General features: G+C 33.4%; 1 long non-coding RNA gene and 1 other non-coding gene across 2 annotated transcripts; one reads left to right on the forward strand and one right to left on the reverse strand.

Moving 5' to 3' along the window:
* Positions 1-7309: 7309 nt before the first annotated feature.
* On the forward strand, positions 7310-104029 carry LOC146995681 (uncharacterized). The gene is made up of 3 exons (XR_015042832.1): positions 7310-7569; positions 65357-65490; positions 103591-104029. It is a non-coding gene; the product is annotated as an uncharacterized LOC146995681 (long non-coding RNA).
* On the reverse strand, positions 65742-65814 carry TRNAS-CGA (transfer RNA serine (anticodon CGA)). Its single transcript has one exon. It is a non-coding gene; the product is annotated as a tRNA-Ser (tRNA).
* Positions 104030-144179: the final 40150 nt, after the last annotated feature.

The following is a 144179-nucleotide window of genomic DNA, read 5'->3' on the forward strand; positions in this document are numbered from 1 at the left end:
CAACCATGTTGCCATAACATGTGCTTGAATATGATAGGAATGGTATTGGTTAATGTCCAGGAAACGAAAGAATAACTGTTTGCTCTCTGTGAGATGAAACAGATCCTTATGAGCTTTTGCACCGATTATGAACTAGGGGGCTGATTGCATGATTGATTTTTTTCTTATTTGTAATTTGAACATCTGAGCCGGGTTTCATTAGAACATTCTCAACGAAGGCATCCTTTATCAGCAGATACAGAGCTTTCGTGTACTTTGCCATATTGGAGTAACCTAACCTAACTTATCATTTATGAACTGAGTGTTAAGTATAAATAAATCTCACTTTAAATCTTCAATTATAAAATCACACTTAAAACGCCCTATACTCACATAAAAAGTTTCGGACTAGCAGTTTCAGAAATAAATGGGAAAAAAAATAATACATGAAAATACACTGGTGTGCAAAAATTAAGGACGAAGTCGAAAAATTAGCATATCAGCTGAACGAAGAGGCAGAGCGGACAGAAAGACCAATCAGGAGATTAAGTAAGGTGATGTACGGTAGCACATGCGCAGATATGCAGGTAGACGTAATGGGGGACTGTCTGAGTAGTATAAAGCATGTTGTCGGTGTAACATCAGTATTTATGGCAAACAGATTGCACGCCGTATAGCAGTTAAAATCACACCGAGTTGCTGCCTCAGCGAGAAATGGCGAATAATCAATCTGTTAGACGACATCTGGATGCTTTTACCCGAGGTCGAATCATTGGGAAGTTGGAGGAAGGCCGCAGTGTGACAAGCGTGGCTGCAGAGTTCGGAATTGCTCACAGCATCGTTTCACGACTTTGGAGACAATTTCAAACTACAGGAACAGCTATCCGGGGGTTTAGTAGTGGTCGTCCACGAGGAACCACACCCGCAGATGACCGGTATATTGCCTTACAGGCCAGAAGAAACAGGCGGCAGACAGCGGGAGAAATCGCTAGACACACGACACAGGCGACTGGACGACCGATATTGCGTTTTACCGTGGCCAAAAGACTGCACGGTGGTGGTCTGTTTGCACGATGCCCTGTACGGTGTGTACCTCTAACGCCTGCTCATCGGAGAAGGCGTTCTCTGTGGTGCCGGGAACACCGGAATTGGAGAGACAATGAATGGGGACGAGTACTCTTTACAGATGAGAGCAGATTCAGTCTGAGTAGCGAGTCTCATCGCATACTCATCTGGAGAGAGCGGGGAAGTCGCAAATCATCCCTCGAACATCAATGAAAGAAACAGGTATGGAGGTGGCGGTGTTCTCGTTTGGGGAGGCATCATGCTTGGTAGTCGTACAGACCTTCACATCTTCGACGCAGGTTCAGTCAACGGGGCCGGTTATTGTAACGAGATTCTTCTTCCATATGTGCGTCTTTTTTAGAGGCGCTATGGGTCCGCAGTTCCTTTTCATGGACGACAATGCACCATGTCATCGCACAGTAGCTGCCGAACAGCTCTTAGAGAGTGAGGATTTTGAACGTATGGATTGGCCGGCACGATCTCCGGATCTCAATCCCATCGAGCATGTATGGGATTTTCTAGGCAAACGCTTGGCAGCTCGTACCTTACCACCAGTAACGATTCCGGAGCTTCGATTGGCGCTGCAAGACGAATGGGCAGCAATGCCTCAACAACTCATTCTCACCATGGGCAGACGCTGTGAAACCTGCCTAGCAGTCAGGGGAGATCATATCCCCTATTAAAGACCAGATGTTTCTTGCTGGACACCCATCACAGGGATGTTTCGGCCTTCAGTCGCATTGCGCTCCATGCTACTTTTTCAATAAAGCTCCTTTTTTATCCCTCTGATTTCTCTTTTAGTAAGTGTTGCTTACATTACTCATGTCCTTACGTATTGGGGATCTTACGGTATTAAATGTGTTGATTTGGAAAGCTTTTGTACAGAGTTATATTGAAAAAATCGTCTCGTCCTTAATTTTTGCACACCAGTGTATATAATCTGCTTTTAATCAATGTGAAATAAATGCTATTTCGCATATAAAAAATAATTAAGCCTTATTAGGAATATATTAGTTCATGTTTTGTAAATTTAGAATATTATGTGGAACTTTATTCATCATAATAATATTATATGATAGATTCTGTGGTTAATTAGTTAGACCTCATAAAGATTATATTTAAGCTACTTAAGCTAGTCGTAATACACGTTACTTAATAATCTAATTTAATGCACGTGAATTCACAATGTAAATCAAATTAATTAAAAGCAATGAAGAATTTTAAAGCGTTAAAATTTTAAAATAAAGCTTAATGCTTTTGTTTAAGTAAATTAAGCTTAACAGTGCTCTTAAATTAAATCATTCTCCGTATTTAAAAATATATCAACGTATAATCAATTCAAAGTTAACTAAAAATATAACTTAAATCACATTTTAATTTTAATATTTAAATAAACTTACATGATAATTACTAATAGCATCTGCAAAATATTCAGAAGTTTCATTTTCAAGGAAGAAATTATTTATTAATATGAAGCAGATGATGCGAAACAACATAATTAAATATTCCTTCTCTGCTATTTTCAGAAATGAAAGATATTTAATTGAAGTTCGGTGTTCTTGAAAGAAATACACAAAAAAATTATTTTTTAATATCCATCCTGTTTTTATTAAGCTCACGCCTGAGACAGAATTTATATCCTTAAAAATAAATCGATTCAATATTTTAAAAATTCGTTTCAAATTAATTTCTTTATCCTTGTTTGATCAGGAAAAATTTATTCCTCGAATAATACAAGTATTTTGTATTTTGTTAAAACGTACATGTTCAATATGTTGCTTAGATTTCATTTCGTATATTGCTGAGCTACGTTTATCAAAAAATAAAACATTTGTTTGGAAGATGTAATTTACGCTAAAATTCTATACTCTCTACAAATAATTGTTTATAAATAAGCAAAAAAATAATATTTTTGTAGTAATCATCAAACGTAGTAAATATGTATCACACCAAGTCTTAGTTAAATGTCTCCCAGTAACATGTTGTTTAAATTCTATTTGTTATATGGTATATGAATTCTAACGGATTATATTAGATAATGAAATCAACAACAAAGAAATCAGCAACTTTATGTCACAGATAAATAAAATACCTGGATGAAAGTTTTCTGAGAAAATTGGCCTCGATAATGTCTTATAATATGATGAACAACATGAAAACTTCACATAACCAGTCCTTTTCGGCTGTAGGAATGCAAAAGTTGAACGAATTGCCAGAGTTTTGCGCCTTCAGTCTTTCAGTGACTGGTAAATTGTTAGGTTATTTGAGCATGGTAAAGCCTCGAGGGCTATCTGCTTAGAAAGGTATATTTTGTAAAAGACTGATGGAAACTGACTCATATTCACTTTGCACATGGGGAAAACCTCAAAAGTAACCATGCAATAAGCCTGTTCGCCTACACTCGGCCAGACTGGAGGCACTGGTGACTTGAAAGGCAAATATATAATTTTAATTTTTAAGTGAAGGGATAAAAAATACTGATGAGAAATTAAAGAAGGTATTCTGTTTTATTTTGAACACCTCCATGTATTGAGGTGTTCAAAATAAAACAGACATAAATAAAACACCTCCATGTATATTCTGTATTATTTTGAACACCTCCTATATACCTATATTTCGAAACTAAACATGAACGATTTCTAATGTAGTTAAAGTAGTTTGGGGTCCAAGTCATCGAATGTTTCATTTGTGCTCTCAAAAGAGGCAACACATGACCTCTGACGGATACGTTGCACTTGATAAAACTATCAGAAAGGCATCAAGAAAATGCAGTCTTCTAACTTCTCTCTTTAGAAACCCGCAGAACACCATACATGTCCTGTCTAGATAATGTAAGGACTTCAAAAACGCACCTTAGCAATAACAGTGTTGATGAATACTTTATGACTTAAAGAAATGAACTGTTTGCTTAAGATTATATAAAAATTGCTACCATGAATTTGGTGAGAAAGTTGCATATGTATTTATGAGACCAGTTGCGGTGCAGTGGCGCTCACACTTTTCAACAAGGAATCAAACGACGAATTAGTTACAGCAAGGTACGCGATGGCTTCCGGAAAATATCTCTTTGTAAATAATTTTTAAATCAGCATACAGAGAGAGAAACAAACTAGTATATGCAGCTAGCCTGTCTCGAAGGTATAGTGATACCTGCCTAGTGATACCAATTAAAATAAGAAATTTTTAATTGCAATTTTACTTTGCGTGTAGGGTTTTTGAGGCTTGTTGATAAATCCATTAGTATTAAGATTTCATCAAAAGTAATGAGCTTATTTTTACTTTCACCGACAGAACAAGATTTAAGTTTAGAGATAGAAGCTCAATTTAAGCAAGCCCAATTTACTCGTTCTGTTATTAATGAGTACTTAAATTGTACCAGGAAGTCTCTAAACTAGTTTGGTAGTGTATTAGATATGAATCTGGAAAAAAAAAAAAAAAAAAAAAAAAAAGGCTATTACTCAAATTAACAGCAAGTACTGACCAAAACATGATTCTTTACAAGAATGTAAACCGCAAGAAGCAATAACTGGTTAGAGTAAGATACTATCTGAAGCATCGTACTTTCTTTACGGTACTTTCTTTCAAAGACGTCTTACCAGTCAACTAGTAAGAGCACTAAAAATCCAGGCAAATGGGCTGGCTGCACAGGAGGTTTCGAGGTTTTTTCCGCATGTAACATGAATATGAGCCAGTTCATCTTAAAACGTTCTCCACGGTGGCATCTGTGTACTGGAGCAGATAGACTTCGGGAGCTGTGCCATCATCTAAATAATCTAATCCAATCCAAGGGAGGATATATGCAGTGCTTGGTTGGATAAAGAAGGAGTAAGTTTTATGAACTTCTTGAAAATCAAGCCACTGTTAAAGAGAAATTTTGACAATCCAAAATATCATTATAATATGGCACAGTCACATTATCATAATTTCTAAAATCTTCAAGCAAATTAAAAATTTTTGTAATTCAGTGAATGGCGACCAAAGAAAGCGCGAGGAAGATGGATGGCAGCTTCTTCTTTAAAACAGCTTTTATCGTCAGGGTATTAAAAATTTAAAATAAAAATAGAAATAAATTGTAAGTAACAACTTAAAATATATCTTAGATTAAAGTCGAATGCGTACTACAGTAATTTGTGCTTCATAAATATGCAATTTTTTTTAAGTAAATCTAAAGAAAACAGTTGAGTTCAAGCATTTCAATTCTTTGTTTACCCATGATTAATAAGTACATATTTTTGATACCACAGCTTGAAAATAATAACTGAATTTTATTATAAAATTTCTAATGAAGCTTCTGTAACAAGCCTATAGCAACACATTCAGTTGGAAGTTATTCGGAAAAGCATACAGTACTGGAGACGTACCTGATGTTTTCCATCTATACATTTCTCTTTCTGTGTGTGCTACACAAAGGTTAGTACATTGCTGACCATTAAAATTTCGACACCAGGAAGGAATGATCTGACTAATGTCAAAATCGCATGAAAGGAAGACTAAGTTGGGGTATGCAAACGATTAGTATTTCAGCACATTAAGATGACGCAGGAGGGAGAAACGGCATGTGAGGCACTCCATAAAAGAAAAGTTGTGTAGTAGATTTCTCATTCGGACAGTGCTTTGTAAGGTTGAAGCTTGCTCAGAATATAGTGTTATGCCTTGGATAAGAAGAGGAAATGGTTATCAGCAAGTTTCAAAATTCGATAGAGGCAAGATCGTTGCCTATTGAAAGTATACATTATAATTATGTGATATTGCCGCTCGCACTGGTCGACATCCAAGCACTGTCATGCGAACATAGCATCAATGGATTGCTGAGGGTCATACTGAATGGTATACAGGATCTTAATGCCTTCCTATGACTAACGTCAAGGAGAACAGACTTATTGGGAGGTTAAGCCTGCAAAACCGTACGACCACATACCGGACCATTAGTCAGGAAATGGTCATGTTTGCAGCACGCTCAGTATCAGCTTGTAAGGTGCGTCGACGTTAGCAGCAACAGGGACTATCAGGAGAGTGACCATTACTTCGGCTTCCCTTGACAATGAAGCCTAGAGAAAGACTACGACTCTCAAGCACCAAACGACAAAGCTGGGTATAGGAGTAGCACGATGTCGCCTTTTCAAACGAGTCCCAGTTCTATATGCAGTATTTTGATGGCTGTATACGTGTCTGGATGTCCGAGGAGACCGCACGTCGCCTACTTGCATTCGATATCGGCATATGGACCCTGCACCTGGTGTGATGGTTTGGGAAACCATTGGGTACACGTCACACACATCTCTAGTTCAGAACACGGTAAATTGAACACCAGATTGGTAGATTTCTGACGTCTTACGGCCAGTGGTTGTGCCCTATCTTTGAGGCCCCCAAACGCCATGTTCGAACAAGATAATGCAAGACCATATGTTGCATGTCGTGTTCTGATCTTCTTCGATACACATGGTATTCGATTGCTGCGCTGGCCTGCAAGATCTCCAGATCTGTCACCCATTGAAAACGTCTGGTCATGGGTTGCTGAGAGGCTTGCCCGCCACCCTTCTCCAGGTAACACGGTTGATGAAATGTGGCATAGACTTAAAGCAGCATGGAATGAGTCGCCCATTTCTGTCATCCAAGCCCAGTTTGTCTTCATGCCTAATGGGGTAAGGGCCGTTTTAGCTGCCAGGGGTGACAGCTGTTTCTACAAATTTCGTACCTTGTAAACATTTAAAATACTTAAAAATTTAACCTTTTGTCTTCATACCATACTGTTCACGTGCAATAAATACTTTTTTGTATTTACTTTACTTCATGGTGTTGCAGTTTTAATGGTCAGTCGTGTATTTATGTATGATAAATGTGCGACTGTTCCTAAATGAATGAAAATGTTTTTTTAAGTAAAAAATTTCAGTTATTATTTCAGCACGATTAATGGACACACGCTTTTAATAATTTAAATTGATATGAGTTCTGAAGCATTTAAACAACTAAAACATCATATACAAATTATTCGAAGACAAATCTTGAATTATAACAGTTTCAGTCAGACATTCTGAGAAGCCTATTGCGCTGACGATATAACAAATGCTTTTCATTTCTACATCTTTCCTCCATTTCTTATGTATGTCTGGTTTTATGTGTACAGCTGTTATACGCATTGAGAATAAAAATGTATAAATCAGCTGTGGTCGCTCTATGCGACAAGGGTTGGCGGCTTTCCAGAAACCGTGGCATTTTATCCTTTCACTTTTTCTTGCTGTTTGTTCTTAGCTGTAAGCTATAGCATTTGGTCACAATCCAGTTACTGGATTGCAAGGATTTGCAATTTTTTCTGGGTGTGTTGAAGCATGAGTGGGACGTAAGCTGATATAATACTAAAAATCCTGTGGCTGATACTTGTGTGGTTACAGATTCAGGAGCAGTATTTTATTTGATGTAAAACCGAAAGAAATACGATCACATTTTACAAAAGAACTCTATACATATTTGAGAATGCAAAATATTTCTCTCGATATTGCAAGTGACGAACATTTGTTTAAAACCAACGTAAGTATAACAGGAGATTGTATCTTAATTTACATTTCTACCTGGTGTATTCATTTTCTCATTCTGTAATTCATGCAAAATGAGTTTGGGTTGTTTGATTTTGGGTCATAAAAGAAAATTGAAAAACTGAAAACGATAACAGTCAGATAATCAAAGAATTTTTCATTATTAAGACTTTAATCTTAATATAAAAATGTAATATTTGCAAGTATTCAATTTCGGAAGGACAAAATAAATTGCTTTTTGTCTGTAAAAAAAATGGATTTTTTTAAATTCGAAGATGCAGAGGAAAAAACATAATACTTCAGATAAAAAGAATGATATATTTTTTTTCTTTTAAACATTCAATAGATGACTCTCAAACACCGATTACAGACCACAATCTCAGAATATTTCTGTTTCAGAATGATTAGAAAACGCTTGAAATAAATACAGCTTACAGAAAAACAGCTTACTAAATGTTTAGTATTCAGTATTTGAATAAATGCTTGGTCATTAGCAAATTCCTAGTTGGCATTATAATTTTTGAGCAGTTTTTTTGTCTCGCCAAAGAAATCGGAAATTAAAACGTAAGGAAAAATTTGTAGTATTTTCTAATAGTTAAAGTTTTGGGACAATTCAGAAAATAACATTTTCGATTTGGTCTGGTTTATTTAATTATGATAAAGTCCACGAGAACTACCTGCTTAAGTAAGCTGATGCTTTCACAGAAGGAGTTAAGAAACTAGTTCGTATTCACGTTGCAGTTTGGGTAATCACGGAAATTCTCCCCCCCCCCCCCTCATTTGCCGAAATTTGAACCAGAAGCCGCACTACTAGTGTTTAACGAAAGATAATTTTCCCAGTTCCATGTCGAAATTTATTTCAGCGCTGGTTGAATTATATTTAAAACTGTGTAAACAATCGTTAAAACAAAGGAAAAAACAAACATAAAAACCATAGGTGTTTCATATGTTGGAGCTTACATGCAGGGGGCAACTTTGCTATGCAAGAGTCGCTATGGAAAATACAGCAAATGACACATACAAAATTAAATCAGTATTAATGACCGCTATATAATTTTCATTGAACGAAAACTGTACGTTTTGATTGGGATTATAGAGAATGTTTTGAAAACTGATCTATCTCTAGCTTGACAGACATAGTAATGGTTGCAATTTTTCTCCGTGCTTTCTGCATGCCTTCGTGATGTAACGTTTAGCACACTTGGCGCATATTCAAGAGGTCCAGGTTCGAGTCCCGGCGAGGGCATTGCTAATTTTTTCACGTCTCCTCACGTCAAAAATATCTAATGTCACTACAACGGCGCCCGAACTAAAAGGTGGTGAATGATGATTCTTCACCACCAGGATTTGGCGATAGGATATCCTAATCCGCAGTAGGCCTTTAAAAAGGGGAGTACCTATTTTCTCCCTCCTTTCAGCTTGCCTTCGTGGTGTAATGGTTAGCATACTCGGCGCGTTTTGAGAGGTCCAGATTCGAGTCCCAGCGAAGGTATTGCACATTTTTCACATCTCCTGCTTCAAAAATCCTAATAATTCTACAGAGTAATAAAATTTAAAGCTGGCGTGTGTAGGAAACTCTGTAGCTATATACGAAGCCTGGTACCAAAATGTAAAAGATGCGAAAACTGTTAAATTTTAAACAGATTTGTGAGTATATATTACAACATTTACAGCATCATAAAAAAAACCATGGTAAGAAATATTGTCTGGAAGGAAAAAAGAAACTTTTATCTTGCTGGCAGAATGAATATTCGAGAGTTCATTTTGTTTTCTGAACAGAATTATAGCATTTAGATTAAAGAAAATTCACGTACTTTCCAATAAAATCTTCTGCATTCGCGGAAACTTATAGAGATACAGGTAGAAGCTGGGACAGCACCTCTGTAGTACCATAGGTGATTGAATTACATTTATTTTGCATGTCCCTTGCTATGTAGACACTATACGCTACAAACATATACGTAAGAAACAATACTGCCTTCTCCTGGATTCAAGCCCGGGCCGAGTATCGTTAAGCACTATACTAGTTTAGCTGGGCGACGAGTAAAGTTACAATCTGATGTGCGTTAGCTTCCACATTTAGCTCCAAGCTTTTCTGAGGAGATTATTCACGGCCATATGGAATGTTCCATAGCGGACGACAAATACTATAACGGGACCGCTTTATGCATATGTGCTAACGATATGCAAGGTCTCATTTTTGCGTAAAGGTGTTGGCATCTTTATTCCTTGACATCACGTACGTTGGATTTCAATATCTCTGATTTCTGGATGAGCGGCCTTATACAAAATGTTATTTAATGTAGAAGTATTGACATTTTGGCAGTACGAAGGATCAATATATCATGTATAGATATGAAACATCACAGATATTTTGTGAAACATCACACAGCTTTTAAACGCAATGTTCATCGCTTTCAGCTCGTCTAACTTAACCCTCTGACCATAACGGGGTTCGATGCTCATATTTCAAAATCCATACGTATGTATCTTATTAAAGACGTCAAAAAAACTATTCTAAGCCGTATATACACGGCCTTTCCTGGCAGCATGCAAGCATCCCATATCACGCTGCTACTATTATGGAAAATTCGTCCTGATGATTGGATATGGCTTCCGATGATATAATTTCCTCTGCGCTTTGTAACGCCTTGACTTTGCTCGAAATTGACTTTGCTTTCGGCTCGAGAGTATACTTTCATACCGTTTGTTTATATTTTGATAGCAGTACCGAAAAGAGTGTTACTCTTAATGAAGTGGATTGCATTTTTGTTACCATGACGCTACCATTTTTTAACTTTACCGTGACGTTAGTATTTATTTCTTCTCTATAGTGTGGTGAATTTGATGTAAAAATATAGTACTTTTTTTTTCGTAGAGAGAAAAAGGATTATTTCTTCCAGTGAAAGTTCCTTTCCTGTCTTCCTAAATTTCAACTAACAACCCCCGGCCAGAACGTATTTTTAGAATCGCATTTGGACGCGAATGAAAATCGCATAAAATGGAGAAGTATTTAACCGCGAAGTTTTACTGACTTCGTTAGAGAGAAGCAGGGATCCTGGCTAGCACGCGTCCGCCCTTTTAGGTTACTCTCTCTTAAGCTATTATTACGCTCGGTCATGCTTTAGGCCCTTGATAGCTTTGCCGTTATTCAGCTTTAAGGGGTCAACTCGGTTAGAATCTTGATAGCTTCGGCTATACCTTTTTAGTTAAGATTAGTTAAGTTAATTTCATAGTTTTTGAGTTCAAGCCCGAGTGGCGGCTTTATTGTAAAACTCCAAGACGGAGTTCTGTTATTGTAATAATAAAGGGTAATTTCACCCTTCTTACGTGTTGTCTCTATATAGAGTATATATATCACGAACTCAAGCGATTATTCGCTGACCAGTTCTTAAGATTCTTCAACTTCAACTGTAAATTAAAAGTACATTGAGAGAAATAATATTATATTATTCTTTCTTACCAGAAATGTTATCCATGTCGCAAATCCCACCTGTGCTCGAATCCCGGTGAACAAGTTGTCCGTTTAGGCATTCTGGGAAGAATTTTATAGGTAGGATAAGAGAACATATTCTGCATGTTAAACACAATGCAATAATCAGCTCTTCGATGGCATATCATTGTTGGAATTAAAAACACAACCTTCGGTTTTCGGAAGCCCTCACTTTATTTCCCTCGCTTATTTATCTTTAGTCTAGTTTAGATTCACTAGAAGATTCCAACGTCGTCCTGCAGAGCAATCTCGTGAATGATGTTGCTTCTACTTCATTCCTGTCGGAGGTTTGAAGAACATACTTCGAGCTATACCTATCATCGTCTAAGCACCACGATTTTGCGTGAAGCACTATAAATTCTACTGAGTTCACCGCAGAATTGCTGCAATCGAGTTGAACTCCAAAGAAATGGAATTTATAGACTTTTTTTGTTTATTTGTTTGTGTTGATTTTTATCTTGAACTCTTTATTTGTTTACAAGTAACAATTTAATTCGCTCTCTAACACTGTTTGGATAAAACAGAAAAAATATGCTGTGTTTTTGATATTTAAGTAAAAGACTTTTAAAAAAGTGTTCAAGTTTTAAGGTAAAATTATTTTAATTATAATTTGTTAGCTACTTTAAGACTGTTGGCATTACCCTTATTTATGTCTGTGTGTTTGTTTCCGTTTCATTATGTTTACTACTCTATGCTCAGTTGGTGCTAACCCAATCTTTTAGCTTACAAATGGAATATGGAGAGCTGCACTTAGACACAAAATGCAAATAAAACGTATGCAAATATAATTTTACGAACTGCACACAACATTACAGCACTTCACAAGTATTCTCTTTTCATGGTTCCTTTTCTTGAAACCATTTTCATTTTAGGGGAATTATTTTTTCTCGCTTGAAACCTGCAAAAAATAAAATAAGAAAAACATATTCAGAAAACATGATTAAACAGAATGATTAAAGCTGATCTGTTCAAAATGATGTAGTAGCTCTAACCGTTTAAGTGGACTGACAATTAAAATTTATACATGCAGCATTAGGGGATGCGAAAAAGAATTCTTTAAGGACAAAAATATTGGATTTAGGAAAACAGAATATAGAGCAGAAAAAAATGAACTTTTTAACTCAAAACTTAACTGTTAAAGAAATTAACATAATCCTTACATACTGAATGTAATATTTTCATCCTGAAGAGCTGAAGGTATTCCTTTCTTCCGGTGGTGCAGTGGTTAGCTCATCCAAGGGGAAATTTGAAGGTTTAAATTCAGCTTCTCATGTTTCAAGATTCATGTGCGTAAAAGCATAAATTAAAAATAAGTACTGAAAATGAATTAGAGTAACATTTCAGGAAAAGTAATTTGGAAGATTGCTGATGTGGCAAAAAATTCTTGGTCATAAATTCAGCAGTTCTGACATTAATTTGGAAAAAAATGCTCAGTAGCAATATATAATTACTGTCAAATGTAAGTGATATCTGCTTATCATCTCTATCGTTCAAATATTATTTGTTCAAAAGCAAAGCATTTTATTTTTAGAGTAACATACTGAGTAATGGCGAATGGCAAACTTTCTCGACAGTGGAAGGCAGATGTAATAAGTAGTTTTGTATAAATGGGAAGACTGTCAAACGTGACACTGTAGCTACATCTCGTGAGATGGGGTGGAGTAAAGAAAAATCGGATTGTGTCTTCTCACTGCATTTATTTTGTTTGTTTCGTTTTCATTCTGTGTAGTAGAGAAACGTACACAGAAGTGCCTTTATCCTAATTTTAGATTTAAAACCCATTATATTCTGTATGATCAGTTGAAGGATTTGAGAATCAAAAGTAAAATTTAATGTTCCAATAAAAGGATAAAGTTAAAATTAAGAAATCGAACGAAGAGATAGTAAAAGAAGATTACTTTAACATGTAACTTTACTGTTCTCAAAATTTAACAAAGTGTATTTATTTATAAATATATTGCTTTAAAAGAAATACTGAGAAATATTTTAAAATCAGAATAAATTTCACAAAACTAAGCAAAAAAGCGACTAATTATACTGTAATTAATAATTGTTAGCTTATAAGTACAAATACAAATCTTCAACACATTGAAATGGTTATTGAAGCAAATCACGTACCAAAATTAGCAAATTTCATGAGATGCAGAGAAGTGAATACGTCTTTAAGTGTTTTAATCAAATGGAACTGAGAATCATGCTGCACGCTTTTATGACATCTTTTCCACATGAGACATTTTTAGGAAAGCTGCAATCATTATTTTCTAGCAATTAACACCTTATTCTAAGACATATACTTGACTCAAAACCTGTCGAATAATAACGATGATGTATAAAAATTGTACCAAACCGTCCTGCATTAGAAGAAATGATTTTCAATGAATACTTCAAATTATTCATTTTCACTTGACTTGAACAGTAAGGAGACGAAGATAAAAATTGATTAAAAATCACCCAGTGTCGAGTAATAAAAGAATTAAAGATTCAGAATCGTTACATTTTACTACGATATAATATATCTTTTTCTGGCGTCGATACTTGGATATATTTGATTTGGCACTGACTCATACAAATGTCAAACTGCTGACCCACGGGATTTACTGCCAGGTATTTTGCAATGGCTCAGCAAATGAACGCATTCTACGAGATAACTATAACCTTATCTTCGCATTCCTGCTTCATATATAATTGGGAAATTGTTAGAAAGTTTGGCAAGCTAAGAAGTGTTCTGACCCTACTCAAACTGGAAATGTGCGATGTATAGCTAAAGGATGATGCCTCCCAGAGAAAACATAATCGGCAATAGAAAAAATATCAGTATTTGTAATGAAATAGGTACCCTTAAAGGACTCGTAAATTATTGAAAAGTGTTTTTAACTCCTTAAACAGTGATAGGGTGAGCATTGTGCTGTCGATAGAGCAAAGCGAAATACATAAAATATATAAAATTATCCAAGATAAACTGAACCGGTCATACGAGACTTCATTTGCTTTAAGTTCGGTTTACTTTGCGCCACCCGATGGTTATTTTGATATAGCTGTAATCAGAATTAACCAATCTTCGCGGTGAGGAAATAGAATAAACTTTCTTGTCGATACCAAAAAGGTTGCTATAAATGTAGTATCATAACGGAGTGTGTCAACAGAGTCCATACTTTACCGCTGTCTCGCAGAAGTATTATGAAGCAAGATCAACGCCAAATCAGACTCCCATTTATGCCAGACATTTGGCCACTAAAATAAATAAATATTAGTCGTATAAACGTGCATACAAAGACTCTGCTGCAAATTTTGCAATTTTTATCTTTATTTTTAAACTTGGAACGCATGTAACTTATTAACAAAGTTTTATTTATAATTTTCAGAAAAGGAGTGAAACTATTTCTCTGTTTAAGATTATCAATTCTATAAGTCTAGTTTTGATTTTGTTCTGTTGGATCATTTAGGAAATGCAATACAAAAGTAAAAGCCAGCATCATTCAATTATGGGAAGAAATACATTTTTGTATTTCCTTCGAGCTTTGAAAGTGATAAAATCTTTAATTATTAGCCTCGTCCCCAAGTATTAGCTTTCTTTTGAAATTTTTCTAGGCGAAAATTATCTGCAACTACCTTTCGACTGGTCGAATAATAACGATGATATATCCTTAAACCATGCTCATGAGTCAACATATGCAAAATTTTACATAAATTTGCTAATTGGAATCCCATTATCTAAGAGAGCGTAACACGCAGATTTGCTTTGCTTCTTTTATTCTGCTCTCTGAATGTCTGTCGCACATTATTTTCTCAAAAATTCAATTTATATTATTGTCAAAGGTATAGTTTATGATCCTAAGCAGAGTTTTCCTCCAGATGAGAAAAGATTTCTGATATTGTCCTTGCAATAAAATAAAACCTTGTTATTCAAACTTGTTCTTTTGAAATCAATGAGAAAAGAGAAAACAGTATAGTATTAGATTTATATTATTGTCAAAGGTATAGAATTAATGCGAAGTCTACTTATTATACTGTATGCTTTTACCTTTTAAATTTCCGTGCCATCTGTTAGATTTATTTAACATCTAAGAACACAATTCTTTAAACTATAAAATATAAAAGATTAAACTTCATAAATTTTATATTGCTTGCGTAAAATAAATTATGGGGGCTCTAAAACATAAACGTTTACAGACAAAAATTGCGAAACGTAGTTAATGCTTAGATTTCACTTGTGTAATCCAACGGCTCTCAAGCGCGTGGTCACGGCAAGCCAGAGTTCAGAAAACGGTAAATGGCAATAGTAAGAAAAAGTTTGAAAAGAAAAATGTTTTTAGAATATCTGTCCTTGTCAAAATTTATAAGTATAAACAACGCTTTTACGATGTTGAAATGGACAGACATTGAAGGATAAATGTGAACGATGGGACAGGAGTTCTGTGAATATTTTGTCTTCTGACTTTAGGCTCTTACACGACTAGTATTTCTTTTTTTTTTTTATAATGCGAATAATAAAATGTCAATGTATGATACTTTTTTATGTAGTGGCCCCCAAAATTTTATATTTAGTAATAAAGTTTTCTATTATAATACCAGCACACATACCTTCAGTGCAACGCTAGTTTTAAGGAGAAGAATAAAACATTTAAGAAGCTGACAAAGATTAAATGTATGATATTATGGTTATACTTGTTATTTATTTTCATTTAAAGCTAATATTTCCTTCACATTTTAATGTAATTAGCAGCTCATATCGGTAACTATCTGAAAAGCATTACCAAAATCTATCTATTAAGAAATTTCTCTTTTTTCTTGGAAAAACAACTCTCCAGGAAAGAAATGAACAACACACTGGAAAAGGAATTGTATGAAAAGTCTTATATTGAAGAATAACACAGAGAACAATAAACGAAAAATATAATATTAATATCCAAAAGCGATAGCTCTTCACATAGAAGAAAAAAATCTGTCTAATTAAGGTTAAACAATAACGTTGCATTCATTAAATGTAGAAATTAAAATCATGATTGAAAGAACAAAAATTAAGTTCGTCTTTAGAAAGCAAACTCATTGATATTTCACACACTTTTAAGGAAACATAAGCAAGTGTATGGTGTGGTGGTGGTGTATTCAATTATGGCAAAGCACACTAGGGCTATCTGCCTAAGGGGAGGGCTGCCTTCGTGGAGGACTTTCTAAGGGAAACTGGCTCGTATACACGTTACACATGGGGAAAACCACGAAAACACCCATGCAGCCAGCCCGTTCGCGGGATTCGAACTTCGAACCGAACTACCAGTGTTCAGCGACTTTAACGCTTGGCCGCAGGTGGGCAAGCAAGTGTATGATTACTATTGATTTGAATCCTTCTGTTTCTAAAAAAATACCTCTCGGCTCACTTTTTGTGCTGTGGCAATACCGAGGTACCTTAGCCCTTCAAGGGATCATTTTTCTAGGTGAGATGGAGGTCATGATCGCGGAACCCTTAGTGATCTTTCCTCCTTTCTTTTTCTTCTCTTCTTTTCTTTGTTATTTTCACTTCTTCTGCCCTTGTGGTTTTTCTTTTTGGAGGTTTGGGTTTAAATGAGATTGTGTCCCATCTCTTTGTTTCAAGTTACTCACGGATAGAAAATCACCTGCTCGTTTGCAGTGCGTTGTGATCTGTAAGAGTGTAAAGGAGGGTCCTGGTAGCTGAGGAGTGGGGTACTGTCCGCAACACACTGCCTTCGCCTCTGCTTCAGACTAAAACGGGAGGCACTTAGTTGCGCCCGATAGTGTCAATCGGGTGGTCACTTGTCTTTAAGGACAGTGTCTTGGGGGTAAGCTTTCGGGAGAGCTGACCGTGGGGGACTCATTTTTTGGATAACTCGTTTTTCGGATTTAAAAGCCTACTGAATTAAGTGAAAAATAATCCTAAAGTGTAGGATGCATAATTATTACTTTTTAAGTAATACGGGAGCGGCCATGATCTATGTGAGAGGACATTTGTCGCTGTAGTTCCCTTTCTCATTTTGAGATACATTTCTGGATAAGCTAATTATTCGATGAAAAGTGCTTCTAATAGTATCCAACTATTTTTATGCTACTTTCACGTTAACAACATAATAACGATTTTCTTCAAATTTCATTAAAACGATAAGTGTTTTGATTAATTTAAGTATTCTGGTCAGTCTTTACTCTATGCGAAGGAATGTAACTGGGACTCGACGAGCAAACTTTAAGATATACGAAGCATTAAAATTATTTGTTTGAAGTATTTGCGTCGATTTCAGACATACATTTTGCTAACTAGACTTAAAGGTGTCAAACTTTGCTATCGACTATATAATGAGATACTTAGATGCATATTCGAAATTATGTTGTTATATTATTATATAAGGTATTTCTTCCACTTTTCTAGCGTCCTTCGTGGTGTAGTGCTTCTGCACGCTGGGCCGGTATTCCGGAGATCTGTGGTTCGATTCCCGGCGGAGGCGGTTGTTAATTTTGCATCTCTCCGGCTTCCCCCCCCAAAAAAAATTCCTAATGACTGTACAAGTGGCGCTCGAACTAAAAGGGTTGTGGATGATGATTCTCCACACCCAGGATTTGGCGACTAGGTCCCCTAAAACCCTAGTCGCCCTTTAAAAAGGGGAGTATATAAAGTATTTCTCCCACTTTCCTAGCGTCCTTCGTGGTGTAGTGGTTTTTTGCACGCTGGGCCGGTATTCCAGAGGTTCGTGGTTCGATTCCCGGCGAACGCGGTTGCTAGTTTTTCATCTCTCTGGCTTCCAAAAAAATCCTAAAGTCTCTACAGTTAGGACTATACAAGATGGTAACGAATTCATTTTAGCCTAGATATTTAATTCACTCCGTTTTACTATGGTTATGATTCTCAAACACCAGAAGCCTTCCTTAACCTTATTTTTCATAATGAAAAATAAATTTGCTCCATTTGAAACTTTGATCCGTATAGTAACTCGATATCAGCAAAATTTGAAGAGTTATAACACATTTTATCTTTCAAATATAGATCTTCTAAAGCAAATAAGGAGAACTATTAGTTCAAACTACCATACATTGGTTTAAGCCGAGGCAGTCACAAAATCTTTACGGTTCAATTCTCTGGTTATTTTTCTACTTACTTTTTATAATTAAAATATCTGAAATCGATATCATATTAAAGAACTTCATCAATAAGACACACATGCATTAATAAAAAAATTAAAAAATAGGAATTAAAAGCTTTTTTAATTAAAAGGGCATTTTAAGCGATAATTAAAATCAATTGTAAGATTCTGTGGGTGTCATACGGTTTAGACAGTTAGAAAAGAAACCCAGATGCAATAAAATACAATAAAATATAAAGTGTGTAACCTACAGGTGACAGAAAAAATAAAACCTGAGACATTTTGGCAAATAGGTGTCAGGTGATTTTGAAGCTTTAAAAATTCTAATCTTAATAAACAGAAAATAATCATTATAATCAGAAAATACTTATTTAAACGCATTTCAAAATTGCCTAAAACTTACTGTCAGCTACAATCTATAGCTGCGTACATCTTTTTTTGTTATATTTATGCTTATCTGTTAAATGCCACAGATATCTTAAACACATGTCGAATAAAAAAGTGGTGCATATTGCAAGTTGAGATTGTAGGGAATATGTCTATTACTAAATGTAACTTATTTCTCAATACGACTTGTAAGTGACTTATCGCAATGTCCAAGATGAAACAGAAACTTGGAAAGGGTGTAAAAGAAGCTTTTATTTTAAATTAAATGAACTGAACAGAAGGCACACTTGATGCTTACCAAATCAGCCAGCAATTATGGCGAGAACTCAAAGTAGAATTTTAAATTTAAAACTAAATCTAAGTATCTATTAGCCTAAAGCTATGCAGAAAAATTAAACGCGGAAGGGGCTTTTATGCTTATAACGACATGAAAATATCGGCAAGAATAAAGCAACGCCGAGGGCAGGAATGCTTATCTTTGAGAAAGAACGTCTATGTAAAGAAGGAAAGTTTCCATAGACGTAATGTAAACCAGTTTGCTATTACGCCGCTGGAAAGCGGAGGGAAAATTCGCCAAGGGATGTGGCAACGGAACCTAGCGATCGAGAATTTCCTCCTCCGCGATGTGTACAGGAACACGGTGTTAAGCAGAAACGTTCTTTGATTTTTCGCGATAATTTAAACTCGGATTTTCGTAATTGTTTTTTGGTCAAAATAAATGATTCATTAATTAATTTACTTGACCAAAAATATTTTCTTTTCCTTTAAAATTTAAAGAAATTTAAAACGATATCCGTTTTATGAACTCTTGATAAACGTGACCTTCGAACTTCGAGGTTTGGCACTTTGGCGACAGATTTTTCGCTCATGCGCAGCTGTTTCCCTCTACGTTTGGATGGAGCCACTCCTGTTGCGGAGAAGTCTTCCTTCTTAATAATACATATTCTTTGTCTTGGACTAATAAATTAGTAACGTGGCCTTCAGCAGGCAACTCGCTCTGTCTAAACGATCTCAAATCCTCACTGAAACACACGCGAGCTAATTTGCATCATGCCAAGAAAATAGGAAGAAATAAGTAACAATACAGATTCAGAACATACAATAGCTGTTTAATTAACATAATAAACACTACAAAACTATTAATTAAGTCTAAAACTAGATTATTACTATTTAAGAATTTTCGCCAAAGTTCTAACTTTATTTATACCATTTACCATCATGCCAATTATGAGCAACACTTTTGTCATATGAATTAACTACAGAATATTTATACTTCGTTAAAATTATATCTATCTTTTATAATCAGCTGAAACTAGTGTAAAAATTAATGTTACAACTTAACCTCTCAAATTCAGCATAGAAGCGTAAAATTTTGTAAATTTATAAGTAACAGAACATTCTTTGCAACTTTACTTCAAGAAGCAATAATTTTTCGAAAAATAATTGTAGCAGAACTGTGATGCAATAAGCAGGAAAATTATTCCTTGGTGAGAGATTTAAGGAAAGTTGAATAAGTTTAGAGATAATCGATAGTGTGTTTTAAAAAATAGTTTAGCGATTACTCATATACTTAATACATTAGAATTATAGGTGTTTACAAAATCTATGACTCTTCCTCTTGATTTTTTTACTTGGATATTCCCATTACGTTTGAGGACTTGATCTACAATTTTATATTACTTTAGCCTGATTACTGAATATTGATTCCGACGTAGGAAAACCTTCCAAAGGTAAGTTCTTGGTGAAAAAAATGAAGCTGGAAAAATTTACATCCCGAATTATTCTACGCTAAAAACATCATGTATTTGTACTAAAAACTTTATCAGTTTGTGCGGAGCTTCAAAAGAAGTTCACGCTTTGCATTTATGAAAATAAGTTAACAGAGCTAAGGCATCCAGAGTGAAAAAATGGATCCTCATCTAGCGGAGTTAATAATTTGAACATTGGATGCAAAGATAGAAATAATATAAAAGCCTGCTAAATTATTATAGCTCTTTGACATGCTATGTAAGCAAAGCATTTTAAAGTATAAGTTGAACATTTTTTACTTTAAAGTTAACTGAAAACAACATATCAGAAATCATATAGATATTCCAATTTTAATTTTATACAGTAAAAGTTCTCATAGTTGCGTGTTGTCTGTGGTGCATTAAAAAGAGGCTACTTTAGACAGAACTATATTTACTGTTTGTCTTGATGCAGCATCCTGTCCTAAGAATATGGGACATTGTGCTATAAGACACATGAATTTAATTGACCAATGTATGTGCCCCAGAAATGTGCCTGCAAGGGGACATTTCACGTGCACCAGCCCAAAGTTTCTGTATTTTATTTAAGTCAAAATAATTTTTTATGATTCAATGATAAACGGTCATTAAAATATGAATATTATGAATAAAATTCAGCAAAAGTATAAATTCGCTCCTAAGAATTAATACTAATAAAATATTTGATACCTGTCAACATTTACGTCATTTACTGTTCCGTACATAAATTTGAGATTAATCGATCTAATAATTGATCTATTTTTGCTTCTTCGACGTAATTGATGATGAATGGTAAGGGTATGGGATTATATTAAAAACCATTGAGCCTTTTATCGTGTTTTAATATTTAAGTAATGGATACATGAACGCTCAAGTAAATTTGGATAAAAAATATCAGAGATAACATAGCTCGACAGAAAAATTATTATTTGCGGATAAGTGAATCATAAAAAATTATTTTTTTATTTAAACACGAAAGTGAAGGTTAAAAGTATACCTGAGCCTCATTAAAAGCTTTTTATACGAGTATCAATAATCATTTATTGCAGTACTTCAGACTTTTAAGTTTATTCATTTTTACTTCCTTGCACGAAGTAAAGGAAGTATAATTGCCAAAAATTACGGGTGTCATATTTTAACGGAAATATCTGTTTTGACAGTTACCGAATTAATGTTGACTATTTTGTGAATGACGTATATACGTACGGACTGAATAAAGGATTTTTTTTTTCTAAAAGGGATTGTAAAATGCGTTTAAAATGGATTATTTGCGTGACGTCTGTAGGTACATACGTATGCAATGCATCTCGCGTAACTCAAAACCAATTAGCTGTAGAATATTGCAATTTTGTATATGGAACTGCTATAACATCAAGTTGTGCAGCTCTCCTTTTTGTTGCAATCAGCAATAGCAAAAGTTAAAAGTGATGTACAAATAGAACTCTAGCTATTTCCATGCTTAATGTAATCGCTTTGGATTTTTGGATTTTAAGTTAAAGACGAAGGAGAATTTGTCTCGTCTTTAACTGAGGGGTGTTAAACAGTGTTTAGGTTTAATATAATCATGAGATATTATCAGCACCTCAGGGTAACAAAGACTTTTATTTTTTTACCCTGAGCTTTTATCCTATTATAAACTTTTATCCTAAATAAGCAAAATACATAAAATTAGCAAAGCAACAAAATAAATGCATTATACATAAAATTAGCAAAGCAACAAAATAAATGCATTATACATAAAATTAGCAAAGCAACAAAATAAATGCATTATACATAAAATTAGCAAAGCAACAAAATAAATGCATTATACATAAAATTAGCAAAGCAACAAAATAAATGCATTATACATAAAATTAGCAAAGCAACAAAATAAATGCATTATACATAAAATTAGCAAAGCAACAAAATAAATGCATTATACATAAAATTAGCAAAGCAACAAAATAAATGCATTATACATAAAATTAGCAAAGCAACAACCTTGTGTTTGGCTTAGATTCGTCAACAGCTCTATCCATTTTGAGGACAAATTGAGAAATTCGTCCATTACTTCTGTAAATTGTGTTTTTTACCATTAAACATATCTAAGAATGACTGTTTAGAATGCAAAAGGTTCTGTTTCCCCCTGTTTCTTGTTAATTTTTATCTGAACGATTACGTGCACTCTACACATCGTGTCCATAAAAGTTATTGTACAGTTTTTATTTTTGCATCCATCTAAAAATAAAGGTAGCAGAAGTTTCCAATTAAAAAATATTTATATAAGATTTTTAACATTTTAAAATTTTATGTATTAGTTTTAAAAACATACGAAATATAAGTTTTTATAACGGTCCTAGGGTCTTCATAGTTATGTTTAGCAAAAGTTTGTAATCACTCTTTAAAATGAATTTTTAATCCTCATTTTATTTAAAATGAATAATTAATCCTCATTCCATTTTCAATAACCCTTTCCCCATACCATTTAGGAATTTCAAGAGTGGATTCTAGGCGTCCTTTGCGAGTAGATATGTAGTTAAGCCTATGCACTTCAGTACGTTACATTTTGTATTTAGGACAAGTGCACAAGACGATTCATATAAAGCTGGTTACTATGGATTTAATATTACTTTCTTATTTGAATGAGATTAAAGTGACAAGCAAGTTATTACACCTCAAATGTAAAGCATCTATTGGAGATTACCAACTTTATAATGAACTCTGAAAATGTCTTTCCTTTTGATATAGTTGAACTTTCAGTGTTCCGGTTCTTCGTTGGAACACTTTTCTATCAATACCACTATGTTTGCAGTTTATGTTCATCTATAACTCATCCAACGCTCTAAAAGGAGAGTAGAATACACACGTTTCCTTCGGTTACCTAAATAAAGAGAACATTTACTAATATCAGTTCATAAATAATAAATATTTCATTCTTACATAAATAAACCTATATATATAGTTAAATAGTAATGTTAGATCCAATTCATCAGCAAGAAGACATGAATTTTACACAGGGAATTAAAACATTAACTACACAAAAGTAAAAATCTAAGGTATGAAGACATAAACAAGGAAGAAAGGAATTCTTTAAAAAAAAAAGTGCTTGATTTTGGTACGAGAAAAATTAGTTAAAGTTTGAAATAAAGTTTTCTGAAAATTTAAAGAGCTTACGGAAACTAAAAAGGAAAATATTTATACTTATGTATAACTAAAATGAAATATCGGTTTTGAAAAACATTGCTGATGTGTATAGCTTATGTATAAGGCATTTACATAAAAACTGAAATGCAAATTTTTGATTAATAAAATTTGCTGACAGAGAAGCAGATCTTATTAAGAGACTTCATATATTAAAATTACTAACTTCAAATATTTTCATATAGCCAACTCGTAACACTAATTTAAAATAAAAATGAAAGCTATTTCTAGTCTAAAGAAATTTTTGCGACTATTAAATTATGATATTAAAGTAATAAAAGTGCCTGTGAATACTATTAACGTAACGTTACGAATTTTTTTATGCATGTAAATAATTTTAGTGAACTTATATGTAAGACTGCAATATTTTTTGTATAATGTAACATAAAATGCTTGAAAGAGACGAAGATGTGCTGGAAAAATAAGATTACAGGTGCTTAACATTGAGGTAAATTGCTATCTCACTAGATTGTTGAGTTATCGCCCAGCTGGCGATGGTTCTGACGACTAATATTTGTCGCCAAATTTGGTAAGAAATCGCCAAAAGTCGCCACAGATGGCAACCATTGGGAGACATTTTGGTCCGGTCGCATATTTCATAAGTGCACATCTATATAGCCACAGAGCGAGTGGCTTTTAAAATGGCTTTCAGTAATATTTCGGGCATTTTACATAACTTTTGCCGTGCTTTAAGCAAGATGGCTGAAAATGTTTGGCCACGCAATTTCATTTACAAAATAACCAATGCATTATGGATTTCTTCTGAAAATTTTCAGTGCGAAGTTTCAAATATAAGCATGTAAACAATGAAAGCCTTAGAAATTTTTATTGCACTCTGCATGAAAAGTATGTTCTATAATAATAGTCAATGCAAAGTTTTATCCAAAGTGAACTTTTCTAATTTGCAATCCTACACATTTAGTGTATTAAATTTCACATTAATAACTGTTCGCTCTTAAATGTATTGCCAACACAAGAAATACCCTTCAAACAGAATGAATTTATCTTATTCACAACGACTATATTTAATTTATTCATAGATTACTTTAAATGTTAATAATAGGTATAGTGAGATCATTCACAATATATATTTTGAAAAAAAAAAAAAAAAAAAAAAAAAAAAAAAAAAAAAAAACATTTTCAAAATTAAAGGAATGCGAGCTTGGAGATAGGAAAATACCAGATTCATTGTAACACTTCCAGTTATTCATGGCTCAATTAAAAATTATAAACTTGAATTATATTAATCGCAGGTGTTACTAAACGAATAATATTCAGGATAATTGTAGCTTGAGTCATTTTCTCGATATAAAGAGTTTTAATAGGCCACGAACATTAATCCCAATATTAGCGCGTGGTAAGTTTCACGAAAGTGAAATGTCGACGATTAAATAAACTCATAAAATGAAAGCATTAAGAGATTTCCTACTAAAATAGCCAGCAGCATTTATACGCCATACCTATATGACTGCGAAACAAATGTAAAATAATACATAAATAAAAACATGCTCTCATATCCATAATTTCAAAAATTCAGCGTCAAAAGACCAATGGAATCTCATTGGTCCATTATTGAAACCCCTCCCTCAGTGGCGATACTGATGTGCACTTCTGAATTATGCGGTCCGGTTGCTATTGAATAACTGTAATACTGTAACTGATTGTTAAATTTAACTGTAGCCGTATCCGGACCTCATATGCCTTCCAGTTATTTCGAGAAGTGGAGGTTACTAGAGAGTTCTCTACGGCCGGAGGAAAACTATATTTTTAACTATAGAAACAGTTTCTCAGTTTTTAGTTCAGAGTTGAATTTGCAGTATTGAGAGATCTCCGTGTGAGCTTCCATCTTTAGATGTGCTTTACATTGAATTGCGTTTAACTTTCTTAGTAGACACACACTGAGAAGAGCTGTACGAGTACTTTTGTGGAAAGTTCCAGAGCTGGGAAGTGTTTCCTTGGCTAAATAAATTTTATCAAGAAGTTCTGTGTGCATTGAATCTATTACGAGCCTGTACGCACGCAACAGTATTTTAAAGATTGCATAACTCCTAAATTACTTTTGTGAAAATGCCTTCAGCATATTAAATGTAACACGAATGAAATTAAAATGGGAGAATGTTATACATTAATTAATAATAAAGGAATATCACAATTAAATGAATAAACCGACTTCAGATTATCCTTTGGATTTATTTTTCAAGCGATCTCTCAAGAAGAGCAGCAAGTTTCGGCTTTTGGTACTGACAAATCTGTAAAAATTTTCAGCTTTAAGTATTAAAGAGCTTGGTCAGCTTTGTTGTAAACATTTTATCCGTAGTCAAACATCTTGTGTTTTACTTTTTAGATATAAATTTTTATGCTTTTCTCTTTGAAAATAGAGAAGAACAACTTAACTACTAGATTTTAGATACATTTCATGGCAAAGGTAGGACTGGTTGTATGGATTTCTGTATTTCTTCTCGTATGTAATGTCAATACAGAATAGGTGATTCTAGCAAAATTTTCAACAAATCTTCCTTCCTGGAGTGTTTTTCTGTGAAAAATAACCGAAATTAGTAATATATTTTATTTATTGACAAGTAATAGAAGACGCATTCAAAATAATACATATATTTCCCTTTTATTACTGAACTCGAAGCAAACTGGTGTTACCACCGAGGCAATTAAATGCCAAGTAATTTGTTTCGATAAATTATTTATTTATCCTTATATTTTAAATCTTAATCAGTGGTAAATAGCAAAATGCTTACTTAAAGTTTTAGCAATAGGTTTAGTCAAAAATTTATATTTCTAAAATGACTTCTTTGAATCATTTTTTCTCCCCAACACAGGATGAATTACATGCTATACAAATAAGACTATCCTGAGGGAAAAACTCAGGAATTTAAAGTTTACTTCCTTACTGGATGTAGACGCATATCCAAAATGACATGATTTGTAGTCTTTGCGGTGAAATCAAATATAAATTAGTTTTGTTTTTATTTGCATTATTTGATATGATGCACTGAAATTTTATGGATCGAACATCGAGCTATACAAACCTCCTTTAATTTCTTTCTCAATATATTTCTCGGAATTTATTGAACGTTAAATTATGCTAACTTTTTTATGCTACGTTTCTTGTATTTTTGGTTTTCATCTGCCATCTACGATAAGGCATATTCACTTTTGTTGAAATATCAAGACAACACTTAAAATATTCTGATAATTTTAAATTAAGTTTTGAGAGACTTTACAACAATGATTGCACAATTTCTTCCCTGCCAACTGTTTTTCATTGTGATCTGAAATCTTGAATAGCCAAAGAATTTGGCATTTCGTGAAGGCTCAACACACATATGAATAATTTATTCCCAAATATTAACCAAATCCTAAAGGCAAATGCTTGAAGCGATACAAAAAATTGGAGGAAACAGAGGAACTTCTTAGATAATATAAGTATTCAAGTAATGTCTAAAATTTGTAGTAAACGTTTTACTCTTAGTTTCTATCTCATTTATTTACACTTCTATATTTTCCCGATTTTTATCAATACTTAGTACTATATATTGCTGTGTATATTTTAATAGAAACTATTGAATACAGAATATTCATGCAGAATATTCTTGGAATATACTCGCCCTTTATGCTTGGAATTAATCTGAAGTCTTGTTGAATTAACCTTCAGTTTAAAACCGTAACATGAATTTTGTCATATGTTTACATTATTGTGCTGCTTTGAAATCATATTTGAGTAATACTTTCTTTTCGCCATCGACAGAACAGCTAGCCCACTGTCTTAGGTGCTCTGCTCTTCAGTCTCTTAGATCCTGTTATTGGAATAAAACAACTAGAGTTTAGTACTACGTCTTCCGGGAATTGACTACGTAAAGTGAGGATTATAGAAAGAAGGACTTGAACATGGAGAGAAAGTGCTTGGTGGGGACACTGCTGTTGAGACTAAGTGAAAAGTTCCATATAATTCGAGGGCTATCTGCCTAAGGGGAGGAACGTATTCGTGGAATACTTACTAAGGAAAACTGGCTAGTATACACGTTACACATTGGACAAAACAAGAAAACGCCCATGCAGTCAGCCCATTAGCCGATTTTCGAGCCCCGGATCGAGCTACCAATGTTCAGCGATTTTCCCGCTCAGCCTCTGATGGGCCATAACACAGATAAGAATCGTAATACAGATTTTTACTTGTGTTACGTTCTAGGCATACATAAAAAAAGAATTCATGTTCACTAAAAGAAGAGTAGAAGGAAAATATTTAATTTTACTAGTTTCCTTTTTTGTTGTTAATTTAGTTATTTCATTAGCACACAGGATTATATTATAGTGTGAAGTTTTCAGAAACATAATATTTATAAATGGAGAATTTATTTACCAATCTTTAATGCAAGAGGAAATAGCTGAAAAATGTGAATTTCTTTGTCGAGTGTAAAACATTTATGTAATATTTTTGTACGTTTGAACATATAAAAATTTATCTTTTCTATTTCATACTGCTATTTATTCTGTGCGATAAATAGTAAATCACGAATCTGCTATTTATTTGTGATTATCACGAAATAAATAAAATCATAACAATGGTTGCGCGACATTTTTATGTTTCTGTGTGTATGTGTTCGTATACATGTTTTTTCGAATCTGAATGGTTAAGAGCCATAATTTCTACTTGGATCTATCCTTTCATGGCAGGTTTCTCGCTTTCAAGAACATAATACATTTACTTTTCAAGAAGCTTATTTGCTTATGAATAAAAATTTGATTCTTAAAATCGTTATTTACATATACAGAGTTTCTTTAAATTCAGTTACTGGAGATATCATAGAAAATAAACATATCGTTAGTAATCAGTGTCGAAATATATAAATAAATTTAAACGAAAAATTGTAGAATTTTATTTTAATTAAACAGCTATCTTATTATTTTTGCTATTTTATACTTCTCCATTTCGCTAACATTCATTAAAATGTAATTTAGTTTAAAGTACAAGTAAGAATGGAGCTTCAAAATTTAGCGAAGAGAGATCAGTAACATAGGTGATTGTTTATTTTACCTTATATTTCTGCTCTTGTCCTACCTTGCTGGTACCTTGCTGGTTTTCTTGCTTTGATTCTCTATGTGTAATTAATCAAAGGAAGCTAAAGATAAGCTTTCCTTTATTGTGGTCACATTCAGTTTATTTTAGATTTGGTCTAGAAAAGTATTCTACTGCAAATTAGCGGATGTCAGCTTGGGTTAACCTCAGTTGCGTAACTGTCAGGTCGAGATATTAACCCTTTGCCGTAGTATTAAGTTTATACATAGTAATCATGCTGGTCGGAATTAATTTTCGTTGAACGACCAGTAATACATAATATTGTTATGTGCATACGGGTTCGTAATAGATTAAATGCACAAGTCCGATAAAAGGTTAACAAAATTTATTCACATTAAAAGAAATATAACAGAACGCTGGAACTTTTCTCAGAAATATTTGTACAAGCATTTAAAATATCACGTGGTAATAACCAGTAATTAAACTTTAAACTACTAAAAATGTTGAATAAAACGCAAAGCACAGCACACAGAAAGCTAATCCGATCAACAATCACAACAGCAGCTGACTAAACAACTGAGCTGAGATGTTTCTCTCCGGCGTTTCAAAGCTTGCAATCGGTCGCTAGAGAGTTCTAGTAATTTCTTTGCTTCTCGAGATTTCTGGAAACCAACAAGAGGATGGAATTACGATTACAGCTAACACAGTAGTCAATTACATTTATCCATTTCAATAAAAATTACCGAGATAAACTTTTATTCAATGTTAAATGCACGTGGTTGTGTGTTTTTACTTTTCCGGGATAGCTTTCTCTTACAACTCGTCTTGCCCTGCATTGCACGGGGAAATAGAAGAATTTTAATTATAATTCTACTAACATTAGCTATATAAGTACAAAATTTGTAACATTATATAAGATTAGGAAGTTTGACGACTTAATATAACATAAGGTCAGTATGGTCCTTAGCTGTGGTGGCTGAGAGCTGACATACTAATAGAACAGTAAAAGAGTTTTAGTGGCTGAGAGTAGATATACGAGTGCAAAGGGTTAATAAACATTTTTATGGTTTATATTTTTTATTTTACTTGATAATCCTGTTTCACTTGGGATAATTCTGTTTAGCTTTACTTGTGATAGTTTTATTTTACTTTATTTGTGATAATCTTAGTGTGCTGTGCTGAGCATCCTATATTACTTTATTTAGGATAATCCTATTTTGATTTACTTGTGATAATCCTATTTTACCTTAGTGATCATCCTATTCTGCTTTGCTTGTGGTAATCCTGTTTTGCTTTACTTGAATACTTTATTTGTTGTAATCCTACTTTGCTGTGCTTGTGATAATCCTGTTTACTTTACTTGAGATAATCCTATTTTACTTTATTTGTGGTAACCCTGGTTTCAAGTCAAACGAGACTTCATCAAGTTCATTTCGTTTGACTTTCATAGAGTCAAACGAGATGGAGATTCGCCCCACAATCTTTTACGATTACTGAGTCATTATTTGATCTTTAGTTCAATGACGTAAATGTATAAAATATTCCTGATTTATATGAAAGGTCTTTACCATGCACTTTTAGCATTTTATTTTTGATCTTGATAATTATAAAAAGCATGTTCCTTAGCATCAGAGAGATAATGCAAAATGCTAGGAATGGGAAAATAAAGATTGAGGTGAAGGGGGAAAAGCAAAGAAAAGTGTTGTTAAAGTAAGAATGTTTGAGAGGATTTTAACTGCGTTTTGTCATCTAGCTACAAAATTCACGTTGCTCGTAATTGATGTTCCATTTCTTACCAGCAAAAAATAAAATAGAATCACCGCTTTTGAAGCTGGTAGTGTCGGACTAAGCACGAAATAATAACTTTGAATCAAAATGTATCTGTATGTGATGAATGGTGCAAAGTGTGCAAATGGCGCAGCACCGGCCGACGATAAAGTTGCTGAACTTGATAGTTGGTTTCCAGACAAACGGGCTAGCTCTGTGGGTGATTTCGTGGTTTTACCTATGTGTAATAACGGCACGAGCCAGTTTCTTTTATAAAATCTTCCACAAAGGCATCCCTTTCCTTAGATAGTCCTTAGTAGGCTTTACCGTAATCAAATAAACCAACCTAAAGTACGCAAGTGTGATCATGAGTTCATCTGGGCATTCAGTAAATTAATTATTATTCTTATTTTTGTACAGTTTTGATTAAAATCTTAATTGATTTCGGATACCTAAAAGAAGGTCTTTAAATTTATATTTATTTTTTAATCCAATTTCGTGGTCCAGTTACATTCTCGTTAATCATATTCTCAGCGAAATCTCACAATCTGAACGCAAGATATCATACAATGCCTTACGTTAATATCAGCTTACTAATTTAGAAAATGAGTCGTTTTACAAGTGGTGAGGCTATGAAACATGGACGAAGACCCTAATTAAATTTCGAAATCATAATTTCAGAATACTATAGAACTTGGCAGGAACGGAAAATGTCCAGCTATTTTTTAATAAAATGAGCTGCTTTTTCGATCTCGTGACCATAACGTGTAAAGGTTTTGCGACTAGATTTAATTCTGAATTCACGAAGTCTTTTTCATCCTATCAGTATATGCAACGAGGAAAATCTTCTTGACGAATATAAAACACTTTCACAGGTATGAAACCAGTAATTATATGAAGAAGCACGAGTACTTGCTGATGAAAACTGTGGCGCCGAATTGGCGTGGAAAAAAGTTACCAGACATGTTTTGCAGCCTTCATTCCCTCCTTCAAATATTGTGGAGTCATTAGGTTAATTGGAAGCAGAAAAGATGAAAAATATGCAACCGCCTTCGCTGGGAATCGAACCACGGACCTCTGGATACCGGCCCAGCATGCAGAACCAATACACCACGAAGCACGCTTGGAAAGTGGGAGAAATACCTTATAATATAACCGTAAAAGAAGTGAGAAAAACGAAAGAAAGAGAGAGAGCGAACTTTAAAACTATTTAGTCTTTTTAGCCAACATCCGTTGCCACAGTGGAAATGGAATTCCGAGTGAAAATGTAAGGGTGTGCGTTCACAATGACAGAGCGTTAATTGATCCGTAATGAAACCCCCAAAATGTCTAAGGAGTTGCTAATATTTTCCCATTTTTTCAATAACATTTTCTTAATTTTTAATCAGAAATGTTCTACTTTAAGAAAAAAGGTTTTTCTAAATATTTAAGTTTTCTCTGTACATATATATTTATTAATTATACTTCAAATACTTCACTCAACAAAATCTTTATAACAACTGCGTGGGTATGCTTAGTTTGAATTTTATTACATAAAAAGCTGTTGAATGCAAAATTTTAAATACCTTGCAGCTAATTAATACTTTTAATTTTTAATTAAGCGGTATGCCGATAACAGTTTTTTTAAGTTTGTGTTTATGACTATGTTAACGACCAAGATATTCTCCATATCTCTTAGACTAAATTATTCTAGATAATTTTTATCATTTCTGGAACAAGAATAAATTTTACAAAAATAATTTATTATTATAATTTATTAGGTTAAACTCTCTTGTTGCATTTGAATTCCTTACTTCATCATAACAGATAAATGAAAACATCAGAAGATAAGAAAGACGTTTCTGATAAAAGATTTAGTATTCCTGAGCTTGAACTTCAAATTTCTTCGCGGAGTTCGGGTTCCGGAAGTTGAAACTCCCATATGTTTTCTCACTTGAGATTTCAGTAACTGAAACTTCCACACGTTAACCTAAAGTAACACGATTCCTAAGAAGTTTTCTCCATGTGAAAAGTAAATGAAGACCCAAGGTAAAAAAACCATTTACGTCAAATTTTCTGAAAACTGAAACAGTAATGTCTTCAAGCCGGCAAAAGGAATAGCTTCAACATTATGATTCGCATCAGAATAAAGTCTTCATGTCCGTAATTGTAACCAAGTAAAGATTTTACGTATTGGGAAGAACAATTTTTTTAAATTCATTTATTTCATATTCGTTTTTGACTGTACTAACTACGATTGTTGTTGGTTTCGTGCATCAATTTTTCATGGTGTCTGCGAACATGAAAACTGAAGATTCAAGTGTAGGCTGCGATACGAGGAGTTTTATGTCAAAAGGTGGAAGAATGGAGGCGACATGAACGTTTTAGAGCTATTACGCGTTAAGTTTTGTACTTACAAATTGAGTCAGGACCCAATGGTAAGTATAAAGTTTTCTAATATTTTTTACTTTCTTGTACGAAGTAAAGGAATTAGTGAAATTGCGAAACATTTCACGTATCATACTTCAACGGAAATATCCATTCTGACCGTTCCCGAATCCATTTAGACGATATTTTTGCGTGCCATCTGCACGTATGGACAGAATAAAAGGATCAAGACAGATTGCAAAATGGATTCAAAAGGGATTTTCTGGGACGTCTATACGCACGTATGAATGTTTCTTGCATAATTCAAAAACGATTAGTCACAGAAATTTTGTTTATGGGAATGTTATAGCGTCTGGTTTTGCGCCTGTTCCTATATGTATATTTGGGAAAGTTTTATGCTCGTTATGAAACGATAAAGTTGTAAAAAATTTGAGTGATGTAAAAAAAAAAAAAAAAAAAACCGGGATATTTGAAATCGGTTAATTAGAATAACTTAAATAAGTTTAAATGAAGTGCAGCAAAAAATGAGCGTAATTTAATAGACTTAAGAAGTAATGTGATGTTCACACTAAATTTGTTTTTCATTTGGATAATGAAGAAACAACGAATTCTCAAAGCGTTTAAATGAATTTGGGAGTTATGATACCGAAAATCAGTATCTTGCCGGTCTTAGAACGCAACCTTAGGCCTGTGGTGCACTGACGTTCTAGTTTGGGAAATGAGAGATCTGCACACAATGTATCTTCCTGGATTATGCTATTTCCAAGTCGGGATAAGTAATCGTGTGAATATGTTTGTACAGACGCATTTTACTCGTGTGCATGTTTGTAAATACGCATTTGCTTCATTCTGCAGTATTATGAAAAACTGGCTTAAAAATAATAGAAACTTCGCCGTCGACGGAAAAGCACCGAAAGAATGCAGAGGGAATCACAGAAATCGAAAATATTCCTGAGGAATTTATTTATAAAATAATATATTTCGTCATCTTCCTCAAGTGAAGAGAGTCTCATTATTCCTTATAAAAGGGTAAGAAAACTGTATACTTGCCAGAAGAATTCACAAAATTACAGGACATATACAAAAGAACAATCCGTTGTCCGTACGATAGATGCAGATATAATTTTAATTCTATGTTTAACAATGGATTCCGTTATTCAAGAAAGGATACTCATAATTTTTGTGATACATTAAAAGTTGATATGATTACCAAAAAAATCTCAAAAACCTGCTGAAGAACAAGAAAAAGCTAAATTGATCCAGAGCTGAAAAATGAAATGACGGAAAAAAGAACTTCATTTGAGGAATATTTACAAAGTGTGGCTATTAATTTTCAGGACTGCTCTAATAACACCAGAACTGATGATGTGAAAAACTTAACCTTTTAATATGTTTCGAAGTAATCCACATTTGCCGTAATACAGTTCTGTGCTCGGCTGTGTAAGTTGCGAAAACAACTTTTAAAGTCCTTTTCCGGAAGGCTCTTCAATGTCGACGTCACGTTGCATGACAATGCCCGCCCCACATTTTGTTGCCAGTGAAGAGCTTTTTGGCCAAGCATGAGGTTGTGGAGCTGCACCCTCCGCCATACTCTCCTGACTTGGCCCCCCGCAGACTTCTTTTAGTTTCCCAAATTCAAAACTGTGATCAAAGGAACACGCTTTGTGGATGTTGACATCAAGAAGAACGTGGCGTCGACATTGAAGAGCCTTCCGAAAGGGGACTTTAAAAGTTGTTTCCACAGCTTATACTTCCGAGCACAGATGTGTATTATAGCAGATGGGGATTACTTCGAAACATATTAAAAGGTTACGTTTCTCACATCATCTCTTCTGATGTTATTAGAGCACTCCTGGAAATAAATAGACACACCTTGTATTTATGACAGCGAAGAACTTTTGCGTTCTCAAAATTAACAGAGGAGAGGGGAAAAAAAAATTAGTCTCCTAAAAAAATTGAAATTTATTTCTCTCCTGTTTAATACGCATATTTTTTTTGGTTATAATATAAATTTTGACAAATTAAGTTTGAAACTAATTACGAATTGTTTAAATAATTAAAAAAAAGTTTTCCTATTACTGAAGTTACTCATACCAAACATTCCTTTTTCTCAAAATTCCGGTCATTCAGGTAAGAGTCTCTACCTCTTAGAAAGTCCTTCACGATGGCAACCCTTCTCTTAACTTATCCACCACGTCCCTTAAATTGCCCATAAAGAAAAAGGAAAAAGTCTTTTCCACTTGTCTTTTTAACTTACGCCTTTTCCGCTATTATCTAATCATAGCTGCTGTGGATTTATTTCGGATATATTACAATAAACAGTAGCATATAATGTGGTTATATTAATCACTGTCCATTTCCATATCATCAGATGTTTCTGATAATTGTGAAAATAATGACCATAGTTAAAAATTTTGCCTACGTATGCGGAGAGCATTTTGTATCTAATAGTGGTTTATTATCAAGTGCTTTATGTTGTTCGTTATCCCTCACTCTGTGCATGTGATTTTCAAAACTCTTTTTCTTACTTCTAAACTTTGAAACATAGGAACTTCATTGAATTCTCCATGTTATTTAAATGAGATTAAATTACGTGGGAAATTTTTAGTTAATTAATTATAGATATCAGTTCATAACAGAAGACTTAATCTATTTATCTGATGACATTAATTTTCATTACAGCTCTATAATGAAGCATAGAATGTCTTAAAACTGTAAATGAAATTTTAATGAGGTTTCAATACTTTATTTTTATATCGAAACCTTCTCAGTTAATCATTTTTATGTTAAAAAATTAAATCGCTGAATAAAATAGATAGTACAAAAGTAAATTTGATTCATGCTAGTATTCCTTTGTCTATACATGGCTACGAAAGTTGATTTATAAAACAAAACCCTATTTTGGGTTAAACTGTCGAATTCACAGTAATGTACTTTCTTTTGATGTTAACAGTGTTTTTCTGCTTGCAATCCGCTGAAAGTTGCAATGAGAAAGAAAATTATCTTGCCCTTAGAACATGCTGTCGCTGAAAAAAAAAAATGAACATCATTTCTATTTTAGTACTGGACATCGGTTTTATTTTAGCCTTCCTGGTGTACCAGGGTGCCCTGGAAATCGATTTTATCTCCGAGATTCGATTTCCCATAAAAAGCTTAAGTTAGACTTAGGATCGAAAGGCTTAGAATCTTTTCGAAAAGATCACATTAATGCTCGAAAATAAAAGAAAAAAACTTAGTGCGGTTATAGCAAGAATATTGGCCCTTTTTTTTTAAGGTAATGTAATTGCAGAGAATATATAATGTCTTCAGATGTATTTTATATTTAGGTGTTATTAAAGCGTTAAGAAAATTAAATAAAATTAACTAGGATACTTATTCATATAATTATATTATTAAGAAATCAAAGAAGAAATGAATACGCGTGCTTATTCATATAGAAATACTGGCTAAAAAATCAGATGAGTATAACACACAACATTCTTATACGGGCTGTTAATTTAAACTTAATTCCTCCATTTAATTTAATTTAACTAAGCAATCTCTCAAGGCAAGTGGAAAATGACATAAAAAACTTCGAAATTAAACAGCCCTGTCAATTTTTGTCGTACGGGAGTCAAACTTATAATTATTTTTTTTTATACCTAGTATAAAATTTTCTCAGATATAAGTATAGTAACAGGAAGATCGCATTAAAACTTGAATTTCTTTATTTGTCAAAAATTAATTTTTTTAGGAATTTGAAGTTGCCAAAACATGAGCATTTTAGTTATTTAAAACATTTTTGTAATTGAAAATGTATGACTATACGATAATATGCATAACGATTACGAAAATAAAGACCGCTGAAGGACATTTGCGCCGGTTAAGAAGGTGCGTGTATGTATATATATAGAGAGAGAAGAGAAGAGAGAGATGTATATTTGGTACCGCCGATTCCAATGGAAAAGAGAATTACTCAGCAAAATGCTATAGCACTCCCCTATAGAAAATTATAACGTTCTACTGCTAATCATTATAGAGTTGTGGGAAATACTCGTACATACGTGCGTACGTGCAGACATCCCGAAAAAACCCTTTCGAATCCATTTTAAATCCATTTTAGAACAGTCTTCATTCGGTCTGCATGTACAGTCGTCACGGAAAAAAAAAAAAAAAAAAAAAAAAAAACACCACTCTGAAAGCTTTCAGTTTTTATATTACGCTCAAAAGGTCGTTTTTATGTTTTGTGTGTTACCTCTATTTATAAAATATCACGTTCTTCACACTTAAAACATAAATTCAATTCGACATCAGTATCCCGAAATAAGTTAAAAAGAGCGTATCTTTAGAATTTCCGACAGAAAGTCTCGCACGCTGGAGATAAAAATACTTTCTTTTCCGTGCAGTGTTGCCATTGCTCACTTTGAAATCTTTGAGTTTGTTAATCAAAAATTCCTTAAAGTTTTGCAAAATATGAAATAGATAATAAAACAAATCCCAAATTCCAAATTTGAGCTTCCAGATGCTCACATTCCAGTGAAGGAGTATGTTATTCAAAATTAGATGTTTCTACGTACCGTTGTTTTTCACAGTACGAGAAACATATAGATATATATATATTCATGCAGATTCTTCATTATTTAATTTCTTTAAATAGAATGCAGAGCTCTAACATTTGGTGGCAACAATTTGAAGAGTGAAACGCCGTTTATAGTGAACCAACGCAAAGTTCCAAAACAAAATTAATAGCCCTTCTGAACAAATAGCCCTAAAAAAGTCAAAATGGATTCGGGTACGGTCAAAATGGGATTTTTTGTTGAAATATGATAGCCAAAATGTTTCGCAATTAAAAACGTCATTTGCTTCCTACAAGTAAGTAAAAATCTGAAAACCAAATGTGTTAAATGTTTCCAAAATTTAGGTTTTCCTGAATTTATGAATGACAGACTTTCCATAGCACAATTTGTCAGTAAGATAAAAAAATTATTCGCAGAAGAAAAGGCAACTTTCGAAAGAAGGTTGAGAGATTTAATCGATGTATTTCAGGAAACTTCAGTGGTCCAAGCTATAAAAAAACTTTCACGGAACTTTTCTAAACTTGAGAGGCTTAGATCATCATTAAAAATTTAGCAACAGAAGATTTTTTCCTAAAATTTTGGAAAAAAAATATCGAATGTGAACCAGTAAACTAATAAATTAAATGAGCATTATATCATAAAAACGTTTTAATTTATCTTCACATTAATAAATCAGTCAAACTTTGGCCATGTAATCGATGTCATTGTATAAACTCAAAGTTTCTCGTTTGAATTTGTTATTTGTCCTATACCATGTTTTCAATTTAGTAAAGGATCGCTCGACATAATGCTAAGTATTAAACGTATTGAAACATGGAAAATAAATTCACTGTAATAAAATTATCAGAATAACTGAAAAAGGTAAAATTAGAAGATTTAATTAACATTCGTGAAGTTTCTGTTAATCAAATTAAATTCAGGAAAACAGTTTCGTAAATTTATTCAGCTTATAAATTACCACCCCATATATTAGCAGTAAGCGTTATCTAGCGTGTAACAAAAGTTCAACATGTATACAGGTCATAAGGAATTTTGTCAGCTACATTTATAATTTTCTTTGTTTCTAATTTTTATTACTTCCTTTGCACGAAATAAAGGAAATATTGTAATCATGAAAATTGTCGGGCATCATATTTCAACTGAATCAATCATTTTGATTGTTTCCATTTGGACGATTTTTTTTGTGTAACGTCTGCACATACAGACAGAATAAACGACTCGGACTTAAAATTCAATGCTAGGCCTTTAATTTTTCAATCATTGATCTTAGTCATATACTTCCAATTACAGAAGCGTTTTAAATAAACGAAAATATTCATGTTTGAGCATTTTCAATTAAAAAAAGTAATTTTTAACAAATAACAAAATCTAAATTTTAATGCGGTCTCCCAGTTTTTAACTAATATTTGGGAAATTTTATACTTTTATTTTGTACTTATGAAAAGTAAAATTATAAGAAGTTTAACTCCCGTATGACAAAAATTAACAGAGATATTTAATTTCAAAATTTGCAATTTTTGACGTTGTTTTGACCTTCTCTTTAGGAGCCGTTTAATTAAATTAGAATAATTATAGGACATAAAATTTAAATGAAATGCAGCAAAAAATGTGTATAATTTAATAACCAAGTGTGGGAAGCCAAACGTTGTTCACATCAGTTTTTTCCTAAAACAGAAAATAAAAAAGAAAATTGCGAAGTTGTTCAATTGTTTTTAATGTTTATTTTGGATTATTGACATATAATTCTACGAGGACTATCTTAGTAAATGTTTGAAACCGTATACGTTAGAGGATATGTTCATACTTTGGTAAAACTACATAAGTGGCATAAGCAAAAAATTCGTTGCTAAGCAACGGCACGAGGGGGGACCAAAAAGTACGTAAGCTTTGATCTGATGTATATAGTCTGAGATACCAAAGTTCTAAAAATTGAATTCTATGCTATCTGCAGCTCAATTGTATGCTATCAACGTGAGACGAATCAAGCCATCACAGCAAAGTAAATGGCACATCATTTTTAGGCATGACATTTATTCTGAGCAGCACACATATGCCACTTTCATCTGAGGTCTTCTTTTACTGGAAAGATGTTTTTCATTTCTATTTATTACTCAGTATTCTACATCAAATAACAGAAAGTTTTATTTAGATAGAAGAATTTTATATTGCTTGAAAGATGCAACTAGAACGCTTAAACAGAAGTTACTAAGCGAGAAAAAGAAATGTTTATGAAAAGTACATTTCGTTGCTGATTTATATACATAATTATGCATCCTATCCAGATACTTCATAGGTTTAAGATTTTAGACGATTATAAATTGTCCTACGATGCATGGAAATTTTAATACATTATTCTGGTATATTTATATGATTACGAATTGCATTTACATATTCTGGAAGTTTCTGGAAATATTATATAACCTGGACGTTTGTATATGTATTATTATGAACTTCAATATATTCTCTGATTCTGGTTATGAATTACATGCAGATAGTATATGATTATGTATTCATGAAATCATTCAATTCATCTTTGATAATCATGTTTATGGATTATATTCAGATACCCGGACACAGACTTATAGATTCTGAATTTTTTTAGTTTGTCTTATTATGTATTTTCATGTTTGTCTCGTTATGATAACGGATTACATTCAGACACAGCACAAATTTAAACGCAAACTTGTTTTGAATTTTTTAATCTGCCTAAAAAAATTTAAATGTATTTTGATTTTAACCGACAGAAAGTATATTTCTTTCACAAGACTGCAAAGCGAAGTTACTAAATTAGTAACTAGATATTCCTTTCCTGATACTGCAGAGTGTCACCTTTTTAAGTAACATACACTAAGACTCTTGAATAGACTTAAGCAAATTATCGTTATATCTAGTTAATCACACATAAATGTAAGAAGGGTGTGAAAGACCGTTTTATTCAGAACTCAAATAATTGAACAAAATGTACATCTTGTGCTTACAAAAGCAGCCAGCATTTAGGCGTAGCTCAAAAGTAAGGACTTTCTAATTAAAACAAAGCTAATTCTTCAGAAAACCAAAGGCTACACAGAAATAACAAACGCGCAAGTTCGCTCAAACCTACACTGGCGTGACAATCGCTTTTAGCAAGAATAAAGCGACGACTGAATGCTAACGTGGAATTTCAACTAATAATATACCTTCAGCATACAGAACAAGCTCTAACTAAACAGCCTCACACCTCCCTTTAAATACCATCTCTTTCTACCTCATTTAAATACGTGCGAGCTAAAATTTACATTCTGGCAGGAAAATGAAAAGAGAGAACGGGCCGAGCAATAATGATGAACATAAAATAACTGGTTAATTTAAATAAATACCTTAAAATACGTTTGTATGCTTTTGAATGAAATTTAAATACTTCAGGGGTAAGAAACCATCAAGACTGAAATGCGAAACTTTTAATAACTTGAAAAATCAGAGTTAAAAAATGCTTTTTAGTGATTGCAGAGTTATAGTGCTACAAGTGCTTCAGTTTGGAGACACGGTAGAATTAGAATCAGCTTAACTGAATAAAAATTATATTTTTGAAAGAAATTCACGAAACATTGCTTATGCTTTTATTTAATTTCATCGTATACTAAAAATAAGGATAACATTTTAAGAACCAAATAGACTCTATGGTGTTAATAAAATTGAAGACAACCATGTTGAGCGATTTACCTTAAGAAAGCCATCTAAGGACTTTCTCATCGAAAATAAACAGCAGAATTTTGAGAATTCATGTAAAGAATTCGTAATAGTAGATTTATGGGGAAAACAAGTATGCGTAAACTAATCTGTAAATAGCTAGGGTTTTTGATTTAAATCCCTAACTGGCTATGGTCTATCTTTAATCTAATAGTATTTGCAAGTGAGAACACTTTTAACAATCGTGTTAGTGACAAGTATGGGTGCTTAAGCCCAGCCTTAGTCTTGCCATTAGAGGTAATTACGGTAAATCTTCAAAGTATTCTTTTTAAAATTAATATTTGAGCGCAGGTTTAATGACATAATGCTTTTTTGTAATTAATTCTTTGGGCAGATGTTACAGAAATTATCATTTTGGGAGTGGTCATTTTGATTTTTTAAAAACGTGTTCCAGTAAATCTCGAAGGACTATCTTAAAAGGATGGAGGCCTCGAAAGAATCAACAGAAAAATGGTTCTTTTTATTTTAACGTTATTTAAACATGGTTTAATACCAAATTTAATCTCAAGCTAATATTTCTCTATAAGTGACGCGTCTTAAAATGTACCAATTTATACATTAAACTAGAAATTAGGCATGTGAAATCAATGTGCTTTGAAATCACTTTAATGTTTCAAAATTATTTCAAGTAAAACAAAGAAATGTAGACAATCTATTTAGTTTTGCTCATTTATTGAGAATCATTATGATCAGTTAAAAATAACATAAAACGCAAGTTTAAGATGCCAATTCTATAGAAATTTTACAAACATTTCTTCAGAAATTTGTTTGAAAATTACGAAATAATCATTCCAAAATATAATTTTTCCAAATTAAAATACTAATTATACAGTTCAGAGAATATGGAATCACAAAGTTCTCACTAAAAAGATTGTATGAACATTGTAGAACAAAGATTGTAGAATATGAATGGATAATATTCTGCTTGTTTTCTCTGGGGTTTAACTCAGAATTAAGCAGTTCTTTTTGTACTAGGATGAATGCAAAATCACTGCCACAGAGAAACTTTATTGAAAGCCATCCTATCATAAAATAAAAAATTCATCCTATAAAAAAGTATGGCTTTATTTGCAATAAAATACCACTATAGATAATTTCTTGAAATTACATTTGAAGATTTCACCAGATGACAATTATGTTAGTTATTTAATTTTTCTAGCTGAAATGCAGTCTGGTAGCATGGAGTCTTCTGTAGGAGACACTGGCTCTTGTATGCGGAAATCTCTGATTGAAGTATATTGAATACTGAATCTCAACGTTCGCATTGAGAATATTGTGCTGTAAAGATTCTGTAATGTGTCTCTTAAGTTACAGTTGAATGTGAAGAATCTTAAGAACTAGTAAGCAAATAATCGCTTGAGTTCGTGACACAGTAAATAAACTTGGAAAGAGTTAAAAAACCCTTTATTATTCAAATAAGATTTAACGGAACTACGTCTTGGAGTTTTACAATAAAGCCGACACTCGGGCTTGAACTTGGGAAACTAAGAATTAAAACTTAACTAATCTTAACTAAAAGGATATAGCCGATGCTATCAAGATTCTAACGGAGTTGGCCCCTTAACGTTAAGTGACTGCAAAGCTATCAAGGGCCTAAAGTACGGCCGAGCGTAATAATAGCTTAAGAGACCTAGATTAGCCTAAAAAGGCGGATGCGTGCAGACAGGATACCTGGTAACTCTCTGGCTAAGACCGAAGAACTTCGCGGTTAAATACCGCTTTTCCTCAATTTGCATTCAGACGTGATTCTGAAACTACGTTCTGGCCGGAAGTGGTAAGTTGAAATTAAGAAGCGATAGGAAAGCTCAAAATTTAACTGTTAATAAACTTAACGTAATCCTTACAGTACCAATACTAACAGATTGTGTTCTCGTTGTTCTTTCTTGGGTCTAGCTCAGAATTAAGCCGTTCTTTAGGAATGCGATGAATAAAACGTCACTGCCACAGAGAATCTTTATTGAAAGACATCCTATCATATCAGCGATATAAGAAAGTATGGTTTTATCTGCAATCAAATATCTCTGAAGATAGTTTCTTAAAATTACATTTGAGGATTTGGTTACAGACCTTTCATGTAAATTCTTTAATTCTTTTCCGATGTGGTCTGGTAGCCTGGAGGCGTCCGTAGAAGACATTGGCTCTTGTATGAAAAATTCTCTGCTTTAATGTTTAGAAATATATTGAATATGAAATCTCAAGGTTCTCATTGAAAAGGTCGTGCCAATATGAACGGATTGTATTCTGGTTTTTCTCTCTGTGGCCTATCTTAAAATTATCTTTCTCAGTTCTTTAATTCTCTTGTAGCTGGTAGCGTGGAGTCTTCTGTAAGAGACACTAGCTCTATTATGCGGGACACTCTGTTTAAATTTGCAGAAGTATATTTCCCAGGCTTCTGTCCAGCTCAAATAACATTATTTTACACCACTAAAAACAGAAACATGAAACTCGAATTAGTTTCTAGCAGAAAAGGTTTCCAAGAACGGAAAGAGTGATTTTAGATCGCAAAATAAAATTTAACCTTTAAAACATATTTTATCATGAACCATGAAAAGATATTTGTTTACACTGTAGCTTATCATTCACTGTATTAAGGGGTATCAGAAACCCCTATACCGACAATATTAAATTGGCCACTTTCGATGTACCTTTTCTCAAAATCTGCTGTAGATACAAGCTTGAAATTTTTTCTGTAGTTAAAGTATATCTATCTGATTAGACTGAAATGAGCTTTAGAAACGTTTTGAATTTTAGAGTAAATTACAGAATATTTTGTTAGGCATAGTAAAATTTAGCACTTTTCTCACACACCAAAAAATTATTAGAAAACGTTATTTGTTATTTATTACAAAACGCTCATTTCAGTAAATATTAGGGAACCTAATAAATAAGCCATAAAAAGTTTATATACATGTGAGAAGTAGTTCCTTAGAAAAGGTACATCGAGTATAAAAAAATCACGCTTGGAGAAAAACGCGTTTTTATGTAAAAATCCTCATTGATCAAAGCAGTAGATGACAAATTAAAACTAGATCTTTTACAGTTCTAATTTTCATAGAGATTAAAGAATGGTACTTTTAGAAAGATAAAAGTGTAGAAAATTTGAAAATGCAAAAATTCGAAATCACAATTTTTTGAAGATTTTAGGGTTCCAACACCCCTTAAACTATCAAAATTTAACATGCACAGTCAGCAATGATTTACAAATCTGTCACGAAACTAATGCTGCTGTTTGAAAAGGAAATTATAACGTATTGACTTGAATAAATTATTCCTTAAAGTATTTAATTATTAATATGTTATACAAACAAATTAAAAACGCTGTAGACAGATGAAAGCAGCAAATTAAACAGAATTAATCTTCATATCTGTGCTGTCAGTAATTTGCATGTGCATTTCTGAGCGCCATATTTCTACGCATTTTTCACAATCAGGAAAAATACACACATCAGAGAAATCAATATCAATGATAATGATAATATTTTGTAAATGTTACAGCTCGCTGTAAATAACAAATCTACGGATAAAGTCTGCTAATTTAGAATGGGCATTTAAAAGCCATTTTTTCCTGCAAAGCCAACCATGGCAACGGTTGTAGCGGGAAAAAAGATCAAATAATCTAATTTGGGAAAAATCCCCTAATTCTATCTGTGCATGATGGCAACACACGTTATGATCGTATATGACGGAAGGGTCCTTGCGACCTTGCAGTGTCTATAGCAGGTCGCAGGCCACCAGCTTAGTATCTCAAAAAGAATCATGTACGAACTTAGTATCAGTAAAGAAAATTCTGTTGATTCAAAGTGGCAGACGTAACCATGACATAATTCTGATAACTATTTGGCTACTGAAAACGAAACAACAATTATAAAAAAGGCATTAGTAAACTAACTTAAATAGCATTCAAATTAATTTATTAAAAGCGCCTAATTCTCTTTGTGTGGGATGGTGACATGCGTTATGATGATATATAAGAACAGGGTCGCTACGTCCTTGAAGTGCCTATTTTAATGTAACTGATTATAGCAGGTTTTGTTCAGTATCTCTAAATAAAATTATATTGATATATATGTCAATATGTTTAGATATAAATACATAGATATGACATAATTATGATAACCATTCGGCTAATGAAAACGAAATAACGGTTATAAAAATGGATTAATAGACTTAAAACACTTAAATATTTTAAATGCATAAAATATATCCTAAAAATGACAGCAAAATACGATGCAACATTTGGTTTTAAAATCTAGTAGAAATAAAGTAAAGAAAAACATTATTAAGTTCAAGATTTTTGCTTTTCGTTTGATACTCATTAAAATAAAATTTTGCTAATAATAATTATTAAATTTTAATCAATGCCTGGTTACAAATCAAACATATCTTTGCATTCGAAGGATTAATAAAAGAAGTTTTAAAATTTGGAACAAATATGCTATGTAAAATATTTTACTTTAATTTTGAACTAGCAGTACTTCATATTCTGATATCTTCATATAATATCTTCATATAATATCGTAATTTCAGATTGAAAATAAACTTAAAAAACAAAGTCAAAAGCTTACCAGAGACGGCTAATTTCCTCTAAGTTAGTTTTAAAAACTAATAATCGCTTTGACATTAGTTTTTAAACCCAATGTGTGTAAGAGTTTTGCAAATGAAATTCCTAAACAATTAGTTCACTACCAACCCAGCGGTAAAATCGCTGAACATTGGTAGTTCGATTTGACGAATTGGTTGTTTGATGTAATAAAATCTGGACCCCCCCGCCCCAAACTGACCTCTCGATCAGTTTTTATGGGCTGAAAGTTTCTGCGGTTTCCTTATCATAATCTGATTAAGTCTCAGATTTCCTTAAAAGTAATTAGAGTCATATTTCCTTAAAAGTACTATTATTATTATTGAAATCCGAATTATTGAAAGTAAAATAAATCATTAATGAATTTTCAATTTAATCATTTTCATTAATCGGAATTATCAAACATTCTGTAACAGCCTCACTTGATCTCACCTTATTTAATTTAACAAAACACGTCTCATGATTAATTAAGGATGCGTTATTTGCTCGCGAACGGATTCAAATAACCGATTCGCTTTACTGAGAGAGTTATGATTCTTCAAAAAGAGAGTGGTGGTTATTTTAAATTTCTGAGAGCTCTTATTGGTGCCAGGAAAGTTTGATTTCCATTTTTGGAGAGTAAGAATGTTTATCCTCGCATGTTAAAGGTGAGTTTCATTTTTATCATTTCCCAGCTTTTTGAGTATTTTTTAAAATTATAGAATTTTATTGTTAGTTCTCTGTAGAAAGAAGGTTTTAAAGAATCTGGAAACTGCAGTTGCAAGAAATCAATCCAGCGAGTCAGCGATGCTACGGAGTCGATTGCCCGTTTACGTTTTACCACTCTTCGCTGAATTATCCCCCGCCGTTCTTGATTCACTCACCGTTCCTAATCTTATTTCTCATTATTGTTTTTAGTGAGCAGTGAGTCATAAAAACAGTTTATTCAATTTAGTGAGCAAATAGTTCTGATCTAATCCCATAAAATAGCGGTTCTGCCTACCTGTTATTTTGTTAGCTCATTTGGCAGGATACGTGCCCTCAATGAAGATGTCCTCGGTTCATTTTTTAGCCAAAGCCATATTTTACAGTATCATTGTTTGAGGGTTTTAGTATTTAATTGAAGACTGTGATTAAATACAGTAAAATAAAGCTACACATGTAAATTTTCAAGTTTAGTTGTTCTTTCTTGCATATTCTTAGGATATAAATGGTGTGATGTATATATATTTAGCAAAATTAAAAGATTCATAATATAAATCCTGTCGAGGGCTTAAACATTTTTTCATATTTCTCGTGCCAAAATCCTGACTGGTTACTATAGCGGCATATTCAGGTAGTTTCTTCGTGCTTTGTCTTCCATAAAGTAAGCTAGAGCATATTGATTAAAGCTTTCTTTCCTGATACACTGCACAGGATTTTTAGTTTTTATAAGATTTACTAAAAAGGAAAAATTGAAGTAATCAGTTTTAGTTCGAAAGCTATTTTATTTGATTCAAATCTTTAAATCTTAATTTAGAGACATGAATACATAATAAACTTTTCAAGATCTATGTCGTTTTTGTATTCTTACTCAACAGCATGCATTTGTTTTTCGCAATTGTTTTCATAAAAAGTTTTTGGTTGGTAATTTATATACTTTACGTCCTCACTAGATTGATATTTTATATATAATACGGAATCATAAACTAAAATGGCATCTCATCTTATGTGAATAGTTTGGAATATTACGGAATGTAAAATAAAAACTTAGAAAAAGAAAGTCCTTTTAAATCCAAATGAGACTTTTCACTACAATTCAGTATTTTTTGAACTCGAAATAAATTGGAAAGGACGAAGAATATTGGATTGGTAAGAGGAAAGATTTACGATTTTGAAGAATAGTGGACACTGCGGATGTCGAGAAGGGGAATAACCGGAAAAGTATCCTACAGTGAGATCATACATTTTTGAAACCAGTTACAAAATGATCCCCTATCAATGGAAAAGACAGTCAAGGAACTCTTTTATTTATAACTCTTTGGTCAGAAGACACATAACTCGAATTTACTGCATATAATAATATATCGTATTTCATAAATATCAAATGGGATTAGCTAAAAAATACTTGTTAAATTAAATATTACTAATAAAAGTGAGTTAAAAGGAATATTAATCGGCGCAAGCACGAACACTAAATGTACTAAAAAACGTAAATACCTAAACAAAAATCTGAAAGCCTTCAGATGTGTTATCTTTATTTATTAAATATCGTGTTCTTTCCACTTAAATCATAAAAATTCAGTTCAACAGCAATACCGCAAATTAATTTTAAAATGAGCCTATGCTTTAGAATTTACGATACACAGTCTCGCGCGCTGGAGATGAAAATGTCTTTTTTTTCGTACAGTGTTGCCATTGCTGGCTTTGAAATTTTTGAGTTTGTTAAACTAGTTAAGTGTTACAAAATATGAAATCGATAATAAAACAATTTCCAAATTCCAAATTTGGGCTTCCAGATGCCCATATTTGGACGGAAACGTGCGTGATTCAAAATTTGATGGCTGTAGATAACGTTGTTTTGTCACAATGAGAGAAACATATATACATTTATGTAGATTCTTCATTATTTAATTTCCTTAAATATAACACAGGGCTCTAATATTTGGAGGCAACAATTAAAAAAGTGATTCGCCATTTATAGTGAATCAATGCAAAATGCCAAAGCCAAAACGAAATTAATATTCGTTTCGGTTCGAGTCCCGGACAGAACATTGCTCATTTCCATGCACATATTTAATGTCTCGGCAGTGGCGCCCGAACTAAAAAGATGGTGGGTGTTGATATTACACCACCAAGATTTGGCAATTGGGTGCCCTAATCCCTAGTCGCCCTTTAAAGGCGAGGGCAGTGCTCATTTTTCATGTATTCCACTTCAGAAATTCTAGTGACTCTATATGCTTCCGCCTTTCTTTAGAAAATTTCTTTGGCGTTGTATCAATACAAGGATTTGAGCAGTAAGCTAATCGTTTCATAACAAATTTTGCTATAAGTAACAAAGAATCTAAAGGTTTCTTTACATTTTTAAACGAATTTGTATTTCCGTGTAATTTTTAATATGTATGTAGGTACTAAGTGTCTTTACTTTGTATCAGCATTCTTTTTTTTCTTTTTTTTCATTTCAACTTTTTTTTTTATTAAAAGAATAATATTTTCTTGTTTTTTCTTAATAATATACATTTTTAATTGTAGCACCAGTTTCGTTTTAATTGTCACAAGCACGATTACTGAAATATAATATATCATTCGCTCATTCATATTCTAATTGATCTGCTTCTCGTTGTTTAAATAAATAACAAGATACTTTTAGATGATGCATTTAAACATGTATTAAAAGTCTCCGAAATGAGGAAACAAATAAGGTGTAACTTGTTTGCAAGGAACAAAGAAATAGAAAAGTATCATTCATTTCTGAATATTGAATATGATATACTGAATAAAACTATTGTGGATATCTCCGATTTCAATATATATATATATATATATATGAGTTTTGAGAAGAAATTTACAATTTAAATGTAAAACACTGTATGCACTGCTTTTAGGTTAAATTGTAGAATACATCATAGCGGTTTTACTTAACATAGTGTATTCGAAGTTCCTAGATCATTTACATTAAATTAGTGTTAAAAACTTAGAAATGGATCTGTTAAACACCAAAAAATAGAGGCTTTTAAATGTTTTGAATTTGACTTTTTTAACCGTAAAAATATTTTCTACAGAATTGTTGATTGCATATATTCTTAAACAAGATATATATTACCATATTATTACATAAAGCTTCACAGTACTGTTGCTGTAAATATGGAATTCTGTCCAGTACCTATATCGTAGGTTTGAAACTTTAATAATGGTAATTTATTGAAGCCTATTAGCATATAAATTAGCGTTTAAAGTGCAACTTGCTAAGCCTTTGATAAGACTAAAAATATTTTGTTTCTCGTTCTACTGGGCCGATTGATGAAATTGTGTTTTTCATGTCTCGAAAGCGCGACTTAGGATATGTATTAGATTTATGTACAACATTGTTCTAATATTGGTATTTTGACATAAAATCCGACTTTTTCTGAAATGACATGCCATTTTTTTTCCATATTTCAATTCTACCACTCAAATTACGCCAAAATGCCAAGCTTTGTAAAAAATCGCACGAGTAGTTTTTAAAAAATTAGCTCTCAAAATTGTAATTGCTCAATGTTAATTGAGTTTTGGTACATATATTTATTAATATATCTTTTTTTATTAAATTTATTTGATTCTTCCTTTCATATTTCGAAATTTAGATTCATTCCAAATAAAACTTGCCCATTTTTTATGATTTATTTTTAAATTTTGTATTTTAAAATAATTTTTATAATTTTTCTAAAATTATTTTGAATTATAATCTGTAAAATTTTTGCCATCCTCTTAAAGTAGATACATTTCTGAGCATATAAGGTATTTATCCGCCTTCATGATGTGGCGGTCTGGGCGCGTATTCCAGAGTTCCGTGGTAAAAGGGTGGCGCCCGAACTGAAACGGTGGTGGATGATGATTCTCCACATCCAGGATTTGACGATTGGGTTCCCTAAAAACCCCATTCGCCTTTTAAAAAGGGAAGTATATAAGGTATTTCTCCGGCCTTCGTAGTGTGGTGGTCTGAACGCTGGGCGCGTATTCCAGAGGTCCGTGGTTCGATTCCCGGTGAGGGCGTTGCTCATTTAGTAGCGCGTTTTGAAATTTGGCTTATTTGTTGAAAGCGATAATAACATCAAATGTGGTTTAGACACTTTGTTCAGATTATTTTAAAGGAGAACGATGTGACTTTCTTTTCGCTCATGCACAATGGGTAAAGGTAGGGGCGATGTGAATTTTTTTCCGGTCTTTCACAATGGAAGGGAAAGGAAAATGGGTTGCCCTATATTAAGAAATTTGCTCAGTGAATTATTCCTGTCACAAACTGAAGGAAAGACGCCAAGCTAAATTTGTGAATCTCTCCGTAAATTTCGCACCAATTTTATGAAATTTAATATTTAAGCATAGTTTGAATCGTAGAATCGAAATATGGGAAAAAGTGCGTATGTTATTTCAGAAAAATGTTCCATTTTGTGTAAAAATGCCCGTTGTTAAACAATGTTATATATAAATCTAATATATACCCTAAGTCGCTTTTTCGAGATATGAAAAATGCAATTTGAATTTCGTCAATCGGCCCAGTAAAACGAGAACTCTCACCCCTTTTTTTCGCAGTGTACCTTGAATTCGATACAGAAAGGATGCAGATACGAAGAAAGACAAAAATTACATACACGAATCAAAAAACTTAACGCTACTTATTAAAAATATAATGAAAGAAGAACAGTGCCACATAACCGTTAATTTTACCTTATATAAAGCAAACTTAATATTTTAATCTTTTTAAATTGTGGGAAATTCAGAATAAAAGAAAATGGCATATATGGTGATATCAGAATATAAATGTTTTATGGTATTTCCAGCTTATTTGCCATAAATATTTATGTGATAAATTGTTATGTGCACTGATATCGATGCAAATTCCTTTAAAAATTGATTACGCGTTTTGAAATAATACAAAAAACAACAAAACAAAAGAAAAAAAAAAGAGGCAATTTAAAAGACTTGACAGGGAAACTAGCTCCCCAATGTTTTAAAAATTACGTAGAATAATGGCAGACTAACACCGAAACACAAATGAATTTATAATTCAGGTTTAAGTTACCTGTGAAATATTTTTGTTGGTAAAATGAAGGAATTCTATTAGGTTGAAGAAAGTGTCTCTGCATTTACCAGAATCCCTCTTGGCCCAAATCTCAGCTAAAACACCAACTTAAATGCTTACGGGAACAAGTATGGGAAGAAGAATGGAAAAATAGCGATAAAGGGAGAAGACTCTTTCAACTCATACCTCATATCAATACGGACAGACTCAGTGCGAATTATCTAATTAATTGGTTTATGACAGGACATGGCCCCTTCTATAAGTACTTTTACGAACGAAACAATTTGAGCAATGTATATGTGGGGAAAGGGGCAACTCCAACCATTACATCTTCAAATGTCCATTAACAAAAAATTATCACTTGATACTTCCTGAGACTAACATATATTAGTTCTTGCAAATAGCTTTAAAAATAAAATAAATAAGAAGAAAAATAGAGCTCTCAGTTATATTCCTCGCTAGTAGAGGAGAATTGTGCAATACAAGATAAGCAAAAAAAAAAAAAAAAAACACTGGAACTTTAAAAAAATTTAAATTAGAATTAACAAAACAACTTTCTTGACAAAATATTGAAAGACAAAATTGACAAAAATACAGGACTATAATTAACATAAAGACTAGAGGACGATACAACACCTCTATGGATCCAATAAAGTAAAAAAAAGTCAAAAATATTCTGAAAAAAGAAATTCGTATACAAAATAGTTTCTGCCTGAATCAGTATATACTCTCTTAGACATACAGGCAAAAAAGTGCTCTTTGTATTTATGTATATAATAATGCTATTATATATGTACCTAAATGTATTGTTATATGTATGTCCTTATGTCCCAATATGTTATATATTTACCTTTATGTTATATATTTGCCTTTATGTTCTGTACTTATCATTATGTTCTATATTTATCTTTATGTATTCGAGTATGAAAGACACCATATGCCACAACTATATTGTAATCATATGAAAAAATGTAAATATGTCAAAATTCTTTCAAAAAAATTATAATTTTCAAATAAAAATATAGTGCAGTTGGACAATACCCACATTACCTATGGTTAAACATTGGGTGTCCGCTGCACTACCACCTTAACCTGCATTTACCAGAATAATTCCTCTTGGCATACTGATAATTATACTCCAACAGTGTTGCCCCTCATATCAAATTGGGTTTTATGTATACTTTAATTAATATTTTTACATGAAGACTACAAACTGCAATGCATCAAAAACTAATATTCTCATACCCTATTCCTTTAAAGTTTCAATAAGAGAAAGCTTTAAAAAATGCTTTTCTTCTGAAGCTAAAAAGAAGCACTGAGAAAGCAAATCTCTGAATTCTCTTTTTAAAATCAACCCGACACAAAGCAGCCTACCCACATTTCAGAACTATCTGTTTCTGGAAGAATAAAAATAAACTAAATAACTGAATCCGTAAATGCCTCAGACTATCCATTTACGGAGAGTGTCTCCGAGATTTCCCGCGCTCTGGAGACACTTGCCGATGCATTGATTGTGTTAAGGCAAGTTTTATCGATTGTGTTTTTCTCTCATTCTTACCTCGATATGTCCGGCAGGGATTGGGTTTATTTGCTTCGGAAGATGTACTTGTTAAATGACAGCTTTAGTAGATAGATATCTGAAAAATTCAAGAGCAGGTTTTGAGTAATTTTTGCGTTTGATCGTGAAAACTGAGAACTTAATATGGGTTATGTAAATTTCTTGAGTAACCATCGTAATACATGTGCAGTAAACAGATAGAAGTGAAATTTTTAAACAAGAAATTAAAAAATAAGAGTACTTTTTAAAAATCCTTGAAAGCTATGAAAGATTTCTGTATTAAACTTTCATGAAGCAAAACTTTCCAGAAAACCTTACTTCTCTCATTTCGTTGATTATATTTGCAAGAAATCAGTATTTCCAGATCCTTTCACCATTCCAACCTGTTATACGATTACTACTACTACTACTAATAATAATAATGTTTTCCTTCCCTTCCATTTGGTATCACGGCTAATTCATATCGTAAGTATAAGTTAAATCTTTTACACACGATGTGAATGACGCTAAAGCGTGATTAACGAAGTTTTCTTATTGCCAGATACAAACTTCTTCAGTACACTGTAGAGACATTAGAATATTTCGAAGCAGGAGAAGTGAAAAATGAGCAACACCTTTCCCAGGAATCGAACCACGGACCTCTGGAATACGTGCCCAACGTGCAGGCCACTTCACCGCGAAGGCACGCTAAGAAGGTGGGAGAAATACCTCATAACACTATTTTTCATATGATCCAGAAGAGTAACGCGTTGTGTACTATATTATTAGTAATAAATATCACCGCAAAATTCCTATTTCAGAATTCTGATTACTGATGAACCAATGCTTTTTGTACTGAATAGTAGGACAACTCTGTACTGACCATGAAATGAATGAAAGACGACGATGTCAACGTCTATCACTTTTGGCTACTTTTCGCATTATATTCTCCTACCCCGACTTATACAATCTTGAATATCGACCATTATGCCTCACCACAACTACACAGATAATTTCGTTAAAAACTTGTAGAGACATTAGGTATTTTTTGGAAGCAGGCAAGGTGAAAAATTAGCAAAAACCTTCGCAGGGAATCGAACAAAGGACCCCTGGAATACCGGCTCAGCGTGCAGAACCACTACACCACGAAGGCACACTAGGAAGGCGGGAGAAATACGTTAAAAACTGAACAGGTCACTCACGTAAAAGCAGCTGTCAATCCTGCCAGGTAATTAGATTTGGATGTTGATAGTGAGGTCATCGGCGTGAGCCGGATTTTTAACTCACAAAGACAATCGGTGAGCTAATAGAGCTGAGTGAGTAAATTGCTACTGAAAAAGCCGGTACCTCAGACTATCAGAAACTTACTTAAACTGAAAAAAGTACGACAGTTGCAAACTTGACAGAAGGTAAGAGCTCAGTTGGGGAGGATATACATTTTGGAGAACATTGATTCCAGTGAGAAACGCATTCTATCTACAAAACAAGAAATAATAAAAAAGTATTTCTATTAATAGAGTCTACATGCTAAAAAATATCACTGAGTCTTCTAACGAGCTTTTAAAATTATATGAAATCGCACACATCGAAATAATTTCGTTTCTTATAGAGCATTTATTACTTCCTTGTACGAAGTAAAAAGGAAGTATTGTAATCGCGAAAAGTTTCAGTCAGCATATTTCAACGAACATATCCATTTTGACCGCTATCGAATGCAATTTAACGATGTTTTTGTTTGATATCTGTACGTAAGAACAGAATAAAAGACGCTTTTCCTCCAAAAAAATTAAAAAACTGCTTTAAAATGAATTCTGAAGAGAATTTTTCGTGGCGTCTGTACGAACGTATGTACGTACGTACGTATCTCGCATAACTCAAAAATGAGTAGCCTCAGAACGTTGAAATTTTGTACATAGGACTGCTATAACATGTAGATGTGCACCTCGTATTTTGGTTGCAATCGGCCACACCAAACGTATATAAATATATTTATATATATATCCACTCTGTTACCCGGCTCAGTGATCTCAGTTTCTTTACTCGTATATGTTTGTAAATTGTACATTTTTTGCTTTAAAAATGATTGAATTATGTTGTTTTTATCTTCCGGTTAAGGCTTTTATGCCTTTAGTAAATCTGTATGCAATATTATTAGAATTATCAACAATTTTAAAGTTATTTAAGCACCGCTAAGCCTTTTTTTTATGGCGGCCATTGATTGTTTACATTTGAAACAGTAGACTAGTGGATTTGTTGCCAATCTAGATAAACTTAGCTTCGTAACAACAAAGATAACGCCTTCATTTATTATTGCGAATTAAATCCTGCTTAATCTTTTCTGGAATATTTTCGAGGAAATAAGCGTTTAAGATTTACTTCGTAATTTCTAATATAGATATTTTGAGTTTTTATGTATTTTTGCTTTCTATCGAAGTGAGAACTGAATTAATTAAATGAAAAATACTCAATCGTCTGTGAAAAACTATTTCTGTTTTGTTTTGTTTGCTTAATTTCTTTTATACATCGTTCTAGCTTTATTATAGTATTTGAATAGAACATGTGGTAATGATTAAATAATTATTTAAATGATATAAATTTTGGGCATTATGGGTTATAATATGAACGAAATATAATTTTCGTTAAGTGAATCTAGCGCCAGAGTGTCGCTATGGTAAACAAATACTAGAATGAATTTTAAAGAGTGCATTTATTCTATTGTGGTTTTATGCACTTTTGACGAAGTATATTTAATTCAATCCAATAAGTTTAAATGAAATGCAAGAAAAATGCGTATAATTTAATATTTCGTACAAGAAAGTCATGTGGTATACACATCAGATTTTTTTAATATTATTTCACATTGCGGCTTTTCGTTATTACATACGTTTCTTCTAAACAAATTGCATTTAATCCTTTGTTTTATTTCAATAAAATTCAGGTGTTTTCTATGCAAAGTTTGACTCCAGCTAACGTGCTTTTCGTCAGTCTCACCCATCGCATAACTTCCAGATCGTTAATGTAATAGTGTACTATATAAGTTTTTATCAAAGAATATACATGATCATTACGGCTGTGAATCAGAACTGCATTTAAGTTTCAACTATAAGAAGTAAAATTAGTCCATATTACTTTGAATAAAATTGTAATAATTCTGTTGCATCTTCTATTCGTTTCTGTTTTTGATCATTTATATGCAAGCACAACTTATTTATTTATTTATTCTTATTCAACCAGTTATTTTATGTTAAGTAGCTTTACGATTATTTTGCCTTTCTGTTTTCCTGCCAGAATGCTAATATTTAGTGCGCGCGTATTCAAATGAGGTAGAAAGAGATACTATTTAAAGGAAGGTTTAAATTGTTTAGCCAGCGACTGTTCTGCCTGCTGAAGGCCACGTTACTATTCATTGATAGCTGTCTGTCTTTGGCGTTGTTTTATTCCTGCCAACAGAGCCTATCAGACTCGTATAGGTTTGAGCCAACTTGCACTTTAATCAGTTCTGCTCATTCTTTGTCTAACTTAATTTACTTTTTAATTTGAATTAAATACTTTTGAGTTACGTCATAAACCTGGCTATTTCTGTAAGCACAAGACTACCTTCTGTTAAATTATTGAGTTCTTAATAAAAGGGTCTTTCACAGCCTTCTTAAGTTCTGTTTCATCTTAGACATAGCGACAAAACGCTTACACGTCTATTAAAGGATTTTCCACATTATATTTAGTTACAGACACAACTCCTACAACTTTAAATAAAAGTCTTAAATTTTATGAAAAATTTTATAGAACATATAAAAGCTGAAAAATATTTTCTCAATATTTCATTTAATTTACGTAGCATTGTAAATATAGGCTAATGTGGAAAATAAATACATAAACGTTGGCGTATTTATATTATATTAGGAAAATTACATTTCAAAGCTCTGCGAGTACATTTATTAAACTAGCGAAAATATAAAAAGTTGATCTGTATTGAACAAAATAAAGAATATTTTTGGCGTTGTGAAATCCATGCTGATAAGCTGAAAGAGAAATAAAACTGGTGAAGACTAAGCAATTCCTTATAAATTATGCAAATACATATAGTAGTAAATTCTCCATACAATTTGTAGTTAAATATGTATATAATGCATTATTATATAAAGGAATATTTCATTTCTGTATTCCCTAGCATTGCTGATAATTGCATATATAAGTATCTAGTTACCATTCAAGTTCATTCCTGGACTATCTTATACAAATCTATGCAGATTATTTCTTGGTGTTTTCTTACGTAGTGCTTTTGCCACCTTCCCACCTTGAAATATTTTTAAGACTTACCATAAAGACTAAGAAAAATCTTACAATACCCAGAGAGCATTTTGCCATAAAAAGTACTTTCTTATTGGCATGTATCAGCTTTATGTGCGCTTGTTATATTTATTACAGTCTTGAGAGATTTATCGGACGCAGTTCTTAAATCTCTCAAAATGGTATGAAATCCCTTTTTATGAATATTTCAAGTACCTTTAGTACGACGCTTAGTTCTGTCTGACTATTATTACGCATTTATACATTTCTTTCGTGAAGTAAATGTTGCGTGTTTTAGTTTATATACTTTCAAGTGGTACAGACTAAAGTACCTTTATCCACTTATGCTGGAAATCAATTCTTGCATAGACTTTAGAGAAGATTTAATATATAGCATATGCTGAATTTTGTCTATTTCATATTTATGATTTATTAGAAAAGCTTTATTGAAAAGCTGGTCTTGTAGAATTTTTAAAAGTATATATTATACATTCTACAAAAATTAAATAATAATTTCGTAACGTTTCAAATTTCAAAAACGTTTTCAAGATTAGTTTTAAAATTCTTCCTGGGTGCATTGGTAACAGGATATTAGAACCTCTGCTGTAGCAAAAGCCTTACTTTAATGCAACCAAGCTAGTAACATTACCTTATTTGCAATATATTATTGATTTCTCGGCTCTGCAAGCTGTGAATGGCCTTTGAATGTTAAACTGCATTTTCAACGGTTAGTGCAGATAAAAATATTTTAGCCTGACTTTCTTTGATATTTTAGCCTGAATAAATGTTATTTTATTGATTTATTCAAGTCATCTATGTTTTTTTTTTTTTTTTTTTTTTCATTCAAATTACTCAGCCTTTAAGCGCTGTTACTTAGCCTTTAAAATTTCTTTTAGAGATCTGTAATCAGGTTTTGTAATTTATCCAAATTATTTATCCATGAATAATTTTCACAAAAATATTTCTGAATAATTTTCTTGTCATATAGCCAGTGTATAGCTATAAATTTATCTATCAATTTTATCTACAATTTTCATTTGCGTTTGTTCATTACTCATCATTCTGTAAGCAACTTAGTGGAGCAGTGTACAGCTTTTAACTTTATCACTTGACTATATTTTTTACTGATTATGCTAGGGAATTTTATAGATAACCACTCTAATATAAAGATGTTATAAATTAAATGCATTTTTTAGCATGTTTATGAGAGGCTTTATTAAAAATAAAACAAAAGGTGAAATTGTTAAAACTGCATTTATTGCGTTTACGTTAATGAATGGCCTCCCAAACGGGATAGTGGTTTGTCACACTGATCGCCATAGAGGGTTCGAGTCTCGGAGAAGGCATGAAAGTTTTGAATGTACAGTGTCCGCGCGGTATGAGAAAACTCAAAATGCATAGAGAGCACTAAATGTCCTCTCGAGTAGTTTGGTGACAGAGAGAAAGGGGGTGGGAAACCCTCGGATTCGTCCTCCCAGTCTCTCAAAATTAAAGCCGAGCTGAAGAAAGTCGTTCTGTCACCTATATCATGCCAACGTCCATGCCAAGGAGAGACGCAATCACCAGCTCCTTGCCAAGATAAATTTCGTCGATTTGTTCTGTTTTAAGTTAAACGTGTGAGATCAAGAACATTAGTAACACGTTGCTCAATTTATTATCTATATATATATATAAAGAAGAATGTTTGTGTGCTTCTGTGTATGTTTGTTCGCGATTAACTCAGTCACTACTACAGCTATCGTCACCAAACTTTCTACAATCTTTTTCTGGGTTCTGAGAAATGTCGACGTCCACTCGTTTCGCCCCCAAATAGTTAAATCAGCGATATTAATTAAAAATTCTGAAAACGCAAATTTTAGCCCCCATTTTTACGAGTGGCAACAGTCTGGCACTCTGGAGATATTTATCGGCTTTATTTCGGTTGCCACTGCTCGCCGCGTTCAAATCGCAGAGTTTGTTAATAAAAAATTTTTGAGTTTTACGATGAAATAAAAATAGCATTGCGAAACGTTAAATACATTATTCCCGATTCCAAAAATTCGTCTGAAGCCATCTCGGCTATTCCCAGTATCGTACAGCTTTAATCAACCGAGATATTAATTAAAAAATCTGAAAACACTAACTTTGTCACTCGTTTTCCGAGTGGCAACAGTCTAGCGCGTTGGAGATAAAAATGCTTTAATTCGAAAAGTGGTGCTACTGCTTGCTTTCAAATCGTAAAGATGGTTAATCAAAAACTTGTAAGTTTTACAAAATCTATGTAGTATATAAAGAAGAATGCCTGTTTGTGTGTTTGCTTGTTTGTTCGCGTTATTGATTTTTGATCAAGTTATGGTAAATGTTTTGCCACATTTAATCGACTAAAATTGAATATAGGTAAAATATTGGATGGAACTTCAGCTTTTACTACCGTTTAATTAGAAAGACGAAAATCATTAAAAACTGCGTGTCATGGTTGCTGATATAATGAGAAAGAATTAATTTCTTTTTCTATGGAAATGTTTTATGAGGGTTCCATATCGCATCAGACTGAGAAATGTATGACTATGGATTGTCTTTTTTTGCATCGTTATTAGAGAAAGATTACAGCGGTATCGTTCTATCTGTTGTTAGATATATTACTCTCAATCTAACCTAACTGGCATCGGGTACTTCCGCTAGTGAAAGTAACGATCTGATTTCATTTTAGAACAGAAAAAACTGTGAAAATCGGTATTCGGTAGGTAGTGGGAAATATAAAGAACTTTTATCTCTTTAAAGATGATAAAGTCATGAAAACACCACACAACCATCATGATCGCCGAGATTTCAACCCGAGTCGAACCAATACTGGTCAACTGTCTTCTTCCTTAGGCTATACTCGTGAAACGTTTGGAAGATGATATATACCTTTGGACTGATAAGAGAAATATTTTAAAGCTATATTCCGTAAAGAGAAATTAAATCCATAGCACGAGATTTGTCTCTTTGCTGCTAAAAGGTAGAATGAGCAAACACACCATTTAGTATATTTTATTATTTATCGTCTGAATACATTTTATAGTCTGTTCAGTTTCCTGTTCTTTCAGTAGGTTAGAAAAGACATCTATAATACTGCACTAAGATCTACTAAAGTTCTGCGCATTAGAAACTAAAAGGAAATAAGACTTTTCACTCCGAGTTTTTTCCCATTTTTCAGATTTTTGATTTATCATCGGCAGTCCTGCTTTTCATCTCCTTTCTCCATGCAGTTAAAAGCCATCGTTTACAAAATTTTGCTTCTTTCTTCAGTCGTTGAAGAGATTATTTTTCTATCAGCATGGAATTTGCGTTACTTGAAAAAGTCAAACTTCGGTGTTATGTGACGGAGTAGAATTGATTCGTTTCAGTGGGGCTGGTCGAAGGATTTGGTAGTATATGAAGGAAAGCTAGAAATATGTGAGAGATACATTTACTTTTATGTGTAAAGAATAGCAAAGGAATTTAATTTCTTTGCATTATTAAGCTTAATTAATACTTAGTGATAGAGAACTTGTTTCCAAAGTTACTTTAGTTCGTAAATTAATGATTTAAATGCAGTTGACAACTTAGAAAATGATCTGCGTATAAAACCGAGGTTTTCCGACGGCAAATGCGTTTCGAGTATTACAAGTATAACAGTTCGTAAGCCTTGATTCGATGCATGGTGTCTTTAAGAACCTATTAGTGTGGCCGGCTTCATGTAATCGAAAAGCAATCCAAAAAAAGGATACGGCGCTTTTACAACGGTTACTTTTAAAGTGAGTACTAGTCACATTATTTTCGGCAGAGTAAGAACGTATATATACGTATATTTTGATATATGTGCAAGAAATTAAGGTAATATACTAAAAGCACATAAATCCGAGGGGCATTTTGACATAAAAATAAGGAAAATAATTCATTCTCATGACAGATTTTGGAAAATTGTTCCAAAACGAATATAAATTATTCAAAATTTTTAAATTATTTATTATTGCTCTTCAACTGAATTTTATGGTTTAAATGCAACGAACATGATATTTAATAAACAGAGGTAACACACAAACCGCTAAAACGCCTTTTTGTGCGTAATATAAAATCTGAAAGACTTCAGAAAAAAATTAATCTTACTTTACCAAGATATGATCTTTCAATAAATTAGTTTTTATAGTAGTAATTATACAAAATATTCATGTAAATTGTCTTTAATTTACTATTGTAAAACAGTAGGTCCATGTTACTGTAACGGAAAATATTTCATTTATTGAAAGTGGTGAAATACTCCAATGGCTTTAATTAATTTAAGGATTATGAAAAGAAAAATTACTTGTGCTGCATTAAGCTTGATCTTATTTGAACAAATTTCTGTTCACCGCGTTACTAACGTTCTTGAATAATCATGCTAGACAATGGTAATCAGTAAAGTTCGCGGAGAAAGTTTTCGGTTCAGGAACTCGCAAATATGATGCAAAATTTAATTTTTTTGCAAAATAATTCGTAGAGGTTTTTATAAAAAATTACAAAAAAAGGGGCTTTCTTAAAACATACCTTAAAGAATGAAAAGTTTATAATTTTAATGCAAAATGAAGCAAATATAAATTAATAAAATAGACACATTTATGATTTTTAAAATGGGAAATATTGCCTGGAATAAGCAAGTTTCTTTTATGCGCAGTATAGAAGGTGTATCAGTACAGCGGAGACAAACTTTCAGGAGAGATAGAGTACGCTTAGTCGATGGGAAATGCATAGCAATGCATGGTCGGAAACGCTTATCTGGTGCGGTAGTAACGACACAAATCACAAGATAGGAAGGACACGAACAGGGTAAGAAAAACCTATTTATTATGCTTAGTACAGCAAAAACCAGATGCAGGAGACATGATGCAGGCGTCACATCTCCAGTGCATGGAAGATGCTTGACACACGGTTCCTGCATCATGGTCCGGGCTCGTAATTTCGAACACCTTCTTTGATGACGACTATTTTCTGTTTTGGTTCTTATTTCTTGGTTCTTGCTGTACTAAGCATAACAAATATGTTTTCGCACCCTGTTCGTGTCCTTCCTATCTTGTGATTTTTGTCGATACTACCCTACCAGGAAAGCCTTTTCGACCAAGCATTGCTATGTTATTTCCCATCGTCTAGATGTACTCTATCTCCTCTGAAAGTTTGATACCACTGTACTGATACACCCTCGAAGACTGTATCTCATAATAACTGTCCTCCAAAAAGACTAGCTATAATGCGAGCTAACAATTTATATTGTACCTGTGCCTGCATCCACTGGTACTATGCCACTGCGTCACTGGTAAAGTGTTCACTTACTCCACAAGAGGAGAAGTGTATCGTCACAGGGGTGCCTTCAACTCGTCAAATATAACCTTAAACAGGTAGCAAAATCTACATCAAGTAGAACGTACCAATTTCACATGTGTACTGAAACAGCTGATCAGTGCATCAAATGCAATAATTCATTAAAGTACATGTTAAAGTAGTGCACCCATGGACCGCTAAACTCTGAACATTGAACTTGGACCAAATGGAACACTACCTACCTAATTACCCCACTACAACATTCAATACATAATTCAAATGTAACACCCTAGGTATCATAAAGCATATGCTATGCCAAAACCAACAAGCTCTATAATGAACATAACTTCTTGAGTTTTAAATAATCTGTAATAGTATGATAATGCTATGTTCTATGTGTTGAAGTATGTTGTAAAAATATGTTGCGCTATGTCCTATACGTTGTTAGTGCTATGTCCTATGTTTACTGTAATCAGGTCCCCTGTGGAAGGGGCGGTGCCAAAACCAACAAGCTCTATAATGAACATAACTTCTTGCATTGTAAATAATCTGTAACAATATGTTAATGCTATGTCTTATGTGTCGATGTATGTTGTAGCAGTATGATGTGCTATGTCTTATTTGTTGTTAGTACTATGTCCTATGTATATCGTAATCAGGTCCCCAGTGGAAGGGGCGGTACGCTAGAGAGGTAGTGCATGGGGGATATACCATTTTTGTCGATGGCGATGGCGTGGTGCCCCCTGTACTTGTTCCTGTCCTGTCCTGTACTGATACACCCTGTATATACTGATATATACAATGCTTTTTCATGCATTGCTTTTTCATAGCCTACTGAGTTCTATTCGATGATGAGTTTTATGCGGTATTAAAGAACTAAATTCCAAACATTTTAATTATATTTATCTAATTAACACAATTTCTTTAATAGAAACGGCGAACAACAAACAGAAGTAACTGCATTCAAAATGTTGTTTTCTTTGAATAGGGCAGTTACATTCGGAAGTTCATTTTACATGGCACTCATGTGTTGTCTGAATTTGTGTTGTTAGAGTAGGAAATCAAAATATTCCTTAATTTCATTACTGCATTACTACATTAACTTACGTTTAGTTTCATTGCTTGAAGTCCATTTCACTTCTATTTTTAAAGTTAATGAAAACCGAATATTTAATTTAATAGTAATGAATGTAATTATATAGTTTGTTTCTGTCATTGTAACACAGAAATTCGTCCATTATTTTTGCAAATTCTCTTTTTTTTACCGTATAAGGTATTTATTCCACATTCCTGGAGTAGTGGTTCTGCACGCTCTGCCGGTATTCCAGAGGTTCGTGGTTCGATTTTCGGCGAAGGCGATTGCTAATGCTTCGTCTTGCCTGCTTCCAAAAAATCCTAATGTCTCTACAGTGGCGCCTGAACTAAAAGGCTGTTGGATGAGGTTTCTCCACATCCAGGATTTGGCAATTGGGTCCGCTAAAACTCCAGTCACCCTTTAAAAAGGGGAGTATATAAGGTATTTCTCCCGCTTTCCTAGCGTGCCTTCGTGGTGTAGTGGTTCTGCACGCTAAGCCGCTATTTCAGAGGTCCGTGGTTCGATTCCCGGCGATGGCATTGTTAATTTTACGCAAAAGCATACTTAAAATTTTTAACCTTTAATGACATCTATGTTTGGTTTGCTTTGTTGATTAGGGCAAAGCACGACAGAGCTATCTGTCTTAATGAAGGAATGCTTTTGTTTTCGACTTCCTTAGGAAAACTTGGTTATATTTTAGTTAAACCCTCAACTAACCTTTTATTTCCCCATTTCCGTGTAAAAATTATCCATTTTTTTGCTATGCACTTTAAGGTTCTACAAATATTGTTTCAAAATTATATATTTTTTAATATTTTAATGACATAAAATAAATGGTAAATAATTATCTGAATTATGAAATTAATTCTGAATTGAAAGAGATGTGGCATAAAACTCGCGTATTCTCATAGAACATCATGAAGGTCACCAGCATAGCCGCAAAACACACTGCGAGTTTATTTAGGATAAATATAAAAGTCTGTCATGGGTTATGAATCACGAGTTAACTCGCAATAATTATTTTTGCAAATTCTCGACGACCGAGTTAACTCGGAATAACTAGCCAGGCGGCTAAATATGGGAAGAATCACAATAACACTAGTTCAACCAAAAGAAAAGTCCGTTTACCGATATTTGAGCGCAAGTAGAATTATCAGCCTCTGGTAAACAGGATATTCGAAGAAAGATTAATTATTCTTCCTGCACTCGCGCTCTTCTAAAAAAATGAGATATTTATAAATGAAATTTAAAAATAATAAAATCGTAAAAATTTCGTCTGTATTCTTCTTTTTCTTTTATGAATATATTAGTTCTTTCATCTTTCTTGTCAGACTGCTTTTCAAATATTTTCTCTCTGTAAGAATTAATAACTTTAGAGATAAATGAGGTTTTATTGACATATTATTCAGATTACTTTTAAATTTTTTCTTTGTACACACTTAACGAAACAATTTTTATAAAGAATCTTTTCTGGTGCCAGTAAAAGAATCAAAAGTAGATTCATTACATAAATAATTCTTTAGTGATGCAAATGAATGTTTCATTGAATAAAATAAATTAACCTTATAAATATCTAATTTCTTCACCCTTGATATCACAGAGCAGTTTTATTTATAATCATGAAGACATTGTTGTATAAAATAACGTACGCTGGAATTTAGCCAAAGGAATTCGTACAACTAAGAAAAAATATTTATTAATTATTCCTGCAATAAGGATTTGTTTTGTTGCACGTCACGTTTTTATTTTGCATAACTACTTATGAATTGTCTCTGCTCTACTTGCAAACTATTCAAATACATTTTGTACAATAATTTGTATTCTTATTTCATTCCTGCTGATTTTTTATGAAATAAATAAGAGGTATATTAGCGCAACGAAGCATGTAATTAAAAATTATATATGTTTTCATACAGGGATTTTTCCAGGCATGTCAAAACTTTGGCACAGTTTTGTTCCCTTACAGAAAACAGTGGTCTTGACAAATGAAGTTTAATTAAAGTTACAACGCGCTCACTCGTTGGGAAAGGAAAATTAAAAAGTGTGGCTTGTAAGTATATTTTCTTTACATTTTACACTGGCTTTAGACATAATTAAATATGGGATTCTTTGAAGAATTTTGTTTACCAACTCTTTTAACATAATAGATAGCAAATAAGGGGGGGAGTTGATTCAAACACTCCATTGGGACTGTTAAATAATTACATACTAGATAAAAAGAACACATTGAGTCATAAAGAATACATTACAATTGTAGAGACATTAGCTAATTTCGAAGCAAGAGAGATGAAAAATGAACAGTGCCCTCGCCGGGACTCGAACCACGGACCTCTCGAATTCGCGTCGAACGTGCTGACCACTACACTACGAAGGCATGCTAAGAAGGCCGAAGCAATATCTTATACAATTATTAATTAAGTACACAATTAGCACAAAGATTTCCTGAAATTGTAAAGAAATGTTTGAGTTCATTCTAATGATTAATCCGTTCGATTCATAAGAACATTTCGTTTGCCATGATATAATATGAAGAGTAAATAAACTTCTTAACGTATTGTATAAACAGGAACTGGGCAGAAGACATCTAGATAAAAATGTTTAATTAAGACTCGCATACAAAAAAATATGTAAGTATGTAATGTTTGTGGATTTCAGAATATTGTTTTTTACTATTTTGTATATTCAGAAGAACTTCGGTCACCAAAAATTTCGATAATTCGAAATTTGAAATGAATTAAAAAAGAGAAACTCTAGCGAATTTGAAAATACAACAATATCCATGATTTTCATTATATTGTTAGCTATTAGTATATTATATATGTATATAATAGAGAATATTTCGTTAATATATTGCGAAAATTTCATTTTATTCAATTTCACTCTATTTCAGTTAAATTCAAGCTTTGGTTTAATTTAGTTTAATTTCAAGTTCAGTTTAATTTAAGCTTTGGTTCAATCATAATTGAGTTTTGATTGGCTGATTGGGGTGAGCTGATTTTTCTTTCGCTTTTAAAATGTTTGCAATTCAGATGAAAAGATGATGTTCTTCAGACTCAAAGGAACGGATATTTTTAGGAACGGATAATATTAAATGGAAAGTTTCAAACTATGCAAGAAATCTGCAGATGGGAATTTTCTGAAAAATAATTTTTCGCTGAGAATTCTACGTCCCCATTCACAAGTTTGAAGTTATTGGCACAAAAATTTAACGTTTATATTACTGGTAGATGGCCATCTTCAGTTCTTTAGTATGGACCAAAATTAACGTGAGAACAGAGATGCATAACTAAATTGAAGAAAAATTGAGAATATCTCTATGAAATCTGCCATTACATAAGAGCTCGTCTGTCCGTTCTCCAACTAAGCTCCTCTGTCCATTCTCTCAACTATACATGGTGTAACTTGTGAAAACGACTGTCAGAAATCGATCGAATTCAGCGCTTCCCATACTGAACATCTTGCATTAAATTGTACCTTTAATCAACGTTTAAATGTTAGGGCAGTTCAATTAATGTTTGAAATGTAAAGAATACTTTTTTAAATGTTTGAACCGATAGCCTTTATTTCTGAGCTATATTTATGCATCATCATTCCCATGACAGAAGAGTATTCATAAAACTTACAGGTGTATTGATTCCCATTCTTCTTCCTCTACTTTCCGAAGTCCATCACTCGTGGTGAATTTGCGCTTAGAAAGATCTCTTTTCAAAAGACCAATAGACGCAAGTCACAATAGTTCTTAGGTGAAACATTAGGGGATTCGCAGGAACATGTTGAAACGCTATATATATAATACCTGTATCAGGCTTTAATGTTTCGAAGAACACAGCGTTGCTTTTCGAAGTATAACTCGTTGCTTTGTTCTTCATCATCTGATTTCTTCTTACCAATGATTTAACTTTAGATACAGTACGTACCTCTTTCGGACATTCGTTTGGAGTCTTCTTCTTATGTAAAAGTGATCAATGGCGGATTTTCTCTTTCCGACTAATAATATTGCTTATTCTCCACTTACAAAGTTTTATACCATGATCTCTACAACGTTTCTTGAATTATAAAATAGGAATAGTTAGTTCCGGAAAGTTCAAAAACATATTCTTCAACCCACAGCTTATTTACATGCGACATTTTGAAAGAAGAATAAATTTAAAAGCTTCTGACGATATTTCTCATTTTAATTAATAAGCTGGTGCCAGATATTTTTATTCCAAAACATTTACTTTTGTTTTAATTCTTTGTCGAAATTATTCAAAAAGGCTGTAAACACTCTCCGAATATACAGTACATTTAAGATAAAATGTTTTCATTTGCAATAGTTCTTAAATATCCTTTTTCAATTTGATTTTCAATTTCAATTTTTTAATTTGTTTCAATTTCCCTTTCTATCCTAAAAGGGTATCACGCTTATAATAAAAATACCTGAAGGGCGTCATATCAAAATAAGACCCTCTACTATGATACTTTTACAGCGTTCCTAACGCGCAGATATACATAATGGCAAAAGTGAAAATAAAGTCGTTTAGCGAATAATAATGTTAATTATTTTAACTACAATTTATAATTAACTAATAGAAATAGTGGAGCCACAGCTTTATTACTCTTAATCAAGAAATAGGTAGAATTGTAGCTATATAAACAGGCAAATTTGGAAGATGAATTAAAAATTCTCTTTCTTACAGTTTACTGCTTTCTTTTCGTGATGATCTTAAAGTATGCGTTTTATACAAACAGAATAAATAAGATATTTTATGTATATAATTGTAAATCCGAATTAGTATCTGGTCTAATACCCTAGTATGCATTGAAATTGCCCAAACGTATTTTCATTTTATATACGATTTAGACATCACGTTGCTCAATAACGTTTACTTACACAGAACATTTTTAAGCACAAGACAACCATCTTGGAAAAATAAATTATTCAACCTTCGCTGCATTAAATGACAGCTTCTTTTCTGTTTTGGGTACCTTCTCAGTTGAGCATTCGTATAAGTTCTGACATATATTGGACGTAAAAAAAAAAGAGTTACAACTTGAGAAGTTTTCATTTGTAGTTGATCGAAAACACTATGTGTCGCTTTAGAAATCGAGTTCCGTAAAGGTGGTGAAATATTAAACTGCAGCTGCCAGCAGATATGGCGTGAAGAATATTCGAATTCCGTTTAGATAGTTCCTTTGGAATACTGCTCAATCGAAATGCAATAAAATGGAGTTGCTGGCAAAATAGAATGATCACATATTTGACATCAATCATTCTTAACTTACTCTAGGAGGTTTTATAATATATCTAGATGCTTAATGTGATTTTGATGAGAGGTGATTTACAGACACGTTTTATCATTCAAAATGGCGCCAAAGTGACGCAAATTGGATTTACGTCAATGGAGTATGAGACAACTCTCCTTTTGTCACATAGTATTAGTTTGGCCATAAGCAATATGGAAGCAAGTGTTCTCATAGATTTGAAAATAATTTCTTTAAACAGAATGTTGTCCAAAGAAAATAATTTAATTATACAAAAGACATCAAACCAAAAGATATGATAAAATGGAAAATTTGAGGAAAGCAATGCGTGACACTAAAATAATTTCTTAACTAATTATTTGCTTGAAAATTAAAATTATGAAGTTCTTAGATTCAAAAGTTGCAGGCAAACAGTTGGATTTCATTGAAGAAATTTTAATGTTCCTATATTAAATCTTTGTACACTAACCAAACCTATATGGATAAATTACTGCAGCATAGCCTTGAATAGAAGAATTTCGGCCTTTGATCAAAATTTTCTTTCCTTTATTTTTTAAATATACTGCAGTAATTCGCATTGTTAGATTCTAAACTAAGAAGGAAACGAGGTTTTGTCTGGCAACCTAGGAAGGTTATCCAACATTTAGATTTGCTGCAACTGCATTTCACAAATTCAGAATATGCATGTATGTGTGTTGGGTATATGTGTATACACAAGTATATGTCTGTGTGTGTATGAACACAAACATGTTTCAGGTTTTTTTTTTTTAAATTTCATACATGTATCCTGATTGAACATACATATAATTTCAGTTTCAACTGTAGTTTCAAAGCTATAAATTAGCTTTCTGTGCTTCATTTTTTAGGATACAAAATATTTCATGAAAGGTCTATGCGTTATATGCATGTGTAACAAAAATTAGTAAATTAATTTCTTTTTAAAACAATTTATTCTACAAACCTCACTTTCGTTGAAAATATATCTCACAAGTTCACTGTCAGTTGTATCTAAGACTATCTAGAAGTCATACTTATTTCTTTATCATAATTTTTGATTATGTTCTCATCAACTCATTGTCAGGCATTTCTAAAATGCAGCAGAATTTAATAATTTTTGATTACATTACATTGCTGTAAATTTTCTATTATTTATATCAGAAAATTATTCTCTTTTTATTTGATAGATGGATTAAGCAAAATTTACTAAAACGATTTCTAAGAAAATGCACGAATAATACATTACGTAAAGAGTGGAATTGTTACAATCTCAGATTAAGTTAGAACTCGCTCGTCGTATAACTCATTTGTGCATCTCAAAACCTTATTTCTTTACATGCATACAAATTTTTATCCCGAGAGTTCTGTAACTTGCATTGAAGAAAATTCAATTTCATGTTTCGTTCGGTTAGCACGGCCTTGTTCAGATTCTCGTCTGCCCCGTCATGGTCGATTTGGGAAACTTCTAATGTCTTCGAATCTAAAAACTAGTAGCAGTAAAGGGACCTTCATTTTTTAAATTTTTTATTGCTATCGAAAAATCGGTAAATGTTAACTTATGTTTCACGGTTTACGTACGGTATCTCATTTTCTAAACTATCCTGTGAAAACGTCCAAGACAGCCAAAGAATTACTGAGAAGAAACCGTGTGCTTGTAAGTAAGTTTTTATTACAAATATCAACATCACAACAAAACCCTTAAAGCTCTTTTCAGCAACGTTTATCCACGCTTAAAGTGACCAAGATAAGATTACGTTTAACTCAGAGTTAAATTTATGCTAAACAATGTCCTGTCTTCCTTTTAATTCACCTCACATGCATCCTTTAATACCAGAATGTACGAAAATGTGGAGCACATGAAGAACTTTAAGTGACACATGAAGAACTTTAAGCCCTTTCTTTACAGCCCATTCTTTACTGTCGATTTGGGAGAAGCCTTATTAGTAATTATTAGTGCCAGTATAACCATTTATATTTGAAAGAAATGTAATATTGGTCAAAAGTCACATCACACTTCATTATCATAATACAAAAAAAGTTATTTATATACTAATGTGCAGAATTTAAGCAATAAAATCACTTTTAAACACACAGCCATGAAATTGTTGAAAAAGGGGTTTTTGCGATCAATGTAATAAGTATACAACTAACTAGAAAAACAATGCATATATAAATAACTGCATTATTACGTAAGAGATTAAGGCATGCAAAACCAGAGGAGTCAGCACACGCAGTGCTAGAGAGCTTAAAAAGAAGAATGGAAGGCGAATCTCTGGGCATTTTTCTGCAAGTAAAAGCGAGACTGTAGATGTAGTATGGCTACAAGAAAACACCAGAACACATTTAAATGCGGTAGAATAACTGGCAAGCAGAAGGAGGGACGTAGTTTGAAGTCTGTCGCCCAAGCGTTTTCCCAAAAATGCTGTTTCATGAACTCGAAAAGGCTTCCACACGATATGTGTAGTTGCAAGAAAGGTTGACGATGGTCGACTAAGTAAAACAACAGTGACTGATGACCGGTATATCGCCCTGCAGGTGAAAGGTTATCAAGACCAGACAGCGTGTAAGACTGCTCAGTAGTTGCGCTTAGCAATCGGACGACAGGTGTCTCAGCTTACCGCGACCACACGCTTCATAAAAGTGGCGTGTTCGCCCGACATCTCGAATACTGCATGTCATTGACAGCAGCCTATCGGCAGCACTATTTACAGTGATGAAGAGAACACAAAATTTGAACACTCATCAATGGAATCACCCAGAGTCGTTGCAGCCTGACTAACGATTCTCAGCCCCTGTTGATGTGGAGAGGGGTATGGAAACGCTTTATCGATTAATATCACGGAAAGAGACCGATGGTGTGGTCCTCGCATGCTTGTATGGGAAGGCATATGATGAACAGGCGGACGGATCTCTGCATTTTGATAGAGCTTCACTTACCAGAGATAGTTACTATCTCTGGTAAGTGAAGCCAAATTTCCGAGGTTTGTACTGGTACCCACTTTGGTTTTTGCGGATAATAATGCACGGCCACACAGGATTTATGCTGCTGAAGACCTCCAGGAAAATGGTGATATCCACAGACTTGATTGCCCAGCATTCTTCCTGGATTAAAATCTTATTGAACATACTTTGCAGTACAATCTTACCCTCCGATGAACACCATACAACTAAAACAGATGGTTCTTGAAGAATGGGAATTCTTACTGCAAGAACTGTTAAATATTCTGGTGCTGATTATCGATAAACGGTGCAACGCAACTTTAGCAGTTCGGGAGGTAATATCCCATACTAAGGTTCTTTGGTTTATTTTTTTTCCTTTTGGACATTCTTGCATTTCTGAACGTGTAAATTAAATTTTAGAAGTAAATGGGAATTCATCGCTGGAAAATGATGCGAACCAAACTAATTAAAAATAATGGATACAGAATTTCCACCAAAGAGCAAATTCACAACATAACTTCTAAAGAATAAAATATAAATATATTCACAGAATAACCTATAAAGAATGAAATAAAAATATATATATATATTCTATGTATACAGATAATACACATGTACACAGGAAAACAAAGAAAAATAGCGGTGACATATTATTACTTTCATATTTGTTATGGATTCTATTAATCAATTCAATGATTTCATTTTCCGTTGCTATAAATTTTCTTCCCACCTGTTTCTCGGATCCATGTCGTTTCTCATATTTTTTCAAATATACAAGCCTGCAGTCTCGCGTTCTTGCTTTATACATCAATCCTACGCATGCTTTGCCATGGAAATCATAGTTGAACTTCCATTATTTTTCTCATAGTCACTGAGTCCTATGACGCCGTACAGGGAAAAGAATAAACTTTTGCATAGTGTAATGATAAATGGATAGTTGCGAGTGCATATAATGTGTCTTAGTTTTGTTTTTTATATTCTGTTGATTCTGATTGAAATTTTTGTGCAAAAATCTTTCCATTCTTATCCACAAAAGTACAAAGTTTAATATTTTATATTGTTTCTAAATTAATGTGTTTTCCAGGAGCACTGAGTTATTTATACTGAACAAAATTTATTGCTTAAAGTGCATACATATAAAATGATTCATTGTAAAATCAATTTGATCTTAAATGTTGTAGAGGATTATTTTAATTTCGTAATACTTATTTTTAATTTTAAAACACCTGTATTTTCTAGTTTCCCACTTATAAATCCCTGCCAGTATGAGTTTTCAGTATCGCGTTTTAACAAATGATGTAGAACCAGTATTTAATGGAAAGTTTCAGTCCCTTCCGTAGTAGAGTTCAAAAGTTCTGAGGAGAGCGAGTTCTGCCTTTTCGGCCACATAGTTGCTTTAAGCCTATCTTACTACGTTCTACAGTAGTCTTACGTGCCTGTTTGTATTCTGTAGTGAGGCTTAAATAAGGGCCAACTCGGTAATTTATTTCTGTACGCCTTCGGCTAAGTTTTAGTTAGTTAGAATTAAGTTAGCTTCTTATTTTCTCTCTTACGTTAAAGTCCAGGTGGAGGCTTTCCTATACGCCCGAAAGGGGGCCGACTGTTATTATTCTTTGATTTGAATAAAAGAGTATTTAAATCCTTCTTTTGACTGTGTTTCTGTAGTTGTAAGAATAACAGCGAATAGTCGCTCAAGTTATAGTTGCCAATGACACTCAAATTAACTAGAAATCTATATTGCTATTGAAAAGAAAGATTTACTTGACTGCAAGGAAAATTTATTGGCAGAATGATAATTTTAGTAATTGTAAGAATTTTTACTGTAATCATTGTAATAATTGTAATTATTATAATCATTGTAATTAAACCACTGATAACTATAATCACTAATTTAAAGAAATACAATTCAATAAAAATTTCCTTCTGAAGAATTCCAAAATAAAGTTTAGAAGTACCAGGAGCTTTAAAAAGGGAAGTTTTAGTCTAGACCTTCGTCAAGAATGGAACTTAAGTTTCAGATTAACGGACTCATAATGTGATCGCTAGACTACAAGAGCACAAGAAAGGAATATTTTGCACTTCGTATCTTTTTCTCCATCTAAATATAAATTAAATAAAGTAACCTGCATCGTAATCAGTCTAAATTTGTGAAAAATTCATTCCACTATTCTTTAGTTTAATGATATTGCAGAGACACTAAGCAGTTAGGGAATGAGATATCTTGAAAAATGTAGTGTGCATTCGCAAGGAATTAAACCTAGTTGTATTGAAATAATAGATTAATAAACTACACGAAAAATAAACTAGGAAGGAATCATTTAATTATTGGCAAGGTAAGTTAAATATAAGAAGGTTAACCAACTTGACTTATGAAGAATATTAAAACTTAATTTTTTTTAGTTAATGTAACATTATCATCCATGCATTTTAAGAAACAAACATAAATCAGTATACGTAGCTGGAATATTTCTACAGTAGCAGAAGCCATGATATGTACCTTGAATGTTTCTACAGTAGCAAAGCCATGTATCATTTTCAGTTGAGGCAGATATTAAATCATTTGCAAAAAATATTGCAATAGTTAACTGTTTTACGATTTATCTTTAATTTAATATCAAGTGTTGTAATGCAAAAAAAGATTCAGCTATAGTAGTACGAGTGCTGGTGAATAAAACTGAAAACAAATATGCATATATTAATACTGTTTTAAATCGTATAAAAGTAATATATTATAAAATTATGTACATATATATATATATATGGAAAATTTGTAAATTCATAGGAAGTATTTAAAATTTCATATAAGAATCTTTTAACACATATTTTTATCATTTTAATGCATTAGTACTACAAACTAAGCTTACTAATAATATAATAATGTGAAAGAGAAGGCAAGGTATACTGACAGACATAGAAAATGCATCATCATGAAGTTTGGGTTGTATAAATATGCAAATTTCGGGAAATACGTAGCGGAACTAGTCATGCTGATAATGTAAACTGCAAGTTGGTCACATAATTACAGTGCGAGATAAAAGGGAATTAAACGGTGGAAATCACTATTGAGGTTTTATATGCGAGAATACCTCACCTAGGTAATATATTATAAATTATTAGAAGGATTATTAGAGGTGCTGGAAACAGAGTTGATGTTGGCCTTTATATAAACATCAAAGACGGGTCAACGGTCGCTACACTCTGCTGCTTAAGTACAGAATTTCGAGAAGCTCAACGTTACAGAAAACACGAGTGAATGAAGAGATGCTAGACGATGACACCGTAAGGCAGTTCAAGAAAACAGATAATTTTAATAGGGGTCACACTGTAGGCTTACGTAAGACTGTTTGGTCTTGCCGTCGCATCGCTGCTGAAACGCATATAGATGTATCCACTGTGGAACAGAATAGAAATATAATTTGGTTTAGATCAATCGACGAAGGCAATGTAAATAGTCACAAAAGACACAGGTCCATCTAGATATATTACAGAACGCACAAATCCACGCATACGAAGAGAAGCGGTGGCGGCCCCACAGTCGATTACCATGGATATTTTGCGGAATATGCAAGAAGCTTTAGATGATCTAGTATCCAGGAGAACAGTTTCCGACGTTTGGCTGAAAGCGACTTGCATGCAAACATCCTTTGTGAAAACTGAAATTAACTTAAATTATCGGCGCGAAAGACTGCGATGGTGTTGTCACGAGCCAGTGAGACATCTGAATGGCACAATGTGGTATTCATGGACGAGTCACCTTTTTTGTCCGATGATAGTCAGTAGTTAAAAGTCTGGAGGCGTCGTGGAGATGGAGTTACGTCTACTATTGTTGAATGCCATGCCGCTCATCATCGTGGCATAGTGGTTTGCGGTACCATTAATCATGATAACAGGTCTTCCCTGTTACGCATCAGAGGCACATTGACGGCCCGATGATACACTGAAGAGGTGCTGCAGCCGGTTGTAATCCTTACCTTCAGCGGCTGCAAAATGGTAGTTTCCAGCAGGATAACGCTTCAGCTCACACAGCATTCGTTAACTGATAAGCCTTTCAGCGTGCCTCATTAATTCCTTAGCCTGTGATGTCGTCTGGTCTTTCTCCAATCTAGCATATATGGGACATAACTGGTTGTCATTTGTATGCTCTGCCCCAAACGTTATGGAAGGAGGAGCTTTGGAGGAGGGTTTAGAGCAAATGGACTTCCATCCCTGAGGACACTAAACACTAAAACCTCACACTAAATGAACTTGTATCTTGTAGGGTCGCAGCTTGCATCGCCGCAAAAGGTGGTCATATATTTTACTGATTCTTAGTACATTTGTAGGGTTTATATTTATTTTAACTAACATTTATTTTAAGTTTAAACTATCTTTCCTGTCAAGCCTTACTTTCCCCTGGAACTGCCAATGCCAGAATATGTAAATTTGAGTAGAACGCGCAAGCATTCAAATTATCAGCGGAAGTATTCTGATTTAAATAGAAGGAAACGAGTTCGGTGTGTGATATATTCTTACTTAGCGAGCGCGGAGGTAGTTAGCGAGAATTTGAAGGACCCCGCGTTTCGGCCTATGTGCTTGGCGGGAAGTAGTGTTAATCGTTCCAGTGAGCTTCAAGTCTGCTGAATTAGCAGCGGTATTGTAAAACGCGGTGAGTTAGTTATTTTAGAGAGCCTCGTAGTTAGAATCTTGTCTTTACTTTCTTTTCAGGTTATTATTTTTATTTGACTGCCAAGTTGGCACAGTCTGTGAGCGTCAAGAGCACACAATTGTAATTTATTACGTTGAATAAAAAGGGACTTAAACCCTTCACAAGGCTCTATCTTTTATACAAGTTTTCACAGTCACCTCTTGGTTGCGTGCACGTTGGAGGCGCGCAACGTTATATTGGCGCCCGAACACTTATCGAACTGAAATGGCCGAAAACTGGATGGAAGCCGCTGGACAACACCAAGAAATGACAACTCAGTTAGAAGGATTTGGATACCTGGTCCAGACTTTGAGAGCATCAATCAAGCCAAACGTCCATTTCGACGGAAAACATTCGGTGGCGGTATTTTTAGAAGGTCTAGAAAACCACTTTCAGCTCTACCCTGTGCCTGAAAGACAAAAAGTTGCCATCGCCACATCAGCACTAAGAGGACAGGCCGCGCTATGGTGGAAAAATATAGGAAAATTTCTACTAGGTGAATTTGGAAGCCCGACGTATACATTTGAAAATTTCAAAAAATCGTTAGTAAAGGCCTTCCCCATAGTGAAAGATCGCGCACGGCTGGAAGCCGAGCTATATAGTTTCTATCAACGGGATACAGCAGAATTGACGGACTTTATTCTACGAAAAATCAAGCTAACGGATATGCTGTATGGAAAGAAACCCGATGCGGAGATTATTGAAATAATATTACCAAGATTGTTACCCGCTGTCCAAGACTACTTTGAAATTAGAAACCCAAGCACATTGCAGGAACTTTTCGAATTGGCGGTGAAGTTTCAAAATCGCAGAATAGCGGAAAAAGCGAGAGGGGAAACATATTCTCAAAGTACCCGAAGGAAGGAGGAAACCAGAAATGGAAATCGCTCTTATGGGGGAAAGAACTATCAAGCTAACGCATCGAAACTCGAAGGTCAAGGCCCAAAAAGAAAATTTGAAAATAAACATCCGCGTACCCAGAAGACACAGATTGAAAGGAAAGCTTTAAACGAGTAGAGGGGCCTGTGAAAGGGAGGGTCCAGACCCCGGAAGTTTTAAAAAAACCCTCAAATAGACATTTAAACACGGTCATCGTAAAAAACTCACAGCTACCAATTATACAAGTCCTGGTTGGCGATGTACCAGTAGAAGCCCTCATAGATACAGGAGCAGAAGGAAATTTTATGAGTGAAAATTTCTTCAAAAAGAATTTTTATAGGATACGACTATTTAAAACCAAAAATACGGAAATTATAGCGGCGCAAGGAAAAACATGTCACTGCATCGGAAAATTATCATTAAACTTACAGGTAAAAGAGGAAAATCTCAAAGTATTAATTTTTGTGGTGAAAGACCTGCAACACTCTCTTATTTTAGGTATGGACTTTCTAAGGGCCGCGAGGGCCAAATTAAATTTTCAAGATAGTTCCGTGGTGTTGGAGATGGACCAGAGGGTGGTGGAACCTGTGGAGACATCTGAAGTGGACCTTAGCCATCTGAATGACCATGAAAGTAAAGCAATACAGCAAGTGGTGAGTAATTTTTCTCATTTGTTTTCAGAAAAACCGGGAAACTGCCAAATCGTGACTCACAAGATTCAATTAAATGCCGAAAAACCTTGTAGGACTAAACCGTATGGTTATGATAAACAAAAAGACCTAATCATCGAAGAACATATTCAGGAGATGTTAAAGAATAAAATAATAACGCCCATAAATAGTGAGTACGCGAGTCCAGTCGTACTATGTAGGAAAAAGAACGAGTTTCCTCCTTCGGATAAAAGGGCTTGGAGGTTTGCTATTGATTACAGAAAACTAAATAGTATTACCAAATTTCCAGTTTACCCTTTGCCGGTTATAGACGAGATCATTAGACAGATCAAATCGACAAGATATATGTCTACTTTGGACTTAACGTCTGGCTACTATCAAATAGCTATGAGACCCGAAGATATATATAAAACCGCGTTTATAACAAAATCGGGCACTTATGCATTTTTACGCATGCCCTTTGGGTTGTGTGGGGCCCCATCAACATTCCAGAGAGCTATGGACATTGTTCTAAAGCCTGTCCTAGGAAAATCAACTTTAATTTATCTAGATGATATAATTATAACGAGTAGTACGTTGGAACAACACATTAATGACCTCGAACAAGTTTTAAAATTATTAAAAGAGGCCGGTCTTACAATTAACGGCTCAAAATGCAAGTTCGCAACTAAAGAACTTAAATACCTCGGTTATAAAATTTCGCAAAAGGGTATAGAAACGCAAGATTCAAAAATAAAAGCTATTAAGAATTTCCCACCGCCCAACACCGCCAAGAAACTTTCATCCTTCCTTGGGTTATGTTCTTACTATCGATCTTTCATAAAAGAGTTCGCTAATATTGTTGAACCACTCTTAGTAATCAAAAGAAAAAAGAGTAAATTTACGTGGACAGCGGAAGCTAACACAGCTTTTGAAAGATTAAAAGAAGCTTTATCAATGCCCCTGTTTTAAAATTCCCTGAGGGGGACGAAAACCTGGAAATTGCAGCAGATGCGTCAGACTATGCGGTGGGTGCGGTTCTTATGCAAAATAACCATCCGCTGGCATTTTTTAGTAAAACATTGAATCAGACACAAAGGAATTATACAGCTACAGAAAGAGAAACATTAGCCGTATTAATGGCTGTACACAAATTTCGAGTTTATTTCGGCAAATCGCCAGTAACTGTCTTTTCGGATCATGCGGCTGTTGGTAGTCTTTACTACGGGAAAAAGCTAACGCCCAGGTTAATAAGATGGGCTTTAAAACTCCAAGAATATAATATCACAATAAAATATAAACCGGGTAAGGAAAACAATGTAGCTGACGCACTTTCTCGTATAAAACTGGACGATGAAGGAAATGAACTTAAATGCGGTGTGTTGACTTCAAAAATTTTAGATTCTAGAGATACGATTACTACTGAACTGAAAGCTGATCCTGAATTTGGAAATATCTATGCATATTTGAAAGACCCCGAAAGCTTTGAGCACACAGACATCGATGCGATAAGAAATAGAGCAGAAAACTATGAAATAATAGATAATTTATTATTTTATACGAAAACAACAAACGAAAATCTTGAGTACAAACCAGTCATCCCAGCCTCGCTTCGATTAACCATTTTGAAGAAATTACACGACGCGAAAACAGCGGGCAATTTAGGGGTCAGAAAGACTTTAAAAAGGGTACGCGAGGCGGTATATTTCGCGCAATTATACAAAATAGTAACGGCGTATGTCAGGTCCTGCAATCAATGTCAGTTAATAAATGATATTAATTACAGCCCGGCCGGGAACTTAAATAGCATTCGCGCTACATTTCCGAATGAAATTTTAGGCATAGATCTTCTTGGTCCCTTCCCCCAGAGCGAGTTAAATAAAAATCGTTTTCTTTTAGTAATAGTAGATCATTTTTCAAAATGGATAGAAATTGTTCCTCTAAAACCGCGTCAGCCAAAACAGTCGCAGATGCATTCTTACACAGATACATTTTAAAATACGGTGCACCGATAAAAGTCATTAGCGATAACGGAAAACAATTCATTAGTCAAATATTTGAAAACATATGCAATGGACTTGGCATACGCCATATCAAAATGGTTCCGTATAGACCACAGGCTAACATAGCAGAAAGAGTTAATAAAAACATTGTAAAAATAATTCGCAATTACGTTAGCACACATCACAAGCGCTGGGATGGCTACATAAATGAATTAGCTTATGCTTTAAGAACGGCACATCATGATACTACGGGAAAAACTCCAGCAGAATTATTTTTAGGCAGAAAGTTAATTACGCCTTTAGATAAATTATTCTTTGTGCAACAAAGAGAGCAGGAGTTTAAACAACAAGATGTGCAAAAGTTGATTGATCAGGCGCTTAAAACCTCGGATACGGCAAGAAATAGGCAGAAACTTTATTATGATAGAAAACGCCGTGAAGCGGATTTTAAAGTTGGGGATAAAGTATTGAAGCGGAAATTTTCTTTATCAAGTGCCCCAGACAATTTTATGGCAAAGCTAGCTCCAAAGTTTGAAGGCCCCTATGTAATTCAGGAAATCAAAGGGGTAGTCTTATATCTTAAGAACAACAGAGGGGAAATCTGTAAAGCAAGTCCCGACCAGGTGAAAAAATACTATAATCCAAATGATTTTGAAATCCTTAAAAGTTTCTTGCAGGACTCAAGTCTAAACGAAGTAGAAGAATCAGAGACTACAACAACTATTCCACCACCCAAGAAACAGAGAACTGAAGAGAGACCTAGCACTTCTACAACCCGGACGTCGGTATCAAAAAGGAAAAATGATTTTCAAACTCCGGCGTTTAAGAAAAACAAAAATACAGATGAACCGGGTAAAGAAACCGTGGTAAAGAGAAAAACACCACCTACAAAGGATAGCAGGAGAAATTACACATCAAGGAGAACGCGCACACGGCCACAGAGTCAGGTGCCAGCAAGGCCGCCGTTCCGGAAACTGAAACGCCAACAGGAGGCACAAAAATACGAGGAACAGAAGAAATTCAAGAAGGACTCCAGACCGGAGGACGTCAAGACCAGCCGTCCCAGGGAGAAACGGAAAGGCCAACAACCAGACGATTACTCCGCCAAGAGGCCAGCATGTAGAGGACGCAAAAGAAAAAGCAACGTGGACGACACTCGGAGATCAGTAAGGAGAAGATTGACATTCATGAAACCTCTAACTTGGGATCAATTTTGCCAAAAACGGATGACGGAGTTTCAAGCATCGAAAACTCAAAGATAAGTTAAAACCTTCTATAAATTTTTTTTTCTCTTTTGTTCCGAAATGTTATGCATAAGTACGAAGTTCTATGTTTTGACGAAAGTCAATATGTCTCGGTTGAGACTTAGTTTTGTTTTACTTTATTTAGCTAAGGCAAAAGTATTATTTTCTTTAAGTGTAAAAGCTAAAAACAGGCATTTTCTGTTGGTCGAAAGACTAATTCTGTTATGTTAAAGCCAAAATTTGGCCGAAGATAAAAATAACTTCGTATTCTTGTACTAATAAGAATTTTAGTTTCAGTGCCGCCAGCTTGGCGAAGAATGAGTAAAGTAAAAGTTTATTTTCTCTTATTCATTTTATGGTAAATTGTAAAAAGCATATGTATTAAAATTTTGTAAATGTATGTAAATACTTGAATGTTATGTAAAAGTAGAATTTAGTCTAGAAGCATAAAATTGTAGATGCTAAAAGTGAATGCTTAAAAGCAATGAAGTCAAAATTTAAGTATTAAACTGTAAAGTCATGCTTTAGAGCGAAAGCCTGCATGTTTAAAGATGAATGAGGGGGAAGTTAGAATGAATGTGTTTTGTAGGGTTCTCCACCTACATTTGAATTTTTAAGAATATTAAAGTAGCTCATTGAGTTGTAGAATGTCGAGTAAGGTGTGTCTATTTGGTCGTTGAATTCTAACAAATCATGGTGGTTAGGGGAAGTGTTGTAAGACTAAAACACGAATATTCCCGTTTGACACCACACATGGTGGAGAGCCAGGGTAAAGTTAAATTAATGCTTGAAAAATTGAATGAATGTGAAGTAAGCAATAACTAACAAAAACGAATCGTTTAAAAACAAAAATTTATTGTGTCAAGAAAGTGTAAATTATAATGTATGTAGAAAGATACTGATACTTATTCCTTCCAGATGCTGGAAGGAAAGACCAAGATTGATTGATGAAGTCCAGGAAAATTTGCTGTAAGAAGAGAGAGTTAAAACGAGCAACAGAATTTGTTAAATAAGATTTTTTTTGTGTAAACGAGGTTCTCGCCAGTTAGTTCAGAATTAGAGAAACTTACAACAGGTCGTTTGTAGGACCTGCTTCCAAGTTTTCCAAATTCTGGCAGCGGCAAATGTAGGGTTTATATTTATTTTAACTAACATTTATTTTAAGTTTAAACTATCTTTCCTGTCAAGCCTTACTTTCCCCTGGAACTGCCAATGCCAGAATATGTAAATTTGAGTAGAACGCGGAAGCATTCAAATTATCAGCGGAAGTATTCTGATTTAAATAGAAGGAAACGAGTTCGGTGTGTGATATATTCTTACTTAGCGAGCGCGGAGGTAGTTAGCGAGAATTTGAAGTACCCCGCGTTTCGGCCTATGTGCTTGGCGGGAAGTAGTGTTAATCGTTCCAGTGAGCTTCAAGTCTGCTGAATTAGCAGCGGTATTGTAAAACGCGGTGAGTTAGTTATTTTAGAGAGCCTCGTAGTTAGAATCTTGTCTTTACTTTCTTTTCAGGTTATTATTTTTATTTGACTGCCAAGTTGGCACAGTCTGTGAGCGTCAAGAGCACGCAATTGTAATTTATTACGTTGAATAAAAAGGGACTTAAACCCTTCACAAGGCTCTATCTTTTATACAAGTTTTCACAGTCACCTCTTGGTTGCGTGCAAGTTGGAGGCGCGCAACGTTATACATTTTAACTCTGTATAAATTTAACTTTCTATAAATAGCATCTCTTATTTACATATGGATGTCTGTGTGTCAATTGCCATCACTTTCTACCCAATCATTTATGATGCTGCATTTTCCATGTCGAGCAGTGTAAGCTAGACAGATTACATATAGAGACTACTAAATCTCATTTTAATACCTATAAGCTTGGATCCACATATTTTATGTACAAAACACGAACACAGGTAGTTTTCTGAAAACATGGATGGTCAAAGAACTAATTGATAGAACAAAGATTAATAACTAATGATAATAATAATATAAGAGTCAATATTTGAGAAGTTAAAGCCTGAAGCAATTTGTTTCAAATATCTTGCATAAATATCTATAACTAAGGCATTTAACCGTGAAAATGTGCATTCCGGAATTCATAGCTATATACCCTTGGAAAGTGTATTTTTGAGACATTATAGAGATATATCATAATTATAAAAAGTAATATTGATTAATTAATCAAGGAAATTATAATAAGGAAAGAAATTAAGGAAACAGAAAGCAGTGCTGATGTCTGTGATAAAAGGTATGGCGCTGGAATCGTCTTTTAGCATCCAGCGAAAGATCCCATTTGTGGGACATCTCTTCCAGAAAATGAGTCCTGAATCTCGTGACCTAGATGTCTGGGAAGAAAAATTATCCTCTTGTGTCCCCCTCATTCAATCACCATGACTTGCCTTTGCTTCTCTTATATTTACTTCTTTACACCAACAAGAAAAAGCTACCTATTTTCTTGGACGTTTTATTACACAACTATTCGATTAGATTATTGAAATAAAGTAATGAAAGAAAAGACATATTAATTAAAAAAGGATTATAGAGATACATGGGAGATTTCAAAATATCCCAGACGTAAGAAAATATGATAAATATATAAGACTAAGTATAATAAAAAGCAGGCATTATGTTGTCTACATTAAAAAAATATACGGTGTTTTAATTAAATTTGATACAAAAATTTCGTAAAATGTGTGCTTTACTGAAACTAAATAAGATATAAGTGCAATCAGAATATACGTATAATTTAGGACGCACTACTATTTGTGTTTGTAGCAGTAGACGCATAAACACATTTGAGGAACTGTAAAAATTTTACATTTGTGACAGCGAGTCATAAAAGTCACAGGAGAAACAATATGGTTTATACACTAGGTCAATAATAATTCTATGTTAAAAAATTGGCGAAAAACACATATAGTTTAGATCTGTTTGAAATACAAAAAACTATTACTTATTCACCGTCGAAATATCGTATAACCTGATACTCACCTCTGTTCAGCCCTTTTGATATTTCTAGAAGCCTCGGAAGCATGCAGCGTTAGATGTATTTGATAGCCGTGGATGCTAATTTATCACGTATGCCCGGACTCTGAACAACTTTAATTTTCTGACAAAATTCACAGCACATGATATGACAGAATATCGAGGTCAAAGGGCAGGAAATCTCGCAAAGGTTAGGGATTTATTTCAGTTCAAAGAAATTCTTTATTCCTTGTTCATTTACTCAAAATCCGATATCGCATCGAAAGATCCGAAGTTGATTAAACTCCGTTTGCACTAAAATGCTTACTACGTTACCATAGATGATACTAAAATAATACTGTTAAAGTATATCTTGTACAGACAGTACAAGCCTCTCAAACGATGTAGTGGTCAGTGGCGCTGCCTGTCATAGCGACAGCCCCGTGTTCGAATACCTAAGAGGGAAAAGATATTTGTGTCTGGATATTTGCAATTTGTAAGTGCATAATGGATATTTGCAAGTGGGCACTCAAAATGTACGGCTAGCCGAAAATCCTCTTGAGCGACTGAGAGAATTTCAGACTGTCGCATTGGGTGTTCGCCCTTAATATTTGGGGGGGGACACAAGACAGTGCCGTGTGATTATACCTGTATAACACATGGTGAAAGTTTGGTGTCCTGCACACTTATACCTATACCCAAGTAGCACATGACGTAGTAAAGACGTTGCAAACTGGTCCGAGAGGTTGTGGTAACTTTTACCACGTCTTTACAAAGCAGCGAAGACGAAAAATATTTGCCGTTGCATCTTGGCAATTTGTCGACGTCGCTGAAACTTCATGATATGGCCACTTGGTCGTTTTAGCATCTTTTTAGCTCATCAGCGTTACTTTTAAAATGAAAATAAATTTGCCCTTTCAATAATCTGAAGTCCGCATAAGATTTATTTGCAGTGTTTCATTACTTTATTTCATCTAAATATATTAATCTAAGGTAGATTCATCTAATGAAATATAAATTTAATATAAATACTTGAATTATTAAACTTAATTAGTACTAAAAATACGTGCTAAATTATTGTTTAAAATTTTGTTAAAATAATTAATGCTTAAATGTTTTTTATAAATATTGTAGAAAAATATTTAAAAATCGAACTAATCTATAAAATAAGTTATTAAGTTATGCATTTTATATATTTAAAAAAATCATATTTCCGAAATCAATGCAAATCACATGTAGCAATTATTTTACTGCTGAAATATGACTTTATTTATTATTTTTGAAGTTAGCACGAAATTATTTGAATTATTATGCTGACATAATATAAAACATTTTACCGCATACAGTGCAAAAAGTACAATTTTCTCGAAGATATGACTGTGCGTGAAAATGTATTCACTGATAAAAATAGGGCGATTTTAAGAATTCCGAGAAAAAATCCAATGTTAAAAGACGATGCATATTTAACGGCTGTCTAATATATATGACGGAAAAATCCCCGACAGTTGGGAGAAGCAGAACGGAAAAATTAATGGAAAAGTAGAAAAGAATATTAACACTTTTCATGGAAAACGACAAAATTAATGGGTTTGATAAATTACTAATAAATATTGACATCAGAATTAGAGAAATTGTGAACAAAAATACGAAATTCATTACCTATAAAAATTCTGATTAACTGCATTTTATGATTTTACGTTTTTGTCCATCTCCATTCATGCAAAAATGCTTGGTTTAATCCTAGTATACGATACACTCGGGATTTGGCGACATTGACATTACAAATGTTTTAGCTAGCCCGATAACTATTTTTATGTAAATATAATCTTTTGAACATTGTTCGCAAATCTATTCAGTTGAAATAATTTTTCTAGGCCATTTAAAAAAGATTTTATTAAATTATTAGAAGAACCGTCAAAAGGTTTAATGCAATCGTATAAATCGCTGAAAGTTACACTGCATTGCTGTTCGACCGATGACTTACTGGATGCTTATATATATAAACGAACATCTCGAGGTTTGCGCGCTTTGGCTAACTGCCAATCTCGAACAAGTTGGTAACTGCGCAGTTCGCAATTTAGTTGAGACTCCATTTTATTTTCGTGGATTTTTTCTTCACGGTTTTCTAATTCACCGTCGGAATTAAAAACTGGAGAGCTTCAGTATAGAAAGAGAATTTGAATTGAGAAGAAATCATCGTGGGAATGCCGAATTTTTGCTTATTTTGTTTGTGAGTATCTGCTCTACAAGACGATACCAAAATTTTAAATTTTGGATATATCGTTTAGAAAATATCGGATGATACGTGGTTCAATCGTTCCATAGAGGGAAATAGTGTTCTGTTTTGGTGCTTTATGTGTTTATATGGTGGCGTTCTCCAATCTTCAGTGGTTGCAGCGGTGCAATATTTGGATACACAGATCAGCGATGTGCTTCGGTTATAACGGCCTAAGTGCTATATCGTATATCATTCATATTAATCGATTATTGTGTTCATAGTGGAAGGTTGGTGCTCAGAATTAATTCATAAAAAACCAAAAATAACATCATACAACAGAAGGCACTTTCTGATTTTGCTGAAAATGCAATCAATGCAGAAGCAACAACGGCAAAGTGCAGAATCACCCCATTATTCTAAAATAAAGAAACTAAAAATGTGTATATACATCCACATATGATATGATCGAAAAAATAATGTTAAGGAAGCATTAGCATGAAATATTGTAATCTATAATTATGTGATATTTAATTGTATAATATTAAAAAACACAAAATATTTCTTATTGATTGCAAATTGCTGTTTTATTACTTTTCGTTTGGTATCTGTTTTTCCAAACACTGTGTAATTAGCGTTTTTTTAAATATTGCCGTTATGTTTGTTTGTTAGATTATCTCAATAAATGAATGTTGGAAATTAGGCTTTATTTTTTTTATTAAAGTTAAGTATATTCTATTTTCTCGGCTTACTTTTTATGTGCTTGTGACGACAAAAAATTCATAATAAGTAGAAACAAAAAGTTTCATCATATGCTGTTTAACGAAGAGCTTACTTTAACGTACTTAGCTTACTATCGTATACGATATTATTTTAATTATTTCTGTACAGTATCAAAAGGAAAGATATTGATTATGAAAAGTGCAGTGCATGAATCATTGTAATCTATCACCATTCTAAAATGTAGAAACTAAATTAAATACATTACATATGTTTGAAAGAAATGGTGTTAAGAAACATCAGCATTACTAGTAAATACCGCAATCTATAATTATTGCACATCAATTGCTTACTATTTCAAAAACACAAATAATTCTTTATTAGTTGGAAATTTTAGTTCTGTTACATTCCTTCTGCTATTTATACTTTGAAACATTGCTAGTTCACGTTTTTTTTTTAAATAGTGCTGCCAGGTATGTTGTTTGTTAGGTTTTTATTTTATTTTAGATATGAATGAGGGAAGTTTTTTTTGGTTATTAGATTTAGGTATATTTTTGTGCGAAATATTTTTTATAACATTTATTAATTTCTTTATACAGTCTTTCATTTGCATATCTTGGAGATATAGAAGTTAATAGTTATATTTTTTACTATGAAACGCGAATAAATTTATACTTGAGTTCAAGTACTTAAGAACCGCTTCCTAATTTATCATGACAGAAGCAATTTTTAATGTCTCTGAGATTTAAGAGAAATAAATGTGATAATGCTGTTATTAATCAGAAACGCTCTTTTGTTTACCCACATATGTAGCTTTACTTTTATTTATGCCGGATTGAGTTTTATTTACTTAAGTAAATCTACTATTATTGTTATCTATTTATAATGACTATTTTCATACTCACTTACATACTAAAGGATTAAAAAAAATGAAATCTTGAATAATCGTAACTTAGAATTTAAGTTATTTAAAAATATAGTTTAAAGTACTGAAAAAAATTAAGGCTATTATTAATTATGCATATTTAGTCCAAAGAGAAAAAATGTATTATCTTCTGGATTTCAGGAAATGATAAAATATTTAGACTTTAGAAAAATACAAGGAATACAAAATTTTAAAAAAGAAGAAAAATATATTAATTATAAAGTTTATTTTTCTGCATAAATCAATATGTAACACGAAAACATAATAACGACGATTTCACAACTGTTGCAAAAAGGTGGAATTTTGCGAACATTTAGTCGTCGTTCAGACGTCGTGATACGATACTTTCACAACCAAAACATAACTTGAGAAAAACGCAGTAACGATGTGTATGCGACAAAAACCTCATCTGCAAAGACGTAATAAAGACATCTTTGCAACGGTTGCAAAACAGTGGAGTTTCGCGGACATCGGGGCGTCTTAAAGACTATAAATTGCAACGTTTTTGCAGCATGATCCGCGACGAGTTTGCAACGTCATTACGAAGTTGCCGTGCTATTTGCGTATCTAACTTTTGTTAATCACTTAGCCAGAAAGACAAGCCTTATAATTGCAGCTCGAAGTAAACCAACATGCTATAGCGAAACATCGGTTAGTATTATCGACTTCTTCTTTATGAAGAATATAGTTTATCCTTTCTTTATTGCAAATATCAACGAACAGTCTTCGGATCGTAAGCCGGTAATAATAGATATTAAAATAGATCGCTCTAGTACATCAGAAAAAGAGCTCTTAATGTGTTATTTCCAGAAAACCCTAAGCAACACGCAGTATATTAAGCGCTCAGTACAAACTGAGGATGTATTAGACGTTTTAGTTGACAAGTTTATGGAAAAACGGCACACTGGCCTAAAACATAACAGCTTTGAAATTTCATTGAGCCATAGGTTGAACATTCCTGCAGTTTAAAACTTGATAAGACGTTGAAATAATGCAGGCTGTACCTAACAACATACGAGATGTCCTGAGGACAATTGCATCATGAAGAGACTGCACAATAAAGTCAGAGTTCTTATCCCCCCCAAAAAAAAAACACACACTAGGCAACTGGGACATTTATTTGGAATCTCTTATTTCAATATGATAATTCCACCAAGGAATCGAGTTCCAAGTTTAAAGATTCTACACAGAAATTCCGCCTTTTAACAGCCAAGACGTGAACGCTTACACTGAAACTGGGAAAGCTGAGTCACTAGTTGATAACTACGCTTTTCAGTTTACCATAAACAACATATCTGACACGGAGACAGAACAAATTGTTTCACACACTCTTACACAGTACTTTACAAACCCACCCGCAAACAACATAACCCAAGTCAAGCCATTGGAGGTAATAAGATACATCCAAAGGAAAACTCAGAAAAGACCTGGAATTGACAGAACACAAACAAGATGATTAAAAAACGTTGGACTTGTAATGATATGTAAATTTACAAGTATCATTAATCTAATCATTCAAAAATCTCACTTTTCTACAAACTAGGAAACGGCTGCAATTTTTTTGATATGAAATCCAAAATGCAAACAAAAATTTTTTTTTGATATAATATAAGCTTGGTAAGCCAACAGATCACCCCACTTCATATCAGCTAATCAACTTGCTTCCTGGCTTAAGCAAGATCAAAGAGGTGTATACAAATTTTGGACAGTTACGTTATTATCCATTCCGTTGCGATACCGTGTATTTATCAACCCAGTGACTTAAAAAACTTTAACCATTGCTCAAAACATGATATCTTTAACTTATTTTGTATGTGTCCTCTAGAATAATTCAATCTCATAATTACAAGTCTGGAACGCTTAAGAGTTTGATTCATCTTTCAAGTTTGATCAATCTGCAACTGTGAAATAAGCCATAAGAAATTTTAAATAAATAAACACATTTCATAAGAATCCAAATTTTTATTTTATTTTAATAATGTATTTAACTGATCTAATTTAAAATGTATTCAATTTAAATTATATCGAACTGGTAATTTTTGGGAGCATTTTCAACATAATTTTAATTAACTAGAGATGTTCCTAGCGCCATATACTGTATAATCATATACTTCATAAATATCTTTTATTGCATTTAAACATTAAAGAACGTATTACTGTTCAATACCTCTTGTTCTTTTTAAATTTCCATGACGCATAACGGGCAAGATGAACGTTAAATTATGGATTTAACGGTGTCATGAATGGAGAGAGTTATCCTCGTTGGAAAGTACCTATGGGAAAAATTTTTGAGAAAGAACGTCTGAAAATTACATCGTAGTAGGCTCCATGTCTAACTATGACATTTTGTTTTTTTTATTACGATTCTCATAAGCGAAGGAGAGTAGAGACTTTTATCTTAATGCAAGCTCCCTGCTTTCAACGATTCATAGCATGTAAAATTAAATTATTAGATAATAAAAAATCATATTTCCAAGCATTTTATGTCAACGGCCTCTATGCAGGACTGAACTCCACGCCATGATGGCAAAAGTACGATAATATTGCTACATTTAATCTAAATACTGAAGTCTGGTAAAAAAAGTGAAAGGCCAATGTAAGGAACTTCTGCGAATTTAAGCATAGACGAAACCACGTCTGCAAATAGTTAAGTTGATGAATAATAATTAGACAAAAAAATAATTTTTATTGCGGCTTAATTCCAATAAAAACATATATTTTTGATTAATTATGTCACAATTAATAATAAACTATACGATTTCTACTGCAAATAACTTAAATGAACTTTTAATTCCTTTAAGTTGAGTTCCTTCATCACTAAAAACATGCTTAATTTTTGAAATTTATGTGATTAACTAGAAAAAATATGAAATTAATCATAGGAAACTTCATAAATTATAACATATATAATACATTAATTGTTTTTACACATGTAACTGTGATGTTAGAAAATGTACACAGTTATAAATTTTAAATATTTACCGAAAAAGGAAACTAAAAATGCATTTTGCAGTTTCGTATAAATTCTGTAAGGTAAATACGAATGGAATTTCATTGAATTAATTTACTTAATTCTTAATCAGTGTAACAAATTCTCATTTATATAGTCAAAACAAGGAGCATTGTATTTGAAAATAATGTTTTGATTGGTCATAAAACTTGTCAACGTTTTCATTCTTTGTTTTTAAAGTACTAGAAGATTTCGAAAGACATAATAAAAGCAAACTTTCCATAAAACCGATTTCAAACTGGCTCAGTGCCATAATTCAGAATTATCTGGCAGCGTTTCCAATTCATGACAGAAATTGTTTAATTGAGAAATTCCCCTTTACACTTCACCCAACTACTTACTCACTGTGGTTAAAAATAATCAATTAATTGCAATGTCAGACAGGGGTGTAACACGCTGTAAATGCAGAAATTCTGAGCATTCGAGTAACGTATTTAAAATACCACTATTCACTGGATTTCACCAGAAATAGAGCTACAAGGTTTTGACTCGAAGTTTCACGAAAATAAGTATTCAATTGTTTTTTAGTTTAGTCAAGTGCTTAAAAATCTACGAATAACGTTTTTTAAATATTCCTTTCCACAGCCCTTGTTTCTTTCAGAATAATGCTTATAGATTTTAAGGAAGATGAAGAAACCTAAAGATAGGGTTTATTGCCTGAAGAAACCATTGTCTGAACTTTCAAGATCAACTCTGATGGCCATTTCTTTGTTCCTTGTTATTCTGAGGTATACAACAAATACAAGTATAATAGATGTAAACGCACTTTCGGTCAAAATGTTACATTTGCAAAGTATTTTAACTTTCCATTTAAAAATATAGCCTCATCCCTTTATTTACAGTTAAGACACTCTAAAATTACACACACATTTCTATATATCTAATGTGCAAAACTTAAGCAACAAGTTCATTTTTCAGTTTACAACCACAAAACTGCTGAAAAGGTCTTTTGAAATCAATACAATGAAATGCCAACTCAGTACATTTAGTAGAAAGATGATGCTTATGCAAATAACATATCCATGACATCAAGAAAATATGATAGGGAGTGTAAAACGCGAGGAGTCAGAGTACAAGGCAACTTACAAAGAAGAAAGAAAAGAGCATTTCCAGGCCTTCTTCTGCAAATGAAAGCGAGACTGTATGTGTAGTATAGCTACAAAAAATATCAGGACAGCTTTGCATGTGGTAGAATGACTGGTAAGCTTGAGGAGGGGCCAAAGTCTGACGTGTCTCACCCACGAGCTTGGAACTGATAAAAGCGTTTTGCACGAGCTTGGAAATCTCTAAAACGACAAGGACAGCTGTAAGAAAAATTGGCGGTGGTCGGGAAAGGAAAACAACAGTGACTGATGACTGATATATTGCCATGTAGTCCAAACGTGATCGAAACCAGATAGCGGGCAACATTGCTCAGCAGTTGCGCACAGCAACTGGATGACATGTGGCCCATTTTATTGCAGCCAGACGACTTCTTAAAGACGGCTTATCTCCCGCCGTCCTAAACGCTGCATTACATTCATTGACAGCAGGTCATTGGTGGCCACCAATAGATGGCAAATGGTTTCGGTCAATATGGCGACATCCAAGGTGTCTTGAACATGCTGCAGAACAGAGGTAAGAGTGGCTTGCGGGTGTACCATGGCTTGCCGGTGAATGGATCGATCCACGCGTGCTGACATCACTCTGGCTGCGCCGGCACTCCTCGAACTTGCCACATTTTCTTGTTCCAACCATCGTTGCCGCAGCGGGTGCACTGTGGATGCGTCCAGGTGTGTGTTAGCTAAGATTTGCCGTATGGACTAACCTGCCCTTTTAAGTCCCATGATCATGCCCTTCTTAAAATCGTCTGTCTGTGGGGTTGACGACGACCTGGCATTCTCTGCAATTACACGCGTCCTCTGAGACAAGAACATATTTTCTACGATGACTTCGTTAACAGAAATAACGGCACGAAAATTGAACATTCTGCAGGTTCCTTCCCTTATAGCTTCTTCAATGTGTGTTCGAGAGCTGCGCGTTTCACATCATTCGCATAACTCGGTGATGTGCGTCTATCCTCAAATTTACATAATTTTCGGGCTATTCTTTCTTGATGTTGCATTTTCAACATCGGATAGTGTATATATGTTACAAAAGTACATCCAAGATATAGCTGCCGTGATTCTCAAGGTTTTGATTTATTTAAAATTGAAATAATGTGCACAATAAGAAGTATTGAGCAATTATTGACTTAATTTTTCAGTGTATCTAACAAGAATCATTAGTAAATACAGATATTCACAAGCACGGAATTTACGATTAAAAGATTTATATATTTTATAATTTTTTCTTAGTCTAAACAAGGGGAGAAAATATTTAAAAATCTGCTTCACTATATTTAAAAAACAGATGCAAAATCTACTAGGTTCACATATATAATTTAAGCGTACGGAAATTTCAAGCACACATTAAATTTAGTCGAAGTACATTTTTATATTAAAAGTGATACAGCTCCTTGCTCTCAGAAGTATCTTTTGTTACAGGAGCTCTGTAAAGTGAGAATAATTATCTTCCATTAAGATTGTTCCCAAATTAGTATAAATCTAAAATTTATAATAGGATTAATTTATTATTTGTATGAAATAAAGTCAGTTGGAAATATAAGAATCTTAAAATAAGCTTAAATTTCTTTAACAGTATTAACTAAAAATCAGTAAGTTCCTGTCGTAAAAGCTTAAGAATCCCTGAGGACATTCTTTACAAATTAGAAATTTAATTTGACTGCTAGATGAAGTGCTTTTCAAAAACAATATATAAAAAAAGTTCTTTTGAAAGGAAAATCATAAAAGACAGCTTTTAATGTGGTGTACGCAACTAAGAAGCATCTTAGAAACTGCATTTTACTTACTTGTATTAAAGTATTATCCTTAAAAATAAAAAGGATAAATGCTGTTGATAAATAAGAGTATAATTTCAGTTCTCTAATCTTTATTTCTCTTCATTTATTCTAAGGTAAAAACGGTTTGAAACTCCTATAAGAAAAAATGTTTTCACATTTAAGAAAAATGATCTGTGTTTAAATTAAAAAGGGTTGTATTCAATTAATTCTTGTCGTTAAACAGCTAAAGCAGATCATCCGGTTAATAGCCTGGACAAAAAGGACAGCTTAGATTTTTATTACAACGGTTATTAAAAATGAACAAAAGGGAATAGAACAGAATAGAATAATGCAAAAATTATCTCTAAAACAAGCGCATATACTGTTAAATTTAAGTAATATAAGTACAGGTCATTTGCAATTTCAAATCAAAGCAGAGCCAGTCAGAAATAATAAGAATGAAAAACAAATACTTTTACCTGAATTGCTGCTGAGTTCTAATCGCAGATTTACAGGTCATATTGCCTTCCTTGATATGGTTGGTTTGTTTGATTATGGCAAAGCACAAGGGACTATCTGTCTAAGGTGAGGAATGCCTTCGTGGAGGAAGTTCTAAGGAAACTGGCTCTTATACACGTTAAACGGTAGAAAAAACAATGAAAACGCCCTTTCAGCCAGCTCGTTCGCGAGATTCGAACTTCGGACCGAACTACCACTGTTCAGCAACTTTACCACTCAGCCACTGGCAGGCCATTGTCTTCATTACCATGAGTGTATGATGAAAAATGAAGCATCGTACTAAATCGTGGAATTCGTTTAGGAACCTCTGCATTTTACTACTTTAGATATGATGTTAAATAATAATATTTCAAATAGCGTCGGCTAATAGGTAAATAACATGAGATAACCCAGATCTTAGTGCTCTTTTTTTTCGGAACTTGCTTCTAGGCGCAGGCTCGAAATAATTCGTTCTGGAGAACTGGCCATGATGATGAATACTATGCCTGAAAATAGCCCTAACGCTATTCTATTTGAGGCGCACGTAAAAGAGGACCAAACTCTTCTAGGTAGATTCCGCATTGGTCATCTACATCAAGGGGAATATGTTTCTGAACGCAATGATGCAGTTCCTCATACACAACGTTTCCGCATATACTTTTGTATATTGGCTATCTTAAAGATCAAAGTTACTCGAATCAAGATTTGATTCTGGAACATCTTAGATATTATGAACTTATGGGCTTGATCATAGATCTTGACTCATGAATCTTGATCTTGATGCGAGATAAGGCCCGACAACAACAACAACAAGAACAGTATGAAAAAATTCGTTCTAATTCGTTCTAAGAGAACTATAAAATAATCTAGAATGTTAATGCAACATTTGCTTCTGTAACATTACTAGAAAGTTCAAATAAAATGAGTAGTGGTAATAAAGATTTAAAAAAATATCTAGAATCATTAAAATTCCAATACTTCATCTCTCGATTCATAGTTTCTGTGTCTTACTGACCCCGCCATCGCAGTTTTGGTGAAAACGCTCTTTCTTCTGCTCTTTTATAATTTAGTCATTAACGGGAGCAGTGGCGAAATGGGATTACTGGAATTTTCTTGTAAAATGTTTTCGGAATGCCAATTTTTCATCTTTTGGATGGGACAAGTTATTATCAAATTCGACAAAACGTTTGCAGATATTTACACAATGGCAAAAGAAATAAATTTATCTCAACGTTTGTTAGACTTTATAGAGTGATATCTATGATTCCGATCCATCTGTTTACAAATTTCCAACCATTATATACATTCATTTAAGACACAATAACACGCCGAATAAATACTAATTCAGAAGTCAAACAACAAAAATCAGCGTTATACCTACAAAATTTTCACAGGACTAGTTTCGATGGTTTTACCGAACCATCATCTTCAGCTGCAAAACCGCAAATGAACAAGATATGAAATAATGATTAGATAAGATAAGAAAGCCTGAACAAGAATAAGCAAGTGGCGCCATCTGTTGGCGAAACCAGAACGAAAACATAATTTCTCTAAAAGCCAAAGGCAAATTTGGATTGGAATTAGGATCGTTAACTAGAACAAAAAGGTTTTTATGAATGTGAAATGCCTCTAGAAAATCCAGTTCTCCAATGGAAGATGTTTTTTGAATAATTTTGGCAGCAGAAAAATTGAAAGTGTGATTTTCGGACCAGCAATGTTGAGCAACAGAAGACTTCTGTGTTTCCTTTTTTCTAACATATGCCTCATGTTCTTTGACGCGAAATTTTAAGGCTCTCTTAGTTTGGCCGATGTAAATTAAACCACACTGGCAAGGAATCCTATAAATACCCCAGGAATTCATATCCGGAATGGGATCCTTGAGTATAGAAGTTGGAATTTTATTAATGGGAGAATAAACAACCCGAAACTTCTATACTCAAGGACCCCATTCCGGATATGAATTCCTGGGGTATTTATAGGATTCCTTGCCAGTGTGGTTTAATTTACATTGGCCAAACTAAGAGAGCCTTAAAATTTCGCGTCAAAGAACATGAGGCATATGTTAGAAAAAAGGAAACACAGAAGTCTTCTGTTGCTCAACATTGCTGGTCCGAAAATCACACTTTCAATTTTTCTGCTGCTAAAATTATTCAAAAAACATCTTCCATTGGAGAACTGGATTTTCTAGAGGCATTTCACATTCATAAAAATCTTTCTGTTCTAGTTAACGATCCTAATTCCAATCCAAATTTGCCTTTGGTTTTTAGAGAAATTATGTTTTAGTTCTGGTTTCGCCAACAGATGGCGCCACTTGCTTATTCTTGTTCAGGCTTTCTTATCTTATCTAATCATTATTTCCTATCTTGTTCATTTGCGGTTTTGCAGCTGAAGATGATGGTTCGGTAAAACCATCGAAACTAGTCCTGTGAAAATTTTGTAGGTATAACGCTGATTTTTGTTGTTTGACTTCTGAATTAATACATTCATTTGTTAACACTATAATATAATCTAGCTAATTAAACAAATAAAATAAAACAAACATGAATAGCTACAAAATAAAATTAAATCCGAAAAAAGTACACAAAAATCAAATAAAAATAAGAAACAAACTAAATAATAAATAAATAAATACAGTTCCTCAGTAACTCAAAATATGTAAATGTAAAGATCGTATAAGTTACATGAAATTTTTTGCATAAATCGGCAGTGATATATTGTGAGCTGCTATAAATTTTATTATAATTTTTTATTTTGAATTTAGTTCTGTCTTTATTTAGCTTAGTTCATTTACTATGGTACGTGAGGTTTTAAATAAAGAACTTGCGGACTTAATTTTTTTTTCAGTTTATTCAGTTTATATTTTGTGAAAAACATAAATATTTCTTTATTTAAAATAAGTAAAATGATTGCAGATATTATTTTAGATTGCTTTAATTAATTAAAATTAGTTTGTGAAATTATGTTCAAAAATTAATTTAATTCATTAATTTGTGAAACTATGTTCTTGTTCCTTGCAAACGATGGTCTTTATAATTTCAGAGACGGAGTTTAGAGAAAAATCTATTAAACATAGAATTTTTAAATATAATTATAATATATTTTAAAATTCGTGCAATTTTCGTTTGTTCAGGCTTAGCCACAGTAAGTTTTAGCAGGTTTAAGAATTTTTTGTTTATTACAGATTTACTGTTTAATACTTCTAGGAACATTTTCATTCATCCCAGAACTTCGAAAGAGCCAAAGCAAAAGCTAGAAAAGTACAAAGTCAGGGGGATTCGTGGCTGTCTTTCGGGTCGTAAATAACATCCTGTAGTCCTAGCAAGGAAGTATGGGAAAGGGTCCATAAAGCATCTGGTTTATACAAGAGTTAGTTTTTTTCAATGTGACAAATAAATAGCTGAATGATAGGCTGGAGAGAAGAAATTGCGAATACAATCGGTGAAGCATTTGCTAACGTGTTAAGTAACAGTAGTTATCCTCCAGAATTTCTCTCCTGCAAGCTACAAGTCGAAAATACCTGAACCTGTGGTTAACATTTCCAGCTTAGAAGTTTCTGACACTAATTTTGCAATGCTTGAATTAAAGAGAGTTTTGTTTAAAACTAGTAAAATAAGTCCCAGGCTCTGATGGGATTAGCTATGACATGATAAAACCCCCGAAATCACTGTCATTCCGAAATCACTGTCACTGTCCCTGCACCGTATTAGGGGAAGAGGTTTTCTCAGATGCGCGCTTAATTCACTTCTTATAACAAAATGGTCACTGTTCACCATATCAGAGTGGTTTTGGAAATGGAAGATTAGCTATACATAACATTGTGATCCTACAGACAGATATAGAACATGCTTTTTTGTGAAAAGAAACACTTAGCATTCATCGTTTTCGATATGGAGAAAGCATATGACAGAATATACTTCGAGATTTTCACGATGCTGGATTACACGGTTGGTTGCTAGTCTTTGTGTAGAACATTCTGAAGGGTAGACCTTTCCAGGTAGAGATAGGATCTTTGTTGTCAAAGGTATTTATTCAAGAAAAGGTTGTGCCCCAAGGGTGCGTTGTTGAGTGTCAATTCTTTTTAATTTAAGAATTAACTCTGTTCTTAAAGAATTTAAGCAGCTCTTGCAGCAGTTTCTTAAGCAGGTTTGGCACATTATATATCAATGATCTTCAAATTAATGGTTCAGATATGCGCTGATTCAAAGACTACTGCAGATTTGATTAAACAAAATTATTAAATGGACCATTAGAAATAGATTCAAGTTCTCGAACTAGAATATAGTATGCATTCTTCCCGTTAAAGAAACCTACATCCAGAACCAGAGCTCTTTCTGTACGGCACGTTGTCAATGTGTTGCCAGAAGTTACGACTCTGGGTCTACTGCTTGACAAAAAGCTAAGTTTCTTGCCCCACCTATCAAGCCCGAGGAGTAAGTGCCTTAAGAAATTAAAAGATTCAGAAGGACTTGGCGAATACCTTTTGGGAAGCTGATCGATATCCCACGCTTCATATGTACAGAGGTCTTATATTATCCATAAACAATTTAATGTGGTTCAGTTGCTTATGGAGCTCCACAGTCTTCTGTGTTGTTGAAAACTGATCCTAACAATTATCAAGCTCTGCGGATTTACTCGGTGTATTCAGAATGTCTCTAGTGAAAAATGCCATGAAGCCATATTTAAGCCTAGCCCAAGCCATCTTCAAGCCTGAAGTATTATTTAATTTTTATTCTGAACTGTTCCATCTTAGTAGATTCATTCTCCTATATGACCGGTAACTTGATTTTACATCGAGCATGTTCTTCCTGCATTCCCTCTTTTGCTTTACGTATAGTTTCATTTTTGGATAGTTATTGTTTGAGTGATGTATAGGTTAAAGCAATAAAGTTATACGACATTTCACTTTGGACATATTTGAAAATCCCTATTCATAATGGTTGTGGTGACTTCGACAGCAGAAGTAATCGTGATTTTGAATTCCGACAAATTTTTGAAGATCAAAGATGCAAGTATAATAGCTATATCACGATAGATACCGATGGTTCAAAGACCAAGAGTCAAGCTGGATAGGCAATTGTAAGCGGAGGTACTGTGAAAACTTTAGGTTGCCTGAAGTCTTTTCTGTTTTCTCCTCAGAAGTATTTGCCACCTGTAATACTTTGACATTTATTTCTGGACAACATAGCGAGAAATACATCATGTATATATATTTAAAAAGTTCACTGATGTCGGTAAGAGCTTTTTATAATAAGGACAGTCTTATAGTTGGCAAGTTGTCAAAGCAGAATGTTAGATAAATGGCAGCAGTTATGGGAAACTGAAGTGAACAATAAACTTAGACGTGTTCAAACCCAGGAGACCGTATTGGGAACGGAACAGAAATCATAAGGAGGAAGTGCTCTTGACTAGTCTGTTTATCGGTCCCTCAGAAATAACTCATCGGCATTTCTCAAGTCGAGGGAATGAATTTATATGTAGTACGTACAGTTTTAATTCATCAATTAAACATATTCTAATTGTCCTGCTTTTAACTCTCTTAGATTACTGTTTTTTTTTTTTTTTTTTATAAAAACGAATTTTAGATTGATAGATTTAAAATGGGCAGCAACCCCATTTTAATACCTTTTGATTCTTAAAGACAATCAAGGTGGCTTAAAGGCTATCAAATGCTTAAAGACTTTATAAATTTTAACTACATTTTAAGCTTTTAACATTCATCCATTTCAGGCAATTGTTTCAACAGACAAAATAATTTTAAACTTTGTTTTCAACGTTCTTTATACTTGTATTTTTATATTGAAAACTTTAGACTTTTTGCATAGCTTCGTTTTCTGTTATGTCATTCAGCTTTACTGCTTTTATGTCATAGGTATGTGCGTATATGTACTTATATGTTTCCATTTATCCTATTTTTGAATCTTTTTTTCTCTTCATCTGTCATGCGTGAGTGTTACATTACGCTTGGCGCATTTTGGCATGCGCCAAAATATTCCACTACCACCATCATCATCATTCCAGAGCTTGGTTAATTAGCCACTAATAGATGGAGCGAAGAAGAATGTTAAGGCCTGACAAATTTAAAGCATTTTCTATTGAAAATTACTCTTAAATTGAAGCTTATTACATCTGCTAAATTTTAAGGCTTAATTAGTGTGTAGTTATGGTAACTGAAGATTGTTCTCTGAAATCGCAAATAAAGACAAATGCCATTAAATGTTAATTAGTGGAAGTTTAAGGTAAAAGCTTTAGGCTATTTCAGAGGTTGAAAGTGTTCAGTATATTGTAAATACTTCATTATATGATATAAACAACTGAAAACCCTGCAACATGTTTCAGTTTTTATTTTATTGTAGCTATCAAGAATGATATTAATAATTAACATTTAACTATTAGTTTTGGATAATTTAATTTGAAATTAGGTTCCGTAGAAAGGCCGGGTTTGATTAAGTTTGCTTCAATTTTTTTTCTAAGGTCTTCATTATTGTAGCATTATTCACTTCATAGTTAATATTCCGTATTACTTTCTAGAAGACAAAGCAGCTCTGGTTCCTTTCTTTAATTTTATTAAATTTTAAAAAGCTCGATAATTTAAAGAAGAACTAATAACTATAAACAACTAAGAGCGTCTTGATAGCAGTTTCAAAACATGCAGACAAATATCTCTTTTTAAGCTCCAATGAATGATATCATTAAGTGAATTGTATCGTGATCTGATCGGCTCTTTGCAACAAGATGTCCGTTTGTCCGTTTGAACACTTGTGTTCATCAGATAGACTGAAATGAAGGTACCCTGTTTTCCATGAACTTGTGCTTTTTTTCTGTGTGGCTGTGCTTATTTTCTGGTTATTTGACTATATGACTATAACTTATGATAGAATGCAGATAATTAAATAAATATTGATGATGCGTTATGTTCTTGACTAAATTATCGTTTCATTCACATATGAATTTGGTATTGCTTAAAAATAGAATGATATTATGAACCATCATACCTCAAAAATACATTTTTCCAAAAGTTTTCAGAGTGTTGGACGCTAGTGCATATTTAGCATTACAAGTTTAATACAGACACCATAAGCTATTAGAAATGAGAGTGCTCCTGGGAAGTTACTCAGGACTGTCTGGCAACAAAAAGAGAAGGATATAATGCATTATAAGAACAATTCTACGCTACGTATCTGCAGCCTGTGCGTCAGTTTCAAAGGCAGATTTCCACAAACTGTAGCTAGTATAGAATAAGATTTTGAGAAGAATTGTAAATGAAGAAAGAAACAGATGAATGATGACTTGAAAATCGATCCTATGGTGGACTACATAGCAAAATTTAGCAAGCTCTTCTTTAAAACGGGACTTAACTGTGATGCTGCAAATATTTCGGTACTTACCAAACCTTTCCAGAAGATAATTTGATAAGACCATTGGCTTCTCACATGCTTCAAAATTATAACTTCGTAACCTAGTTTTAATTGCGATGTCTACTGGTTTTCTTCTGCGGTCGACTTTTGTCTCTCGTAGCTTTTGATCTGATTTTCATACGTGCAGTACAGGAGATAATAGTTTGCCCACAGGAGATTATAGTTTGCCCCCTTTCTTGACCGTTCTTGGAGTCATGTGCCCCAAGAGTTTGCATTTTCTTATCTAGCTTATTAAGGTTCTTTATGGGTCCGCATAAGCAACTTCATAATTATTTCGTTGCATATATCCTAATACAATTAGCACCTAAAAAGAATTTTTGAAAAAATGTTTTATGTAGCGAATGCAAAAAATAAAAATATACAACATATCCGAGTTTTTCAAACAGAAAAATTAAGAGAGGTTCTCTGAATTGCAGTAATTATAACATTTATGTTCATTTGAAACATATATTTTTTAAAAGTAAATTATATATTTATATATAAGTGACAATTATGTAATTAGGCATTTTGTGTACGCCAAAATGGTTAATTAATTTTGCGTAGATTAATAGTGGGAAGAGGCAGCTGTAAATCCAAAAATACAACTATGGGACTGAAATTTCAGTGAAATATTAAAATTCAACACTTTTAAAACAAAATCAATCACATGGCTCGTTAAACTTTAATTAACTTACAGCTATAAGTTAAAGTTTAGTCAGAATAATCTTCTTAAAGTTTCAAATGTAGATAATAATATGAGTTATTTATTTAAATAAAAATAAACAAAAAGCTTAAATTACATAGGAACGAAGGAGATGGAGAATAAGTTAATTAATTACCTTTTAAACTCTGTCATCATTTCGTAGTCCTAAGCCACAATATATGAAAATAAAAAGATTATGTAATGATTAATGCTTAAGCCGAGGGAATGTGTAATTAAAGGAGGAAACGTTGAAAGCAAATATAGATTAAATGTGAGATAATAAATTCGAGATGTTGAATGCTCTTGCGCAAGGAAAACGAGTGGCTGCTCTTACGCAAATAAAATATATGAATGAAGTATGGTAAACTAAAGGTATTCTCCAATTCTCCAAAAGAAAGCATTCATTTTTTAATTTCATTTTACGAATTTATCAGACTTTTCTTGCCATTTGAAACTTGTTTCACTCCTTTTCAAATGCTAATCTCCAACAGTGGAGGAGTGGCTAAGGCCACTGAATACCAGTAGTCCGACCTGCTTTGGGTACGAACCCAGGATAGCTGCGCGAATGGTTTGGTAAATAATGAATTGTTTTTCTTAATAAATCAGTTAAAATTTTGTAATTAATCTAATTTCATTACTTAGTACAAGTTAGGTTAGTATTTTGATACTGAGCATGCTGAACTAATATTTTTTCATTTCAAAACTTCTGATATTCTTGTGTCGCAGGTTTTAAGAAAAATTACTCTTTATTTTACTTTTATGTATTTTTGGCATTAAATTTACATTTATAATTTTTTTACGCATTATATTATGTTTACATATTATTTCATATATTATGTTTACATATTTTGTATTTTAAACTCAGCCCACTTAAACAGAAAATAATTTTTATTGGACTTTTAAACTATTTTGCTTGTTTATGATTTTGATGCTATAATTTTGTTAAAAAAACTTGTTTTTTTAGTTTAGCATATTATGGATAGAAATTTTCTTAGATTTTGCTTGTATTTATATTTTTTTTTTTAACTCGGTTTGCTCAAAATAACAAAGAAAAGGTTTTTAAAGCTTTTTGAAGTTAGTTTATTATTTTGTTGCTATAATTTTGAAATTTCTTGCTCTACTTACTACGCTGGATAGTGGGCCTTTGTAATGCTACTTAAATAAACTTATGAAAGCTTTTATATGTTAATTATTTGAATGAAATAAATATTATTTTACAGCACAACGAGAATACTTTTCATGCAAGCAGAAAAGAAACTAGTCCAGAGATGACAGAAAATGGACGCAATTCAAGATTAAAACAAGCTTAATCACAATCGAAAAGAAGCAACTATCGATTTAGAATTTGAAGTAATAGACCAATCTTTCAGAGCAACCTAATACATTTCCTCTAAGGGATTCACCTCATTTATTGTATTAGGTAAGATGTCTGAATTCAAGACGCAGGAGCTCGAAACTTATCGACAAAATTTTCTTTCTTTTTGATTTCTGCCACCAAGCTAAAAGGGAACGTTTTACTATAGAAACGAAATCACAAACCTGAGTTTTTTTTAAGGGATAAAGCTATGGCTGTGAGATAAAAATTTTAGACCTTTTGTTTTCTAGTAATGGCAGGAAGAGTTGAAAGAAATGTTGAAAGAATCGTCCATTAAATGTCGTTTTTTGTGTGTATGTGTGTGTTCTTGTTTGTTCTTTACTGTGTTTTTGATGAAAGATTTTTTTAAAGCAAAGGCAGCCACTTCCTAAAGCCATGATCAAGTGAGAGAACAATAAACTGCAACACAACTGGATGGGTAAAAGTTATTAATAGAATTAATAACAAAGATGCTTTGTGTCCACTACTGCACACTAAATTTCATTCAAAAATTATAGAAAAATTATTAAGTTACACCTTTCTTAGTAAGAAAGATAGAAATTCTTAACATATGTTTATTAAAAATAGTGTTATTTCTTACACAATAATCACAATGTCAAACAAGGGATTTTTTTACACATATAACTTCGCAAAATGTTTTATTTATGTTTGTGAAAAATTCATCAGATATACATTTTACCATTTATGACCCTTTTGGTTATAAAAACTAATTAATGTTTTCCCATCGCATGTAGTTTGTTGTGATATAGGTAAAGACAGCACATAGAATGCCTTTAAGTGTGTGTACAACTTTTATAAAAAATCTTTACAAGTATACGTTTTTGTCGCTCTACTGAATTCTTGGAATTATTGTTAAAAATATTTTACTGGAGGAATTGTATTGCAAATTTGTTCTAGAGTTTTAGTTACACAGCCCAAACCTAGAGTTCTAACGTGCATTCCAGAAATCTTAAAGAGCGTGTTTTCGTCAATTTTGCAACTTTATTGACTTCTTATATGATGTTTAATGACGGCATATACGTTATTGGGAGAATATTTTAGATGACATGATTACAAAAAGTGGAGTTTTGGAGAATGCAGCAACCTGACCACCTAAAATTATTATCTTAACTTTGAGATATATCACTTAATAATTTAAATTCTGAATCTAATGACATAATTAGATGAATTATCTAAATCATTAATTAGATTAATTAGATGAATAATTAGATGAATAATCTAATGACATTCAAAGTGCATTAAAAATTCAGCTAATAGAATTTCACGGTTCTTTGACTTTGTGTGTGAAAGAACTACATGTATAGCTGGAAGATGAAGCTGGAATGGTATCCCTAACATCTCGATTTCTCAGAAGATGAGTTAGTAATTATTTTCAATACTGCTGTCTAAATACTGCTCATTATCTAATAGAAGTTTTTAAATTTGCTTTTAGCATACTAGATACATGCTGATTTGCTATATTGATATAATAAGTAAGCTTTTGTTTAGCAGTGAGTTCTACGAACGCAGAACTTTTAAGATTTCTTACCAGCATACAATTAATCAGATCCTCTAGAAATAGTAAAAATAATTGTTCATTTGCATAATTTAATTAATCTTAACTAAATATTATCTTCCCTTCCACAGGTTTCAGTTATCAAAATTATTTGTTGTACCATGATTAAGTTCACAAAAATTGTGGGATTTAATTAAAGATACATCGCACTGTTTTACTATACACAGTTGTGTATTCTTACATTATTTTATTTAAAAGAAGCTGTGTTTAAAAGCCCTTATTTTGAAGGCCAGGCAACTAAAAACAATTCTTGAAGTTTTAAAGCTTTATTCAAAAACATTGCATTTTTGAGCCTAAACACGCCTATGGTGTTTGTTAAAGACAGTTGACATCACTATGTATTGATCGTCTTTGTTTCTGATCACAATCTATTGAGCGTTCGCGTGTTAACACGCAATAGGGTTTTATTTTCATTAGAAGAAATCCTTCTTCGTATAAACAGTGTGACACAATGAAGTTAGAAGAGGAGAAAAGAGGAAAACACAAACTTTAAAGATTGATGAAAAGGCTTGGTACTAAACGAAGCTACTTAATTTAGTTTCCCCTCACACAATGCAGCTTGTTAGAATGTCGCTATTTAAGTTTAATGGTCTTTTAACCCTTTCATTTACTTGATATAGTTCTTCCTAGAAAACGCTGTTACCTAAATCGAGGACAAGTAATTCTGATTAGCAGAACTTGCAAACTTTATTCTAGGCTCCTTTTTGTTTGTCGAAACAAAGCATAATATTTTTAACATATTATTTTACTCACATTTCAAAATATTTACATTACTGCCTTTATGTCAATCAGCTGCGGAATAATTTCAGTTTTAGAGCTAAAAACAGTAGGCTGTTAAAATAGCTCAAGTATTCCAACGACTACTACATTAACATAATTTTATTCACAATTTTGTATATTTTTGCTGCTCAAAGAATTTCCTAATGAGAGGTGTTATTTAGAACTGAAGATTCCATCCTTTCAACTTGACCGGAAATTTTTATGTCATCCCTATTGTAAGTACAAAAAAATCATATTTACAAAATTATATCATGCCGGCAATCCGAATACGAATATAGGTTTTGAAACATTAATTAAAAAAATGTTTTTTATACATTGAACAGTAGTTTTAAGACCGACTTGAATATGTAAAGTTTCAGAATGTTTTATGTTCTTTTTTATTCCTTATTTCTTGGCTTCTGACGTTATAAGTAAAGACCTCACTTTAAGTGGCAGAAAAGTAAGTAGAGTATATGCAAGAAAATTGACTTAATAGAAACTCTCCGATTTGAAGATTCTTGAACATTTTGTTCCATATTACATTACATCCATCAGTAGGTATATCTGATATTCTGAGAGAACAGCTTTACTAAGTTTGAGATACTATAATTACATTTTTTTTATCATTTCAGTGCCGTGATCCCAATTTTATTGACGTTTTGTGTAAATAAATCATCGCATTGTTATTTTTTCCAGAAAAATAGCAGAATTTCTAAACTTTTTATTCTTTTCAGTACCGTAATCCTAATTTTATTGGCATTTTGGATTAATAAACCATGTTTACTGATATATTCTCTAGAAAAATCATTCTTGCTAGATTTGCATCGTCATTAATGCTCTATTAAAGGTTAATCAAATATTTTGATGTTCGATTTCCTCATTCTCTTCAATTTACTAACCACGTGAGTTTGCCTTGTGATGAGTGTCTTTATTTCCGATATTTTCAAAATAACGAAACACTTGAATTTACTCCCTAAAAGTTTCTTCAATATCCTCTTCTTTCTTTTTAAGAGAACGAAGGAAATGCCGACAAAGAGAAAACCTTCTTTGTCAACCGCTTACTTACACACCTTGGGCAATTTTCACATCACCGGCTTGCAACAATCTGTCTGTTCACACTAAAACCTTCACCAAACAAGAAAGATGATGAGAAGACGAAGAGAACTTTTCTGCTGCAAACTAATTGAATTGCCCAGTAAGAAAAGGCATTACCCAGAAAAACGTTGTTCATTTTTATCCTTTTAAGAGAGAATGGAAATAAAGTTTAGGCACTGACCAATCGTAAAAAGAAGGCATTTTCAGAGTGTCTAGCTCATTTGCAGAAACGTTCGTAGAGCTTTGTTAAAGAGAATAGTACAAACAGTAAGTCAGGTATAACGATAGAAAGAAAATACATAATAATGCTCTCTGATCAGTTTTTAAGTAAACAGATCTTACGATAATTTTAAATAAAGTAGATTTCTTATTTGTTTACTGAAAGTTTGGGTTAGCTAGGGTAGTTAATACGTTTTTGCAAAAGAGGGTAAAATTGAAGCAAAACAATGCTTAGTATCGATTTTAGTTCTTTACTAACAACCACATTTTCGTAGATTATTGATCTTATCTAGCAATAAACATTCTTAGAACGTAAACAGAATTCTTGATGGAAGTTTATTGCCTCAAATAATAGTAGTCTTTACTTTATAAAATAGCTAATATTATTTGGTGTTGTGACTTATCCCCCTCGATAGACAATAACATCAGATCAGGTCTCTGACATCTGAGCAAGCCAATGAAATTCATCGTGGCAAGGAGTCGAGTCAATACTGTCATTGATAAGAACCTTGGGCACTATACAGGTGACAGCCCGACGTTGCCCAGTTCCGCCCCCAAATTTGATGGAGAATACCCCGAGAGGACGGATCCGACGTTCTCCCACCCCTCTTTTCTCCTAGCACCAACCTCTCAGGAGGACGTTCGGCTCGACGCATATTTAGCGTGCCCCATGCCGCACAAACACTACATTTACAGACATCCATGCCTTCTGCGGAGTTCTAACCCGGGTCTTTCGGTACGGCAGTCAGCGCCGTTAACCACTATACTGGTGTTGGATGGATTAAAATTATTTTATTCCTTATTATTCCAATGCTTTAAAAATATGCACATTTTTTACATTTTATGTTCTAAAACAGGAGTGCTAAACCAGCGTACCGCATAGGCCCAATAGCAAATACCAATGCGGCAGTGAAAAACATATATTCAGACCCCACTCTAAGGATACGTTTTACATTTGCGATCGGGGTTCGAGGGGAGGAAAATAAAATGAATTTTAATAAATGTGGCTGTTCCAGATTTTCTTTTGAGTTGTATGCAGAGTGATTATCTTCATTTTGAGCCAGAGACAAATATGCCTCTCTGTACAGCCATGAATTTATGCATGTCATCATTATTTGCCAGCACGTACATTTATGAACAACTAATTTCAAGGGTGAAGCGCACTAAGAGTAAAATTAGAACCATCATAAAAATTAGAAGCATAAACTAACTTAGGACTCTACAAGACGTAGACGAATTATTGCTATGTCTTGGAAATTACATCAGAGATGTACCAAGGGTGTAAAAAGACCCTTTTATTAAATTCAGTAGATTACAAGAGCTTACAAAACCAGTCAGCATTTATGGCCAATTCAAAGGTAATGAATTTCAATTAAACTAAATAAATCGTAAGTTAAACCAAAGGCTACACAGAGAGAATACGTTCAAGTTGGGTCAACCCTAATACCAGTTTGAGAAGCCTAATAGCTAGAATAATATAGTTATGTATATGTAAAAAGAAAATCAATAAAAGTATGCTGTTATGCTCTTGTGGTTACTTTATTTTAATTATCATGTTCTGTATAACGTGTCTTTAAAAAATTGCGAAGTTTTCCTTTTTATCACGTTATTTAAAATATCAGTACTTTTAAAGATGTTTTTTATGATGATTTCATACCATGTTTTCTTTAGCGGCACCAGACTAAACTTTCTAAATTTGCAATGTGAGGAAAATCTGGAATCAAATTAAGTCTGAGGATGTTACTTGGTAGTTATACCAAGTAAAAGCTAAAAGTTATTTTAGCTTGCTAATGGCAGAGAGATGAAGTTATTAAACACCGGTTATTTGTCTCACCGGTTCATATCTTGTCAAATGGGCTAACTTTGGAGAATGGGGTCATCGTGGTCTCCTAATATAAGACAAGCCTGTTTTGCTTAGGAAGTCTTCCACAAAAATATCCCCCCTCCTATTAGGAAGATAAATCTCCTGTGATTTGCTGTAATTAATTGCTGTGATTTGCTGTAATTTAAATAGTCATATCCTGTAATATACTGCTTTTCAAAATTAATCGGAAGAATATGTCCTTTATTAAAGTTTTCAAACAACGTCCAATGGTGTACATATTTATGTTAATTACCTGCAATTGAATTCAAATTTTGACTTGTACGGAGAGCTTTCTAATTCAAGAATTGCTTGCTTTCCCGTCCGATGTGAAACACAACGCCTATAAATTTAAAAGCCCCCATAATAAAGCTAAAATGTTTCTGTTAATTGTTAGACACTGTTATGTGTTATATCTCTGCTCAGTATTTGAACTTGAATAAAGTGTCAAAAACTGTTAATTCTTAATTAAATCATAATAAAAACTAAATATACTCCACCTTTTTCTTGAAACATTAAAATAAAGTTAAGGTGTGTCTTTTGCAGAAAACTGTCCATCGGCAAATGAAAAAAAAAGAGACATTCAGCATTGGAGACTTATTTATGCTTGAGTTTATAGACCATTAAGAAAAAGTACTGGTGATTAATGTCTGTTAGCGCTTGACAAATGACTGAGTAAACAAATGATCTCTAATGACTGATTAAAAAAATCTTCGAAATGTGATCCAAGAGATTAATGATTACTGGTATTGTGGAATACGCTAGGGATAGATTATCCGCTGATTTCGAAAGACAATGAAGATATTAACCAGGAACCAGACGTCTAACTTATCATGCTTCTCAGCTGTATGCTCGTATCGAGAATTGTTTTTTCATAGAAATGGCTCATATTGCTGCAGAGTTCCTTCCAAAATGTGGCCATATAATAAAAATACGAGTTTCGCTTATAGAATAGATGTAATCATTTCACAAACAGTGTGACTATGTAGTCAGAGTTAGTCGTGTTGTCGTTATGTTCACGGACAGATATCAGATTGCCTTCAACGAGCACAGTCATTGACAGGGCCTTAAATTTTAGAGATGTCAAGAGGAATGAGGAAGAGCAGTGAAATAGCGGCCTATTTCACTGCTCTTCCTCATTCACTGCTCTTCCTCACTGCTCTTCCTCATTCCTCTTGACTGCTCTTCCTCATTCCACTGCTCTTCCTCATTCCTCTTGACATTCCTAATGAAGCATAAATTCCTAATGAAGCATAAATTCCTTCTTCCTCATTCCCAATGAAGCATAAATTCCTTCTTCCTCATTCCTAATGAAGCATAAATTCCTAATGAAGCATAAATTCCTAATGAAGCATAAATTCCTTCTTCCTCATTCCTAATGAAGCATAAATGTGCGATAGCAGGGATTTTTCAAAAAAAAAGTTCCAACTGCCAGTGTCAATACTTGGCAAACCCAAATGTTTGCAGCATAGCAAAATATTCCTCCGGCGGTACTAAAGAGTACGTTGGCAGTATGTCGCGAAGCAATAATCATATTCCCTGTTAACCTTTTAACTGTCATGCCCGAGATAATCTCGGGCACAGCACTGGTGTTCGAAAATGTCACGCCCGAGTAGTACTCGGGGTAATTTTTTTTTGAGTGCATCGTATTGTTATACCCGAATATATATCGGGAGACGTTTATTTCGGCTTCATCTCTTTGTCAAACCCGACTGTATTTCGGGAAAAGTTAATGTGCGCTCAGTTCAATAGATGACAGCACTTTACTGAAGATTTCAAAGGTTAGAGGTTATTTGGTTCAAGGTGCATGGGATCTTTTTGTTGTAAAATAGCGTCCAGTTCTTTGAAACGTTATATAGATGATTTAGATTCTTCAACCGAAGATGAAGGATGTGTGTTTGATGAGCAGTATTCATGATACTTCCATGGTCAGCCTCAAAAATAAAAAATGGCGATATACTCAAGCCGAAGATTGTTTCTAATTACGGTCTAACTATGGGTGGTGTAGATCGCTGTGATCAGGAAATATCCTTTCATCCAACAATCCGAAAACGTCAGAAAAAATATTATAAAAAGATATTTTTACATTTACTAGACAAGGTACTCTGGAACTCATATTTGCTCTATAAAAATGTAGTTGGGAAACGTATTACATTTTTAGAATTTCGAATCCAAGTTGTAGAAGAGCTTTTACATAAATATGATGATGCAGCTTCTGGACAAAAGAATGTTGGCAGACCACCTACAATAGATAACCCTGCCCGTCTTACCGAACGACATTTTATATCCCATTTTCCTCCTATTCCTGCGAAACGTGAGCCTACAAGACAGTGCAAAGTGTGTTGTTCGAAAAAGGATAAAAATGGGGAAAAGATAAGGAAGGAATCACGATTCTGGTGTAGTGATTGTGGAGTTGGTTTGTGCTTGGAAAAGTGTTTCCAGTTGTACCACACAAGACTGAATTACTGGACTACTAATAGGTATTCACTTATATTTATTTATGTTTTAGAAAATAGTTAATTTTTTTCATTTTTAGAAAATAATGCTCCACTAGAAGCGAACTTTGCAACTGCCATGTTGAGTGACAGCCGCCTCAAAGAAAATATGCAGTGGCTACAAAACTTTAAAAATTCCTCCATGTACGTCAAAATATCAATTTTTAACTACTTAAGTATATTTTATTTTGTACTAAACATTTGGTTTTTGCAATAAAAAAATTTGACAATTTGTGTACCCAAATCATCAAAATAACTTGACAGTTAAAGCGTTAAATAATAGAGAAGATCTGAAAGCTGTGTTTCCAAGTGCTGTTCATTTTCAATTGACTCACATGTCTATCAATCCTGGAAATTTCAAATTTCCAAGGCCTTTCCTTATCAGTGCAGCAATTTGAATGCTGAGCCTTGTAAATAACCCCATCACTTAAAGTTCATCATAGAATAACTTATGCACATATAGCTCTGAACATAGCTTCTGCATATTAATTAGTATATTGGGAAACAGAAGTTAAAAATTTAACCCTGTTGAGTCAATTATACCCTTCTTTCTTCCATTAACATGAGAACTGTTTAAACATGTTTTGTTTGATTAAGATATTTGGCCATATGTTACTAATGAATTTATATTTTCAAAATATTCTGCTTCACTGTATGTTTATGGTTAGTATATACAACATGAAGTCAAAATAAAGTTTTTGTCGTTAATATTTACTTCTCAGTGATGGTTGAAGTTTTTGTTAATTTCGATCTAAAATTTTCTTTTCATGTTTTTTGCATTGGGTTTTCAAAATGTTGATTTTTTGTTCACTTTATTAGCGCTTATATTTAAGTCTGAGTACAATTTAGCAGAAAATTACATAAATTTTTGAAATATAAGAAATATTTTAAAACTGCTGTTCGAACAACATCGGTTACCTTAAATAAATCTTTGAAAATATGTATAAAATTTATAAGGGATTTTCTCCCTCATTTTAGTATCCCTTCGTGGTGTAACTGTAGCTGTCTTGACGCATATTCCAGAGGTTCGGGCTCGAGTCTGGCGAGGTCATCGCACATTTTTCACATCACCTGCTTCCCTATAACCTTATAGAATCTACAGTTGCTCCTGAACTAAAAGGTGGTGGATGATGATTCTTCACGATCAGGATTTGAGAAATTGGGGTCCCCTAATCCCCAGTCGCCCTTAAAAAAAGGAGGAGTATTTTACTCGGCATGTATTCGAGAGGTCCAGATTCGAGTCCCAGCGAGGGCACTGCTCATTTTTCTTATCTCCTGCTTCAAAATAACCCAATGACTCTACAAATTAACAAATACATTAGTTTCAAATCAGACAGTTCTTTGTCTGAAATAATTTATCTGTTATTCAGGCTCCTATAGTATGATATTTGAGACATGATTTCGTGAAAATAACCTTCGCAGGTCAAGCGATATTTTTGTTATGACTTCGTTCAAATGTCAAACGTTATTTGGTTTTTCTTTTCCTCGGATATTATTATAGAAAATGCTTTTACAGAAACTAAAGTAAATTGTGTTCAAACTATCTTTACATTCCATTTAGAATAGATGGCTTATCCATAAGAACAACACATTCGTATCAGTACTCGATTGATTGGAAATAAAGCAGTATCTCGTGAACGAATATGCAAAAGGTAAATGGAAAGGAAGGAAAATGTTTAGTTTTTCCTCGATTAACTCTTACCTAGGCATATGTATTTTGTGAAATAAAAACTCATGGCCATTTCATATTTGAAAACGAGACATGAAAACGTATTCACTCATCCGTGCTTTTGAGTTTATACAATCATGAACCTTTATTACATTATACATTTCAAGTACTGAAATATACCCCCACATATAGTTTTCATATATGTATAAGATTAATGTAAAAATTCAATCTTAAATGCATAGTCTACCGAAACAGCATTAATAAAATACTTCAGATTGATGAAAAAAAATACATGATTGTATAAGAAAAATAATTAATAATTAAGAAACAGTGTTGCTTAAAAATAAAAGATCATAAAAAAACTAAACTGAGATGTTATATTTTCGTGTGAAATCGGTTTCAGAGGATTTGAAAAATGCAATGTTAAGCTTGTTTCTGCAATAACCGGCGAAGAAGTTAGTAAGATCAAAAGCAAACTTAATTAACTTAAAAGTAATAAATAGATTAAATTGCTCTTTAGTTACCCAACCCCAACACGGCTTCCAGCGAAATAGCACATTTGGCTTAAAACCATTCATTATGTGAAAAGAATATAACAGAAATACAAAATGAAGTGTCTGAAAGTTGTCTAATTATATGCTAAGAATTCGCGATCTAGATTTATCAGTTTGCAGTATTTTAAGAAAAAGCAATTAAGTAATATAAAAAACATTTTAATCGACATTGAAAACAAACAAAAAAAAAAAAAAATTGAGCTGCACCTAACTATAATCCTTGTGATTGTGAATTTACCTTAATTTTTGATTAAAGAAAAAAAAAAGATAAATTATAAATGCCAAGAAGGATAAATTATGAGAAAAAATAAACTAAATGGAAATGCCAAACCAAATGGAAAAAGATAAGAAGTTTCAGGATAAAGCAAATAATAACGACGTTGATACATAAGGCTTAAAACCCAAGCAGGTATTTAGAGAATTGAAGATTATTTTTATAAAATTTAAAATTATAACATTTTTTAGCTAGTAGGAAAATATGAAGGGGCAAAATAAGGATTTATAAATAAATAAAAAATGTGAAAGGTTCCTTTTAAAATTTAGTTTTGTTTATCAGTAGAGATTATCGATAGGGAAGGCATAGGTGGAATCGCGAAACATTTTAGAGCCTATTGGATAAATATGCATTTAAACTAACATGGAAACATTAAGTATCTTTTATAAATTAAAAAGTTAAAAATATATAATGTAATTCTTTAAAAATATTTAATGCTTTAATTAGATATATTGCGAATTCAGTGCATTCTAATTTATAGTAAAATACTAATATTCTCAAAAACTGAATTCATTGCTTATAAATTATTTAGTTTGTTAATGAATCACAGATTAAATAGGAACAAACATATCTCAGATTTTTTTGAATGACAATAATAGACTCGAATGAAAAGGAAACAACGCATTAATGTTAAATAGCGCAAAATCGTGTTTCGAGACTGATATGCCCTTTGATTTGGAACTACGTGACTGCAATAAAGTGATAGGCATTCCCCATAAGAGGGTATTGCGCCGTCTTTGAAACTAAATGCCAACCATTCATAATATCATCAAAATGTCTGGCATTAAAACTTTTGATTCTTCAAGTATTAAATTTCGCAAATCATTTCATACTCATAGATATGTGAGATGGCATCGTTCATTATAATCGGATGACGCGACAAGCTGTGAGAATAAATCTTTTACTTTTCCGATGATAGGATTCAGACGATTCCGCCATTAAGACGATGACGCGATTCAAAGATGTTTGCTTACAAAATACGATTCCTTCTCTTCATCTGTAAATAATCTCATCTATTTCCTTCTACGTATGTAATTACTTTGTAGTTTGTAGCAACTATTCATGTTTCACTAAATATTCAAGTTTTACATAAATCGGACTAGTTTATTAGCCCCTAGACAGCCACCTAAGAAGTAAGTTTACAAACATCATATTCCTAGACAGTAAGTACCGATTCTACAGAATTGGGCGCTCAGGCCGGTATGAGCCTAGGAAGACGCATGATGAATAGCATGATGAAAGAAGCATGATGAAAGAAGAGAAGTAAGTTTTGTTTCTATTATTTCCACATTGTTACTTCTAAGAATAGTGTTCTATGATACTGTGAATTAAGATAACTACCTTAAATTCTATTCCTAGAATTTCAAATTCTTTAAAGACTGGGCCAACTAAGTCAATTAAACTTTTACATCAAATTGTGTTTGGAACTTTGGGTGATCGAAAAAATAGAGCTAGATTGCGTAACTTTTGTGGTTTTCCATCTGATTTTAATATTGAAGAAACAAAACAAAAATTACTTAAAACTCTTACTGCAAATGATTTTATTTCTGTGTGTAATTTGTTACATCTTAATTATGATTGAAATCCTGATAAAAACTGTGATTTAATATTGAATAGTCTTTGTGATTTTAAGCTTTTAAAATCCGAAAGTGATGACGATGATGAGTTATCTGAAAACGAAAGTGTTTATGATTCTGATAAAAATGATGATATTAATTCTGTTCAGTCAGAATCACCTCCCATTAATAACTCAGTGAATGAAAACATTATAATGCCTAGTAATATTTCCCTACATTTTCGTGATATCTTAGAAACTGTTTCTGAATTTAATGGCACTGATACATATCCAGTTGAATCCTTCATTGGTGATTTAGAAGAATCTTTTAATTTATTTAAGTTATCGGAATTACAGAAAATTGTGTTTGCTAAAAAATTGCTTACTGGTTCTGCTAAAGTATTTATTAGGTCTTTGAAGGGTATAATATCATGGGACAAATTAAAAGAAAATCTTTTATCTGAATTTGGTTCTAAAATAAACAGTGCACAACTTCATAATTTGTTACAGAAACGACACTTAAAACCTGGTGAATCACTTTCCGAATATTTAATTACCATGCGTGAAATAGCCAGTCGAGGTTCTGTTGATGATTCATCAATTCTTGATTATGTAATCAATGGGATACCAGATCAGAGTAGTAACAAAATTGTTTTGTACGGTTGTAAAACTATTTCTGAATTCAAAGAGAAATTAAAAATTCATGAGAAAATTCGCGTTCCAGATACGAATAAGGGTTATTCAAGTAATAACACACAAAATAAAGCACGCTCTATACCTAATAAGAGTAAAGAACAGAGGTGTTATAATTGTGGAAGTTTAGGTCATAAATCTAATTTTTGTAACAATAAGAGTAAAGGATTTAAGTGTTTTAAATGCGATTTGTTTGGACACAAAGCCGTAGATTGTTCGAAAACATCATCTAAAAATATCCAAGATGCCAAAGCGGTTACTCCAATAACTCAGACTTGTCAGAAAGAAATGCATAAAATTGTTAATTTGGGGAATTTGCAAATTGATGCTTTAATAGATACTGGTAGTCAAGTAACGCTAATCCGAGAAGTTATACATAAGAAGATAGGTTCTCCTGAACTTAAGTCGGCAGATCTACAGTTAACGGAATTTGGCAACAAACCTATAGAGAGATTTGAAGGTGAATTCCAAATTGACGGACTGAGAATGATTCTGAAGAGCAAAGAAATGCTTATTGCAATGGAAATGGTTCTGAAGAAGGCTTTGGAAAAGTTGTTAATTATTAGTCCAAAGGGGCTTTGTCCCTGAAGGACTATTTTTTTCGTTTTGCGATTTTGCGTCGGACTCATAAACGTCGGTTCACTTTTCAAACTGTTGCCACAAAATGTTAGAGTCCTGCATTATATTTGAAGAAATTAAATAATGAAAAATCTGCATAAATGATTGTCTATTTCTCGCATTGTGATAAAACAATGGTACATAGAGCCATCGAATTTTGAATGACGAAATCCTACTGCGAATATGGGCATCTGAAATCCCAAATTTGGAATTTGTTTTATTATAGATTTTATATTTTGTAAAACTTCAACGACTTTTTGATTTACAAACTCAATGCTTTAAAAGCGAGAAATGGCAACGTTATATAGAAAAAAATACTTTTATCTCCAGCTCGCGAGACTTTATATATCGGAAATTCTAAAGATATGCTTAATTTAACATTATTTTGCGATATTGCTCTTGAACTGAATTTTATGGTTTAAGTGCAAAGAACATGATATTTAATAAATAAAGATAACTGTCATATCCTTCTTTTTCTTGGGCGTGTAGCTTCTGGATATGTGTTTACTTCCTATCGTAGACGTATCGTATTGTGTGCTTGCATAAAACAGCCATTTTAACGGCACAACACTTAATAAAGTGTTGTGCCGTTAAAATAACACACAAATAAAAATAATAAGTACAAACGATGAACACACAAGTATAACTTCGTACTGACATACAACACGTTTCCTTCGTTACTTCGCTACCACCTACTAACTACTCTTCTCTAGTAAGTCTCATGAGAGAGAGGCGTTGCAGGCCGTTCGGCTAAACTGTGCATGCGTGGTCATCACGTCATGACACCTCCCCTCGAAAAGATTTGACTGCGTCTTTCAATGACCTGTCAAATCCACATATATAAACAATTCTTGAAACAAAATAAAATAACATTCATGAAATTTTCGAACTTAATTAACCAATTCTTACCATTTTAAATTAAAATTACTTCAACATAAGTTCAGTAATCCTATTCATTTAAAAAAAATGTAACATTCAATTAACATTTCAAACTTAAATCCTTCACATAATCATAATCATATAAGCAGTTATCATATAAACGAGACAATACAAATCAATCATTAACATTAAACATAATACTTTAGCAAACCCTAGCTAAATCTTTAAACACATTACCTAACGTTAGAAAAAAAAATTTAGCATTTTAGCTAAAAAAAAATCAAACTAAACAGTCAAATGTCTTATAGTTCATAGTTCATAACGTTAGTCATGGTTCACTCACTAGAAAATATAATCATGTCATTTTAAGTCACGTCATCAATAAACTCAGCATGGTCTTTTAGTCTGCACATAATGTTACTGTTCCATTTTGTTAACGCATAAATTACTGGATGCATATATTCACTTTCTGATTCAACGATTAGCTTTAGCTGTAAAAGCTTATCTATTTGACGATCAGCTTCATTTCTTAGAACTTTCAGGTATTCGATACTGTTTCTGCTTTCCTGGCATACTTCCAGGTTTCAGTTTGATGCTGTGTTCTCTCACATTGGCGATTTTCGGGATACTAGTTCTTAGGTTCTTATGCCTTTTTAAAATTTCTAGAAGTTCTTTCTTCTTATGCGGTTCAAGGTGCGTAAAATCACATTCTTCATTAGAATAGTGTTCTTTTGCTTTCCGTGGAACAATTCTTGGAACGTTTTCAACTTCGCCGAAATCAATATCTGTATCATATATCACACCGACATTATTCACAGCGGTATTGAACTCTCGTATCTTGTTTGCATGAACGTGCTTCGATGAATTGTCAGGCATTTGTACTATGTAACTATAATCAGTATGCTTTTTGATGATCGTAACAGGTCCCGTCCATCTGGCATAAACTTTGTTTTGACTATCAGGGATTAAAGCTATAATCCTGTCCCGTTCCTTGAATTCTTTATGACGAGTCTTTCGGTTACGGTAGAATGCATAAGCTTGTTGCTTTCCAACATCTGTAAGTCCTGCGTATTCAGCAGGTTTTTCCAATTTCGTCTTCAAATCATTCAGATAATCGGTAACTGAACTTAACTGTCCATGAGGAACAGGAGTTTCATTAGTCCATGACGATTTCAAAATAGACAACGGGCCATTAGGACGTCTTTCATAAAGCATTTGGAACGGACTAACACCAGTCGTAGCATTAGGAACTTCTCGGTAGGCCCAAAGTAAATACGGTAGATGTTTCTCCCAATCTTTCGAATGTTCTCTAACGGTATGATGTATCATTCCCTTTAAAACAGCATTAAATCTTTCTACCAGGCCATTTGAACTTGGATGATAAGGAGTCGAGAACCTTGGGGACGATCCGATCCTTTTCAAAAACTCTTGGGTCAACGAAGCAGTAAAATTAGTTCCTTGATCTGAAGCAACAATTTGAGGAATTCATGTACGTGAAAAGATTTGCAACAATGCATCGCATGTTGCTTTGGCATTCAAATGCTTCAATGGCACCGCTTCGGGCCACCTTGTACATTGATCAACAGCACACAGAACATATTTGTAACCTCTACAGCTTGGCTCTACAGGTCCTAGGATATCCACATTAATTACCTGGAATGGTTCTTTAGGACGTGTTACTGGCGTAATCGGAACTTCATCAAAGGGACGCTTTTTCGCTTGAAGTTGACAAGAAGTACAAGCACTGCAGTATTCATTTACATCTTTCTTGATTTCAGGCCAATAGAACGAATATCTCAAACGCTCGGCTGTCTTCTTGGTTCGCAGGTGGCTTCCCCATAAGCTAGAATGAGCTAAGTCCAAAATCTGTTTTCTTCTTTCTTTTGGTACGACCAACTGGTAAACTCTTTCTCCTAGAACTTTATCTTTATGATACAAAAAGTTGTCAATAACAATAAAGTTATTACTTCCGTTCTTAACATTTTGCCAGCATGTTTTTAAAGATGGGTCATTCATTTGTTGCACTTGAAACAGTTCTGAATCCGAAACACATTGATCGTGTCCCGTGCTACCTTTGGAATCATCCTTACCTGTATCTTCATATACAAGCGCACAACATTCTATTATCTTCTTAACAGTTTCATTACATATTTCATTAATTAGGTTTTCCCTATCATGGTTAAGTATTTCGTCAAAATTTTCAGTTTCATGAAAAGGCATTTCACCGAAACTATCATTAGCAAAGTTTACATCTTTACATTCAAAATTAAACTTTCTTTTATCATCTCCCCTTAACTCATTAAAAGCACTTAACGACAAGAGTAAATCATTACATAACTTATCCACCATTGCACATGTTATAAAAATAGGTGATATAAATTTATCATTTTTAGAATATATTACTAAAGGTAGGTTAATGAGAGGAGCTTTTAAAGCTTGCCCGAAAGCTGACGTGAGGATAACATTTCCATGTGGCGTACGGTATTTTCCTGGTACAATGTCGGTCTTGACAACGGTTAGTTGAGTGCCTGTATCTGCTACTGCATTAATTAATTTACCATCACATATAAGTTTAACGGTTGGCAAGTCATCTATTAATTCTTTAACCTCTTGATTCGCAGTAAAATATTTAGAAGAAATCTTTGCAGTTACGGCGTTAGAATTATTCTTAATTTCTTCTTTAGCAACCCTTTCCTTATCTTCATGCAATAATATATTATGATACTTAGAATTACATTTTGAACATTTTAATTGAGAAGGGCAAATTTTTATTCTACAATTCCTTTCGAAACAAAGAAAGCACCGATTAGAATCCCGTAAACTCTTTTTCCTTTCTTCCGGAGACATAACGCATTTTTCCGAAGCATGGTTTTCGCTTTCGCAAAATAAGCAAGGGAAAGTTCGAACAACTGCAATTTTGCTTACATTAGGGCAATAGCTGGCCGCCAAATTTGTTGGCGTTGAATGAATTCCGAGTGTGGAAGTTGTTTCGCTTTTCATTTGGTTGTGAATGCCTTCCAAGAGAATTAGAGTGACTCTTAGAATAAAATAGATTTAATGAAGTTCGTTCGCGACTTTCAGTTTCCCGTTTTAGAAATTTCATGAGGTTATCGACATTAAAAGTTTCCTCATCTGCGTTTTGACGAGCAAAATCAAGCGTTATATCCTGAGGTATGCATTTCATTAACAAAGGGTATAGTAAATTTCCGTACGATTCGGTCTTGACCCTTATCGAATTTAGTGACCTTACTTGTACGTTGCAGGTATCATATAATTCCCTCGAAGAATTAATGTCATTAGAACTTCGGACAGGCCGTAAATTTAAAAGTTTATGCATGTAAGAATTAATAAGGAAATCTTTTCGACCATACCTATCTTTGAGAATTTTAAAAGCTTCGTCATAGTTTTCTGGAGATAAAGAAAAGCCTTCTATTGCTTTTAAAGCTGCACTGCCTAACAGGCTACACAAGTAATTGAACTTATCTACTTTAGATAGTTTTACGTTTTGATTTATTGCCGTATCAAAAGAATTGTAAAATGTCTGCCACATTTCAGCATTTCCATAAAATTTATCAATCATAATCTTCGGCAATTTAACATTATAATCAGAACTTTTATCGACACCAGAAATAGATAAATTGTTATTATCATTAGAAGAACCATTAGAAACTAGCGAATTATCGCTATTTCTTTTTTCTTTCAATAATTTTGTGCCTCTAAAGCTCCATTTCGCAATTTTTTCTTCGTATTCCAAGGCACTTTCGATTTCGGTTTCAATGTCATTAACATCAGTCAAAGTTTTAATTTTTTCGTCTAACGCTTTCAAAGAAATAGCTTTTACTTTTAAACTTTCCAGTGATTCTTCAAGATCTTCAAGGTTACCGGCTGCAATTAATGATTCAATAGCATTTGTTACTTTAGTAATGGCTGAACGAATAATTTTCCGTTCTTTCTTAGATTTCGTTAGCTCTTCAGCCATTTTTGTAACCTTGAATTCCACTTTACCACAAAATAAATTCAACAAATTTCTTACCTTTCTGAAGACTCACTTACGCATTTATCCGTGAACTTTGCAGAATAACATATCCCACTTCTGACACCACTGTCATATCCTTCTTTTTCTTGGGCGTGTAGCTTCTGGATATGTGTTTACTTCCTATCGTAGACGTATCGTATTGTGTGCTTGCATAAAACAGCCATTTTAACTACACAACACTTTATTAACACACAAATAAAAATAATAAGTACAAACGATGAACACACAAGTATAACTTCGTACTGACATACAACACGTTTCCTTCGTTACTTCGCTACCACCTACTAACTACTCTTCTCTAGTAAGTCTCATGAGAGAGAGGCGTTGCAGGCCGTTCGGCTAAACTGCGCATGCGTGGTCATCACGTCATGACAGTAACACTCAAAACGTTAAAAAAACGCCCCTTTGGACGTAATTTAAAATCTGAAACATTTCAGATTTTTTTTTTTTTGTTTTTTTTTTGTTTTTTTTTACTTCCAAAACCAGAAACTGATCCTGTTAGTATAGTTCCTGTTACAGTACAGAATGTGATCAAACTGGATACCTCATCCACAATCAAAGCAAGTGGCAATGATTTCCTGATTGTGAATTCTGACGACGTCCCGAGTGATGCAGATTCTGATATAAGTGAAAATGATGCTATTAAAGATGAATTTGAATTAGTGCAAAAAGGAAACTCAAGCACAATAAAATTAGCTTTGATGCCAACGCGGAGAAACGCCACTGAAGGAGATTCTCAAAAGAAGCATGTTCCTAAAGAAGAGTCTAATGTTAGAGTTTATGATGAATTAATTGCTAATTCTACTAAAAAAACTTCAGTAACATATCTGATAACAGACAAGCAAAAGAAATCACTGGGGACAAGGAAACTACAGAGACCACCGAAGAAGAAGAGAAGATTGAAAAGCAGAAGTCAGTCAGAAAACCTGATCACAACGACGCTGATATGGAAAGCAAAGACAGAAGAAAAGAAATTAAAGAAGGTGAGAAAAAAGAAGCGAAAAAGCAGATTCAGAAGATCCAGGAAGAAAACTGAAAATCTTTGATAATGAAATACCAATTTTGATGATTCCTGATTTAGACGTTTTTCCCGAATAGACAAATTTCTCCCGATTTGACAGATGAACTATTGTTTTAAAGACGTGAACTAATTTAAGAAGACTGAAGATGATGTCTAAGGATGAAATGTATGAAGGAAGACGGCTTAAAGAAGATGATTTTGAGAAGACGCATTCGAATGACGGATCTTGAAGATATCTAAGACGCATTCAGAAGACGTATCCAGACGGTATCTAAGAAGACGTATTCAGATGATGTTTAAAAAGGTGTAAATACGAAGACGAATCCAGACGGTATCTAAGAAGACGTATTCAGATGATGTTTAAAAAGGCGTAAATACGAAGACGAATCCAGACGAATTGTTCCAGACAACATGAAAGGAAGACGTGTTTGTAAAATACATGTATTCAGATAGACTGTTCAAGATGAACGAACACTGAAAGAGCATTTAAGAAGAGCTAACGCCGTTATTTCTGAGGATGTTAAGATGATAAGGGAAGATGGCTGAAATAAACCATTTAAGACGACTTTTCCCTCAATAGTAACAAAATCTTTTTTTTTTTTTTTTATTTTTCAGATCCCTAGATGTAGACAGTGGTGCTACGAGAATGCGAGGCCGCATTCCATCAGGATGGACGAGCATTTGTGGGATGGCATCGTTCATTATAATCGGATGACGCGACAAGCTGTGAGAATAAATCTTTTACTTTTCCGATGATAGGATTCAGACGATTCCGCCATTAAGACGATGACGCGATTCAAAGATGTTTGCTTATAAAATACGATTCCTTCTCTTCATCTGTAAATAATCTCATCTATTTCCTTCTACGTATGTAATTACTTTGTAGTTTGTAGCAATTATTCATGTTTCATTAAATATTCAAGTTTTACATAAATCGGACTAGTTTATTAGCCCCTAGACAGCCACCTAAGAAGTAAGTTTACAAACATCATATTCCTAGACAGTAAGTACCGATTCTACAGATATATATATATTTATTTAAAAATTTGGTCTAACAATAGTAACTACTTTTAGTACCATGTCTACTTCGTTCATGGACACTGTATAAATCTCATTAATTTGACTGCAATTCATGTTTTGAAAAGCCGGTATACATATTTGATTGGATAAAGATGTACATTGTAACTATCAAATGCATTTTCTTTTGGATTCTGAATACAATGAAACATGTGATGTAAAACACACATCACATATTTCTTTGAAAAATGTAACATGTGTTTTACATGACATGTTACATTTTGTAATACATATGACGTAATAAATAATGAGAAAAAGAATAACTTTTAATATATGTAAATAAATACTAAAAATGTTATAGCTGTGGTGGATTTTTTGGTACTAAACGCTACGCATTTACACCGGACACATCTAGACACACGGATCTGCGATCAATCAATGAAGAGACATCTCATCTTGAAATAATTTCTAGTTGTCTTATAAAGGTATTTTCTTCATCCTTTCCGAATGCCTTCGTGATGTAATTGAAAGCATTCGAGAGGTCCGAGTTTCGAGTCCCAGCGAAAGCCTTCCACAGTTTTCACATCTCTTGCTTCAAGATAATTTAATTACTCTACAAGTTGCGACCGAAATAAAATGTGATGAACGATAATTCGTCACCACCAGTATCTGGCGATTGGGTCCACAGTTGCGCTTTAAAAGGCGGAGTATATAAGGTATTTTCTCCCTCTTTTTCGCAGGCCTTCGAGGTGTAATTAGAAACATACTTGACGCGTATTCGAGAGGTTCAGATTTCAAGTCCCGGCGAGGCAAATTCCCATTTTTCACCTCTCCTGCTTCAAAAATCTAATGACTGTACGAGTAGCGCCCGTGCTAAAGGATGATGGACGGTAACTCGTCATCACCAGGACTTGGCCATTGGGCCATTTAAAGGTGGAGGATGTAAGGTATTTCCTCTCTCTTTTCCGCATGCCTTCATGGTGTAATTAAAAGCATACTCGACACGGATTCTAGAGGTTCAGGTGAGTCCCGGTGAAGGCAATCCACATTTTTCGCCTCTTCTTCAATAAAACATAATGAATCGACAACCTTTGTTTGTTCACATACTCTTAAGCAGCATTTAGCGTCATACGCAGTTCACAAACAGAGCAGATTTAAAACAACAATATGTTTAATTTAGTAGTGTAAAATGCGTCTTACCTTTAAATACACATTTGTTTATGTTGCCTTTGTGTTTATCATGTGGTTTAAGTGAGTAGATTAACAGATTCAAAACTCAAGCAGGTTACCAAGGTGGCATAAACACTAGGGTGAGTTTCGTAGTTAGATATGCTAATGCATTCATGCATCTTGCATTTTGAGCTGTGATTTCTTTGCCTTTCTTTTCCACAAAATATTCAGCAAAAGTAGTAAAAACACGTAAGATCAATATGTTTGTAAGCTTAATTTTTCCTGATTCCCAAAAGTAGCCATTTCCACGGACTCAAAGATGTGTCACTGTATACTTACGTTTTATGCATAAGGGACTCAAAAAGTCACTGCCACTTAAAAACAAAAGTTAAAATAAAACGATATTCTCAAGAGAGTGAAAAAGAAAGCTCACGTTTGTTCAGAATGGAAGCTGTTTGAAATGGACTAAATTTAAGAGAAACACGTGCGGTAAAAATATATATGAGAGTTTGGGGCGAACGTGACAGAAGCTCACGAGGAAAGTATTCTTTTCTATTTATTTTACTTTATTTCTTTTATTTCCCTTTGTTTTAAATGGAAATTTGATCAAAAGAAAACCGAAGTTTCCCTTTGAGAATAATGAATTTATCGTATTATTACTAATCTTGAATTAAATTTACTTCAGCATTCCAAAAAAAACTCATATAATTAGATTTGCATAAATTAATGAGTAAAATGGAAAATACGAATGCAAAGCTAAATAAAATATTCAGTTTGCTTAGCGAAGACAATAATTTAAAACTCATTTAATTAGATTTATTTCGCTTTCATGATTTATAATTTTTTGTCAGTTTAGCTGGATTCATTGTTTAATATTCTAAACATATGACTTCAGAAGTGGTGAAATTAAATGATTTTTCCAGAGAAAAATATTCGATTTACATAAATTTGTTTATTTAAGAAGTTAAAAGTAATATATTTGGAGATATCTGCTAATAATATTCTATGCTTATGTAAATATTATTTTAATTTTCTGGTTCTTGTATTTGGCAATATATTATGTTTTTAACATCTCTCATGTCTTTGCAACAGAGCTGGAGTAAACTTAGGTAATATTCTCTTTTATTAGGAATGCTTAATATGAGAAACCATTGTAACCGAACTATTAAATAAAGCAACATTAATAAATTTTATTAAAAAGCTCTATTTATTTTAATTCGAAATCCATTAAAATTTCACACATTAAATTAATTTTTTATTCGATTATTCTCTTGATTAAGTTTATAGATCTCTGAGTATGTCAGTAACTAAGTAAGCTTTTATTTAAAATATTAACCTGTATCAATTTTTTAACGGGCAGTCTTTGTCTCATCTTATCCTCTGCTTCTAACATATTAATGAATTAATTTTCCGAAAGAATGAATAATAGATCAGTTTTTATTACCAGATTCTTTGCCTGTTTTATTTATCTGCTGAGAGTACTTTCAATGGCTACATTTTCCCTGTTACTTAAAGAATTTAGCTTTAACTTCGGCTTCAAAAGTTAGGTTTAGAAGGAATTATAGCATACCCCATGCTGCCTCATAATGTAAGGGCTTAGCACATCTAGCTAGCAAATAGAAGAACTGTGCTTCGAAGCTTGGTGATGGCTCAATTGAATTTTCATTTTTTCTAGTCCGAAATGGGTTATGGTATACCTTGCACACACACAAATAAAAGGAGGGACAGTTCTATATCTCTCGTTCTGATAATATTGATATATATATGACTTCTATAAAGCATTACACTAACATAGGTATTTTGACACAAAATCGGACTTATCAAACATATATATATTGTCTGAAATAACATACCAATTTTTTTCCTTATTTCGATTCTACGACTCAAATTATGCCTAATGTAACGTCGTCAGCTATTTTCCCACGGACTCCCATGAAGTCTGGGAAAAGGAAACTTCAAATGGGCGCCAGATGACCACCCTGATGACACTTACGAATTCTTGAGGTCGAACGTGACCCCCAACAAAGTTCGGAAAGCATATTGTTTTTACGAAAGGAGAAAACTTTCATACAAGTTCTCACGGGTTGTGGAGTGTCCATTGTGTGTATGCGATAGACTGTCGCCAACTGCCTGTTTCTCGAAATAATTTAGATAGACCTCCCAAAAAGACGTTATGAATTTTCCCACGGAAAATTTCAGTTTCTCAGGCTGTCAAGACAGTATCTGAGAACAAATCAGCGCCTGTTAACCAATGGAGAGATGCTCCGAAAAAGACGTTTAGCGAATCACTGCAGCAGACGCACAAGACACGCCCAGAAAACCTGGACATAAAAACAGTGAGTGAAAATAATTAGAGAGTTTTTAGTCTGAAGTATACGCAGTCGTTGCGTAGAGAAGAGAGAGCCTTTCTCTTGTATTTTACGGCTCTTCCCGAGTCGCTAGTAAGCTTTAGAGATCCCCTTTCTCTCTTGTATATTTTACGGCTCGTCCCGAGTCGCTACTAAGCTCTGTCAAGAGCGAAAAAAGAAACCCTCAAAGAAGCGTAGCCGGACTTTTTCTCCGCTACCTCTGTTTGAACTCAAGTGTTTATCGTTTCCTATTGTAAACGAACTACTTGCTAAGCAAACTACTTTGTTATGATAAGCAGTTGAACTTACCTTAAAATTCAATTTGTGAAATTTAACACTTACCTTTATTCACGCTACCAATAATAAAAACCTGACGGTTCAAAAATCGCTACACTAGATATAAATTATTGCCAGCTAAACTAGAATTTTGTAATTTTTGTGAGAAATTTATGGAGAAATTTAAAAATTTATCTTGGCGCATATATTTCATTGTACACGATCAGAAAAAGATGATCCATCGTTCATGCTTTCAAATAATTCTAACAAAGTACGTAAACCAGATTTGGTTATATTATTGCTAATAACGAATATGCCAAACTTCAAAACGCGCCAAAATGTAAATTCACATATATCTTAGAAACTTTGATTGAAAAACTCCAATTTTTTGCAGGTATGCTTAGAAATACATCTACTTTAAGATGATGGTAAAAAAGTTGTATGTTATAATTCAAAATGTTTTTCGAAAAAATTATGAAAATTATGTAAAAATATAAATTTTAAAAATAAATCATAAGAAATGGGGGAATTGTATTTGGAAAGAACCTAAATTTTGAAATGTGAAAAGATGAATCAAATCAGTTTAATAAAAAAAAGAGATATTAATAAATATATACCAAATTTAATGAACATGAAGGAGCTAAAACTTTGAGAGTTGATTTTTTAAAAACTACTCGCGCGATTTTTATAAAACTTGGCACTTTGGCATAATTTGAGTCGTAGAACCGAAATACGGAAAAACGTGGTATGTGATTTCAGAAAAAGTCCGATTTTGTGCTAAAATATCTATGTTAGAACAATGCTATATATAAATCTAATAAATATCCTAAGTCATGCTTTCGAGACATGGAAAATGCAAGTTAAATTTCGACAATCGGTACAGTAGAACAGGCGCGATTTATTTATTTTTTTTTGAAAGGTGTACCTGCAAATTTTCCAAAAGTGATTAAATGCTTTCTGCTTTCTTTACGCTTTGATAACAAAGCAAAACTTATGTCTTGAAAAAATAAGATAATTTATTTCCATTTATGTTAAAATAGTTAAACTACTAGTCGTCCATGCCTAAATTGTTTAAAACAAACATAATATGTTTATTGGACACATTAGATACGTTACTTATCATATAATGCTATTTTCAGATGTTTTCTATGAAGAAAATGGTGTGCCTCAAGGCTGTGTACTGGTGTTACTCATTCTAATTAAAGAATAAACTATGTTTTAAACCAGTTTCATCCTATTGTTTCTCGATCATTATATGTTGAAGACCTCCAAATACACTGAAGTGACAAAAGTCATGGGATAGCAATATGCAAATATACAGATGGCAGTAGTATCGCGTAGAAAATGTATAAATACGAAGTACTTTGGCAGAGCTTTCATTTGTGTTCAAGTTATTCATGTGAAGAGGCTTTGACGTGATTATGGCCGCACGACGAGAATTAACAGACTTTGAACGCGGAATGGTAGTTGGAGCTAGACGCATGGGTCATTCCATTTCGGATATCGTTAGGGAATTCAACATTCTGAGATCCACAGTGTCAAGAGTGTGCCGAGAGTATCTAATTTTAGGCATAACATCCCACCATGGACAGCGCAGTGGCCGACCACCTGCACTTAACGACCGAGACCAGCGACGTCTGCGTAGAGTTGTCAATGTTCACGGACAAGCAACACTGCGTCAAATAACCGCAGAAATCAATATGGGACGTACGAGGGACGTGTCCGATAGGACAGTGCGGCGAAATTTGTCTTCCTCGGGCTATGCCAGCAGAAGACCGACTCGAGTGCCTTTACTGACAGCACGACATCGCCTGCAGCGACTCTCGTGGGCTCGTGAGCATATCGGTTGGTCCCTAAACGAATGGAAAACCGTGGATTGGTCAGATGAGTCACGATTTCAGTTGGTAAGAGCTGATGGTAGGGTTCGAGTGTGGCGCAGACTCCACGAAGCCATGGACCCAAGTTGTCAACAAGGCACTGTTCAAGCTGGTGGTGGTTCCATAATGGTCTGGGCTGTTTTTACATGACATGCACTCGGTCCTCTGGTGCAACTGAACCGATCATTGACTGGAAATGGATACCTTCAGCTACTTGGAGATCACTTACAGCCATTCATGGACTTCACGTACTCAAACAACGATGGAATTTTTATGGATGATAATGCGCCATGTAACCGGGCCACAATTGTTCGCGATTGGTTAGAAGAACATTCTGTACAATTCCAGCGAATGATCTGGTCACCTAGATCGCCCGACATGAATCCCATCGAACATTTATGGGACATCATCGAGAGGTCAGTTCGTGCCCAAAACTCTGCACCGTCAACACTTTCACAATTATGGACGTCTATAGAGGCAGCATGGCAATTTATTCCTGCAGAGGACTTCCAGCGACTTGTTGAGTCCATGCCACGTCGAGTTGCTGCACTTCGCCGGGCAAAAGGAGAACCGACAAAATATTAGGAGGTATCCTATGACTTTTGTCACTTCAGTGTATGTTGTAAAGGTGCATATAAGAAATGTGTTGAGGGACAGATGCAGATCGCCCTCAGCAGAACTGAGAAGTGACCGAATAAGCAGGGCTTTAAATTTTCAAAAGAGAAGACCCATTGTGTACATATAAGGTACTTGAGAAAGAGATGTTTTAAAATACTAAGTATGTGAAAGTTTCGGCAAAGACTTCCTGGGATCCGGAGTGTTTCTCACTGTTATGAGTTTACAAAGCACTTGTTCGATCAAGCATATATTATGGCTTAGTATTTTATGGATCATTCGGACTTCTGTTTTACTAAAACTAGATTCAATTCCTCATCAGGCTTACGGATTACTTTTGGAGCTTACAGAACATCTCAGAGTATGTATGTCTACAGAGTACAGTGTCTGCAGTGTCTACAGAGTATGTATGTCTGCTGCTTCAAACCATCCTTTCAGTTGAGACGGCAGCAATTCTGTCTTGTTCAGTTTTTAAAATTTTATCAATGCCTGACTACTTTAGTCGTTCCCCTTTGCTTGATGACTACTATGGCAATATATTAAAAAGGACATTACAAACGTAAAAAAAAAATCAAACTCGAATTGTTTTAATTAATATTTCAACCGAACCTTTTAAGGAGACCTGAAAATTTGCGTTAAAAATCCCAAATTTCGAAATTAAATATCTTGGTTAATCTTTGTCATGTGTGAACACATTCAAAGAAATCAAAAGTTTTCTGCTAAATATTTTTAGAATGCGTTTAGCTGTCATTAAATACAAATTTTTGAAACCAGAGAGGAATCAAAATTTTAATTTTGTAAATTTTACAAAGTTGATTTTTTTAATTAGAAAATATCGTAACATGAAAATTTGCATCGTTATAAATATTTTCCTAGTATGAAGTATATGTGCACTACCTGCATATGAAAAAATAAGGATAACGTAACGACTGTTATAGACATGTTGTACTTTAACGAATAAAAGCAGCAGGTCAAAAGACAAATACCAATAATAAACAGTCTTGCTACAAGTTGTGACACACATATATGCACTGTTACGAAATGTCCAGGCGCGGTAAGATAGCCTGACCGCAAAGCAGGTTTAGGTTTGCCGAAAAATGGCAAAGGAAAGCAAGGTTGCCACATTTGGCGAAAAATCGCCCGTTTGGTGACAAAATTGGCGATATGTCATAGACAGATGCAGAACCTCCTGGAACGAATTCTTACTGGTTTAGCCCAGAATGTTCTCAAACGCAAGTCAGCTATATAAACCCTTCTGGTACTCAGAGAGTCACTTATTTTCTCGTCTAGCGAGTTGATAATTAGTCAGTGAGCGAGTATCTCGAAGTCTAGTGCCAAATTGGTCGTCGAGTGCATCGAGAGAGTCTTTTGGTGTATCGCGAGTTACTGCATCGTTGAGTTTTATCTTAGAGGGCGCTGAGCTCCGAGAACGACCGAACCAAGTCGGGAGTTGTACTCTAGTGTATAGTTGAGTGCATCGCGAGTTGTAGCGTTGAGAGTCTTGAGAGTACGTAGAGTTTCAAGAACGACCGAGGAGAGTCTGGAGCTGTACTCTGGTGCTTTGCCGTGAAGTTGTCTCCACCGTTATAGCCTGATAGTCTGAAGACCGTGTCGCTGATTGTTTCAGCGTGTTTATATTATTTCTTCGACGACTGTAAAAGTTTTTTTGATGCTGTCTTGAATAATACTGGCCAATAAATTGTGTTTTGATACTGCATAAAGTGTCGTCGTTATTCCTCCAAATCTACGAATCCGTACGTACCGTATTTAGAAAGAAACACCTAACAATATATATATATATGAATAAATAAAATCTTTATGATTTGTAAAGAGAGAGATGAATTTGATTAATTTTCTGAGATTATTTTAACTATTAAACATTATAATTATTAAACTCTTTTTTTAATTATTTTGCCTTTGTTTTTTATCTTTGTTCTTAATTTTTTGTTAGAAACTTCGTGATACATGTGATTTTTTCGTTGTATCAACCCCCTGATGACGATGTAACTTACGTTTTCCCTTTTGCTTTTAACATTTTGTGCACCTTTCAGGCAATTTACCACTGTGATACTGGCTGTTTTATTTTTGCATATGATCTGAACTGAATATGGAATGAATTTTTAAGCGTATATATATATATATAATATAAGCATAAGAGGTAAGATATTGGTAACGTTTTCATTTATATATTATATACATATATATATATAAACGTAAGAGGTAAGAGAATGGTAATGTTTTTATTTATATATATATATATATAAAGAGTAAGAGGTAAGAGACTAATAACTTTTTTCATTTCATGAAATACAATGAAATATCTATAAAAAGCATATTTCAACAAATAATAGTATGAAGATGAATTACTTAGTACAAGTTAAATTTCAGTGTTAAAACGTTCTATGAGCATAAACGTCATTCTGTTCATCTTTTAATGGGTGCGCATCTTTTAATGGGTGCATTATTAGCATAGACTTCAGATATATTGAGTTCCAAGTAGTTCAGTGATTTAAGCAGTCTGTTTCAAATCGCAAGATCAGAGGTGTTCGAGTCTCACTGACTAGCTTCTAGATGGGATAGTGGCTATTAACTGCCATACCGAATGGAGTGGAATTGAATCCTGCAGAAGGTATGGATCTTTGTAAGCTATAGTGTCTGTGCAGCATCAGGGCACTCAAATTACCCGAAATCCTCTCGGGATGTTGGTGGTACGAAAGGAGGGATGGTAGTAATTGAGACTGCCCCCTTGGATAATATTCCTCAGAATTCCAATCATTCAGCATGTGGCAGAAACTTAACAGTTAGAATGGCCCAGCGAATACCTAATATGCACAAGTGTCAGCCTAGCTTTAACGAGATGCTCTATAGAATTATATCGTTCAAACTTTATTGTTGAAAGATGGGAATAGTTACTAAAGCTTTAAGGACAAATAGTTTACATTGATGTGTGATCCCTTATTCTCATAAAATATATTATTAGGAGTTTTTCAATGAATAATGTAAACCTCTTTTTTCGGCATCAATACATATCTTGATTAGTCATTCAGCAGTATATTTACTGTGAAATCTTGGCATCTCCGTATACCAAAGCGATGATAATGGAGCCTGCTGTAACTACATCTATAATTCAACTGATTCAACTAAAAATTTAATTATTTAATTTTAATAATGCAGAGTGAAATCTGTAATTCACAAATCATAGTCTAAAATACTGAACAATAGCTTTAAAATGTATTAAAAACGCACAGACATCGCACAGTTTATATATTATTCATTTTGCAAGCGATTCGATAAAATTAAATATTTCTTTCATTTTAAGAACAAAAAAGCTCATCTTAAATTAAGTAATAACCATTTCCTGCATTTCCTCTGATGAAGAACGATAAAGCTTCTATTTCTTCGAAACTTTAGTAATTTTCTGTGCCGATTACGGACGCCTTAACTTTTATCCGAAATCTAATTGATTCTCAAGGCTCTAATGAAATGAAGGATCTTCTTTTCCAATGAAAACGCTGATATAAAGAGAAACGTAATTCTTTTCATTTAATCGGTTTATAGTTAGTTTTATCTCTCTACAACAACGAAAATAAATAGGGACGATCCTTTTCCTTCTTAGTTTTGCCAAACTTATCTATTTTCAGGTAACAGTGATGTATGAGTAAGTTTCCAGCTTTAAGTGTAATATGACTTTAATAGAGGTTACGCATTTCAAATAAAATATTCCTTCACTTAATTATAAAACACAGTAATTGACAAAGAAGAAGACTGAGAAAAGTAATAAATATTTCAAATTTATGTTTTACTAAACAGCTGATTTTGTGTAAGTTTTATATTAAGATTCCAAATCTTTTTTTTTAGCCACAGGAGGGAAATAAATGTCCACAGGAAGGCAAAAAACTTGTTAACGAATGTTCTGCTAACAAGGGATGTTGCAAAGAGAATTTGCACTTAACTACAGTAATTGTATGGTATCTATAGATGACTAGACGTTCTTATACACTTTTCAATGTGGAAATGGGCAGCTTTCATATGAAAAAGTGGATTGCAGTTGGTTTAATAAGTTCAAGGAATAAACTTTTGATAGATGTTTCTCAAGAAAAATGTCGGTGGTAAATGGCAGTATTCTGCGAAGCACAAACAACAGTAAGTTAGAAAATGTTGAAGTCGCAGAATAGAAAATCTAAAATCAAAAGAAACTGCTTGTACGAATTTGTTTAATACAAGGATGAATTGGAAGAAATGGTAGTCTGAGAATTACGCAGTAAAATGAACAGATGGAACAGACGCAAACTGTCATTCATAATCATGGAAAGATGAGTAACTAGTTAAGTTTAATATTAATTTGTTCTTTTGAGTGGTAGGGAGAAATGACATCATATACACGGACGATTCATTGCAGTCTGAGAAGCGAAATTTCATAGAAATCTTTTTATAGGCAGAATCAAAGGTGCAGAAATCCAGCGCCAGATTTTGGTGTAATATGGAAAATGTACTATGAATTAATAAAAGATGTATGAGTGGTAGAAGGCTCCAAAGCTGATGGTGACTGCCAATCGTTATGGAAGTTTGTGGGAAAAATGCCCATCATCTGGAGACTTTGTGGGAAAAAGTGAATTCAGTTCTGGTAAATTAATACCAGAAATCAATAAATGAATGACAAATGAAGTTCGGGAATAACTGAATGTTCACTTAAATTTTTATGGCTGGGGGTCCCATAAACATCCTTGAGCAATGGGAAAAGTATCTATTCACTGAGAGATTAACGTGTCTTTAACGGTCATCGTTAGCAGAGAGGAAGGTCACAGGTGCCCAAGTAGCATACGGCGTTGCAAACTGGTCCGAGAGGTTGCAAAGTGGTCGTGGTAACTTTTACGACGTCTTTACAACGTTGCGAAGACGAAAATATTTGCCGTTTATTTGATTATTTTAAGTAAAACATTCTGCATCTTTCAAGTAGCTGTTGCTATTTAGGCTGACTACCAGTTGATTGCGGAATGCTGGTTGTTGTTGTGACTTATAATCACTTGCCTGATAGTGACATCAGAACAAGCCCACGAAATTCTTCTGGCATGGAGAGCAGAATTGTGCTTGTGCTTGGCAGAGCCTTGAGCACCACACAGATGACAGTACGACTTCTCTCATTTCCGTCCCCAGTTTTAAAAGAGAGCATTTCGGAGGGACTGGTCCGAGGGTCTCCCACACCCTCTTCTCCTACCACTAACCTCTTGAAATTGCCATTTGAAACATCCATGCCTTCTCCGGGATTCGATCCCAGGCCTTTTGGTATTGGAGTAGGCTCCCTTAATTACTATACCATCTGGACAGCTCGGAATTCTTTTGAGCTTATCGTAAGCTATCCATGCATTGCACAGTTAATATCCATACATTATTATTAACTGTTCTCGAGCATCAATAACTAACAATGCGGCCTATATTAAAAGTAGTAGATAACACCCATGAAAAGATAAGTAGCTGTGGTGTGTAAGATGACATCAGCTTTTGATACATTTACAGTTTTATAAGTAAAATAATCCAAATCTCAATATTTCTAATTAATAATCCTTTCTTATGTGTAAGTCATGAGTGATACTCAAAATGTTCATTAATACTTACGTTTTATATTATTTTATGAAATTATAATTAATAAATTTTGTAATATATTTCAGGTAATATTATGAATTTTATTATAAATTTATCCCAAGGCAATAATTAGAGCAGCATAACATGTTCTTTGAACAGTATAGTTTACTAGAGATTAATGTTCAGCACACGCGAATGGGAGTTTCTAGAAAAACTCGAAGATTAATTAACGAAATTCTTTCAGTAGTTAATTCTTGTCTCGGATATCCAACCACGAAATATTGGAACTTACGATTTCAGTGTTCTCATACGTTGAATTTATTCTACTAATTTCGTATTCAAATGTAATTCGTTCTCGAAATTTTAGTGTAGTATATTCTAGAAAAAATCATATGGATAGTTATATAATTATCCATTATTAATTATAATAATTGTTTTGTTCTGAATTTATTATATGAAAAATAAAGATTTGTATAATTTCGACTTAAACAAAATTTTAACGCGCAAAATATGGACTCAATATGAATACGAATTACAAGTAGATGTCTGTGTTTATTTCAAGGAAAGTTTCTTTTGCTACAAAACAATGAATGAGAATTAACTATTGATCAAGGTTCTACTCAACAAAAAAACCTTAAGATTTTACGAAATAATTAATTGAAAATATTTTGCATGGATACATTAAGCGATTTAATTAATTAAAAACTAATGAGGATTCTCTTTCATATATTTGCAATTGTTGATCTATTTATTTCAAAAACTGAAATATTCATTAATTTTACAAACTCCACTGAAATAACCGTGCTTTACAGATATAGTAAATAAAATATCTCTGTTCAGATCTGATGTATATTCAGGAACAATTAACTAGTAACACTAATAGCAAAATTGCGAGAAATAGGTAGAAAAACGTAGCAATTAATATTGATCTGAATATTTTTAAACGATATATCTGTTTTTATGCAAATATTGCAGCCTAATACGTTTACATGCTTACCTACTCTATATAAAAACAATATTTTTACGCAGCTAACAACTCAGCATCTTCAAAGAAAGAAAATCTACTGACTAAAAAGTAATTCTTTGTATATATAGTAGAGAAATTTTCAAGGAGCCTGTTAATGCAATAACAATCAGAGTTTTTGTTAAATAAAAAACAAATGAGCATTTATTGTTTAAAACATGAGCGATGTAGAAATATCCATTGCATTGTAAGTAAATAGACTGAACTGTAATCTTTGCCAGTTAGAAATCACAAAATTCAAGTGTTAGTATAGTTAGGATACAATAACACGCCGAACAAATATTAATTTAGAAGTCAAATAACAAAAATCAGCGTTATATTTTCAAATTTTCACAGGACTAGTTTCGATGGTTTTACCACGTTTATTTCCACGTGGTTTTCGTCATCTTGCGATTGTGTGTGTTTCGGAGCCGCAAACGGCTTATTTTTCGCTTCCTTTTTTGCCCGTTGTGTGGCCGCCATTTTGTGATTGAATGAGTTTCTGAGGGTACGTTTTTGCAGTTTTTGAGTTCTATTTACGTTTTACATATTTGAATATTGTGCTTTGCTTCTCTGATTTCATGCATTTGGGTTGCAAATGTTTTGTTTTCTATTCATTTCAGTGTGAAATTTTTCTGCTGTTTTGTGCGTGCTTTAATGTTGGTTGGCTAATTTGGTTTGATTTTCCGCATTGTTTATCATGCCTTCATCCATTAATCGTTTCACTAAATTACACCTGAAACGACACAAATTCCTGAATCATCTTCACTTAAGTGTAAATGTAAAAAAATGGATCCCCAATTTATAACAAATTACCATTTAGTTTTCAGTAAAGAGTATAGTAGAAGGGTTTGAAAATAGAAGTGTTTGAAAAATAAATACTGCACTAAGTCACTAAATAACTATTAAACCGGCCGCTCTTTGGATTTGAATCAATTAATACAATTTTGAGATGAAATCTATCATAGGTGAAACTAGATAGAAATAATACTAACAATAACAGCAATAATTATAAACATCTAACATAAACATTTCAGAAATAGCAAAAATACACTTTAGAGTCTTGTTGATAAACTTACAGAAATCAAAACAACAACAACAAAAAACAAAACAAACAAACAAACAAACAAAAAAAAAAAAAAAAAAAAAAAAAAAAAGATATCGGAATGGCTATTACCTTCGAAAAAAACATAATTCTGTGATATTATAGGAAGCCTGCATAAAATACCATATAGAAAGTTAGACCAATAGGTGTTGTCATTTATGTATGCTAATAATATGAAATGTCATATTGCAATTATTTTTCTTTAAACAGATTGCCAGGATGCCATGTTATATAAATTACGTTTTCAGTTTCACATAATTTCTTTAAAACATGATGCTATTTTGTATATGCAAAATAATATAATAATAAATACACGAAACGCTGAAAAACTGGTAGATCAGCCCAGTACCAGTAGGTAGTTCCTCGGCGAATTGGAAAACAAAATTATCTAAAAGAACTGTGTGAAAAATTGTCTAAATGAGTAAGAAGGAGCATTAGGTACTCAAAGAACTAGTTGCTTTCTATGGAGCTGTTCATAATTTAATCTTACTTTTAAAGTTTTGTGTAAAAGTGCGTTACATGGCATATCGTGTGCATCCGATTATTTTGAGACATAGTGTATCGGATAACTTGCAGAGATAAAAAAAACTCACAAGCGTGTTCCTCTACCACAATTAGGCGTTCCAGGCATGTGAAACTGTACATCATCTGGTTAAAATGAGCCAAATGCCTCAGAATGAATGCAGGTACTAGATATGCACATAAGGTTCACATGTGACAGATGCTTGTAAATGTAATAGGACTCAGCGCGTGCCAAATAAAGTCATTCATACTATTATGGCGCCACAAAAGCTTATAAGTCATCAGTCGACCTTTGCGATCCATTGTTTCATGGAGTCTTTTACATACACAAATCTTCCATCCTCCTAAATAGCTTCAAATGGAATTATTAAGATCAGTAACTCGTTTTCAATCAACAAATATCTAGTCTAGAGACTGCCGAGAATAGATGAGCTAAGTTAGGTCTATATCATGCGTTCGTCAAAATTTATCAGAGACAACATGGTGTCAGCTGTTAAAGCTCATGTAATAAATGAAACGTTACACAGTTATGATAACTGTAGAAGCCGGATCACTGAATTGTAGATGCTGATAACTGTAGAAACCCGAGCTCTGAATTCCGATGCTACTCAATGGAATGTTGTTTCCTTACCGCGTGAAATAATTCTCTGCAGCTGATGCTTATCCAAGGTCTTTTTACAGCTATAAAGTTATCGCCGAAAAAAAACTCTGGAGACGTTTTACGACTGAAGTTCAAAGTTTTGCAGAAATTCTTGAATTCTTACAGTTTTGTGCACCTTTGAAAGAGCATATGTCAAAAATCTAACCTTTTCTCATAACTCCGATGTTTTAGTCCCCTCTCGTAAGCTACAACTATTTAGACCGTATTAAAAATCATTTAATCTGTAGAAACTTGTTATTTGTAGGAAAGAAGCAGCTTTAAAAGTTTCCATACATATCCATAACTGATACATTTACTGGCAAGAACAGTGTGTTGTTGTAAATAAATGTGCATAAATGAATTTCCATATGTTTTTTGAAACTAATTTCGTTTTTTCATTTTTATGTTCATTTAGACGTACAGGGTGATTCAAAATGAATATAGGATTACACACTGCTATATCTATTTAATTTAAAGAATTTATCGATAAGAATTACACAGAATGTAGAAGAAAGTTAAAAAATTTGTTTACATACTTTATAAATGTTCTATATGACTCACGTTGATACTAGGGACAACATAGTATCAACGCCATAATATTCTGAACCATGTCTGGAGTTACCAATGCAGGGACATTAGAAATCCACATTTTGAGTTTTGAAATTATTTTCGGCAAAGGAAGCACATACAGAAGTTCTTTCACATCAGGACTTTCTTATCAGGACTTGTATTCCTCTTGACTTGCTTTGGAAACATGAACTGTCCTGACTTGGAACAGGGAGCTTACTCAAGCTATGTTCAATAAATTGTGAAGTAGACAATACACAAAGGAGGGGTATACGAAACCCTTTATTTTTCAATCTTTACAGAGATTTCCGAAACTTCGGAATACAGAGACCAACCACTTGTGGTCTGAACGTAAGAATATAAAACTACTAACTAAAACTCTAACTAAAACTAACTTTGGATTAATATACAAGTGCCTAGCTTTAAGATTGGCCGTTATTTAACAAAGTCCGTACGTAGTACGCCGGGCTGCTAAAACTACGATACGTTTTGCAATTATCAAGAGGACTAAACCTCTGGCCTTGAAGACAACCAGCAACCGAGTGAAAACTCGTAACACTAAAATGGCAAGCCGCTTGCTTCCAATAACTCCTTCCTCTCTCTTGCTTGGCAAAAAGCCACAACTTAAGTACTTGGCGTTAGCAAGAGAAATTTGCATAAATAAGTTAAAGCTTTTAATTCTGGTCGGAAGTAGAAAATAAGTGATAGTAAGTGATAGTAAAGATTTAAAATAAAATAAACGTTAGTAAAACTTACAAGCTTATAGAAAGAACTTTCACATAACATCACAGAAAGAAATCACAGGCTGTGCTTCCTTTGCCTAAAAGAATACCAGAACTCAAAATGTGCATTTCTATTACGCTTGCGTTAGTGTCTCCAGATATGCTTCAGAATGTATGCAAATAAATAATTTCAATAAATTTTACTGTAGTAATTTTAATTTTTTATAAACAACTCTCTATTTATTGAAGCTGTCACAATATATACTACTATAAAACTAACCAGTTGATCTATCAAAACGCGAAAGATGCTTTTAATAAATTATGGTATTTCTGCGTTTCATTTAAAATTTGTACCACATTTTTCAGTTTTTAAAAATCCTGTAGATTTTGGAAATCATTTTACACTACCTTTACATCTTCATTTGCATATAAGATGAGAAGGATCAAGCAGCTATTGTTTCTATATAACATGCCTTAATATATAGTTAAAACTTTTAGTAACACACAAAGTGATAAAGGCATTATTTATTAGATGATAAAAAAGTTTTTGAAACGATTCAGTATTCGATTAAATTTGCTTCACATTCTTTGAATGTCTTCGTATGTTAAGAAAGCAAAGAATAATCGTGTTCATATTTCTTCTTACAATGAGAAACCGATTTGTGAACTGAATATCATCTCCAAACGGTTTTAAACTTTTGGACGCATTTCTGTTTTTAATAATATTTTAAATATTTTTTTACATATTTTTGTTGAAGTTCATAAATAAGAATTCATTAACAGGGAAAATTTTAAAAGGGGTTTTAGTTATAAAATATTATATATAGGTTTCATTATTACAAAGGTTGTTAGGCCTACCAGCGGCCGAGCGGTAAAGTCGCTGAACATTGGTATTTCGGTCCGAGGTTCGAATCCCGCGAACGGGCTGGCTGCATGGGCGTTCCGTGGTTTTCCCCATGTGTAACGTGTATACGAGTCAGTTTCCCTTAGAAAGTCCTCCACGAAGGCATCCCTCCCCTTAGGCAGATAGCCCTCGAGGCTTTGCCATAATCACACACACACACACGCAAAGATTGTTAACAGTAAATAAATTAATCTCATAAATTCGCAGAATTACGTCCATAGGTTAACTGCTGTCACGGGTCTAGGTATTTCCCCATGTGTAAAAGTATTTAACTCCAATTTCAAACAAGTATTTAACTCCAATTTCAAACATAAATTTTACGTACTGCAGATTTGAGTAGCTTTAAGACATGACCTATAATTTCGCCTTAAAAATCACAAATATTTTAACAATGCCGGATTGGCAGGGCATTGTGCAGACCCTAAGGTCTGGGACTAAAACTTCGATTTTAAAAGGTCCTTCAAATCATCCCGTAATTCCTCATAAGCTTAGCTCAAACAAGAAGGCAAGTGTTGGAGTCCCCTAAAAGAGTGCTATCCATAGAGGATGCCTGTCTTAATTGGGCCCCGACTTCGAAATGTAACCTCTTGGTTACGTTTTCACGTTTTTGCAGATTTTCACGTCACATTTGATGCAGCCCTTACTTCAAAGAAAGAAAGCGGCACCTGCGTTGGAAAAGAGATCAATGGTTAGTATAACTATTGACGTACTGTAATATAGACACATTGTACATACACAAAAACCACAGATCAGCCAGTATCGAAGTGGATTGTTCGGATTTCTTTGATGTATGATTTTTAAGGTCGGCCTATCAGCAGCCACATCAAATCCTCGAGTATGTCAAGCACTTAGAGAAATGTGGAGAACGAACGCACCATCAATACAAGTTCTAGAAATTCAGATCCTGAAATGTGAACATTTGTGACGAACTCCGCAATGAATGACTGCAGGTGATTGATGACGGAGTTCACAATGCAGCCATGAGAAGAAAAGAAGCGAAACATGTGGTGAACTTGCCGAACGCTTCCAGGTTTCCGAGTAAATAATCCACTGTATTACATACGAAAAGTATGCAAGTGGGTACCCTGTAATTACCTGCAACTAGCCAAGGAATAGCGAATGACAGCCTTTTTGTTGTCCCAGGATGGCAACACATCCATTTTTGATTGAGTCCTGACGAATGACGAAACGTGAGTCTAGTATGACATTCTTAAGTGTACAAGACATTAGCTGTCAATGTGACTCCTTGCTTCACACCAGAAAATTCCCTTTGCACAAACGTAAGATCATGCGTTTTGACTAGGGGACAAGTCGTCTAGTGGTGCGTTAGAAGCTACTACCACCAGGCCACACCAGCACTTACGGCCTGTATTTTCGAGGGTGGGCTGTACCTCCACAAGAGTGTGAGACCAAAAGTAACAAAAATGATCATAGATATGAGTCACCGACTTAGTTGGAAGAGAGTGTTCTCACCAGAACTAGGGCCCACAAATAACCACCTGTTCAATTCTCTGGACAAGCACCTCCGAGCGACAATCAGCAGATCCGCGGCATACACTTTTGGACCTCTTTGCTCCCAAGACCCTCGAGTTTTATCGTCAGGGCATTGAACGGCTGCAGGAACGTTGGGAAAAGGGATGCTAATGGAGATTATTTTTAAGATCTAATAAAGAGTACCATACACTATTTGTCTATTTTTTACGTTTAACAAAGGCAATAATTTTTTTGGGTACCTTATATAAAAATGCAAACTTTGCACTGGTCTTCTTGAACGCTGCCGCGATTCTAATTTTTTTTATCACATATGTAAAGCAAATATAAAAAAAAAAAGCATACAAAGTCCAATACGTGAACATTCCTGCTTAGATTGTTAAATAACCACAGCAAATTAACCTAACCTAGTACAATGAAATTTTCATAGCCACTTTTCATCTTCATTTCATTAATGATTTATTAATATTAATCCTTCTTTCAGAAAATTAATTAGTATTTTCTATAATTTTCAATTCTTCAACTAAAGAAAACTAATTCAATAACACTCAAATTTATGTTTAAATAGTTTAGAAATGACCTTTAATTTTGTATGATAAACCAATTGCTCCAATAATTTTCACGAACTTAATTTTTTAGTTAATTGCAACTGAAATTTTAATTAATTTTTTCACAGCTTAATGGTATTGAAACTGATATTTATCTTCTGAAAATATTTAAACATTCTGAAAAAAAAAATATTTTATAAACAAACAGGGTTGGAATGAAATTAAAATGATACGATAAAATGTAACAAAATAAAAATTATCCATATATTTCATTACCAACAATGAAGGAAAGAAGACCCAATTTCTTCTTTTCTCAATTTTCTTTTCATATTTTAATTGCCATTTGGGACAGTTTTTATATTTTTCGTTTACCAGTAACACTTCCTGTAACCTAATGTTTCGTTCTGTTTGAGTTTATCATCACTTGAGGAATACCTAGCGTAGAGAGAGAGTGTATTGCATATCAGTAATCTGATTAGGCATGCAGTACGAAGGCATGCAGAAAAGAGGGATAAAATACCTTATATACTCCCTCTTTTAAAGGGCGAGTGAAGATTAGGGGAACCATTTGTCAAATCTCTGGTGGTGAAGAATCATCATCCACCTCCCTTTAATTTTGGAGCCATTGCGGTAGGGACATTACTTATTTTTAAAGTAAGAGTATATGAAAAATGTGATATGCCCTCTCCAGGACTAAAAACCTGGACCTCTCGAATATGCTCTGAGTGTGCTAACCGTTACAACACAAAGGCATGCAGAAAGAAGA

Source organism: Stegodyphus dumicola, chromosome 8, assembly GCF_044657685.1.
Source record: "Stegodyphus dumicola isolate Sdum_Otavi_A_Nest chromosome 8, ASM4465768v1".
NCBI classification, from domain to species: Eukaryota; Metazoa; Arthropoda; class Arachnida; order Araneae; family Eresidae; genus Stegodyphus; species Stegodyphus dumicola.